Source organism: Meles meles, chromosome 1 (genome assembly GCF_922984935.1).
Source record: "Meles meles chromosome 1, mMelMel3.1 paternal haplotype, whole genome shotgun sequence".
Lineage (NCBI taxonomy): Eukaryota > Metazoa > Chordata > Mammalia > Carnivora > Mustelidae > Meles > Meles meles.
The window spans coordinates 92,447,397-92,591,575 of record NC_060066.1 but is presented as its reverse complement, the minus strand read 5'-3'; the positions used below and the strand labels follow the sequence as shown (position 1 = coordinate 92,591,575).

Below are 144,179 nucleotides of genomic sequence, written 5' to 3'. Positions count from 1 at the left end.
TGCACTTCTCACAGGAAGCAGCCTTGGGGAAGGCAGGAAGGCTCCCATCCACAGGAAGGATTCAGTCTCTCAGAGGCTTATCCCAAGCAGTATTTGGAGGGAAATACGTTCAAGAGAGTAAGGTGTGATTCTTCCCCACCCCCCTCCCCACTCTTAGAGTTTAGAGACCAATTCAAACAAGAAAAATGTGCGGAATTCCTGTATCTTGTCTGATGAGGTCCGCATTCCCTTTATTGCTTGGCGTGGCAGAAAACCTGCTTAGCTTTCCTCAAGTGATGGGATGAACCTTTGTCCACAATCTGTTTGTTCCTTTTAAAAAAATCATCTTAAGGGGCACCTGGGTGGCTCAGTCAGTTGAGCGTCTGCCTTCAGCTCAGGTGATGATCTCCAGGTCCTGGGATCAAGCCCCATGTATGTGTGGGGGTGGGGAGGGGTGTCCCTGCTCAGCAGGGAGTCTGCTTCTCTTTCTTTCTTTCTCTCCCTCTCTGCCCCTCCCCCCGCTCATTTTCTCTCTCTCTGAAATAAATAAAATCTTTTAAAATAAATAAAAATCATCATAATTTAGTTAATTGTGCATTTAAAGAATTAATGAAGTTTTAATTGCTGAAGAAGAGAGAATTTTCTCCCTAATCGTTTTGATTTGGTTATCATGAATTTGAGGAATTGATGGAGTATCAATGTTGACAAGGTAAGGAATGACCTTCTCTTCGTCCAAAGTAGAGATGAGTTAAATAAATATGAGTCAAAATTAATCTAGGGAATAAATATGAGATATTTTTAAACATTGCCTATAAATATTATGATGCAGAGATTTAAGTACAAATGTGTATGCACCTTCAAAATTATTTCCATCTATTTACTTGATAAATACTGACTCAAGAAATTGCTGTGCTGAATTCAATCAGTTATCTCTAGGTCATCTGGTGACAGTTTAATTATCCTTGTGTGGCTTTGGCTTTTAAGTGCAAACATTATAGTCCTTCTCCCATACCTGGTCTGCTACTCCAAGCATATGGTACAATGCATGATTTACTAGAAAGCTGCTCACAAGGAGGTTTGTAGAACGAAAATCTCTTCTGCTCCTGCTGCTAAAACATATTTTTTAGATTTAAAATATATTCATGGAACCAAGTCTTCTGAGTTTTCGTCTTCTATGACGGGATTTCGCAATGTGCCAGGGATTTTTTTTATGTTGCTCATTTTAGTCAACCTTTTTATGTCTCCTAAGTTCTCAATGGAATGACACCCTGCCCATCTGTTCTTCTGTCTAGCTCCTCTGTAAGTCCCCTGTGATGTTGCCAAGGCAACACTACCTGCTATGACATCAATCATAACAAATGGTTATCCCTTCACAAGACTTCAGATATCAAATGTAACACTTGGCTTTCTAAACCATGGCTTCTTATCCATAGGGTTAAGGTTTCTTTGTTAGGGGATACCAAGAGTCATCTTCCCAGAATTTCCTTAGCCAGGAACTTCCTTCCATAGTTAGGAAAACCATAGCTCTAAGCCTGTACTCTTCTATCTTTCGCCCTGTCTGACTCAGTCCCTCACAGAAGCATCTAGAATTGCTGCGAATAGGAAACCCCACTGACTTATATCAGTGGTTTTCAAACTTCACTGTGACTCAGAATGCCCCAGGCAGCATGAGAACAACACCACGGCTGGACTCCACCTTTCCTTGATTCTGATTCGATAACTATGGAGTAGAATCTAGGCTTCTTTTCCACAAGCCTCTGGGTAGATGTACAACAGAGTTGGAGAAACAATGACCTACATTTTCTTATTTAGGCACCCCAGGAACAGCCAGTTCGTGTTTTTAGATTCACGGGACTTGGGTTACCTACGTCAAGATTGCTGGGATATTTTAAAATTCAGATTCCCGGGCCCCGCTTCCTAAATCAGAATCAGAGCATGGGATCCAGATATCCGTATACCAAGCATGCCAGGGCAATCGTCACGACACTAGAGAGACCAGACAGACCTGGTCCCAATCCCAGCTCCGCCCCCTAAGTGACCATTTTTAAAGAACGTCTCCGTATCTGTTTCATCTGTGAAAATGAGGATGATGATATCTCCCTCATAACGGACAACCAGGGGTTTATTCTTCCCGTCAAAAAAGTCAGGCTGCAAAATTCCAACACAGTTCGAGAGACAGGAACAACACAGAGAGCCACAGAAGTGAAAATGTAATTTCGATCATTTGAAGAATCTATTGGCCCAAAAAGCGTTTCTGCATCTCATTCAAATCTAGATGCCGGAGAATGTGTTGCACCTGTATAATTCCAGAAGGGAGAGAGGTAAAGAACTTCTGCCTTGGAGAAAAGTGCTTGGACAAATTTTCTTCCTCTCTGGGTCACTCCACCGGCAGGGTGTTTCTCGGACTTGAGAGGAAGAACAGTCTCTACCAGACTCTTGTTGCCTGAGCTTAGTCAAGTTAGAATCTTTCTCCAGCTGTCACAGAGTTCCAGGTTTCCAAGACCCTTTCAAAATGGCATTGTAACGATGCATCCATAATCAAGAATGACACTTACTCCTTGGAGATTTGCACTGACCATCCCAAAGATCTGGGGTACAAAAGTCAAGGCTATGGCCCAGTTTCTCTGGAGCGAGGGTAAAAGCGAAGCGTCATATTCTGAGTCCCCTGTTTCCTATTTCAGCCTGGTAGAATGCTGCTGTTCATTTCTAAATGACCCTCTGAAAATAACAACTCGGAGGAAAAAAAGACTCTTCCAAAGCGGCAGGGGAGACCTTAACACCCACAACCCTTCACACAGATCCACTTCCTCGACTTGAGGTGTATGAGGAACAGAGAGCCTGGTGCTGAGAGTAACGCTAGGAAGACAACTAAATAATTGGAAAATAAAACCTTTGGGGAAGGGCTAAAGGAAATAAGATATTTAGCCTGGAGAAGAGAAGGCTGAGGAATGACCTAATTACAGGCTTCAAGTACATGAAGAATTAATCTACAGCAGATGGTGACCAGCTGTTTTCAATTCCCATTGAATACAGTACAACAGAAAATTGGCTTAGAGGGTAATATAAAGGATTTAGGATAGATAAAAGAAGGAATTTACTGGTTTTCAAGGGTCACGGAGGTTAAGAGGAGATAGGCTCTGTTTCTTAGGGAGATGACAACCACTCCTTCTCTGAGGTTTCCTAGTTTGGACTGGTTTGTTGCAGTGCGCTGAGGGGGAAGGAAAGCTTTCTTCTGTGGTGCTGAGGGCCAGCCCTGTGCAATGGCTGTTGGTCGCACCTGTACGCTCTATTCATACAGCTTCTCACGGCTGTCTTGGTGTTTTCCAGAAGTCATCGTGATCACACCCAGCGGCATTCCTCCACTACTGTGTGTTTGCCAGGCATGGTGGAAGGAAACCACACGGTTTCCCCTTTGTCCTCTTCCAAGCTTTCTTTGCCATTTGACGAGTCTCAATTTATTAAGGACCATCTGAGGGCCAGGCGCTGTCTCAGACATAGGGGGAATGTCCAGACGAACATGACAGGGTGGTTCTCAGCAACAGGGGAGACTGCGTGTGTGCGTGTGCGTCTGCATGTGAGTGGGGGCAGGGAGGAGCAAGGGTGATGTGTCATAATCAGTTGAGGAACTTAAAAAACACACACCTGCCCCTTCCTCCAGAGACGCTGGTATGTCTTTGATGGCATATCATTCTGACATATTCTGCCAAATCATAATGATCACCTGCAAGTTAAGAACCCCTGTTTCTTTTACCTCAAAATGTAATATGAAATATATTTTTATTTTAAAATTTTTAATTCCAGTATCGTTAATATACAGTGTCATATTAGTTGCAAGGGTACAACATAGTGATTCAGCAGTTTTATTTATTTTTTTTAAAGATTTTTATCCATTTATTTGACAGACAGAGATCACAAGTAGGCAGAGAGGCAGACAGAGAGAGTGAGAGGGGAGCAGACTCCCCGCCGAGCAGGGAGCCTGATGCAGGGCTCCATCCCAGGACCTGGGGATAATGACCTGAGCTGAAGGCAGGTGCTTAACCCACTGAGCTACCAAGGTGGGTAACAATTTTAAAGCAAAGGCTCCCCAGGTAGTAGAAGAGTGTCATTGCTGCAGGTCAGGTGACTGCAGCTCAGGTCAGGTGAGTGCTCAGTGCCCACTCATGATAAATGTAATCTGAATCCCCTTCACCTGTGTTACCATCCCCCCCGACCTCCTCTCTGGTAACCACCAGTTTCTTTTCTATGAGTCTGTTTTTTAATTTGTCTCTCTCTTTCTCTCTCTTTTTTTTTTTTAAGACTTTATTTATTTGACAGAGAGAGGCATAGAGAGAGGGAACACAAGCAGGGGGAGTGGGAGAGGGAGAAGCAGGCTTCCCACTAAGCAGAGAGTCCGATGCGGGGCTCGATCCCAGGACCCTGGGATCATGATCTGAGCCGAAGGCAGATGCCTAACCGACCGAACCACCCAGGCGCCCCTCTCTTTTTTTAAAAAAAAGATTTTATTTATTTATTTGACAGACAGAGAGGCAGGCAGAGAGAGAGAGAGAGGAAGGGAAGCAGGCTCCCTGCCAAGACAGCCCAATGTGGGGCTCGATCCCAGGACCCTGGGATCATGACCTGAGCCAAAGGCAGAGGCTTTAACCCACTGAGCCACCCAGGTGCCCCTGTCTCTCTTTTTATCTTTATTCATTTTGGTTCTTAAATTTCACATAGGAGTGAAATCACACAGTGTTTGCCTTTCTCTAACTTACTTCACTTAGCGTTATAGTCTCTGGATCCATCCCTGTTGTTGAAAATGGCAAGATTGCCTTCTTTTCTATGGCTGAGTAATATTCCATTGTGTATATAGGCCACATCTTCTTCATCCGTCCATTGATGGACATTTGGGCTGCTTCCCTAGTTTGGCTATTGTAATGAATGCTGCAATAAACAGGGGTGCATGTATCCTTTCGAATTAGTGTTTTCACAAGGAAATACATTTGAAACTGATCTGGGGTACACTTACATACACACACACTCACACAATGTATTCGTACACATGGACATCACTGAAAAAGGATTTCATGGAACAGTAATTTACTACTACAACTCTGTTCTATTCTATTCATTTTTTAAAAAATATTGGTCAACTCCAACAAATTGATTTTACAACTTTCTAACAGGTTATGATACAAAGTTCGAAAAGCTCTGCTCCAGGGCTGAGAGATAAGAATTCATATTTTTATGCTTCAATCAGAGGACAAAAAATAGCGTGTGGGTCTAGGCTAGGAGAAATAGGCCAACGGTCTCTCAATTTTCTAAGCCTTAAACAAAAAGAGTTCATATGTGTTTTAATCCAAATCACCAAAGTAGAAGAGTGTGGGGACAAAAGTCCCAATGTGTGGTAAAGCACCCAGGAAAAAGTTTGCTGGGATTGTCTTCTGTACTCCATGGATCCTTTTGGGGCACTTGGCTAACGAAGGTTATGAAGACTTGAGGTCCTACAGATACAGCTATTTGACGTCAAGAGGACACCGAAGTAGCAGAACCCTATGGCCGGAAGAAGGGAATATTTGGTTCTGGTCCCAGCTGGGTCTCTAATCATCAGTTCAGTCGGTCCCAGAAGGTCACTTAATGTCTCATGAGGCAAAGCAGCATATTCTGTGGTAACGATCTCAGGCACAGTCAACATGGCCGGCTGCTGCTCCTCACGGGGCATCTCCCTCAGCGTGGAGGGCGGGGGCCGCTGCGGGTCCAGTGGTCATCTGACCTGCAGCAATGACACTGTCCTACTACCTGGGGAACCTTCGCTCTAAAATTATGACCCACCTGGGTGGCTCAGTGGGCTAAGTATCTACCTTCAGCTCAGGTCATGATCCCAGGGTCCTGGGCTCGAGCCGGGTGTCCAGCTCCCTGCTCAATGGAGAGCCTGCTTCTCCTTCTCCCTTTGCCTCTCCCCTGCTCGTGCTCTCTCGTTCACTCTCTCTCTATCTCAAATAAATAAATAAATAAAATCTTAAAAAAATAAAATCAAATCATGACCTGAGTCTGAGCATAGAGCTTTTTGAGATGGTTATTGATTGTTTATCAATCAATGAGTTACAGATGAAGAATAGGAGCTTCAATTTCTTTACTTATTTTATTTATTTTTTTAAGATTTTTTTTAAAGATTTTATTTATTTATTTGACAGACAGAGATCACAAGCAGGCAGAGAGGCAGGCAAAGAGAGAGGAGGAAGCAGGCTCCCTGCGGAGCAGAGAGTCCGATATTGGGCTCCATCCCAGAATCCTGGGATCATGACCTGAGCAAAAGGCAGAGGCTTTAACCCACTGAGCCACCCAGGAGCCCCTTCAGTTTCTTTATTTATACAGCGGAGATTATCTTACCTATAGTAACAGGAGAAGATTCTGGCTCAGGGCTGGGCCAGGCTGTCACACAATGGTCAGCTGTGTGATGTCAAAAGTCCCAGCTTTGGCTCACTCTACCTGCCTGGGTGACACCAGGTGGGTCAGAGGTGGGTAGGAGAGAAAAGAATATGGCTGTGGAGGCTGGGCAGTACAATAGGGGAAAGATATAAATATAAAGACACACACACATACATACATACATATATGTTCATGTATTCAGATGGGCTCATACATTTGGACAAATCTCTTCAGAGAGCTCACAGGTTAGTAAAGGGAGACCAAGGTGGAATGAATAGCTGAAACTCAGCATCTTGCAGGCCATGATGGAAATATGAGCATCTGACTCTCTACTTACCTCCCTCCCATATGCCGTCTCACTTCCTCTAATGCTGATTCTCAATCCGGGGCCACAGTGCACCTTCCCTCCATGGGGACATAGAAATGTGTTGCATAATTTTGGTTGTCAGATGTCCTAGCCAATTAGGGCTGCTATAACAAAATACCACAGATTGGGTAGATAGAAATATCTACCCAATATTTTGGGGCCCAAAGTTTTTTCCCAAATGAAATAATCAACTTGGGGACTCAAGGCCAGATTCTTCTTAAATTAAGGGCTCAGGCTTTTCTGGGACACGGGTCCTGCAGAGGCAGGAGTGGAATGGTTTACGGCAAAGCGCAGGGCACAGAACAGTGACCCGCCATAGCCACCTGGTCAGGTAGAGCTCCTGCTGCTCTAGGCCTTGGGGTGTCTGGATAAGGCCATGGCGAGAGGCCCAGGGCTCCACTGGCAGCGTCCTGAGCATCACTGAAGAGCTGTGTGCTTAATGCCTCAGAGGGGACAAGAGTCAGTGCGGCTTCGACACGTGTGAGAAGGAGCTAACACAGCTGGGCCCAGAGCAAAACAGGAACTTACAGGGGGAAAAAGGCTTGGAGTGCAGGAGGGGAGACCGGTCCTTCGCAGTGCCAGAGCTTTGCCTAACCATCGAGTTTTGGGTGGACCGGCAAGGAAGTGATGTCGCCTTAAGCCAAGCTCAGGCCACAGACTGAATTCCTGGCTGGTCTCCAGGGCCGGTGGGGGTTCCTGCTGCTTTTAACAATCCAGGCTGCCGCCCGGTCCAGCCAGGAAGTCAGGAAATATATTGGAATATATTGGAAATATACCAATAGAAAATGGTAACAATGGAAATTCTTCTCTCGCAGTTCTGGAAATGGGAAGTCCAGGATTTGGGTGCCAGCATGGTCCATTCCTCTCTTGGCTGCAGAATTCTTTCTGCATCCCCAAATGGTGAAAGGAGCTGGGGAGCTCTATAGCATTACATTCTGGTGGAGGAGGTAGAAAACAGACTAATAAACAAATAGGTAAACAATGTAACAGCAGATGGTGGGAAGTGCCACAAGAAAAATAAAGTAGAGGGGTGACTATTTTAGATGGGATGGTCAGAGGAAATGTCTCTGCAAACACTTAAATAAAGACATATTAAGTAAGAAAGTGAACCATGTACAAATCCGTGCAGGCAAAAGGAATGGCAGGTGCAAAGTCGCTAAGTGTAGAGTGTGCTTGGCAACTTGCAGGAACAAGGAGGAGGCTGGAACAGGAGGCACAAGGAGAAGAGGGACAGGGAGTGAACATGGAATGTTAGCGAGTGGTTGATGATGTAGGACCTTGTAGGTCACAATAAAGACCTTGAATTTTATATTAAATATGATGGAAAGTCATTAGAAGACTTTGAGCTGAGAATGATATGACCTGACTTTTTTTTAAGCTTTTATTTATTTATTTGACAGACAGAGATCACAAGTAGGCAGAGAGGCAGGCAGAGAGAGAGAGGGGGAAGCAGTTTTCCCGCCGAGCAGAGAGCCGACCCGGGGCTCGATCCCAGGACCCCGGGATCATGACCTGAGCCGACGGCAGAGGCTTTAACCCACTGAGCCACCCAGGCGCCCCTGACCTGACATATTTTTAAAGGATAAGTTTATGGAAAAGAAACTGAGGCACAAGAGTGGAATGAGAAACCAGATTTGAAATGCCAAAGAACATCTAGTTAGCAGAGTGCACACCACGTGCCTGCCCCACACAGTTTCCAGGGTTGGAGAGAGCAAGAACATGGCTTCCAAAGTGGCAGGCCCAGTTTTGACTCTACCAAATCTCCAATGATGGCAGAATCCCCTGCAAACAGGAATGGGAGTTAGAGGCTGGAATGACAGGTGTCTGCAACACAGAGGACTCAAAGGACTTGGTGAGGAGATGGGGCAGGAGAGAGGAAGTGTAAGGGGACAGCCAGGGCTCTGGCATAGGGAGCTGGGTAGACGATGGCATTATATGTCTTCATCAAGGTAAGAAACACAGAAGGGAGAAGTGTTTTGAGGGGAAAGGCATGACGTTCCATTTCACTCATGTGACGTGTGTCCTAAAGGAAGTAGATGATCTCCATCCAGAGCTCAGGAGTACGGCCTAATTGAGAGATAACAGATGTGCTAGAATCACTGATATGTAGGTGGTTGTTACAGCTATAACAGTGAAGGAGACCTGTTCCAAAAGGGGAGAGAAGAGTTTGGAGCTCAGATGCTAGAAAACACCAAGGCTTAAGGGCAAAGAAAAAGGAGCAGGCAAAGGCAATGAAAAGAAATAGAAAAATAGGAGAAGACCCAGGAGAAAAAAAAAAGAACCATGGCCTGGTTGATAGTATCAAATGCTATAGGGAGGCCCAAGAAGTCACTACTGCTCCCTGCATTTCCTGTAACAGACAATTCGCGTGCTGTGTTCATGATACACGTCAAACATGGAACTTGAGCTGTCCTCTTCCCATTGAGGCATGGGCAGTTTGCACTGCCAGCGCACACGTGAATGTGTGCAGAGTACCACCCCCCAGGGAAGCTCACCCAAGCCATTGGTGACCAGTTTTATTGGGGCTCCCTCACATACTGCCCACGTGGTTGACCTTTAGTCCAGTGCTTCTTAGCGGTCAAGCTATTAACTTTAGTCCCCAGTCCTCTCTAGAGACAAAACTGATATGCCATGGCCCGACACCCCAACTAAATCATACTATTAGACCCTCTGATGGCCTAACCCTCCAGGAAAACAAAGACACTCCAATTAGGTATGACTATCTTAGGGTCTAGAGATCGTCTTCCAGTAGCTGAGGGTAAAGGCGCAACCTCTCTTTGGGTAAAGTCAATTCTTCATGATACACCAGGTACTGTATTGATAAAGCATGGAAGAAAAAGAAGGGCAGGAGCTTATGCAGAAGAAAGTTTTGAATAATTGTCATAGGGAATAAAAAGAGAGTCAAAGGCAAAGATTACCATTGTACTAATGGGCCGTTGCCAGTGGAGATCACTTGGATTGGGTAGAATTCAGACTAGGTATTTCTCAGAATACAGCCAACAGGGGCGCCTGGGTGGCTCAATGGGTTAAATCTCTGCCTTCAGCTCAGGTCTCATGTTCTCCGGGTCTTGGGATCAAGTCCCGCATCAGGATCTCTGCTCAGCGGGGAGCCTGCTTCCCCCACTCTCTCTGCCTCCCTCTCTGCCCACTTGTGATCTCTCTCTCTCTTTGTCAAATAAATAAATAAAATCTTTAAAAAAAAAAAAGAATACAGCCAACAGGTTGTGCATTGCATTTGCATAAACAACGACATAAGTGACATCCCCTGGAGGAGACACAGCAGTGCTGGTGCCTCTGGGTGACTCATATAACAGGGAACCCCCCACCCCATAAGCAGTTGGTGTACCTGTTTCATAAGAAACATGTACGTTTTGCCTGCTGTCACTGTCAGGTGAAGCCAATTTAGGTGACCCTCCTAAATTATACCAACAGAGATTGAGTCACATCAACAAACACGTCTTGAGAACCTACCACGAGCACCACATGTTCTAGACTCTGCTTACAACGATGAAAACTATAGGATACCTACCCTCAAACTGTTCACAGTCTGGCTAGGAAGATAACACCTGGGCAATTTGGGGTTTCTAAAAAAAGGTCTAACTACGAAAAGTGGAAAAATTCCCTATGAATGAGACATATCTATGATAAGGTTCACGAAGACCTTCCCAAGACTATCTTATCCACCACCATATAGCCCGCAGCTAGCAACAACTGGCACATACCAGGCGTGAGACCTGCCATTTGTGAAGTGGCTAAATGAATGTGTGAAATACTATTAAACAGTTAAATATACACACACAGCAAAAACGCAAGTGACAAAGAGGTAAAATTTCTTTACCCGGAGTGGTTACACAAGAGTCTGTTCTAATATGGGGCCAGATCACTTTCCTTCCCAGCCCGATATTTCACCCTCTGATTTACACCGGAGTTCCACATTAGTCTATTTCAGCTCTATTATCATTGCACAAGTTTGTTCAAGGCAACAGATGAAACTGAAACTTCACTGGAGTAAGCGCATCCGAATAAAGCCCCTCGATCTATAAATCTCCTTTGCAAACACTTTATGTAGCTGATGTGAGAGAGGCTCTAAGATACCCTACTCTTTAAGGAAGTGAAGTAAAGAATTTTTTCAGATTGCAGATAGCCCAAATCTGTTCTGAATATGCAGAAATCCTTTCCTCTACGAAACAAAAGATCACAGGGGAAGGGAGGGAAAAATAAAACAAGACGAAACCACAGAGGGAGACAAACCATAAGAGACTCTTAATCATAGGAAACAAACTGAGGGTTGCTGGAAGGGATGGGGATGGGGTTACTGGGCGATGGGCATTAAGGAGGACGTGCGATGTAGTAAGCACTGGGTATTATATAAGACTGATGAATCACAGACCTGTACCTCTGAAACTAATAGCACTTTAAAAGTTAATTAATTAAATTAAAATTCAAAAAACTAAGAAAAAAAGACCCTTTCTTTTATGGGTGCAGCATACTTCAACATTGATTTGCAATCACAGATTTGGTCCAAGTCTTAAATCTGCCACTAAAATAAGAAAGACTCTGGAGATATTGTTAGTATTAAAAAAAAAAAAAAAAACTATCAAATAGGGATGCCTGGATGGCTCAGGCGTTAAGTGGCTGCCTTTGGCTCAAGTCATGACCCCAGGGTCCTGGGATGGTGCCCTACATCCGGCTCCTTGCTCAGCCAGGAGCCTGTTTCTCCCTCTCCCTCTACTTGCTATTCCACCTGCTTGTGTTCTCTCTCTCTCTCTCTGTCAAATAAACAAATAAAAGTTATTTTTAAAAAGACTTTTGTTAAAATAAATAAATAAATAAAAAGCTTAGATGTTAAGATTTCATGTCCAAGCAAGCTTCTCTAAAAAGTAAATGGTCCAGGGGTGCCTGGGTGGCTCGGTCGTTAAGCGTCTGCCTTCGGCTCAGGTCAGGATCCCAGGGTCCTGAGATTGAGTCCCACATCGGGCTCCCTGCTCACCAGGAAGCATGCTTCTCCCTCTACCATTCCCCCTGCTTGTGTTCCTTCTCTCTCTGTCAAATAAATAAATAAAATCTTCAAAAATATATAAAAATAAAAACACATGATATAATAATATAGTATCTATCTTAGGCTTATATCCTGCCTCCAGTTAAAGCTAGAAGAAAAGTGGGGAAAGGCCACCAGGCCCACTAAAACAAAGAGGAGATTTTTTTTTTTTTAAGCCAAAAACCTGACATATTTGTTTCATTGAAACTACTGAAGAGCTGCGCATGCAACAAAGTATAAAATAATTCCATTCCAGAGTAGGGTAAGTATTCTAGGTGAGCAGCGATGAGCTGCTTTCACTCTTGGGGATGTTCGTCTGGTCCACACGCAGATGAACCTATGAGGGACAGTGGGGGCTGCTGCTGGGACAGGGAGACCCTAGTTAAACTTCGATGATCTCACGTGAAGATGTGTTGGATTAGAATCTGGAAAAACCTCAAACTAAGATAGTGTTTTTCACTTTTCATTAATGTGAAAAGACAGCCTCCAGCATGGGAGAAAATATTTGCAAATTATATATCCCATCAGAGACTAGTATCAGGTTTGTATACAGAACTCTTATAGCTCGACAATGAAAAGACAAACAATCTGACTAAAATATGAGCAAATGATCTAAATAGACATTTCTCCAGAGAAGATATACAGAGGCTAACAAACATACTAGAAGATGTTCAACATCATTAGTTATTAGGGAAATGTAAATCAAAACCACAATGAAATACTACTTAACTCCCATTAGGATGTCTATTAATCAAAATGACAGATAACTAGATAATTACAAGTGTTGCAAAGCATGTGGAGAAATTGCTGGTGAGAATTTAAGATGGTGCAGCTAATTTGGCAAGTCCTCAAAAAGTTAAACATAAAGTCAGCAATATGACCCGGCAGTTCCATTCCTAGATATATACCCAAGAGAACTGACAACATGTGTTTGCACAAAAACTTACACACGACTGTTCCTAGCAGTATTACTCATTGTGGCCCAAAAGCAGAAGCAATCCAACTGTACACCATCCAGTTAATCAGTAAATAAAATGTGCTACAGTCATACAATGAACGTATTATTCAGCCAGAAGAAAGGATGAAGTTCTGCTTTGGATTTCAACAAAATTTAAAACGTCTTACCAAGAGACGCCATGAAGAAAATGAAATGATAAGCCACTTAGGGGAAAAAATATTTTATATATACACACATGTATAGACTCATATCCAGAAGATTTGCATATCCATGGATATGCAAATCCATAAAAAGAAATCAACCAATAAGATCATGCACAAAAAAGTCTACGATAGACCTTGCCAAAAGAAGAAATCTGAATTACCAATAAACATAGAGAAAGGTACTCAACAACATTAGTCATAGGGAAATGCAAATTAAAATTGCCATCAGAAATTATTATACACTTACCAGAAAGGCTGAAATTAAAAAGACTGATAAGGCCAAGGGTTAGCTAGGATGCCGAGGAATTGGAACTATCACACATTGTTGATGAGACTATAAAATCATATGACCACTTCGGAAAATTGAAAGTTTCAAATAAAGTCAAAAAGTCAACATCCTAGGGCACCTGGGTGGCTCAGTGGGTTAAGCCGCTGCCTTCGGCTCAGGTCATGATCTCGGGGTCCTGGGATCAAGTTCCGCATCGGGCTCTCTGCTCAGCAGGGAGCCTGCTTCCCTCTCTCTCTCTCTGCCTGCCTCTCTATCTACTTGTGATCTCTCTCTGTCAAATAAATAAATAAAATATATATTTTTTAAAAGTCAACATCCTATCTCAGGGGCTTATTGGTAAAGCTGAGTGAGATGATGATGTAAACACTTGATTCTTCGTACAGTTTCTTTTTTTTAAATATTTTATTTATTTTTTTGACAGAGAGAGATCACAAGTAAGCAGAGAGGCAGGCAGAGAGAGAGAGAAGCAGGCTCCCCACTGAGCAGAGAGCCTGATGTGGGGCTGGATCCCATGACCTGGAGATCATGACGTGAGCCGAAGTCAGAGGCTTAACCCACTGAGCCACCCAGCCACCCCCCTAGTACATTTTCAATAGCATTTACAGTGGTAGTAACACTATCTTACACTTGTAAATATCTTCTCCAATTACAGCTGAAACTCAACGAACCACCCACTGTGTTAAACATTTAACTACTTCCTGACCGCCGGGGCTAGGTTTCACCTGCAGAGTGGGAAATCAGAGGTACTACCGCTACCTAAGCTTGGGCAGGTGATTATAGAAACTAGAACATCTAAATAAATAGAACCCATACAGTGCCTAAAGCCCGTGAGTCAATTCCATGTATAAAGAAGAATATACAGTTTTCTGTGAATTTTGATGCGGTTGTTTTGGTAGATAGCAAGCTTTAACTTCTAGAGTGTCTTTATTGCCAAGAATTGTACCTAATGGATATCTGCTCTCCGGAGGTGGAATGAGAGCGTGAAAGTCAGTGATATCAGTGATATTTGTTCCAAATGTTACTTGCTAAAAAAAAAAAAAAGTCATACTCATATTTTGATGCATACAGATGTTCCCCCATTTCAAAACTTCTGCATTAAAATGTTCATGTTTTCATTCTGATCTCCTACTCTTGTGGTGCTGATGAGCTCTAATGGATTCTTTTTTTTTTGACAAAGAAAGTGAGATCACAAGTGGGGGGGGGAGCAGGCTCCCTGCTGAGCAGAGATCCCTATGCAGGGCTCAATCCTAGGATTGATCCTGAGATCATGACCTGAGTGGAAGACAGATGTTTAACCCACTGAGACACCCAGGCGCCCTGAGCTCTAATGGATTCTATAAAGATAAGCAAGCTTGGTCCCTGCCACCAAGATGCTTAAGCAAGAATGCAGAGGCGGATACATTATTCTCCCTGAGAATGAAACTCAGAGGACCAATTACCACATATGATCCCAGAGAGCCCCGTCAGCGCAATACATCTCAAGTTCACCATGCACACATGCCAGTTTCCTGGGACCACTGCAAAGTCACTATCCTGCCTTGTCCCAGAAGTCTTGATGTCACCAAGAAGGCGAATAGTGCAATTTCTAAAAGATTCTTTCAAAAACCCCAGAGGTTTCAAAGAATCTATGAGCTCCCTGAAGCTGTATAGAAAAGAATTTTTTACATCTTTAGGTGCATTTTGCAGGGAAGGAAATCTAGAACTTTCATTAGACTGTCATATGGCTCTGGGACTTGAAACAGATTTTCTGTAAATTTGTTCTAATTATAATTTCGGTTTATCTATGACCTCCCATTACTGACTTAATTGAGAGTTGCCCGTAACATTAAAGGCAAAAATTGTTAAAGTCACAGAGATGAACAAGCTACGTTAAGCAGCTGACACGGTTCCATCGGCTGCAGACTATGGCTTCAGGATTCCTTGAAGTCTCTGAGTGCCTCGACAGAGTCTTGACAGATCAGTTGGAAATTGAGCTGGCAATGCCAAGTTTAATTGGCTTTACTCCTAATTAAGCATCTTAACAGTCATAATTAGGTTTTACCTTACTTAGTAAATGGCCTAAACTACGTGCTTTGAGCTATTCAACTCTGTGCCTCAATTTCCTCACTTACGGAATAGGAAGAGTAGTCAAATCCACCACCAAAGATAATTGAATGAATTAATATTCGTACAACACTTAAGACTCACAACTGGCACAAAGGACATGACGTAGAAGTCGTGAATAAATAAGTATTTTGGCTTTATTTTCGAGGCCTGTGGATTTACTCAAGTCTGCATTGTTAAATATGTGCTGTTGAAGTTCTAGACAAACCCTCAGCAGCTGACTTCATATTAAAGCTTAGATGTGGGGTGCCTGGGTGGCTCAGTTGGTTAAGCGACTGCCTTGGGCTCAGATCATGATCCCAGGATCCTTGCTCAGTGGGGAGTCTGCTTCTCCCTCTCCCCCTACCTGTTATTCTACCTGCTTGTGCTCTCTCTCTGTGTCAAGTAAATAAAAATTATTTTAAAAAAGACTTTTGTTTAAAAAAAAAAAGCTTAGATGTTAAAGATTTCGTGTCCAAGGAATCTTCTCTAAAAAGAAAGTGGTCCAGGGGCGCCTGAGTGGCTGGGTCGTTAAGCGTCTGCCTTCAGTTCAGGTCACGGTCCCAGGGTCCTGGGATCGAGTCCTGCATCCAGATTCCTGCTCTGAGGGAAGCGTGCTTCTCCCTCTCCCACTCCCCCTGCTTGTGTTCCCCCTCTCGCTGTCTCTCTCTCTGTCAAATAAATAAAATCTTAAAAAAAAAAAAAAAGTAAGCAGTCTATCCACTTCTTAGATAGTCTGAATTATGTCTCTGAGCCAGATTCAGCTTCCACTGAGATTTACACTTTGTCATGCTGTCTTGACACTTAATAGAAGTTCTTTTACTGAATTCTGCTTGTCCTATGTTCCTACCTCGCCTCGTCAGGGACCCTTTAAGGAACAGTTATTCAGATTCTCCCTTGTTGATTAGGGACACTAGTGGGTTGTTGCTTGCCCTTGGGGACAGTGTTGGCACCCACCACCACCACATCCCCCCCCACCCCACCCCAGCCCTTTACCAGCCTGGTGCGTCTTCCAGTGCTTTCCATCCCCAGCTGCTGTGCTTGGCCACACCCTTCTCCAGAAAACTGCTCGCAGCTGACAGGAGCCTTTTCACCTGGGACTTCGTGGGAGCTGGCCCTTGGGGACCACCACCGCCATGGAGAGGTCTGGAATCAAAGTGGCCCTTCAGAGTAGTCTCAAGGAGGGCTGAGAAAGCGTGCCCTCAGACCCCGCCATCCAGCAGTCACCGGATCCACACCGCCCTAGCAGGGAGCAAGCTATTAGGGAAGGCAGTTCTCCTCAGCTGGGGAGGTTCCTGAAGGGGCTGACAGCACAGGGCTGGCCGAGGACAGACAAAATCCCTTCTTCCTGAAAGGGGACTAGAGCAGCAAGCACAGGGACACACAAGCAGTCGGCTGGATGGGGGGGAGGGGGCGTGTGTGTGACAAAGCTTTGTCCTAGGCCCCACAAATTGAATCATCATTTCATAAACATTAGCATCTATCAGTAAGAATGACTACTTAAGGGGTGCCTGGGTGGCTCAGTGGGTTAAGCCTCTGTCTTCGGCTCAGGTCATGATCTCAGGGTCCTGGGATGGAGCCCCACATCGGGCTCTCTGCTCAGCGGGGAGCCTGCTTCCCCCTCTCTCTTTGCCTGCCTCTCTGCCTACTTGTAACCTCTCTGTCAAATAAATTAAAAAAAAAAAAAAAGAATGACTAGTTAAAATTACAAAGTTGACTGGAAGAAAGTTTTATCCTCTTGGCTCCAAGTGCTAGCTGGGCTCTGCGTGGGGATGATTTTTGTGGTTGTATTCTGTGGAAATTCTGAGTCAGTCAGGGATGGCAGCAGTCTGGAATGTGGCTAGCAATTTCAAGGAGATAGAGATGAGTCAAGAGTGTCTGCCACTTGGAGGTAAGAGCTGGACCTTAGGGTGTGCGCGTCCCGCCAAGTCCTTTTAGCTGCAGTGTCTCTACCTCAACCAATGCAGTGTTTCCACAGAAAATGAGCTCAATATTTTTCTGGAACTCACAGATCTTATCATTTCAAGAGAAGAATATCAGATAGCCTCACAGTATGGGGGTGAAGGTGGGAGGGATGATACCATAAGTCAGTGTTGGAACAGCCACACCAAGGTAAAAAATAAGAATGTCTTTCCTTCACCTTCCAGACTTGTCATTACCCATGAATCACAACAGTGAGTAGTGAACGATTATTAATCACAAGAAAAATTTTTAATAGAGGCAGCTGGTAGGAGACAGGACTCAGAAAAACTGAACTTGTATGAGTAGGGAATGAACAACATTATCACTGGAAATATAATATATTTGAAGCAGTGAATGGTCAGAACCATAAGTGGGGAAAGTATTTGGCTGACAAGCAGGCAAAGACATATAGTGGATAATTATGAAGACTTTCAGAGTTCATGCATGAATCTCTAACTGAGGACATGGTTGGGAATGGACTGCACATTAGAGGGAAAAAATGATTCACTACGTGACTTACAAATCTGTAAACCTGTGACTTTGCCAATATTCAGAATGCATTTTTGTTTAGGACAAAGTTTCTAATATCAGAAGTTTTTTGCTTGATTGGTTGGTTTGGTTTTTGTTCTTCTTTTTCTTTAACCAGAAAAAACCAAGGATCAGGCATCTGGGTGGCTCAGTCGGTTAAGCATCTGCCTTGGCCTCGGGTCATGGTCCTAGGGACCTGGGATCGAGTCTCATGCTGAGCAAGGAGCCTGCTTCTCCTCTCCCTCTGCTGCTTCCCCTTCGTGTGCTCTCTCCCTGTCAAATAAAATAATAAAAAGAAAGAGAAAAGAAAAATCCTAAGATCTTTATTTTCACGTTGTCCTAAGTTCTCTTCTAATTGTCCGAGACTATGCATACAACTTTGCTCAATCAATTCAAAGGTTTAAATTCAAGGAATGGAAAATCCTTAATATCAATTTTTGAGTATATGCTGTAAAATCAGGATAGCTCAGAAGTAGAGAAGACTCTGTAGTTCAGAGGAATTTGGAGTCAGACAGACCTACAGTCAATTCTCAACTCTGCCACTTACCAGTTGTGTGGCTTTAGATGTTTCCTTAATCTGAGGTTATTTACCCATCGGCAAAGTGGACATAACAAGAGTACCTAGCACATAGGGTTATCATGGATATTCAGTGAGGCAATGTGGGCCAAATGGCTAGCACAGAGTCTGGAAACCAGTATCTGTCCACCAAAGAGGGGGTGCCGCTACCATTCTGCTGTCATCATTGTTGTTACGTTGGTGTTATTCTGGTACTAAGTCTACAACTGGGGACCTCTGGAAGAAAGGGAGCATTCTGACCCATGCTTCAAGAAGAACATGTGTTTTAACCTTTCAGAGAAATCATACCATCAAGGAAAAGGAATTAAAACAAGATTAGTTAAGAATCCTCATTTTTCTGGGGTGCCTTCGTGGCAGTTGGCTAAGCATCCAACTCGTGGTCTCAGCATAGGTCCTGAGCTCAGGGCTGTGGGATCGAACCCTTAGAGGGGATCCTCGCTCAGCATGGAGTCTGCTTGAGATTCTCTCTCCCTCTGCCCCTCCCACTTGTGCTCATGTTCTCTCTCTCTCTCTCTCTCTCTCTCTCAAAATAAATGATCTCTTAAAAAAAAGAACCCTGGTTTTTCTTTTCTTGACTTTTTTACATTAGTAAAAGGCAACTTGAGTGCAGGGTTCTTCCTTAAAGCCCAGGATAGGTTCAAAAAGTGCAACTGCCACCCAGGGTTTCTGATTAAATGTCAGTAATGGGACAGCCTGGTTCTCATGTAGCATGTGTGGGAGGCAAAGGGAGTCCATTCTGTCTCATACCAGTTGCCGAATCGTGTGGTGTGGAGGCACACGGTGGCGTCACCACTGGCTGGACCCCCTGACTCCTGTTAACCCACGGTTTCTCCTTTCATGCTGTCTGGATTGATGAAGGAGATCTGTGTTACTTTTGCAGGCTGAGATGCTCTTCCCCACCATTCTTTTAGGACTTCAAACCTTTTGACATCAGCACAAGATGGATTATTGGTACTAAAATGAGTATGGGGGACACCTGGGTGACTCAGTTGGTTAAGCATCTGCCTTCAGCTCAGGTCATGATCACAGGGTCCTGGGATCGAGCCCCGCATCAGACTCCCTGCTCGGCAGGGATCCTGCTTCCTCCTCTGTCTGCTGTTCCCCCTGCTTGTATTCTCTCTCTCTCTCTGATAAATAAATGAATAAATAAATAACAATAGATAAATGACAATAAACAAATAAAATCTTAAAATAAATACATAAAACGTGTATTGGTAGCAAATAATTTTTAGAGGGGCTCATGACAGTCCCAGTACGATCTGCATGCCAGTCTGTCGTCAGTTGTTATTTTTACTATTTCTTTTCAGCAAATCCCGAAGCTGCCTGTACTCCAAGATGGTTAATGTGACTTGTCCAAGGTAAATTAATAAGTAAGTGGTGGAGCCAGTAAGCTCATGTTATTGAACTCTTCAATGTTCTTTTTTCCCTCCAGCTTTTTTTTTTAAAGATTTTATTTATTTATTTGACAGGCAGAGATCACAAGTAGGCAGAGAGGCAGGCAGAGAGAGAGAGGAGGAAGCAGGCTCCCCGCTGAGCAGAGAGCCCCATGCGGGACTCGATCCCAGGATGCTGGGATCATGACCTGAGCCAAAGGCAGAGGCTTTAACCCACTGAGCCACCCAGGTGTCCCTCCCTCCAGCTTTATTGAGGCATAAATGACAAATAAAATAGTAAGATATTTGAAGTGTACATCGTGATGTTTTGATATAGTATACATTGTGAAAAGATTCTGCCCATCTAATTAATATATCCATCACGATATATCTGAATACATATATATATGTACATATATATATATTTCTGTGTGTAAGAACATTTGAGTTCTACTTTTTTAGCAAATTCCAGTTGAACAATACAATGCTATCAATTGCAGCCATCATGTTGTACAACAGATCCTCAGACCCTATGCAGAGCAATGTTCTCTTTACCATAATTAATGCATCTGTTTATTTATTCAACAAGCACAAACACACCTCCATACTATACTCCAGGCTCTAGGCTGGGTGCCCAGAATATAAAAGTGACAAATTAGTTCCCAATATAGTAAGAAATTATTTGCCATTTATTTACACGTGCTGCACATGTAAATAAATGAAATAAAATATTTCAGGTGCTAGGATCAAAGTAAGACTTGGAAAAATTTTCTTTACCTGGGAATATATTAGTTAAACATACCATAGATACTAAAAAACAAAACAAAAACAAAAACAAAAACCCAGGGGCGCCTGGGTGGCTCAGTGGTTTAAGCCTCTGCCTTTGGCTCAGGTCATGATCTCAAGGTCCTGGGATCGAGCCCCGCATCGGGCTCTCTGCTCAGTGGGGAGGCTTCTCCCTCCCTCTCTGCCTGCCTCTCTGCCTACTTGTGACCTCTCTCTGTCAAATAAATAAATAAAATATTAACAACAACAACAAAAAACAAAAACCCAACCCGATGTACCTAAGTAGCTACAAACAGCTGAGTAACACTAAAGCCTATCTTCAAAGGGAGGTATTGCATTAAAGTAGAGTGGCAATACACAGGGAGGGCTTTTATATCATCCTGGGAATTCAGACTTTACTTTGTAGGGGTAGTAGGAGAAATTAAAGAGATTAATCATCATCAGCTTTGCATTTCAGAAAATGGATCTGGAAAGCAGTGGAGGTTGGATCGGTTGGGTGAGGGGAGAGACACCGGGTGGAACTGATTCCAGCCACCAGGGCTCCAGAGGATGTGGTGGTTGAGATCATGGAGCTGGCAGTCGGGTGGGAAGGTAGAGCAGATGTGTGAAAGATGGTAAGGTAGTGGAGAAATGGGAGGAAGGGGATCGGTAAGGTGCCCAGTTCTCTTCTTTGAAGGAATGGACAGATGTTGTTATCTTTCGCTGAAAGAAGAACTGAAGATATTCGAGGAGAAATGGTGAGATAGTTGCCTAAGGAACAAGCAAGGTGAAATGTTTCGCATTAACCCTCACAGGTGGGAAGGGAAGGACAGGGAAGGGAGTCAGGGAAAGAACCCTCATGGGCAACAACACAAAGAGCCAGGGAGAGCAAATAAGATCCAAGACAGAGAAGGATGAGACAGCTGGCCACAGAGATGCCAGGAGAACTGTAGGAATGGTGCCACAGAAGACTAAAAAAAAAAAAAAAAAAGATGCTGAAAAGGTCAACAATGTTAAATGACACAGAGAAATCAAGAGGATACAAGGAAATAAAAAGTGAAAAGAACTTGCTAGATTTAAGAAACAAGATCCTTGCTGACATAACATTTTTGGTGATACAGAGGAGGCAGAAACTTGATCACAGTTAAATGGGGGAAGGAATCATTAAAAACCAAAAGCAAAGATTCCAACCAGAATTGGTGATGGTAGAGGGGATGTTCATATAATTAGAAGTATATAAATAAGATCAATTTTTATGTCAAAAGCTTTCAGTATGATCACACCATTTCATCAAGCTATTCTACTTCTTTGAAATTATACAGAGGAGACAACCTATGAACTGGGAGAAGATATTTTCAAATGACATATCAGACAATGGGTTAGTATCCAAAATCTATAAAGAACTTATCAAACTCAACACCAAAAACCAATAAATCCAGTCAAGAAATGGGCAGAATGAACAGACATTTCTCCAAAGAATACATACAAATGTTCAACAGACATATGAAAAAATGCTCCACATCACTTGGCATCAGAGAATTATAAATTAAAACCACAATGAGATATCACCTCACACCAGTCAGAATGACTAAAATTAACAAATCAGGCAATAACAGAAGTTGGTGAGAATGCGGAGAAAGAGGAACCCTCTTACACTGTTGGTGGGAATGCAAGCTGGAGCAGCCACTCTGGAAAACAATATGGAAATTTCTCAGAAAGTTAAAAATAGAGCTACCCTATGACCCAGTAATTACACTACTAGGTATTTGTCCAAAGGATACAAATATAGTGATTCAAAGGGGTACATGCACCCCAATGTTTATAGCAGCACTGTCCACAACAGCCAAACTGTGGAAAGAGTCCAGATGTCTGCTGACAGACGAATGGATAAAGAAGACGTGGTGTATAGTATATATATATATATATATATATATATATATATATATATATATATATAATGGAATATTAATTGGCCATCAAAAAGAATGAAATCTTGCCATTTGCAACGACATGGATAGAATTAAGGGTATTAAGCTAAGCAAAATAAGTCAGAGAAAGACAAATATCATATGATTTCTCTCATATATGGAATTTAAGAAACAAAGCAGATGAACATAGGGGAAAGAAAAATAAAATAAGATGAAAACAGAGTGGGAGGCAAACCAGAAAAGACTTTTAACTCTAGGAAGCAAACTGAGGGTTAATGGAGAGGAGGTGGATGAGGGATGGGGTAAATGGGTGATGGGCATTAACGAGGGCACTTGATGTAATGAGCATTGGGGATTATATGCAACTGATGAATCACTAAATTCTACCCTGAGGGGTGTCTGTGTGGCTAAGTTGTTAAGCTCTGCCTTTGGCTCAGGTCATGATCCCAGGGCCCTGGGATGGAGCCCCACATCAGGCTGCCTGCTCAGGGAGAAGCCAGCTTCTACCTCTCCCTCTTTTGCTCCCCCTGCTTGTGTTCCCTCTCTGTCTCTCTCTGTCAAATACATAAAATATTTTAAAATAACAAATAAATAAATAAATAGATTCTATCCCTGAAACTAATAATACAGTATTTAAATTGAATTTAAATTTTAAAAAATTTTAATTATATGGAAGAAACGAAAATTTATCTGTGTTAAGATTCAGCTGTAAGGTATTCATCTGAATGTGGTTTTCAATGTTTTTTTTTAAAGAATTTGAATGTATAATAATAGGCTATTGAGTAACATATATCCTATCTGGGTCAGATTTACAGTGAAGATAATGATAGTGAAGCTTTAGGACCCTCAAATAATGAATATATGAATAATTTTGTAGTCTCTTTTTAAATAGGGCTCTCCAAATTGTATGCTTTAAGCTCTTCCAAACCCAGATCTCCTCTGGGTATATTTATATAGTTATAAAAATAAACTTGTGATCAATAAGACAAACAATTACCCACCCCCCCCAAAATGGGCAAATGATTTGAATGGGCATTCCATCACAGAGGAAATATAGGTTGTCAAGGAAATGCAAAATACAACCACAATAAGATACCACTTCTCACCTGCAGAATGGCTGAAAATTCTTTTTAATGCTGGTGAGGATGCAGAGGAAATAGATCCCTCCTACCTTCCTGGTGGGAATGCAAAATGGTAGCACTACCTTTTAAAAACGATTTGACAACTTCTTACAAAATTAAATACACATGACTAAGTAACTTCACTCCTCAGAATTTATCTAAAATGAATGAAGATGTGGGTAAAAAGACCTGTACGAGAATGTTTATAGATAGAAGTTTTATGAATGATCACCTAGAACTAGAAACACCTCAAATGTCCATCACCTGGTGAACAGATAAATAATCTGTCCTCTACCCACACAATGGAATACTACTCAACAATAAATAGGAACTAGTGATGCATTCAACAGCATAAATGAATCTCAAAGGCCTAATTTTAAGTGAAAGAAGCCACGTACAAAAAGACAATGTACTGTATGATTCCATTCCAGAAGACATTTTGGAAAAGATCAAACTATAGGAATAGAAATCAGATCTATAGTTGTCAGGGACTGGGTCTGGGAAAGGAAATTTGGGGATGGCAGAAATTTTCTATTTCTTGGTTTTGTGGGGCTTACATGACTGTATATAATTTTCAAAATCATCAAAATAAGCACTTAAAAAGGGTAAGTTCTACTGCATGTAAATAATACCTCAATAAATCTGACCTAAAAGATTGAAGTTGTAGGAAAATATTTAATGACATGGAGTGGTGGTCATGTAGTATTAATAAGCAAAGAAACCAGATAATAAAATAAGCTGTATAAATTTTTATAAATCAAACATTTTATGCATAGAGAGATAATACATAATACATTGAACAGAAGGACGTGTACCAACATTTCAACTATAGTTGCTTTTAAGGTATTGATTAATGGGTGAATTTTAATTTTATATTTTTAGTCACATGTATTTTCTAAATTTCCTTTAATAAGTACATATCTCGTGTAATTTTTTAAAAAGTGGATTGTTGTTGATGGTGATAGGTTGAAGGTTTTTAAGAAATATATTAAGAGGGGGCATTCAGACACCTTTAGGTCTTTCACCTTTAGGGAGAAAGTTATCAGAAAGGACCGCAGTTCAAGGATAGGATTTTTTGTTTTGTTTTGCTTTTTCTTTTAAGGTGAGTCTTTTCCTATCAGGGAAGAGTGAGAACAAGTCTAGACACCTGTGCCATCAAGCACTGACGTGATTCTCCCTGAGAGACACGGTCATGGGATAGTGTTGGGAGCAAAGTCCGATTATGCTCAAAAGTTTTGATGACTCACCTCTTTCTCTGAATAAAACCACCTTAATTTTTCATTCAGTCTTTTTCCCTGGTACCCATCTGCACATACCTTGTGCCCTAGCAAAGGGCTTACCCACCATTCCCAACCACAGCCTGAAGTTTCCTGATCCATGCTTCTGCTCTGTTCCTTCTGTCTGAAAATGCTTACCCCTTTCTTCCCTCCAGTGGAAAGCAATAGTTAATTGCTCGCTACAACAAGCCTATTCTTCATTGACACTCTCCCCTATGTATACTAACTATCTTGTCAATTGTCTGTGATTCCTGTCTCCCTCCTTGATCTTAACTCCTCAGGCTCTATATCCTCCACAGCATGGAACACAGTGCCTTATGCATCTTTTAAAAATATTTTATTTAGGGACACCTGGGTAGCTCAGTGGTTTAAGGCTCTGTCTTGGGCTCCGGTCATGGTCTCAGGATCCTGGGACTGAGGCCCGCATCAGGGGTCGGGGGGTGTCTCTGCTCAGCAGGGAGCCTGCTTCCTCCTCTCTCTCTGCCTGCCTCTCTGCCTACTTGCGAGCTCTGTCTGTCAGATAAATAAATAAAATCTTTAAAAACTATTTTTTATTTACTTATTTGAGAGAAAGAGAGAGATCACAAACAGAGGGGAGGGGTAGAGGGAGAAGCAGACTCCCCATTGACTGCTGAGCAGGGAGCCACATTGATGACCCATATCAGAGCAAAAGTCCTTATACCTTGAATCTAATAAGTGATATGATACAGAAAAGTTATTCTAACATAAAACTCAAGTATAAATATAACAAAGTTAACAAAAATTGTTATGCAAATAAAACAAAATTAGGATTTATTGAAACAATGTATGTAGTCAATTCCTTTTTCTTTTTTTAAACAAACAGATCTCTTAGATCTTTATTTTCAGGTATGTTTTTCAGGGACAATTACAAGCTTATTTTTATGATTGAGTCATGTCCACATGCTCTGCAAGAGAGGATCCAGCTGAACATTGTTTTTGTAGGAATGGGTGCTATGGATCATGAATTGGTCAATTAGGTGGTTCATTTCTTAACTATAAAAGTGAAATTATGACAAAATGCAGTTAATAGAAATATGCCGATCATATCTATACTTCTTACAGTTGAATGAGTGACCTGGAAGTCACAGAATTCATATTCTACAATGAGATATTTTAAAGACTCATGGAAACCATTCTTGTTCATACACCTAGTCAGCCTTCTCCTATCTTTTGGACATTTTGGGGTTCGACTACTGGGTTATTCTGGAAATGTAGAAGTTGCCATAAATGTGTTACAGTTGGCTAGAAGCAGGAGACTCTCAGGAAAGCAAAACAAAGAAGGCCCAACTAGCTTTAGGATAAAACCCATGGTTCTGCCCATGGGTGGGTAGGAGCCCTACTAAGGTCACAAAGCCTGTTAGGACCACAGGTGTTGTAAAGGTTTCTTTTCTTTTTTTTTTTTTTTTTTTTTGGACAGAGAGAGATCACAAGTAGGCAGAGAGGCAGGCAGAGAGAGAGGGGGAAGCAGGCTGCCTGCTGAGCAGAGAGCCCAATGTGAGACTCGATCCCAGGACCCTGAGATCATGACCTGGGCCAAAGGCACTGGCTTAACCCACTGAGCCACCCAGGTGCCCCGTAAAGGTTTCTTACAATATGAGTCAGAGTGTTTATAGATTTGGGGGATCACCAGTCTGAAGGTGGTGATTGAAGTCATAAGAGTAGATATGATCATCAATGGTAAATGAGTAGAGAAAGGAAGGGGAACAGGATGTTGAATTGATAGTAGGGGAAAGAAGATTACATTGGAAAAGATCAGAGAAAACTAGTCAGAGATTGAAGAAAAACCAGGGGGCATGTCATATATTTCTAAACCCATGAAGGATAGTTGGAAGAAAGGTAGGCAGGGAAACAGGGCCTGGCCCAAAGAGGAAACCACCCTTAAAAGAATTTTACACCACCATGGAAGGAGCCCCACCCACCCTTTCCCATGTGGTAGATAGATGACAAAAACCTGATTGAATGACAGGCATCTGGAGGTTTAATCATATAAAAACAACCCACCAACAAGCCCATAAAAACCCCTAGACATAGAAACTCTGGTGGCAACCTTTTTGGGTCTGCTCACTCCTTGGGACCTTTGTACTATCACTCAATAAACTTGGCTTTGCTGCCCATCACTCTTCATCTGGTCTACCTCTTTATTCTTTGAAGTGGTGTGACCAAGAACCAGAGGCACCCAAGGAAAAGAAATCCTGTAACATAACCAAGATGCAAGAAGTCTGACTTTCCTGAGATCACCACACTGTGAGAAAGCCCAAGCTAGCCAAAGAGAAAAATGCCCAGCCAGCCTTGGCTGCTCCAGCCAGCCCAGTCCAGGGCCCATCTGCCCAAGCCACAGCTGCTTTTTCACTGCACCTGCATGGGAGATCTTGGGTGAGAACCAAACAGCTGAGCTCAGTCAACTTGCAAAACTGAAGATTATGATTTTTAATTTGTTTTTAAAGATCTATTTATTGATTTGGGAGAGAGAAAGAGAGAGAACACATGAGGGAGAGGGAGAAGCAGACTCCTGGCTGAGCAAGGATCCCGATGTGGGGCTTGATTCTGGGACCCTGGGATCATGACCCTACCCAAAGGCAGATGCTTAACTGACTGAGACCCCCAGGTGCCTCAGTTTTGAAATTATTTTACATAACGGGGTATTCTGATGGTTAATTATACAGTATTTCATTTCAATTCCATCTGGGTGTACTGCAATTCGATTCCAATACGATCCATCCAGAGGTAGCACAGATCCCACAGGTTGAGGACAAAGTCCCCGACAAGGCAGCCCTCATTTCAGATGCCAGTTGCAAAGCTTAAGAGGTCCCCAAGCCATGATCACTTCTAACTAACTATATACAAATTCACAGGTTGTCATGACCCCCTCAGGTCCACTAGTCCACGAGAGTGACTCACAGCACTCTCAGAAAGTGCTCTATTCATTATTACAGTTTTATTGAAATGGATATACATAGGACAAGGTCTGGGAGGGCCCCAAATGCACAGCTTGTATGCCCTGGCCCCATGGGATGAAGGTCCATCACCCTCCTGGTACATCAATATGTCTGCCAACCAGTAAACCCCTCCAAACCTCTGTGTGCAGAGGTTTTGGGGGGGTTTCATTACATAGGTATGGTTGATTAAATCATTGGCCACGCCCCAAACTCAATCAATCTCCAGCCCCCCTCCCTAGAGGCAATCCTTTGGTTGCCTTTCTGGTGACAAGTTCCCCCATCCAGAAGCTCTCTAGGGCACCCACCAGGGCTCATTTCTTTAGCAGAACAAAGACACTCCTGTCACACAGGAAATTCCAAGGTTTGTGAAGTCCTACATCTGGTACCTGAGACAAGACCCACATTGGTTATTTTATGACACACAGCCAGAGATCACTAGAGCTGAAGTCAAGCAAATTAAGAACTGAAACATAGCCACTGGATTTTGCAATGTCCGTCCACATTAAACAGAATTACGGGCTAAAGGGTTGGAACTGATAGAGAGGCAAGACCTAACTTTTAGTCACCTGTGGCCCAAGCTGTCCTAGCACAATGTAGTGATGAGACCTGTATGTATAACCAAATTATACACTTGCCTGTATATATGAACCAAGAATATTTTAGAAGCTACAGAATGGGAAAACACAGGCACACAAGAAAAAATTGCCAGGAGAGTCAGAGTATTTACCTTTTATCTTGAAGACTCAGGAGGATTTCATCAGATAGAGAAGTCAAGGGAAGCATGATGCAGATAATCTGGGAAGTGCAAAAATACTGAGTAGTTATAGAAGATGGAATATTCTGGAATCAGTGAGCAGTTCAGTGTTGTTGAAGCATTGCCTGGAAATGAGGGAGTCAGAGATGGGAGGCTGAGAGTGGGAGAGGAGTGACCAATAGCAGAAGCTTGTAAAGCTTTAAGACCTGATTCTGACAGGTTTAGTAGACCATGATAAGGGATTTAGACTCTCACACAGGTAACACATAGCAGTCATAGACTTTTTTTATTGTGATAAAATGTACCCACCATAAAATTTCCCATTTTAACCTGGTGTCAGATTTCAAACACAGGAGTCACATACTCAAATCTGGTAAGCTATCAAATGTATCTCAAGATAAAAATATTATTAAAACAAATAATAATAGAGTATAATTTTTGAAAAAATGCACTGAAGGAAAACTTAAAATGAACAGCTCAGAGGTGTGTGTGGTAGACGTGGGAGGGTATACTGCTGCCCAGCTTTGGGTTGTAGAGACATCAGACGGCCTCCAGTTGGTAGCCATTTTGGGGCTGGCCTCAGCTGCCCAGAGCCACTGTGCCTGGGAACATGCCCTTCCTGGCTATATTATTCTTCAGAGAAACACAACCAATAGAAGAGATACATACCCCTCTTTTTTGTTCTGAGGGATGATGCCCACTCACGCTGAGGAGGGCAATCTGCTTCACTCCCTCTACCAATTCAAATACTAATCTCATTCGGAAACACTCCCACAGATACACCTAGAAATAATGTTTAGACAAACACCTGGGCACGCCATGTCCCAGTCAAGTTAACACAAAATTATCCATCACACCAGGGCCGGCTGCTTCCTGTGCCTGTGTGAGGCAGAATGCAAGGCCCTGTCTTCTGCCTAAAGGGGACCTGTCATGGAGGTTTGTTCCAGGGCTCCTGTGGGGGACCCTGGAAGCCCGCAATCCAGCACAACCTCTCTATTTGCCTAATACCGCTTACCCCCTTCCTTTCATGAGCATTGATCCCTAGTAAATATCTTGTACCCCAAACAAGGTCTCTGTGTCTTCCCCCAAATACATATCTTCTCCATGTTTGCCTGACCTGTGACAGTGGGGCTCTGGTGAAAACACAAGGAGTTTTCTTTAAATATGTTATTTATTTGATAGAGGAGCACACAAGCAGGGGGAGGGGCAGAGGGAGAGGGAGAAGAAGACTCCCGAATGAGCAGGGACCACAATGACGGGCTCGATTCTAGGACCTTGGGGCCATTACCTGAGCTGAAGGCTGACGCTTAACCAACTGAGCCACCCAGGCATCCCTGAAAACGTATGAATTTTGGCGACAGACCTACCTGGATTCCAAGACATCTCTCCTACATATTAGCTATGTGATTTTGGAAAGGTGATTCAACCTCAGTGTTCCCATCTGGAAAATGTATGCAACCTACCCACCTTGCAAGGCTGTCATACACCTTAGAAATCACCTATGTGATGTCTGTGGTATATGGAAGGAACTCAGTAAAGGGAGCTCATGTTGTTTAGCAGAAGACGTCTTTGGGTGTCTGTCAGGGACATGTAGGGATTTCCCTTGGAGCCATTCTTCCCTTCAGAAGGAAAACCCGGCAAGAGGTTCCTGAGATAATCCCCCAGCAGAATCCGATGCCCAGGAACAAGGCTGGTGCCTGCCAACAATGAGATGTTAGCAGAGACGATGCATCTGAATCCAAGGATCCCATATTAAGTTCTCCAGATAGCTTTTAAAATCCCTCCCACCGGACTAGAGGTGAGAGAGGAGCACCCCTGTCCCTTCAGCCATGATGGGAAGGAGCACAAGGACACCTGCCTCTCTCCAGAATGGTATGGAGGTGGGTGATCAACTAGCAATGGTCAGGTCACTTTTGGACCAGTCTCCTTGGCAAGTCCTGCATGGTGACATTATGGTTAAGTTCTCAGTTGTCTGAGCTTTTTCAAAGACTTTCAAGTGCAAAAATAGAAAATAAAATTAAATTAAGATATAAAAATTAAAGTGCTTTTAAGGATTTGTTTCGTGATGTTTAGCAAAATAAAATAAAAAAATAAAATAAATCCCTGTTTTCCTGGTCCTGGAGTTTGTTGAGAGAGAGAAAACAAGAACACATACAAATATATCATCATAAACAATGATGAGTGTTATGAAGGAGAGGTTCACTGGATGGGGTAGCCCCCGAGGAATCATGCCTCCTGGTATTTTTCCCGTGTGCGGTATCCCCTTTCATACTGACACAATTTGGCCTTGTGACTGACTTTGACTGTTGGGACATTACAGATTTTATTTGTTTATTTGTCAGAGATAGAGAGACAGAGAGACAGCGCACAAAGCAGAGGAAGCAGAGGCAGAGGGAGAAGCAGGCTCCCCGCTAAGCAGAGAGCCCAATGCAGGACCCGATCCCAGGACCCTGGGATCATGACCTGAGCTAAAGGCAGACGCTTAACCCATTGACTGTGCAGGCGTCCCAGACTACTGGGACATTACAAACACAGAGCTAGCAAAGGCTTGATTGATGCGCCTGCACAATGGGACTAGATCCCTTAGAATGCACTTTCTTAGCAGGCAGTTGCCATTCTGTGAAGAAGCTCGCTAACTAGTTGCTTTCTCCACCTGGGTCATCCCCCAAGGTCCTGGCTGACCACCCCAGCGGAACTCTCAGTCAGTGGCCAACATGATATGCCTATCTCCTGACCATTCAGCTGTCTCATCACCTCAGTCAAGACCACGTGAATCAGGGGTGCCTGGGTGGCTCAGTGGGTTAAAGCCTCTGCCTTCGGCTCAGGTCATGATCCCAGGGTCCTGGGATCGAGCCCCACGTCCAGCTCTCTACTCCGCAGGGAGCCTGCTTCCTCCTCTCTCTCTGCCTGCCTCTCTGCCTAGTTGTGATTTCTCTCTGTCAAATAAATAAAATATTAAAAAAAAAAAAAAAAGACCACGTGAATCAGAAGCCAAGAAGGTTTCAAGAACCTGAAACCAAGAATCATGGGAAAGAATACTGTTAGTAATTACACCATTGAATTTTGGGGTGGTCGGTAACCCAAGAGTCGACAACAAAAACAAAGGTTCTGAAAACAAAAACAAAAGGTCCTATCTAGTCTGCAAAATTGGGAGGCCTTCCAGAAAAATTGATTTACTTGGACTCTGAAAGAGAAGTGTTATCCACCAGACAGAGAGAACAGGATGTACAAAGTCCTGTGTTTGAAAGGCAAGAAGATGCGCTAGAATGAGGGGCATTACGCATCTTTACCTAATTATGGAACATATAGAAAGGCAAACATATGTGTGCATACATATTTTATTTATTATTTATTTATTTATTATATATATATATTATATATTTATTTATTATATATAGCAATAGTATATTTAAGAGGGAAATGAAAGCCCAAAGCTAAAACTGATATGTCTATTCTAGCTTATTAATACAGATTTGCTATTACGAACCATCTGTGACACGAGCACATCATACAGGGACCATCTGTAATGTTCCTGATCTAATGGTTTCGATGACAGCTCATGCTTTCATTAGCAGATATTAGTGCCTCAAAAAACATTTGTTGGAAACAGCAAAGTGCCCTTCAGATACTATCAAGTGAGTATACTATAAACTAATGCACGAAAGTCCAGGAAGAAAGGAAACACGCGTTGAGTCCCTTCTGTGGCCCAGGACATTAGAGACTCTTTGCATCCATTCTCACATTAATCCACTCAGTAATCTATGGGGTAGCTATTATTCTATTTTTTTTTCTTATTCAAGAAAAGAAGGCTTTTAAAGACTCATTAACTTGCCCAAGACCAAACAGCCACAAAGAGGTAGAGTCAGGATTTGAACCCCAGGCCCTCTGCTTCTGAGATCTGTGATACTTAGAGTAGTTGTTCTTGGTTGACCGCATTGCTTACCCCCTCCTTCCAGATTCTTGTTCAGATAGCCATATCCTTTTGGGGTGATTTCCAGCCCCACCAAGCTGTTCTGCAATGCCCAACAGACATCAACAGGATGTCCTAAAAATTTCACTTGATTCGGTCACTCTCTACTCAGAGATACCATCAGATCTTACAGTTTGAGGACTCAGACCTACAAAACCACCCCCACTTTAGACGCCAATTGCAAGATCCAGGGTGACCTTCCTCCAGGAACTCAACTGCCTCCAGGTTAATGCTAGAAGCAAAAGGCAACCTTAGCTTGACATTAGCCCAAATTCCAGGATCCTGTAAGTCTTCTTTAACGTATAAAAATCCCTTTGAGGGGCACCTGGGTGGCTCAGTGGGTTAAAGCCTCTGCCTTCAGCTCAGGTCATGATCCCAGGGTCCTGGGATCGAGCTCTGCATCAGGCTCTCTGCTCAGCAGGGAGCCTGCTTCCCTTCCTCTCTCTCTGCCTGCCTCTCTGCCTACTTGTGATCTCTGTCAAAGAAATAAATAAAATTAAAAAAAATTTTTTTAATCCCTTTGGAAACTTCCTTTATCTCTAACCTCCTCCACCCCCTGCAAGATATATGTTAGCAATCCTCCTCCAAACACATGATCCACTGATAAACATCTGAAGGGTCTCCTAAGGTTTTTTTTGTTTGTTTTGTTTTGTTTTGTTTTCCTAAGTTTTTACTAGACAGTAGTAAATGACTCCTCAAGGTCCTAGTAAACTTGCTTCCAAATTCCTTAGAGACTTATGCTATCCCTAACCCCCTCCCAACTTGAAAATAAATATTCAGTCACTCCTGACAACCCCAGTGTATCTCTTTCTGCCCATGGGTCCTGCTCATGGAAAAAAAAAAAAACACTTTTTTTGCACCAAAGACGTCCCAAGAATTCTTCCTTGACCATTAGCTCCTGGATCCCAACCTTTCACATCAGTTAGGATTATTAGGTGTGATAAAAGGGGCTCCTTATTTAAAAAAAAAAAAAGACCCTCCTACTGCTCAGGAACTTCCAAGGGTTTTAGGAGCTCTAGGTCAGGAAGCAGGGACAAGACCAAATATATGTTTTATTGTACTGCACCTACTTGTGAAGCCAATGAAATTCAAGGGTGGACCCCTTTGTCTACAGCAGTATTTCTTAGCCCTGGCCACAAATGGCATTTCAGGCTGACCAGTTCTTTACTCCGCAGGAGTCTGCCATACATCTTAGCATGTTTTTCATCTCAGCTTCCACCGGAAATCATTCTAACAACTCAAAATAACCAACACACACCTGCATGTCAGTGTTCTTACTTGAGAATGTCTGTGTCATGGCGAGTGCAGTGCCTTCTGCCGGTGACGGTTCAGGAACTTACTTACCCTGCAGTTGGTAAACCAAGCATGGGACAGAATCCACACCCCGTCCCCCCAGCAGGGAAATGTCCAGGAATGGGAATGCAATTTGGGCCAGTGGGATGCAGGGGAGGTTTGCTAGCGAGTCCTCAGAAAAGAGCCCACCAGGAGGAAACAGCTTGTTTGCCAGGGGAACCTTCCAGGTACAGCAGTGCATCCCAGCCTTCCTCAGCCACCGGGCCGCCAGCCGGCAGATGAAGCCAAATCCTGGAGGCGAGTGGAGCTGAAAAGCTCTTAGAAAGGCAGCGGGGCTACAACTGACCGCTCACTCATCCCCGGACTTTCTCAGTTGAGCGAACCAGTAAGTCACCTTGATTCCTGAAGCTAAGGAAGTTAAATAATAAATTCCAAATGCTGGGCTTTCTGTTGTTTACAGAGGTCAACATCCCGCCTGATATATCCTTTTGAGGCTTTGAGTTCCCACTCTTCTACCTAAAGTAGAGAACATGTCCCTGCAGGCTAGCAGAAGCAAAGGTCAGGACAAAGGTGTAGATTTCAGTTTGGAAACTTTCCTTTCTGGTCGCTATTCCAGCTTTCTTTCTGCTCTGGCTTCCCCATCGCTCCATCCTCCATAGAAGCAGTGTTCCAGTTTCCGTCCAGGGTGGATTCCCCTGCTTGCCCTCTGGGTCTCCATGCCTCCTGCTTCCTCACGTTTGTCTCCATCACATGACTTCCCTGACTTGACTGTCCAGCTTCTCCTTTTCTACAGCTCTTTACGCAAAGCACACACTCTGTGCCCAGACCTCTTTCCTAGTAACCCAGCCCTCCCTCAGACTAGCATTAGTCTTTTTACACCTTCAGACTAGCATTAGTCTTTTTACATGCTGCTTCGTATTTGCACTCCCGTCCCCCACTCATCCTTAAACTACTGTTATCTGATTTATGCCCCCAACTGCTCTAATGAAACCGCATTGTTTGCTGATGATCTCCTAAATGATAAACCCAATAAACATTTCCATCTTATAGTTTCTAACCTTTCCGCAAAGGGTATTAATCAGTTTCTCCTTCAAAAATTCTGTCTTCGTTCGGTGTCTGTCCTTCCACCCTCTGATATGTAGTTTCCTAATGTGGGGTCCGTGAGTCGTGTAGATATGGAGAAACTGCATCTTTATTTGTATTAACTCTAGTTGAAATGTACCTTTCTTCCATTATGATTGTTGTTAACAAACCATGGTGGTCTTGGTAGTCCTTGCAGCTTTTCACCAATAGAAATACAGATGTTTTCACTATACAATATAATTGGCACAAATGTCTTGTTATATTATTTATGCTCATCCCCGCTGCCACACTATGGGCATTATTAGACCATGAAAAGATGTTAGATCTTTTTAATTAATGTATTAATAAGGAAGCTCATAGATTCTCTAACACAAGTTTGGGGAATATTTGGGTAATAATTCCAACATAATTAATTTTTTATAATCCACTTTATTTTATACCTTTATTTTTTTAAGATTTATTTCTTTATTTTAGAGAGAAAGAGAAAGAGAGAGAGTGAGTTGGGGAGAGGTAGAGAGAGGGAGAGAGAGAGAAGCAGACTTCCCACTGAATGTGAAGCCCGACACAGAGTTCAGTCTCACAATCCTGAGAATCATGACCTGAGCTGAAATCAAGAGTCAGAAGCTCAACCTACTGAGCCACCGAGGGGCCCCTATTTTGTACCTTTAAAATCATTATTTTGAAATGGTATCCATGAGATTTACCAAACTGCTAAAAGGGGGTAATTACAAAAATGAAGAAGGAAGAGAAGGAGGAGGAACAAGAAGGAGGAGGAGGAGGAGGAAGAAGGAGAAGAAGAGGGAGAAGAAGAAGAGGAAGGAGGAAGAGCAGAAGGAGGAGAAGAAGGAGGAGGAGGAAGAGGGGAGAAGAAGAAGGAGGAGGAGGAGAAGAAGAAGAAAAAGAAGAAGATAAAGAAGGGAAAGGGAAGAAGAGGAAAGAAAACACTGTATGTTTCCTGCCTAATTTTAAAACATTTCTTTAACTGTTCAATTCAATTTTGAAGCTCATGTACAAAGCCACTGTCCCATTTTTTTTTTTTTTAGGCTCAAAACCATCTGTGACTGCCATCATAGTCAACGGATTTTAAGAAACGGAAGTGTAGATGGAATCGAAGACTTGGCTACATCACATGGTTGGTAAGTAATGAGGCCGAGGGCTTAATATATTGCAAAATAAAGTTATGGGAGTGACCTAAAAATCCAGATTGGATCCCAGGGCCATGGCCTGATTATAATTTGATTGACTTTGTTAAAGCATCTGAAGTGACTATATCAGAAGGAAGGTAGTCAGCCTCCAAGGCTCAAAAAGGAAGAGCTTAGAGATAAAAATTGGCCTTCTTTATTGAAATACTACTCAGAGGAGTTTTCACTCATCAGAGTGTTTGGTACTTGGTTAAGGCCATTGGGCCAGGGTCATAAATACCATCAAAGGCCAAACAGATATGTCATGCAGGTCCAAGGGAGACACAATCAGAAGATGAAATGAGAGAGCGAATGAACTGATAAGCCAGATGTTCTTCCGTGGAAAGCTGATCCCAAAAGTGAGATGGATATCTCATATACTCCTAGCTTTAAGTTATTAAATATTTCCATACACTTTATTCATTGTCCAGGATAAGCAAAAACTAATTACGTGGATTTTACATAGTTGTGTTTCTGGGACAGTGATTTCTCATTGCAATTTGACTTTTCTGCATTTAAAAACCAGACCCATAAACTAGGTTAATGGGAGTCCATTCATGAAAGATGGATTCACTCTTGATGTGCAGAGAAATCAGGCTTCTAATCCTGATTTACTATATATACCATCCTGTGAGTTCTCTTGGGAAACCCAATATATCCCTTCTTCATGAGCAGAAAGCGTCCATCACCTCCTTGTGGAGGACAAATCCTTTTCTCTTAGGTGTTACATGCTGATGACTTCTAAATTTGTGTGTGGAGGTCAGAACTCTCCTTAGACCCATAGATCCAGCCTCCGGCCCTGCCACTTACAAGCTGCCATGATATGAGAAATTATTTAATCTCTTTAAGCCTCCACCTCTTTCTCTTTAAAATAACAATTTTTTAAAAACTGTATCAGATTTGTTGTGAAGATTGGGTGACTTGGCATGGTTTGTCACACATTTTCAATGGTATTAAGCTGATAGGGAATTTTTAACAGTAACTGTCAGAGACTTGATACATAAATAAGTAGATGATACAAATACATAATCTGCAATAGAGGAACGCCAAATGTCTGTCGAGCACTTGAACAAACATTTGTCCCCAACGATAGTACCAGCTCTTTGGTATTTCTCTCTCTGGTTCAGACCATGCCTCACAAGCTCCAGGCTCAGATGTCCAGTTACTTGTCAGACAAGTCCACTTGGATGCCTGTTGGTATTTCAATTCTATGTGCCCAAAACAGAAGTCTGATTCTGTCCCCTCTTTCCCACACACCAGGTCTTCTACCTCAATTCATTATATTACCCTGTTCATCGGGCAAGATATCTAGGAACGATGCTTAATTTTTTTCCTGCCCTGTCCTTCTATATATACTGTGTCGGCAAGCTGGGGCTAGCTAGACTTGGCCTCTTCGGTGGTGCCTGGGCCTACCTGGCCGCCAGAGAAGAGTCACCTGGTTAAGTTCTTCAGGGAGCTAGGATGGGCATCTGTCTTTTCTCTTTTTTTCTCACAAAAATCCACTCCCTTCAGAAGTTCACCTCTCAAAGCTACACCACCTGAGCAGAAGAGAGGGGGGAAAGAGCAAGTTCTAGGGACACTAATCTGCCTGGAAACCCACCTACTAACTTGGGGTGACCAATTGGAAGCAGCCCCCCTTTCCCGGGCTTCCATGGGCTGGGTTGCAGCTTTCCTCCTAATCCAAACCCTCTCTTCTGCTCTCAGTTACTCTACTCTGGCCTTGGGAACAGGCTTCTTACACACCTTCTTCTCACAGTATCTGGTCCTCTGTTGCTTAGCAAACTTTCCTATGAGGTCAATAAGAACATTCTTTTTTATGATCTCTGCACTTCAGTATTTGGGGTTTTGTTTGTTGGTTGGGTTTTTTTTTTTTAAGATTTTATTTCTTTATCTGAGAGAGAGAGAGAGAGAGAGAAGGGTGGGGGGAGGGGCAGAGGGAGAAGCAGACACCCTGCTGAGCAGGGCTCCATCCCAGGACCCTGGGATCCTGGCCTGAGCTGCAGGCAGACATTTAACCAAGTGAGCCATCCAAGGGTCCCTGTGCTCCAGGATTTGTAATGTGCAAGGTGCTCTCAAGTAGAGGGATCAGGGCAGGGCCCCTCTCCTCTGAATCCAAGACAGGTACTGAGACTACTTATTACCTCTTTTCAAAATTTACTTCTTCTTTGTAATAAACAACTGGTGTGTTTTGTAAGACCCTTTCTTACAATTTAATTCTCCATGACAGGATACTTTTGATTAATTCTATCATTCATCTTTATTACTTTTATTGTACAATCTGTTAATTGTTTATGAACGCTTTGTTTTTAATAAATAAAAACCTCTAGGTTTCTAATAAATAAATTAGGAGTCTGTAATTCTGTATTAGTTGTATTCAAAACATTGTGGTTAAAATTGTATATCAGAGCTGTGTCAAATTTTTGAATAAATTTTCATTTTATTTATGCCGGAATTTTTCTTTCAGGTCTTTGAAGAGATATATTCTGAGTTGAAAATGTGGGATGTCTGGACTCTTGATCTCAGGGATGTGAATTTGAGCCCTGCCTTGGGCTCTACATTGGGTGTGGAGCCTACTTTAATTAATTTAATCAATTAAATAATTTTATTAAAAAAGCTTTATAAGATGTATAACTTCCACTATCCCACATATGTCCAGTACTGGGCATAGTAAGTGTGGTAGGCAGAAATAAGATGGCCCCCAAGGCCTCCACTCCATTCTATACACAAACCTTCTCCCAGTTCTTCATTTGAATATTCTTTTTTAAAGATTTTATTTATTTATTTGACAGACAGAGATCACAAGCCGGCAGAGAAGCAGGCAGAGAGAGAGGAAGGGAAGCAGGCTCCCTGCTGAGCAGAGAGCCCAATGCAGGACTCCATCCCAGGACCCTGGTATCATGACCTGAGCTGAAGGCACAGGCTTTAACCCACTGAGCCACCCAGGCACCCCTTTTCATTAATGTCCCAAGTTGGCTGACTTCAAGATAGGACAATTATCCTGGGTGGGCCATACCCAATCATTTGAGTCCTTAAAAGGAACTGGCCCTTCCTGACAAAAATAAATTCAGAACAGGAGGAACTAAAAATGAAAAGCAGGGATGCCTGGGTAGCTCAGTTGGCTAAGTGTCTGCTTTCAGCTCAGGTCATGATCTCAGAGTCCTGGGACTGAGCCCATATTGAGAAAGACCGCATAGGTCTCCCTACTCATCGGGGGAGTCTGCTTCTCCCTCTCCCTCTGCTCCTCCCCCCTGCTCGTGCCCTTCTCTCTATCAAATAAATAAAGAATCTTTAAAAAGAAACAAAAAAGAAAGAAAGAAAGAAAGAAAGAAAGAAAGAAAGAAAGAAAGAAAGAAAAGCAGATTCTCTATTGTTGGCTTGGACGATGGAGTCAGCCTTGTGGCAAGGGACGTAGGCAGCCTCTAGGTATTAAGAGCAGTGCCTGGATAAGAGCCAGCAAGGAAATAGGGATGTCAATCCTACAACAGTAAGAAACTTAATTCTGCCCTACCATGTAATCTTGGAAAGGATACCAGATGAGAACGCAACTAAGCTGACATCTTGATTTTAGCCTTATGAGACCTTGAGTAGAGAACGCATCCACACCATGCTCAGACTTCTGCCCTACACAACTAAAACACAATTAATAGGTATATTTTTTGCCATTAAGATTTATCTGTTTGTTTGCTTATTACTCAGTAATAGAAAACGAATCCAGTAGAGCTTGCTTATATTGAGGTCTGACCTCCACACCATTTGATGTGGTATGAATCAGCCCAGTAGGGATAGCAATGTTCCTGGAAACCGTTTGTACAATGGATATCTTACAATAATTTGGCTATACACACAAGTGATTGAATAAGTATATCCCATGAGGCCAAATGTGTCCCATTTCAACTCTCCCTTAATCGGAGCCAAAAAATAATAATAATTGTAGATACTCTAGTGCCTCACAACACAAAGGCAAGTGTGATAAATAGGAACTGAGTGGAGAGCTGACAACCTCATTTACAGAATAAGGTTTAAATGTCTTACTTCTGCTAACTTTACTCCTCCCCCCCACAAAAGAAATTTATCCTGGGGACATACTTGCCTTGGAAGGTTTTCACACAAGTAAGGGACCCTGAATTTCAGTTTTATCAGGTTCATGGTAAATCTCTTTCACTTTCTTAGTACCTGGCATAAGAATGGCAGGTCTCAAATAATTCTTCTTCATGTAGCCATATTAAATTAATCATTAAATAGTTGCCTACTTCAGTGACTTCAAAATTTTTAAGTGACTAAATGTTAATTGAGGGATGCCTGTCTATGGAGTCCACTTCATATTTCTTGTATCCTGGGTCACTCATAATGAGACATATTATATATATTGACTTCCTCATCTCTGCTTGTTTCCAAGAAAGAAAAGGTAAGTAATTCAGTTTGGGAGTTTCAATTAGTAATTAGTTATCAGCCATCAGCCTGTTCTATAGATAAGCAGAAGGGCTTATCTCTGGGTTCTGATGAGATAATCTTGTACTTGGTGTTGGGATTTAATGTCCTTTGGGGTGAAGTGAAAGGATAACTTTCCAGAATTGCAGTCGCTTGATTCATGGAGAGGACCCCTCTAGTTACAAAGAGTGTTCTGATTATAATCAATTTTTCAAAGGAAAAGGTAAAAGAAAGTATAGTATAACAATGCCAAATAATCTGCTCTTGCTAGAAGACACTTTTGTGTAATTTGTGTCAAATGCAGTTTCAAGAAAATGTAAATACCTATTTACTAGGAGTAAAAAAATGCTCTCCATTAAGTTTAGTAATGGAAACTTCAAAATATGATTTCAAAATTGATGGAAGCTTGCAGTTCTTCTAATGAAGATTACTAACCTATAGTATCAGAAAAGACTACTTTCAGGGAATAAGATGATGGTCAAATTTCTACTTGTCTGTATCTGAAACTTGCTAAACTAAAGGCTTTCCCCACCCCCGCTTTATCTAGATTTTTTTTAAACTTGAAACTTAAAATGCATAATCAGCTGCTATAATATTTGGATACAAGAGGTTTTGTAGGTAAAAAAGATTGAGCTCCCATAAAATTACTCAAAGAAGTTAATGAGAAGTTGAAAATAATTTATGCTGTTGAAACACGTGAATCATTAAGGATTTGGGATAGGAAGCAAAGAGCAACTTAAAAAAAATCCTATTTGGGAACTACTTTGTCATCATATTGTGTCCTCAAAAGAACTGCTCTGAAATGCAATTTTTTACTTTTTTTTAAGATTTTATTTATGTATTTGAGAGAGAGCGCATGAGGCAGGGAGGGTCAGAGGGAGAAGCAGACTCCCCACTCAGCGGGGAGTCCAATGTGGGACTCAATCTCTGAACTCTGGGATCATGACTTGACCGAAAGGCAGACACTTAATGACTGAGTGACCCAGGCACCCCCTCATCTCAATTTTAAAGAACATATCTATTCTTTGAATCACTTTTATTTTTAAAAATTAGAAAGTATGGAAAATATACTTATGTGTTCTCCAGATTACAAGTGAAATAACAATTCTGTGCTGGTCATTTCCCCCTCTTTCACTCTGTATGTTAAAAATTCTGACAGTGAGATTATTCAAAGTGGAGATAAAGAGTGCATTGGAAGGAGGGGGGATAAGGGAGGGGTGAAATGTGATTTCACAATGCCCTATACCACTTATTTTCTAAGATCCCTTCTCATTCAAAGATATCAGTGACAGAGGTTTTCTGTGTTTACATCTCCCACTGGGACACAGCCTGTTTATCATTTCCTCAAAAATGGAGAGAAAATGGATGTCTCTTTATCAAAATTTGAAGACCTTCAGGGATCGAGATTAAAAGAAATTGAGGCACTCATGGGACAGAAAGTGGTTTTGTCTTCAGCCATTTTGAGATATATGTCTCACGCATCGCCACTCTCATTCCAGCTCCAACTTGGCCAAAACAAGGAACGCCTACCAGTTAACACAAGGCCTATAACACATTAGAGATAAATGGATCGTAGGGTCAGAAGCAATTGCACGTTCCAGTTTCCGCTGACAAAAAAGACTAATGCTGCAGATAATAAAATACTGCTGATGTTCTACTGTGCTGTAGGAGTTAGTCTATTTACTTAGATATATTTGCAAAAAATCAATCACCTACAATTTGGCATCCACGCTTGCTCCTGGTAATGACATGCTTTTCAGAGTGCTCTCACATCCACCTCCCAGGAGTTTTATTATGTAAGCAACCAGAATTATTATCTCTATTGAACAGATGTGACAAAAAGTTTCAAGAGGATTTTCTTGAAATCAGCTAGTTAGCGGCAGGGAAGACTGTAATGCAGGTCTTCTGGAATTCAACACTAGGCCTTTCTCTAGACCACTTTCCCTGCTAAAAACACTAGGCAAGGGGCGCCTGGGTGGCTCAGTGAGTTAAAGCCTCTGCCTTCAGCTCAGGTCATGATCCCAGAGTTCTGGGATCGAGCCCCGCATTGGGCTCTCTGCTCTGCGGGGAGCCTGTTTCCTCCTCTCTCTCTCTGTGCCTGCCTCTCTGCCTACTTGTGATCTCTCTCTGTCAAATAAATAAAATATTAAAAAAAAAAACCACTAGGCAAATGTAAAGGACTTAGAAAAGTAGTTAATTAGAGCGCCTGGCTGGCTCAGTTGGTTAAGCGTCTGCCTTTGGCTTAGGTCATGATCCTGTGGTCTTGGGATAGAGCCCTGCTCAGCGGGGAGTCTGCTTCTCTCTCCTTCTGCCCCTCCCCCTGCTTGGGATCTCTCTTGCTCTCTCAAATAAATAAATAAATAAATAAAATCTTCAAAAAAAAAAGAAGTAGTTAATTAAGACCACTTCCTGGGTTTTAAGTCACTTTAAAGGTGTTTAAAATTAATTATTAATTCAAGGTATTTTATGTATTTACAATTTTTAATCTATTATTTTATAACATGAGCTTATTGTTCCAATATTCACTGTTTCATCTATGCAACTATGCAGGTCTCTTATTACAGATGATCAGTCCATTGGTAAAAAGAATAGCCTACATATAAAGGAAAGTTTCTTCAGACACCTATACGCACATTGACTAAGGTTATGAATTTGTGATCATTAAATTTATACTCTTTAAGTAAGCTTTGGAAGGATAAGCAGAATGAAGTGGAAGAGAGAAAACTGTCATTTCTGGCTTTGACAAGTGGTCAAAAATAGGCCACAAACAGAAAACAGGGAATATTAAGTGTGTTACCTAGCCAGAGTATAAACGGCCGATGAGGTAGATAAGGTGAGCAAAGAACAAATGGGAGGGCTGTTGGAACGCCTGAAAGGAATCGGTTAAAGCAATAACTATGAAAGATGATGCCCTTTAAGGCCCAACTTAAATGGCTCTCCCTCTATAAAAGTCTACTCTCATTTTCCAGAACAAAATTCTGTCCTTTAAAATGACACATAACCTCTCCCGTGGACTTCATCAGACCAAAGCTACCCATGACTGAGCATAAAGAGACCCTACTTTAAGTCGCCTGGGTGGCTCCGTGGGTTAAGCCTCTGCCTTCAGCTCGGGTCATGATCCCAGGGTTCTGGGATCAAGCCCCGAGCCTCGCATCAGGCTCTCCCCTCAGTGGGGAGCCTGCTCCCCCCCCCCCGCCCCGCCTACTTGTGATCTCTCTGTTAAATAAATAAAATCTTCAAAAAAAAAAAAGACATGGTCTCTCTTGGGCTCATTCTTAGTGGCAGGTTGGAGGTGGAGAACAGGGAAAGAATGAAAGAAAGGAGGAAATAATTTTGATGTTTATTTAATGTCTACTATGAGATTAACATTTTGCTGGACACTTTGTGCCATCTCCTGAGACAACTAAGGTTTAGAGCGTTTAGTAATTTATCCATTAATTTATCAACCGGTAAGTACTAAAGTCAAGATTTGAACCTAGTTCTTTCTTTCTCTAACACTGGTACTGAGCTGATTAAGTATTTGCTGGAAAATTAGTTCCATTGTGGCATTTACAAATGGCTGAAAGAAAACATTTCACAGTGGTTCTTAATGATTTCTGGGTCACAGCCCTGTGCAAGAATCTCTCCCATAAAATTACATACATGCAAACACACACAACATTTTCCATACTATTTCTGGGGGATCCCAGAGCCCCCAGAGCGCATTCAAGGACTAGCTAAGGAACCACGGAAACTAAAGAACCTTTGGATTACACTATTTCAAACCACCCCTCTCCCATCCCATCCACCTCATTGCTTCCCTCTTTCCATAGTCTGAGAGCAGTTAAAACCAGAGAAAATGTAAACACATGATGTCATGGGGAACTTCAATGTGGAGATCTTAGAGAATGTATTCTAACAATCCTTAAACTTCACAGTTTTGACCTTCAGACCAAATATGATGTAAGACTGAGAGATGAGGTTATCAGAATTCATCCCCAAGGGAATGAAATAGCTGAAAATCAAACTGAATGGAAAATCCCAGGAAGTATACTACCGCTTAGGGGAAAAGAGGTTTATTTCTGTCATTTTGCCTGAGGAATTTTTCTTGAAAAAATGTTCTTGGGGGCGCCGGGGGGCTCAGTGGGTTAAAGCCTCTGCCTTTGGCTCGGGTCATGATCTCAGGGTCCTGAGATCGAGCCCCGCATCGGGCACTCTGCTCAGCGGAGAGCCTGTTTCCCCCTCTCTCTCTGCCTGCCTCTCTGCCTACTTGTGATCTCTGTCAAATAAACAAATAAAATAATAAAAAAAAATGTTCTTGGATTTTGGGGGCTAAATCAAATGCTTCAAATTAAGTTTGTATGGTTTTTATTTATGCCCTGAATTGTTTCAAAGAGGGTCTGAGACAGCATATAGGCATGGAAAAAAATAGCAAATATTATGAATTAAATGTAGGAAGAAAGTAAAGGTAGAGACATAAAATAAACCCAGGAATGGAACTGATTTTAAAACATGAACTCTTGGGGCACCTGGGTGGCTCACTGGGTTAAGCATCTGCCTTTGGCTCAGGTCATGATCCTGGGGTTCTAGGATGGAGCCCCATGTCAGACTCCCTCTCAGCAGGGAGTCTGCTTCTCCCTTTGCTCCTCCCTGCTTGTGCTCTCTCTCTCTCTCAAATAAGTAAATAAAATCTATTAAAAATGAAATATGAACTCAAAGTAATTTATTTTTTTTAAAGATTTTTTATTTTATTTATTTGACAGTGAGAGAGAGAGATCATAAGTAGGCAGAGAGGCAGGCAGAGAGAGAGGAGGAAGCAGGCTCCCTGCGGAGCAGAGAGCCCGATGTGGGGCTCGATCCCAGGACCCTGAGATCATGACCTGAGCCGAAGGCAGCGGCTCAATCCACTGAGCCACCCAGGCGCCCCAACTCAAAGTAATTTAAAATAATTATTCAGTACTAAGAGTTATATATTAAGTATATATTTTTCATAATTTTTTTAAGATTTTATTTATTTATTTGACAGAGAGAGAGATCACAAGTAGGCAGAGAGGCAGGCAGAGAGAGAGGAGGAAGCAGGCTCCCCATGGAGCAGAGAGCCCGATGCCGGGCTCGATCCCAGGACCCTGAGATCATGACCTGAGCCAAAGGCAGCGGCTTAATCCATTGAGCCACCCAGGCGCCCCTATATTTTTCATAATTTATAAAATATCTTCACATACAATATATTAATTGATCCTAAATTCGCTTTGTCACAGAGGCAGTTATTATCTACACTTTCCAGACAAATAAATGAGGCTCAAATGACGCAACATGGAGTCTTTGCTCTTTTCATTAGACTACACTGGTAGGTAGCAAGCGATCATTACAACACCTCTGCATCTCAGGAATGGAGGGATGCCACACAATTCTGTGCAAGAACAACATACATTTGACTCCTGGGACCCTGGTATTGCTGTGAGAAGATTACTGATACTTTACAGGTAGCTTCAGATCTGGAGGTTGGAGACACATAGAATTACACTTCAGACTTTAAGGTAACACCTAACTCCCTTCAGGTTACAGAGGAGTACACTGAAGCTCTGAGAAGCCAAATGATCTAGCACAATCATCTGATCAGTTAATGGTAGTGCCACAACCAGGGGCCATCCCTCCTAAGGTTTTGTTTTGTTTTACTCTATAGTTCTACATCCATTTCTATGATTTTTTTTTTTTTACATGCCCAATTCTGATCTTCTTTCTCTTCAGTTTCCCCTGTATCCACCTGGCTAAATACGATATGCATACCGACAAGGCTACAAGACCCTGCAGGACCTGGCATTAGTGACTTCTCCAGCGACTCACCCCCTCTAACAGTCTGGGAACACTCCTGACTCAAAAGGGTGCTCAGCTTGTGTGTGTCGCCCTGAGAGAGCTCTCCTGCTCAGACTATGAGTAAAGGCCATACCTCTGAGAGTAGAAAACAACTGAGGGGACACTGTAGATGTCCATCACTCATGAAAGACCTGAGTGAAGGCACTTGGATGGGAGGGACAAAATGGCCTCTGGAACCTGGAGGCCATGGGCAGGGACCTCCCTTCGCCCAAAGTAAAGATGAGTGAATGCAATTCCAGGTAACTTCTCATGTCAAATCCCTGTGTGCTATCCCTGAAACCTTAGTAAAATCCCCCCGCCACACACACACATACAAAATACTCCAGAAACCACCAGTGAGTTCATACTTGGCAAGGCCATTCAAACTATGTACTAACCAACAGTAGCCAGTTTGGCATCAAGGTGTCAGTATAATTACATAATGAGAGATATCAAAAGGGAAAGAATATTGGGCCAGAGGATTCAGGTCACTAAATCCCAGTGACTCTTTCCCAGCAAAGACTGTCCTTCCATTGCCAACATGAGAGGATATGGGTTAGTAAATGAGCTTCCTCAAGCAACGTTAAATTCCATCAGCAGAGCCACGAACTTTGCGCACTCTGCTCCTTTGCCTGAACTTCATTTCCCATTCCCCAACTTTTGTCCTTTCGACAAACTCTTACTCATCATTCATATTACTGGTTCAAACAACATTTTCTCCATATAACCTATCCTAAAACTTTAAACTCTACTACCTCCTCTTCCAAAACTGTGCTCGTTTAGAACAAGTTCTGCCTTCAGTTGCAACGCCTAGCAATGCAGAAACATAGTAGGTACTTAAGAAATGTTAGTAGAATGAAAAAAAAAAGTTACTTCGTTCTTCCTTTAAACATATTTTTCCAATAGGTAATTCATGAACACTGCCAAAAAAAGTTCAAACTGCACATGAAAAGTTCTGGGAGAAGTAGATCTTTCCTCCATTCCCATCCACTCTCCCCTTGGTTCCAGTTGTGTTTCCTTTCAGGCTGACTACACACATAAGGGTATTTCGGTGCACCCCTGTCATTTTTTAAAAATAAAATTGTAAAATATACATATTACCTATATAACAATAAAATACGATTTCCAAATATATGAATATATTTAGCATAATATAAATAATTACAGTAGTATATTGAGCATAATAACATAATTGTTACATACCTTATATCTAAGTAATACATGTGATATAAATATGTATGTATGCACCGATTTCTGTGCCTTGTTTTTGCTTGTCAGGCTTTTTTTTTAAAGAGCCGTGTAATATTCCACCATTGGGCATACCATAATTTACTTCACTTTGTCTGACTTACGGTTTGCAATTTACAAGTAAATCCATTTTCCCTCTCAAAACTCGGTCCCCAAACACAGCAGTACCACCGCCCTTCAACCCACCGCCTACTGGCTCCCGCATTTTCAAACACCTTTTCATAAGCCCAGGGCGGGGCCCTGCACCGAACGCGACGTCCGCCTTCCCACACGTGCCCCGCACCCCCACCGCAAAGCGGAAAGACGCGGCGCCCATGCGCGTAGCGGCGACGGAACCGAACCTTCCACTTCCCTCCCCTCCCCCAGCGTCTCCCGGCCGCCGCCGTCGCCCGCTCAAACTTGCCGGAACGACCGGCGCCGGCCTCGCCCGGCTCAGGGTGGACGGGGCGCGGCCGGGGCGCGGCCGGCTCGGCGCTGGGCGGAGCTCCGGCGGGGAGGGGCGGGGCTCTGGCTGGGCGGGACTCCGGCCGGCGTGCGGAGCTCCTCCCCTTTCCTCCGGCGGCGCCGGCGGCCGCAGCACATCCGGGTCGGCGCGGAGGCGGGGCGGAGGCGCCGCGGCGGCTGTTATTGTTCGGCTGAGCTCGGTCGGGAGCTGTCTCCATCGGCTCTGCGGGTGTCAGTTTGTCCGGCTTCCTCTCGGCCCCTCACTCCCGGCGGCTGACGGCGACGGCTGCGGCGGGCGGGGCCTGGCGTTTCGAGGCCGAGCGGCGCCGGGGTGAGGGGCGCGGAGGAGGAGGAGGAGCAGTAGCAGGAGGAGGAGCCGTGTGCCCTGGCACCGAGCGGCCGCGGCCATGGCGTACGCCTATCTCTTCAAGTACATCATCATCGGCGACACAGGTGAGGGCCCGGGGTGCGGCCAGGCGGGCGTCGGCGGCTTTCCGGCCCGGGCTGAGCGGCAAACGGCGTCTGGCAGGGGCGCGGGCGCCAACGCCGCCCGGCGCCTCCCTCCGGGCCGCGCCGCTCCATTTCCGCAGTGCTGGAGCTGGTGACGTGGGCACTGCGAGCGGCCGCGGCCTGGCCAGGCCCTGTCCGCGGCCCCCGCCCCGGGCAGCCCTGCAGCTGGGGGCCGCGGCAGCCGTTTGAGACTTAAGATCTAGGAACTGTGTGACAGGAGGGACGGCCCAACCGAGGGCCGTCAGGGTCTGACTTAGATGATTGCACCCCCTCGCCGGGGCCCCTCACCTTGGGCCTTTTCGCAGCCCTCGAGAAAGAAAAAGGCAGGCAGAGGAGAGCAGAAGGTGATGGGAGAAGGGTCTTGCGTTTCCTCATCAGTCACTCCCACCTTTTCCATCCTACACGCATCTGTCAGAAGCTGGGCAAGGTGCTCCTGGTGTGGGACGGCCAGCTGAGAAGGAGAGAAGGGAACCTTTAAAAAAAAGATGGGTTTTGTTTTTTTTTTTAACATCCTCAAATCCCAAGTCAGAATAAGTCCTTCCCCGTCGCTCGGCGGCTGGGGAGTCCTTTTCGAGGTTATTAAAGCGTGAAAGGTCTGTCGATTTTGCCACGTGTAAACTGGGGTTATTTGGTAGTAATGCGAGGCCGTTCAGTGTCCTGGGTGTGTGTTTGCATATGTGTGCCTGTGCGTGTTGGAGGCACTGTGATTTCTTGGATGTATCAGAGTCAGGGTCGCAACTGCCCATTTTCAGGTGACCTCATGTACTTTTGAAGCAGAAAGAAATTGAGCTGTTTTTGCTTGAAGTAACATCTGAGTGTGTTTCACCGATAAGTAAACAAACTTGTGAAATATACTTAATACCTGTGATTTTGGCATTATTTTGAATCTAATAATAAAACTAAGGCTTGTTCAGGTGTTACAACTATTTATATACCAGAGTCTGATTTCAGTGAGGACTCTTGCACAACTTTGGGCCCTTTGCACAACTTTGGAAACGTAAGCAGCAGCTTGTGGTTGCACTAGTGATGTAACAAATTCAATAAGTAACACAAGAAGCATGTTGATTTGCAGCCTAAAAAACTTGCTGTCCCAAACCTGTCTTTTTAGCAAGGTTTTTTTGATGTGTGTCTGTACAGAGTCTGAATGATTTTTCTATGTAATGTCTTGGGTAGAGGAATGTTTTGCAAATGTTTAGTAGCAAATTTTTATACTTTTTACAAAAAGCTGCGGCATGTTTTGAAGGAGAAGGAATTGGGTCGAAAGCTTGTTGGAAAATTTTTATTTAGGCTGTAAACCTGAGCTGGAGAGGAAATTTATGTTAATTATGATATGAATGTGTTTGAGAAGTAAAAAGAGGAGTGAATATAGACATATAGAAGTGGTGAAGGTGCAAATTACCCTTTGCAGGTTGCATTCTTTCAGCTTACTAATTGAGCATCTACTGTGGGTAGAGTAGTGGAGCTACAAATAGTAGCAAGCTGGTGCTGGTGCTTTTGGAACTTGCCCTCATTCAAAAACAACCCCAGGCAGTTTAAAGGGAACACTCTCCCCACTCCAGCCAACCGAGTTTTACTGTCAGATTAGTCTTCCTGAAACCTGGCTGTTAGGAGACTTCCTTTGCTCACATTCTTTAGTTTGACCTTCCAGGAACTCCAGTATTTTAGCCTCTGTTTTCTTTCGTAGCCTTCTTTCCCACTACTCCCTGCCTTCTTGCAGTGAGGCCTGGTGACCGATTTCTGTGCTTTTTCCTGGTTCCTGCTGTTCCCTCTGCCTCAAGTGCCTTCTCAGTGGAAAGTCTACCAGTCCTTCAAAGTCTAACCCAGGTCTTCCATAATGCTCTCAGAGTCAGCATATATTAAGCTCTTTTGATGTGTTAGGCTTTTTCTGGTATCCTGACTGGCAGTGACTACTACTCCTTTATCTGGGTGCATCACACTTTGTATTTTTCTGCTATTAATGCCAGACTGTTTTATAGGTACTTGTGTAGGCATCTGTATTTGATTATGTGCCTCTGGAGGGCAGAAAAGCTGTTTAGCATAGCTTTGTATTTGAGGAAGAGCCTAGTAGAAGGCCTTGTACATTTAGTTAAATTAATGAAAGAATAGCCAAACAAGACACTATGTTCATGTTAATATACATTAATAACTTGACTGTAGGATGTTTTTAGCCTGCTTTTGCCACTCTTTTTTTTAAGATTTTATTTATTTGACAGAGAGAGAGACAGAAAGGGAACACAAGCAGGAGGAGTGGGAGAGGAAGAAGCAGGCTTCCCGCCGAGCAGGGAGCCCAATGTGGGCCTCTATCCCAGGACGCTGGGATCATGACCTGAGCTGACGACGCTGACGGCAGATGCTTAACGACTGAGCCACCCAGGCGCCCTAGATTCTGCCACTTTTTTAACTGACTTTGGCCAAAATCATTTACCATGTCTCCTTAATTCAAAATATATGCACAGTTGTAAGTTACACTTAATGTGGCCCTCCCCACAAAAAGATATTAAATCAGTAGTGTGATATCCATCCTGATATCTTCAAAATTCATAGTATGAAAATATGTATCTTAGAATGAAGGAAATTGCTACTTTTCCCGTTTCCCACTTTCCCTAGTTTATAATAAGTTTTCATTTTTAACTTTTACTTTTCTCTCAATAATGAGATAAAATGGAGACAAATGTGAAAGTACCATACACACCTTTTTTTTTTGGAGTTTCCACTTCACAGAAGAGATTTTTTAAAACTTTTTCCATGATCATGATGATACCGTTGAAATGCTTGTTTTCTTAACTCTGGAGCCAAATGCAGTTGAAATGTAGCTTTAATATTTTTCATTGGTAGTGTCTTGTTCCTGAAAAATCATTTAGTTAAATGTGTCATTTAAATCTAGATATAGATGGAAATTGGTTTTTAACTAGCCTGGCCTAATAGCATAACCAGATTATTATCAAATAGGGAAAGAGAAAAATGATAATAAACCAAAATAGTTGCTCCTAAAATTCTAGCAACTGCCTACCATTTTAACCTGATCACTAACCGTCCTTGCCCTTTTTGCCACTCAGGTAGGCAAACAGATGCTCAAACCCAGTTGTATTCTATCTGAAGTGACCTTCTTGCCTTGCCCCCCACCCAAAAAAGATGAAAAGAAAGGTTAGGTCAAAACTTTTTCAACTGACCAACTCTTGCTTATCCATTCTTTTAAGATTGTTAACAAACCCCACTACTCCCTATTGCATCATTCTCATCCCCTCCACTCTTCCTTCATTCTTTGTTCCTCCTTCTCCCTACTTGCACATGCTTTTTTTCTTATTTTTCTTAAAATCTTTTGAGGACAAGTGCTATGTAAGAAATAAATAATAATAAAATAATAAAAAATAATAGCTAAGTAGCTGGGCCCTTGGGAGATGTGCTGCAAGACTTTATTTGGAAGGTGATAGTTGAGCTGAAATTAGAAGGATGCACAGGGATTTGCCAGGTGGGCATGGGGGAAATGTCTGGTAGGTAGTTGGAAGTACATGTTTGCTGCTTGATCAATCTCACATATACTTCTTACTGGTGATTTTAGAAAATTAAAAATAGAGCCATAGTGTAAGCCATTTTATTGAAGACTGGGAAAGAGAGGGAAAGAGTGAGGAGTGAAGAGCTGACTGCAAGATCAGGTTGGCAGGAATATGAGGGGCTGGAGTGTGTGTGTTTGTGAAGATGGGGAGACTTGGAGTTGAAAGGTCAAAAACATGCTACATAGAGGTGAAATCCTAGAGGACTTGGGGAACGATGGCATTAGGTTTTGTAGAGCTTTAGAGCTGTGACAGAAGGAAGACCTATCCGGTGGGAGACTCAAACTTGAGTTTCTTTAGATTCTTATGAGTCACCTAGAGTGGTTTTTCTTTTTTTAAAATAAAGATTCAGTGGTCCAAACCCCAGAGATTTTGATCCACTAGGTCTAAAGTGGAGCTCCTTGTCACAAAACCCGAGGCCAGAAGCACCAACCATTTTATTTCATTATGTGAACAAGTTTGTTAGATTATCTTCAGAAAACAAACAGGGGAAAAACAAACTAAGAAATTTGAAGGTAGAAGAATGCCGCTTATTTTATGATGAAATATAGTATGCATATAAAAAGCATATGTGTGTGTATATTGTATATGTACAGTTTAATAGTTTTAAAGAACAGTAATGAATTATTATACACCCATGCTAAAGAAACACCGATCCTCATCACCTTCGTCTTCCTTTCCCAGGCTTCCACCAACTTGAATTCCGTATTAATCCTTCCATTGCTTTTCTTCATAGTTGTGGAACTTTTTCATCTCTATATTGTTTTATTTTGTCTGTTTTTATATGTGTTAGTTTTATTCAGTGAGAGAGCTGAAAACACGTCTGAAACATAACCTTTTAACATCATCTAGAATTTAGACAGTTTATTCTTTTTCTATTTTTAAAGATTGTATTTATTTATTTATATATTTATTAGAGAGAGAGAGAGAATGAATATCTCACGCTCAGTCCCAGGACCCTGAGATCATGACCTGAGCCAAAATCAAGAGTCAAGACGCTTAACCAGCTGTGTCACCCAGGTGCCCTTAGACAGTTATTCTGGTCTACTTAAATTGTTGCTTTCAAGATTTTTGAGTATCCCTTTCCTTTTTTCTTTCTCTCCTAACCAGTTTGTTTGCTGCTTGCTTCCCCTAACATTTATATTGCTACTGGAACTTCCGTTGAATCCTAGCGGTCATGGTCCTGTTGTTCTCGTCCTTTTTCCTTTCATCTCTCCTGGTGATCCTGCCTCCTCCTTAACTCAAATAATGCCCCTCTCTTCTTCCTCAGTGCTCTTGTCCCTTTTGTTCTCATTCTGTTCCTGCTCCACCATGAAATGAATTTTCTCTTCTCTCTGATCCTTCTCCCCCACTCTATCTGGACAGCTCACTGCCTAATTTTTCCAGCTCAGCTGTTTTTCCCTGTCATTCTGGCCCAGCTGTGCTTGCTCCATTTTGTTATTCTTTGCTTATCCTGAACTGCTAGGCTGTGTCCTTTGCTACAAAAGATGCTGCCGAATACTGACCTACCTTGTCCTCTTTTCTAACTTTGCTTTCTATGTGAAAATTTCCCATTTGGTTCATCAACCTCATTTCTTTGCAAGTTTTAGAAAACATTCTAGCTGCTTTTCTTCACTTGAAAATAAGAGACACCTGGCAAAAAGATACTAGATTCCCTTTGCTATCATTCAAGTGTAGTCACCTCCCTTTTAATTCCTACCAAACTTCTCAGTGCAAACAGCTTGGGTCTTATCCTGGAGATGCTGTTTAAGAAGACCTGCAGTGAGTCCTGGACATCTATATTTCTTAAAAGCACTATTATTTACTTATTTACTTATTTTTAAAGATTTTATTTATTAGAGCACAAGCAGGAGGAGAGGCAGAGGGAGAGGGAGAAGCAGGCTTCCCACTGAGCAGGGAACCCGATACCTGGCTCTGTCCTAGGACCCTGGGATCATGAACTAAGGCAGATGCTTAACAGACTGAGCCACCCAGCGCCCTTAAAAGCACTATTTTTTTAGTGGTAGTATTGTGGCATTCCTCTGCAGGTCTGTCATGGGCCTTTTGTGTATACTTTTCTAGAATTTATCTTTTTTTCCCCTCTGTTGTCAGATTTTCTGCTTTCTGAAATTTTAAGTTAATCCCTAAAGTATATCCAGGCTGAATTTATGTGGAACTCTTCATCACATGAATTTTTGGTACCGCCTGTGTAGTAGATTCTTAGGAACCATTCTTCACATTTTTTATAGTTTGTATACAATATCAAAAGGTTTTCATTTTTTATTGCTTCAAAAGATATGTGAGGTTACCATTTTATAGATAAACTGAGCGTCATTTGGGGCGTTACTTATGTTTTTTAAGTTTTTACTCTTCACAGCTATGATGTAGCTCTCTAAATTTCTCCTAGTTTGCTCTTCAGAATGTACCTATTTTTCAGGTGCAGCCAACAGTTAGTGTGTGTCTGGTCAAATCTGAGGGAGAAAGGAAGGAAATGAGTATTGATGGATGCGTGCCGCAGTGAAGCTCTTGGAGCAGGGAGAGCCTGGCGCAGAGTTTGTGTTCAGAACATGGGAATATGTGCTAGGTAGCTTCCACTGGGTGGGCTACATGCATTGGCCAGTTTGTTTCTTTTTGTTTCAAAAAGGATTTAAGGACATTTATATAAAATTTTGTGATCGTTTTATCAATTCAAATGGGGAAAGAAGGTACATTAGTTTTGTGTTGCTGCCATAATAAACTCTAAAGCAGCTAAGAGAAGCTGTACTCTAAAGCAGCTAAGAGAACACAAATTTAATATCTTACAGTGCAAAAGAAAGTTCTATATAAGTTGGTAGTACATAACAGCACATGTTGGAAGTCTGCCATGTTTCTTAGTGGGCTAATATCAAGGTTTCAGCGGGACCAGGTTCCCTTTTTGAGGGATTCAGGTTGCTTTTTCAGGTACTTGGTAGAATATACTTTCTTGCAACTGTGCGGCTAAGCTCTCCATTTTCTTGCTGTCATCTCAGGGCTGCTCTCAGCTTCTAGAGCCCACCAGATATCCAATTCCTTGTCCTCTGGTTTCCTTCCTCCATTTTCAAGGACAGCAGCAGCCAGCGAAGTCCTCTTCCTGGGTCATCCCATCTCCCTGACCGAAGTTGGGAAATGTTCTCTGCGTGTAAAGACTTGTGTGATTAAATTGGACTTATCTGGATAATCTAGGATAATCTCATCTCAAAGTCTGTAATTTTAATCACATCTGCAAAGTGCCTTTTGCCCTGTAGAGTAACGTAGTCACAGGTTCTAAGGAATAGGGTATAATTTCTTGAGTGGCATCATTCTGCCTACCACTGAGGGTAAAGGAGAACAGTAAGTTGAAGTAAGAAGCAGCATTAATACTTGACTTTTTGTGTGCACCTTTTTGAAGTGGGTACTGTATTAAGTTATGCAAAGAGAGAACCCTGCTCATTTACTTTAATTATAGTATGCATTATTTTTTTAAAAGCATGTATGCGTATACTTAATTATTCCTGATCAGGGGTCTTGAAAGGCATTTTTCCTCTGATTTCCTCTTTAAAAGACTACAGTGTGGTGTAGTGAAGAATGTAAATATGCAGCCTGTATATTTATATATTTATAGGGCCTTTTCTACTGGTACAGGTCATTGAATCTGAACAGTAATATCCATGATGAAGGCTCCATTTTACAGGTGAGGAAAGAGAAGCTGTCACAGCCCAGAGCTAGTAACTAACTAAACTAGAATTTGGAATTTGAACCCAGGTCTTTCTGACTCCAAAGTCCATGCTCTCCCGTATCATAGATATTTCTGGAATCCCACATATTCCATTCAGATCTCTTTTGTTGGCTTACCAACAACTGCTTGGTTTGTTGAGTTGTGGGAGTACATAGTTCCTCAGTCCCCTTTACTAAAACAGATACCACATCCACTTATACAAAATGGGGATAAAGGATTAAAATAACAGTGAAGTCTTCTATAAAACAAGAATAAAGTCCTTTCTCTGCTCCTTACCAGCTTTATGAGCTTGGGCAGCATCTTTCATCTGCCTTGGTATCCTCATCTATAAAATGGAATGCATAAATGAGATAAGTAATAGTGACTTGAATGAGAAATGGTTACTATTTCATCTTAACTTTATGTGCTGCTTCTTGAAATGTTACCATAATTTCCTGATGTCCATTGAAAGAGTAACACAAACTTGACCAGTGCTGTATAGGTTTGAGTAATGCTTTTCATAGCAAAAATAGTTTCTTTTGTCCCCTGTGAATCCTAACATGTTGATCTCCCCCCCCCACCATCCCTGCTTAGCTTGCTGGTTGGTGGCTAGCTGATACTTTGAGACATCTATCTTTGATCTAATTGTTTCTTTCCAACTATATTGTGTTTTCTTGCACTTACTCTATTTTTCCTGTATTTGTTTGCATGTAGCAGAAACTTTTTATGGAAGGCTCTTTATCTTATCAACATTGTTTTAACAGGATCCAAAATTGTTCAAGATGCATTCTATTCCAGGTGTATTTATATGTATTTAGCACCTTTGCTTAATTAAGTCTACATGGTCATTCAGGTCCACTCATGATTCAGAAGGACTGTCTGTAGGGTTTTGTTCTAGAAGGACCTGCTTGATAATAAAGAACAGAAACCTACTCCTACTAATCTACAAGCTCCGGAAAAGAAGTTTTGATAATGATTTAAAGAGTGCCCATAGGAAACTAAGAAAAATTGTAAACAAGTGTTAGGGAATTGGTTACTCTGAAATGTTTTCCTCTCATGGCTTCTCTTTCAACCCTTGAGATAATTAAGGATATGTGTTTTTTGGTTTTTTGTTTTTGTTTACAAAGATTTTATTTATTTTAGAGAGAGAGCGTGTGCATGCATGCATGCATTTGCATGCGGGGGAGAGGGGGAGAGAATGAAGGAGAAGCCGACTCCCTGCTGAGCAGGAAACCAGAACGTGTGGTGCTCTATTCCAGGGTCCTGGGATCATGACCTGAGCTGAAGGCAGATGCTTAACTGACAGAGCCACCCAGGTGCTTCATGTGTTTTTTTGTTTTGGGTTTTGTTTTTTGTTTTTGTTTTTGTTTTTTTTTAAGATTTTATTTTAAATAATCTTTATACCCAATGTGGGGCTCAAACTCACAACCCTGAGATCAGAAGTTATGTACTCTACCGACTGGACCTGCTAGGCACCCCTTGTGTTTTTTGTTTTAAACATTTTTTTTTTCCTTTTGAACAATGTTTTTATTATTGATTTCTGACTTTATTCACATAGGTAAGAGCATGTAGACTATGTTGATTATTTAGTTTTTTAAGCTAATTTTGTAGCCAGTTACTTGGTCAGCGAGTGTACATATTCTGTATGTGCTTGAAAAGTGTACTGTTGGTTCAGGGTTGGTTCAGGTTTCCATAAATGTTCGTGAGATGAGACTTAACTATCTGTATATTCTTGATAGCCTCTTGAGTTTTGGGGTAAGATGTTAGCATCTATTATGACATGGTTTTGTTTTGTTTTTAGTTTTGTCGGAGTGGTTTTTTCCCTCCAGTAAATTTGATGGCTGATTTGTAAGGTATTTATGGGGCTCAGGTCTTCACAGCTCACTGAAGAGTTACTCTTTGTCATTAAGTTACTCTCCACTTTTTACATACTGTGGAGTTGGGTTTTTTTACATATTTTTTTTGGTAGTGCAGTTTGGGTACTGAAGTGTTTGATATTAGTTTTGAATCTTATTTTTTGGTTTATATTTGCCTAGTATATATTTTTTCATCCTTTTCTTTATTCTTTGGAAAAGAAAGAAGGGTTTATTTTGTTGTGCTTTGTTTAGGAAACAAATATTACAGATACAGTTGAAGCCCTTTGTATACTCTTAACTATCCTTTTTGCTAGAGGTAACTACTCTCCTGAATTTGGTGTTTATTATTTCTATGAAAGTTTCCAAATGATTACTACACATGTTTATGTGTATTTGTAAACAGTGTACAATTGTTTATATATATTTTCAACTTTATATTAATGAAATTTTACTGTACATGCTCTCAAACTTTTTTGTTCAACATTATTTTGGGAGATTTATTGGTATTAATATATTTTGTTCTATTTTATTGGTATTAATTGCTAGGTTAGTTTAATTTTAACTACATTCTGTTGGTTTAATTTTTAATTATATCCTATTGTTTGACTATACCACAATTTTCCCACTCTTTTCTCCTAAGGAGATTTTAGGCTGGGTTGTCTTTCATGTTATAAAAGACAGTATGGGGCACCTGGGTGGCTCAGTCGGTTAAGCAGCCATCTTCGGCTCAGGTCATGATACCAGGGTTCTGGGATGGAGCCCTGCATCTGCTTCCTGCTCAGTGGGGAGCCTGCTTCTCCCTCTGCTATTCCACCCACTTGTGTTCTCTCTCTGCCAAATAAATAAAATTTAAAAAAAGAAAAAAGAAAAAACAGTATACTATGTGGATTTTTGTGTGTGTGCCTCCTTGAACATATATGCTGAGTTCTGGAGCCACACCTTGAAGTGGAATTGTGGGTGCGAGGTGTGCACATATGCTTTGTCCGTGAATCTGTGAATCTAAATCATTCTTTAATCAGTTAAATCTCACTCTTGTTCTTTTAGCCCTACTGTCATCTTTTTTTTTTTTAAGATTTTATTTATTTATTTATTTGACAGAGAGAGAGAGAGAGATATCACAAGTAGGCAGAGAGGCAGGCAGAGAGAGAGGAGGAAGCAGGCTCCCTGCTGAGCAGAGAGCCCGATGTGGGGCTCAATCCCAGGACCCTGGGATCATGACCTGAGCTGAAGGCAGAGGCTTTAACCCACTGCACCACCCAGGCGCCCCTCATCTTTTTTTTTTTTTAAAGCTTGTGTTTTTTTATAAAGCCCATTGCTGTATTATTAAAAGATTCAGTCTGAGAGGCTTTTACTAGGAGAATTTAATCATTGATGTATGTATGTATGTATTTTTAAGTCGAGCCCATCACAGGGCTTGAACTCAGGACCCTAAGATCGAGAGCTGAACTGAGATCAGGAGTTGGACACTTAACCTTCTGAGCCACCCAGGCACCCCAATCTTTGATGAATTTGAATTAATTTATACTATCAGGTCCCACCCTTGTTTAGTCACATGGGCAGGGTTCAAGACATAGATCCTAAGCATGCCCATTTGCCATGATCTTTTGGATAAGGCAGGCACTATGTCCTGTTATGTCCTAACTATGTCCTACATAGGAAGCAATATGGTGATCAGATTTCCCAAGCATGTATAATTTCACCTATTATATTCCTATATATATATATATAATGTCACCTATATATTCCTTTTAGGACAACGTAGAAAGAGTCTAATGGAAAGAGGATACCTGTCACTAATTCCTATTTGTGCAAATGAACAATTAACTAAAATTCCTGAGTTTCCTGTTTGTGAAATGAATAACTGCCAGGTGCACCCTGTAGGCATGTTCACCAATGCTGTGGGGTTTTGTTTTTTGTGTGTTTTTTTTTTCAAACTTTATAGCTGTCTTTGAAATTCAAATGTCAGTAATTTGTTTCCCTTCATTTTTTTTACAGTCGATATGTCAGTGTAAGTGGTCAGTGTAAGTGGTGTATTAACGCTTGTTCTGTGGCCCCCAGTGTTGTTAATGTCAATGAATGATTCCTTTAGCATTTGTCCCCCTTAGCAATAATTACTATGCATCTAGGAGGGAAATCCAGTTGACTCTTGAATAATGTGGAGACTAGGGGCACCAACCCCCACACAGTCAAATCCACATATGACTTTGACTCCTCAAAATGTACTAATTTGTACTGTTGGTCAGAAGTCTTACCAATAATATAAACTGCCAATTCACAAATATTTTTTATGTTGTATGTATGATATGCTGTATTCTTTTTTTTTTTTTTAAGATTTTATTTATTTATTTATTTGTCAGAGAGAGAGAGAGAGAGAGAGAGAGAGAGCGCGCGCGTGCGCAGCAGGCAGAGTGGCAGGCAGAGGCAGAGAGAGAAGCGGGCTCCCTGCCGAGCAAGGAGCCCAATATGGGACTTGATCCCGGGAACCTGGGATCATGACCTGGACTGAAAGCAGCGGCTTAACTGACTGAGTCACCAAGGTGTCCCTATATACTGTATTCCTATGATAAAGTAAGCTAAAGATAAAATGTTATTAAGAAAACCATAGGAAAGAGAAAATACATTTACAGTACTCTATTGAAAAAAATCCACATACAAGTGGACTTACGCAGTTCAAACCCATGTTGTCCAAAGGTAGACTGTAATATGTTATTCTAAGTCCTCTCTGGTTATTTTAGCCTAGACAGCACTCTTGAAAATTTTCCCAAGAGCCTAGTATTTGTAATTACAGTATCTTGATTAGTTCAGGGGCTCCTCTGCTTCTTTCCTTGGTGAAGTTCAAACGTCTTCAGCTTCAGTTTTCTCATCTAGAAAAAGACAGCAGGAATGCCTGACTTGTATCTACCCTACAGAATTTTTGTTATTTGAAGTAAAAAAATGTGTGCAGGTGCCTTGTAAGCTGCAAAGTGCTTTATTAATAGTAATATCTTAGAGATAATTTTTCTAATCGGTTGAGCATCCTAAAATTAAGTTAGTGGGGGAGGTCTTGTCTATAGAAAAAGTGATTCATTGTGCTGACTTCAAACTGTAATTACTTGAGTTGGAGGAACTACGATCACGTGTTAATATGCAAAATGGCGATTCTTTGATCCTGAAATTATCTTTGGACGCCATAAAGGAAAGTCATTTCCTATCTCAGGTATCCTCACAGGCCTCTTGAGATTGAGAATAAAATCAAGTAGGAGGTGCTCTTTTTCAGTAGTCTTCAGGAAAGGGATGTTAAGATTAATAGTTGTTTCCTCAATTTCTTACATACCCACTCTTGGTACCTTGAGATACCTTAGATGAGTTCTTTTGATTTTGAACTCCTTTGGAAAGAGGCAGTTTTTTTAGGTTTACAGAAGTCTTCAGTGTAATGAATCGATTGATCAAAGGTTATCTTTTTATCTCCTTGGACAAAATATTATTAGTTCAGTTTATTCTTAACCATTTCAAAGGTCAAAGTAAAAGTACACGTTTCCAAAATTACTTATGCTCAAAGCTTTACTTTATATTACTTTACTTTACTTTTTGGATATAAAAATTAATAAATAGGGAATGAGTTATTAATTATAAATTAAAGCAATAATTGTATACTTGGTGAATTGATTCACCTGTCTTTAAAGTAAAAGTATGTGTTACACTTTTTCAATAATATAACCTTTGGTATAAGGTGAAGAAATTCTACTGGTTTCACTGCTAAGTGGATTTTTAAGTGGTTGAATAACTGTATCCATGAAGGGCTGCCCTTGTAGGCAAGCTGGAAGGAGCATGCTGCTGCATTCAGCCCTGGTTTTTTTACATTTTATATTTGTAACAACTTGGATAAAATCCAGTTTAGTTGAAAGAGCTAATTGTGGATTATACCAGATAGAATCCAAAATGACTTGACAGGCAGAACGATCGACTAAATTTAGCAAAATAGAAATTAATGAAATTAAAGCCTTATATTTACTGTAAAAACAACCATACAGGGGCACCGGAGTGTCTCAGTCAGTTAAGCATGCACTCTTGATTTTTGGCCCAGGTCATGATCTCAGGGTCATGGGATTGAGGCCTGCATTGGGCTAAGCGTGAATTCTGTTTGGGATGCTCGCTCTCTCTCTCTCTCTCTCTCTCTCCCCCCTGAAATAAATAAATATATAAAATCTTTTTAAAAAAAATAAAAACAACCAAACAAATACAAGATGGAGGTCAGCTGGTAAATAGCACATGTCTAAACACTTAAACTTTTACATGACTTGGTTCAGTATGAGTCACAGGATTGCTAAAGCCAACAAAGGAATAAATGTGATGCTGGGTTAGTAAAAGTATAATGTACAGACAAGGCAGATGATAATTCTGCTCTACAACTCAATTATGGAAACTTGTTTTAGAGTCTGTGCTCAGAAGACCAGTCAAGATAGTATGAAAGCTATATCAACCATGATATTGTAGGAACAACTAACGGAAACGTTTTTTTAAGATTTTTATTTATTTGAGAGAGTGGGGGTTGGGGAGGAGAAGGTGCACAGGAGCAGGAGGGAGGGACAGAGGGAGAGGGAGAAGTGGACTGAGCAGGGAGCCCCATGTGAGACTGTGTCCCAGCACCCTGGATTCATGACCTGAGCCAAAGGCCGATACTTAACCTGAGCCACCCAGGCTCTGGAAACATTTTTGTTTGTAACTGCCCCCCCCCCACTCCAAGTAACAGAAACATTTTAATCTAAAAAAAGAGAAGATCTAAAGGAGCATATAATAATGACTTTTAATACTTGGGTATTTAAATAAAAAAGACTTAACCCTACCTTTGTGGCTTTTCATGGGCAGAACCAGGACCATGAGTAAAGAAGATAGATTTGGACTCCCTATGAAATGGAAAGAGGTGGGGAGCACCTGGCTGGCTCAGCTGGAAGAGCATGCAACTCTTGGTCTCGGAGTTGTGAGTTCAAGGCCCACTTTGGGTATAGAGATGACTTAAAAATAAAAACAAAAACTTTTTTTAAGAAGATGGAAAGAGCGGGGGCGCCTGGGTGGCTCAGTGGGTTGGGCCGCTGCCTTCGGCTCGGGTCGTGATCTTGGGGGGTCCTGGGATCGGGTCCCACGTCGGGCTCTCTGCTCAGCGGGGAACCTGCTTCCCTCTCTCTCTCTCTCTGCCTGCCTCTCTACTTGTGATCTCTCTCTGTCAAATAAATAAATAAAATCTTTAAAAAAAAAAAAAAGAAGATGGAAAGAGCTTGTTAAGTGGTGAGTTGTTTTGTTACTGGAGTTGTTCAGATAGAGGTTTGATTGGCACATATTAGGGCTTGGAGGATGGAATTTCTGTGAACATTGGAGGATTGGATTCATTTTCATTTTTTTTTTGTTTTGTTTTTTGGGTTTTTTAGAGAGGGTGTGGTTGTACACACTTGTGTTAGGGGATGAGGAGGAGAGGGAGAGAGAAAATCCCAAGTAGGCTCAATGCCCAGTGTGGGGCATGGTGCACGGCTCAATCCCACAACCCTAAGATCACTACCTGACCTGAAATCAAGAGTTGGACACTCAGCTGAGCCATCCAGGTGCCTCTCATTTGTTTTTATTTATTTTTTTAAATTTATTTATTTAACAGACAGAGATCACAAGCAGGCAGAGAAGCAGGCAGAGAGAGAGGAAGGGAAGAAGGCTCCCTGCTGAGCAGAGAGCCAGATTCGGGGCCTGATCCCAGGACCCTGGAATCATGACCTGAGCCGAAGGCAGAGGCTTTAACCCACTGAGCCACCCAGGCGCCACTGTTTTTATTTACTTTTGTTAAAGATTTATTTATTTGAGAAAGAGAGCGAGAGCATAAGCAGGAGGGGCAGAAGGAGGGGGAGAGAGAATCCCAAGCACACCCCATGCTGAGCACAGAGCCCCACTCAGGGCTCCATCCCATGACTCTGAGATCACGACCCAAGCCAAAACAAGAGTCAAGACAAGAGTCAGACAGTGAACCAAATGTGCCACCCAGGCCTCCCCAACCTCGGTTTTGTTTTTAAGGACATTTAAGATACTATGTGGGCAGTCCTTGTGCTAGAGTTAGAAAAATGAATAGGACTATCTTATCCTACTGGGAAGACGAATTTGCCACAGTAATTACAAGATAATGTAATGCACTGAGCACAAAATACTGAAGGGGCATGGAGAGGATTCATTCTAACTGCAGTGAATGGCTCATAACTTACTCAGATTTTCAGCAAACATTTATTGAGCATCAGTGTGTGCTGAGTGCTGTGCTTTGGCTTTCATATATGTTCTCACAGTACTCCTAGGTACCCACTGGCTCCATTTTACAAATTATACATCAGGTATGATACCATCAGACATGGTCTCATTTGTTTGAATAATTCCCTCACCTAACAATCCTCCTGAATTAGTTTTACTTTTGCCCCTACTGGTTATATTTGTTATGTGGAGAACAGAGAATTGAACTGAGCTCCTCACAGTCAAGTTGTACAGAGTGTGGCAGGATAGGGTTTTTGTCAGGATTCTGTGGGTACTTAAGACTAAAGATCTGGGGACTGTACTGTGAAGAGCACTGTGTGACACTGAGTTGATTTGCTTATCCTCTGGATACCTTCACAGAAGCCTTGTTCCCCATCTCTCAGTGGTATAAATTTCTACTCTTCACTCAGATTTCTGGCAGGAATTAGTGATCCCTTTCCACCTTTTAATCTTGTTTTCTTTTTTGGCCTTTTTTCCCCTCATTCTTTCCGGCTTCAGGTTTCCTTTCTTGGAGAATTTACCTTAGAAATGGAAAAACCATGTTGCATTTGAGCATGGATATGTGAATTTTTGGCCTTAGCTATGAGTAACCTTGTTAAGAAGTACTACTGATTAGTATTCTTGAGCGGCTTTTAGGAGTTTTAAAAAAAGGAAATCAAAATCTTCTCATAGCACATTATTTTACTCACAGGCTCTCATAATTTTCTTCGCAGACTGACATTTAGTATAACTATTTTTGGTCACACAAGAAGTTTTGCTAATTATTTAAAAGCCACTTCAGTATGGAGGTTGTTAGACAAGGCCCATTAAAATATTGCTTATGTAGTGTTTGATGCAAAAATAGATCCTTTGAAAAACTTCTTTGTATTTTTTAATGGTCTGAGTGATAAATGCTCATGATAAAAGATGAAAATATTCAATCACTTTAAGTATGGTGAACAGTGGTTTTCTGTATCCTTCCAGAAATTTTCTATCCATCTGTAAGCTTGTATGTATGGGTGTGTCCCAGTTTTACCAGTAGGATTATACATTTAGTACCATTCTACACTTTTATTATTTTTTTTTTCTCCTGAGGGTACATCTTAGGTGTCTTAACATATCACATGTATAAATCTATCATTCTTTCTAAACACCTGCATAGTTCAACCATAATTTATTCAGTTCCTGATTCTGTTATTCCTGGTCTGTGGTAGGTAGCAAACAGCAAAAACCTACTGTCGTTAATTTAAGCAGATTTCATTAGAAAGATTGAATGTTCATAGATTGATAGGAAAGCAATAAATCCAGCCTGAAAATGGCAAAACCAAGGAAGGCAAGGCACAAATTCCTGCTATCAGTATATCCTGCTGAAGAAGATACTGGGGACATATCAGTGGTCTCTCATCTCCACTGTAGCCACCGTGGATTCTCAATGGTGCCTGATATTGGAGCATTCCTTCACGATTCCAGATTCTGGACAAGATCATCTGATTGGCTGAGTCTGGGTTACATGTTTATACCCTAGCTGCCGGGGAGTTCAAAGAAAAGTGCTCTGATGCTAGGTTGCCAGAAATAACAAATGTTCATCTAGACCTGTTGATGAATATTGTTATACACATTATAACACAATTCTTGGGGGCTTATGCAAGAAGTAAAATCTGTGGCCGACTAGGATTTATATTTGTATTTTGATAGATGCTGCCAAATCACCTTTTATTAAAAAGAGTGGACTTAGAATATCTGATTTTGAGTGTGGTATGTATTTTGTGTACTTAATTCAACAGGCTAATCTCAACATTGTCTGTGTTGGCTGATGCCTAGTCTGTGTTTAGGAATTTAGCAGTTCCATTTAGTTACTATTATCTTGTGCTTTCTTGGGCTCTTGCCAGTTTCATGTAGCAGTTGCACGGAATAGTTCTTTTTGCTTATAGTCTTTAACTTTGATATCATTTATATCATGGCATACTACTTAGAGATCATGTACAGTAAATTTATTTTATAAGTATAGTGTACATTTACATCACAAAGCACTTTCTTCCTTCCATAACATCATGGAAAAGTATCCTCTTTACAAGCTGCTTCATTGAAATGTGATTTTGAGATGTTGCAGTTCTTATTTGGAATCTTTGCTTATGAAAGGATTAGGAAAATGGTCAGATTAAAGTGTAATATACCTGATCTATTAACTGAAACTTGTTGTGATAAAGTTAGTGTCAAGAAAATTGTTTATTTTTTTAAACCTTTTTCCCTTATTACATTTCTGTCCTGTCAGTCATTTAGTTACAGAGTATTCCCTTCTTTCTCTTAGTATTGCTACTAGTAATACCTGGAAAGTGAGATAACATTTTTAGTTAGGGAAGATATTGGTTGCAGTCTGTCAAAAAGAATAAATTGAGGAGGTTGGGTGGTAGAGTGGAAAAATACAATTTATGGGGTACCTGGGTGGCTCAGTCAGTTGGGCATCAAACTCTTGATTTTGGGTGATTGATTTTGACAGCCCTCAGGGTGTCATCTGAGGGTTGTGAAATTGAGCCTTATATTGGTCTCTGCGCACAGCTCTTCCCCTCTGCCCCTCCCCCACTCACATTTTCTCTCTCTCTCTCACTCTCAAATAAATACTATATTTTTATCATTCCTGCTTTACTAACCTCACAGGCTTAGTATCATGGTTGGGTAAGATTGTGTGTAAGGAAGGAGCATAGTTAGACCTGCAGACTGTCAAAAGCCACGCAGATATTTTAAATAAGACAAAAGTATATTAGCATAACTTGATTACAGGAGACCTTAGATGCAATAAGAAAGAAAGGAAGACTATCTGTATTGAAGTGAGTCCTTTGAGTATCTGGCAGGTGGCATGTAGCCCAGCTGTTCCAAGCCAGGTAATTGCCAAAGGTGCTAAGTGGAAACCAGGATAACTATGTTTTGGACTTTACTGTGGGGAAACCTATCTTCAGTATTTTCAATTATTTGTGTTATTACCAACTGTGTAGGGGCTTCACATTAGTTATAACTGAAAAAGCGAACTGAAGAGGTTTGGCCACTGAAACCAGCATTTTTTTTTTTTAAGATTATTTATTTATTTGACAGACAGAGATCACAAGTAGGCAGAGAGGCAGGCAGAGAGAGAGGAGGAAGCAGGCTCCCTGCCAGGCAGAGAGCCCGATGTGGGGCTCGATCCCAGGACCCTGGGATCATGACCTGAGCCGAAGGCAGAGGCTTTAACCCACTGAGCCACCCAGGCGCCACTAAAACCAGCATTTTTGTTGGCTATATGTAGGGCACTGGTTATTGAACTTCAGCACCCATCAGCAACACCTGGACAGGTTGGTAAAACACAGATTGCAGGGCTTCAGAACCCCAGTTTCTGATTCAACAAGCCTGGGGTGGGGCTGATCATTTGCATTCTAATAAGTTTCCAGGTAACGCGTAGGCTTCTGGTGTGAGAACCATATTTTGAAAATCTGTGCTTTAGGGAAAGCATATAATTTATCATATTAGCTGATCCTTAATTTATTGGGAAACATGAGTTACTGAGCCTTCCCTGGCAAACCAGGGTATAGGGTTTATCCCAGTTTCACCTAATGGAAGAATCTTTTTACAGAGAGGTTTCTGTAATAGAATTATCACCTGCTGGTTGACTCATGAGATCTAAGTTGTATTTATTTATTTGTATAGGTATGTACATTAAATTCCCAAAAGATGTTCAGTCAGATTTTCCCCTTGATCTCTGTCCTTTTAAATGTTAATTAAAAGAGAATATAAGTATTCTGGATTCTTCAGCTGACTTATTTTGCCATGAATGATAGCAAAAGTATTGTAGATGAGTTCTTTCATTGGATGTGTGGTTGGATTAGATACTAGAGAGTAATTTCCAAGTTTTTTTTTTTTCAGTCATGGTAAGAGGTATTTGATTGCAGCCCAGGGTTCAGATATATGTGTAAGTGCATATATCTCTTTAAAATAGAAGTTTCCAGATAGTACTTATGATTGTATAGTATATACAGTCTTATATTTGCTGTTTTCTAGGTCTTTTTTTATGCTGGTTGTGATCCACTAAATTGATTTCATGACCTAACTGGTTACAGTCTACTGGTTAAAAAACACAGCACAGAGGACCTCTATGGTTCCAGCAAATTGTGGCACTCTTAAAATTCTGAGAGGTAGTTGTACTTCAGCATTCTTCATTCTGATGCTTCTAACACTCCAGCCATTTACCAACATTAAAACAGGTAGGGGGGCAAGTCCCATGAGTTGGGAAGAAGAAAGGAAAGGTATGTTATTTTTAGCACATGGTGCTATCTTACTTGATGTTAGATTTAGTATTTTATCATTTATTCCCTATAGAAAATAGCAAGTGCTCCATTTTATTTTATAATTTTTTTTTAAAGATTTTATTTATTTATTTGATAGAGAGAGACCACAAGTAGGCAGAGAGGCTGGCAGAAAGAGAGAGAGAGAGAGAGGGAAGCAGGCTTCCTGCTGAGCAGAGAGCCCAATGCGGGACTCGATCCCAGGACCCTGAGATCATGACCTGAGCCGGAGGCAGCGGCCCAACCCACCGAGCCACCCAGGTGCCCCTTAAATTGTATCTGGCTTTGTAGTTTTTGAAAATATTGCACTAAAAAGCAAAAACAAACAAAAAAACACCTACGCCTTCTCTGAGAAAATCTAAACTTGGCTCATATTCAGAAGCTCTCCACTTTACCAACTTTAATTTGGTTTGTCTTAATGAAGGATATGTTAACCACACTGGTTGGATCAGTCAGAGTTGAGCTGGGAGACTGAAACCACACAGGAATTTGCATAGGGAAAGTCTAACGTAAAGAATCATTAACTATATATACCATGGGATTAGAGTAACAGGGAATTGGCTCAGAGGTAAGGAGAACTCTAAAGAGTACAATAACAGCAGATAGAAGACCCAGGCAGAGCATGGAAGGAAGGAGCCAATCTGGCATACAGACCTTCTTGGAGGGGCATGGCTGAGGCCCACTGAGGGGCTGTGATGGATTGGAAAGCTGCCGTCTGTGTGCTGTGGGAAGCCTTCCATGGGGAGGAGCTGTGTTGGGACCTTCATGGGAAGCAGCCTGAAGGAGTGCTGGGGGAAGTTGGCTGCCGAGAGGTGCAGAGTGCTGCCTTCTGCTGATGGCACTTGCTGTCATGCCAGCTGGCAAGGGAGAAATGTTCTAGTATCTCCAGCAGGGCAGTGAAGGTTTGGAGCTAGGAGGCACTTGATTGATAACTCATGTACACACTAAAAACCTGAACTTTTCAGAGGAAAATTACACTTAAGTTAGGGGCCGATGATAGAGATGGAATTCTGATTCAGCACAGTCAGGTTTTCATTCTCTAAACATCTGAAAAATTCACTGTTGAGTAAAAAATTTTGACTTATTATTTTTTGAGAAATTGTTTTTTTTAAATGTAGATTAGAGTTTGTTGCATCATAGAAATGACTAGTCTCACTTTGTGACCTTTTCAGTGAGCATGCGGTATATTAATTTAGTATTCACTGAGCATCTGTCTTCTAAACTGGGCCACAGTGCAAGGTGGTTTTCAAAATACAAAAAGGTGAATGTTACTGCCCCTGAAGGAGGAAGGTAGATGTGTAAACTGATAATAAAAGTATAATGTGATAAGTGGTTAATAAAGTACACATAGAGTACTGTGGCCTTAGCATGGGATAAAGTGTCAGCCTGCCTTTCAGCACTGGGGAAGGAAAAAGAAGCACAGACATGTGATCTGCGTGATATCTCCTGTATTCCTCAAAATAGCCTTATGAATAAAGTGGGTGGTATGATTACCATTATACAAAGAAGCAGACAAGGTCTGGAGACCTGAAACAGCTGTTCCTTCCAGTGTCACACACAGGATCCTAATCTAGTCCAGAAGATTTGTTATCTCTTAAATTAGTGGTGTACTTTGAAATGCAGAATGCTTCACAGTATAGGTTTCTAAATGTAAAGCATGGGACTACTACTGGGAAGGATTTAAAAAGTGAAGTAAATATGCCCCTGCCTTTAAGGAGTGTATAGTCTAGCAGTGCTGAGTGAATGTGATAAAGGCTCTGATGGAGGTACTGGAGAAAGCTTGGAATTTCATGAGAAGTCGCAGAATGCAGAATGCCTGTCCTCCTCCATGGAAACCTTAGGTAGGGTAAGATGACATTTGAAAGAAAAATATTTGAGCATTGAAAGAAAAGAGAGAGAAAAAAAAAGATGGCGTTTGAGCTGGTCCTTGAAAAATGTAGAGTTTAGACAAGTAGAAATGGTAAATAAACAAAATGTAAAAATAGGAGGGAAAAAGTTGTCATTTATCATGTATCTTTCAAGTGCCACACCTTGTATTTCCTCAGTATAAACCATCCAGTTAATAGTATAGTCTCCTATCAGACAATTACCAGATATAAGACTGGAAAGATAAATTCATTAAACATATTGGACTTAGGTGGTGATACAGTGTGGTTGAATTTGAACTTTAATCTGTAGGCAGTAGAAAAGGTAGACTTTTTTAAAAGAAAAGAGTACCAGACTGGAGTTAGATTACATTAGAAACTAAATATACATGTGTATATATTGAGATTATAATACAGTGGCATAGACATTCTGGACATTACATGCAATTCTTTCTTTCTGTCTTTTCTCATCCATCCCTGGTGCAGCCATATGTAGGACAGATTCGGAAGCTGGAGCATATATAGTTAGGTGGTTATTACAGCAGTCCAGGTAGGAGGTAATAAAGGTCTTATGTAGGGCAGTGGTAGTGAAAATGAAGAGGTGGTTACTGGTGAGAATTGGAATTAACAGGGATTAGGGAAGGACATTGCAGGGAGTGAAGAAATTAAAGATGAAGGTAATTTTTCCATTTCAGAAGAGTACTTCAGATACAAGCTATTTTTCATTTATTTTTAAATATAAAGTAATAAGTACACTTAATAATGTTAAAGCACTGTGAAAAGAGCAGAAGATTGGCTGTGGGCAACAGGACATGGTGGTGAAAGATGACGACGTAGAAAAAAGAAACAGGTCAGTGGTTAAAATTTTGGTAAGGTCCACTCCGCAAAGCAGTGGGCTATGCGTAGTGGTGTCCTTTGGAAGAGTGTAGTTTGGAAAGAGAAGGAAACAGTTACTTTGCAGTGGAGAAACCTATCAAACTACCTCAGGCAAGTGACCAAGGCTAATGTCAACAGTAATCAGTCATGTGGATGGTATGTACTCTTGTAATGATAGTGGGTACCTTTGTAGAGGTGAGATAATGTATCTCTGTGGTCTTCCTCGCAAACATCAGTAACTCCAGTCAGTCATGGGGGAAAAGTGTGACAGATCCCAATTTGAGGGGACACTCTGCAATGCCTTCGCCATACTCCTCAAAGCTGTTATGGTCTTCAAAAACAGGGAGAATCTGAGAAACTGTCATAGCCCAGAGGAGCCTAAGGAGACAACATCACCAGATGTTGTATGAGTCTTCTATGGGATACTGGGACAGAAAAAGGACAGTAGGTGAAAAACAAGGGAAAAAACTCAAAACTTGGGGAGAGGTAAAAGCAAAGAGTTTTCATAGAGTGCAGGGTAAAGATTGGCTATGAAGATAAGGCTTCTTCACTCACTATTATGTTTCCATCATAGGTCCTCAGCAAATAGTGGCTGCATAAATAGTAGGGTTGGAGCTCTTCCTAAGCCTGGTTTTTAAAATGAATTGTGCTCCTCAGTGAAGCCTGACTTCATCTTCTGGTCTTGAGCTCAGCCACACCCAGGGCAAGTGAGGTCATCAGTGTTCTTCCTCCCCAGCATTTACGGCAGAGGATATTGTTTTTTCCCCTGAAACCTGGCAGTTATATTGTTTATTTTATACACACAGCGAGAAAGTCTTCATATTTTAAAATCAGAAGAATACCTAGCTCACTTTGTAAAGGTAGGTATGTATTACGGAAGCTTCCTAGGGGTTATGGCACTTGAGTTAAATTGCAAAGATAAGTAGCTGTTAGCTTAGTGGAACAAAGTGACCAAGTATTGGGGAAAGAACATTTAAAGTATGCTAGATAAATGTGTGCAAACAGCCAGATGTGTGAGGAATACTGGCATTATCTGCTTTAGTCTCTTTCATTTTTGGTCTCATCCCAGAAGTGTTTAAAGTATTTAGGGTACTTTAATATTGTAAAACCAAAGATCCAGAAATGGGAGTAAGATGATTTGCTTCAAGGGAAGGATCGCTGTATCCCAACAACTTCCTATTTCCTTTCACTCTATCAATTCTTTTCTTTCTTTAAAGCTTGCTTTATTTATTTATTTATTTGCGAGAGAGAACGCGCACGCGAGTGTGAGCACAGGTGAGCATGTGTGTGCATGCTAGTGGAGGGAGAGGCAGAGGGGAAGGAGAGATGCAGACTCCCTGCTGAGCACAGAGCCCCATGCAGGGCTTGATCCCACCACCCGAGGATAATGATGTGAGCTGAAATCAAGAGTCTGACACTCAACCAACTGAGCCATCCAGGTGTCCCTCACTTTATTGATTCTTTAGCAGCTCTTTTAGCCTTGTCAGCATAATTGTTTCCATACCTTCCATTTTTATGGGAAAAGATATCTTGCGTTTTGAAAGCTACATCTTATGGAAAAAAAAAAAAAGAAAGCTACATCTTCTTGGAAACTTTCTTTAATTTCTTTGTATTCATTACTAATTTATGTATACTAGTGTCTGGACTATAGGAAGTGCTCCATAAATATTTAAAAAAAAATTTTTTTTTAAGATTTCACCTATTCATTTGACAGAGATCACAAGTAGGCACAGAGGCAGGCAGAGAGAGAGTGGGAAGCGGGCTCCCCGCCGAGCAGAGAGTCCGATGTGGGGCTCTATCCCAGGTCCCTGAGATCATCACCTGAACCGAAGGCAGGCGCTTAACCCACTGAGCCACCCAGATGCCCCTCCATAAATATTTTTTTGAGTGACTGTCTCTTAACCTTTCCTCCTAGCCTTCACTGACAGATTTCTCAAATACATGTTCTATATCCCCTGTTTTCTCTTCCCTTACTGCTCTTAATATTTCTGGTGTTTGAGGCACTTCACAGATTATAGTAGGAATTATTACAGATGATGTCAATAAGCCTGGAAGACTAACAACAGAAAAGTCCCAAGAGGAGGAATGAAAGATGACTCTTGATACGTGTATGGGTTTCCTAAGGCTGCTGTAACAGATTACCACAAATTTGTTTTAGGGCTTAAAACAATGGAAATCTCTTCTCTTGTAGCTCTGGAGGCCAGAAGTCCAGAATCTGGGTATCTGCAGGGCTGCTGTCCCTCTGAAGCCTCCAAGGAAAATCTTTGCGTGCCTCTTGTAGCTTTTGGTGGCGGCCCAACTCAGTCTCTGCCTCTGTCTTTGCATAGCCTGTCACCTGTATCTGTCTTTGTCTCCCCCTGCCTTTCTCTTATGAGTACATTTGTCATGGGATTTAGGCCCCAGACAAAATCCAGACTGAAATTATCTCAGAACATATATCTTAATTATATCTGCAAAGATCCTTTTCCTAAATAAGGTCCCTGATTCTAGGGGTTAGTACTTGGACATACCTCTTCAGGGGCCACTCTTCTGCCTACCACAATAAGGAGCCAGATCAGTATCTAATTGAATTAGTTGAGAGGATTGCTGTCTTAGGGAGGACAATGTATGGAGAGCCAATAGGATAAGAACAACTCTGAAATCATTTTATTTGAAAGAATATCATAGATTTGTGAATGTTTTCTTCAGTTAATTTTAGAAGATAATGTGTTTAAAATTTTGAACTCAAGATTGGATGGGTTTGGTGGGAGATTTGCTCCTTAGCTGTATTTATCTTGAAGAATCCTCAACATTTTTATTAAAACTTTTGAATTTGTAAGACTTGAAAATTTTACATTTGAGCCTTATGATAGTCCTTTGAAGCAGGAATACTGTATTTTCTTTTTCCCATTTTGCACATGGAGAAATGGAGCATGGTTTCTATATCTAATTTGTCCACGTTCACAGGTATGAAATGATACAGATGGACTTGAACACTGGTGTTTCAGCTGTAAAGCTTGTGTTCTAATATACCGTGCTGAGTTTATTAATTTCCTGTTTAAAAAGAGTAGACTTGGGGCGCCTGGGTGGCTCAGTGGATTAAGCCGCTGCCTTCGGCTCAGGTCATGATCTCAGGGTCCTGGGATCGAGCCCCGCATCGGGCTCTCTGCTCCACAGGGAGCCTGTTTCCTCCTCTCTCTCTGCCTGCCTCTCTGCCTACTTGTGATCTCTCTCTCTCTGTCAAATAAATAAATTAAAAAAAAAAAAAAAAAAAAAAAAGATTTATAAAAAGAGTAGACTTTATTGTTTTTTCTTTACGTGTCTTTCTATTTGGAATATTAGTGCAAAGAAGAGTAAGATTTTCTATGTTGACTAAATAAGCTACTGATATTTCAGCCAGCTCACCACATCTCTGAATGATCTGTGTTGGAGGTCTGTCATTTTTTTGGTATGACTTTAAAACATACAGTTCATTAAAAAAAAAAAAAAAAAGGCAGATCGGTAAAACAAGCTAGTTCTTTGAAAAGATCAGCAAAATTGATAAACCTTTGCCAGACTCCTCAAAAGAAAGGCCTCAAATAAAATCATAAAAATAAAATATATAGTTCTTCAGCGGGTTACTTTTAGTCATGAGATAGGCCATTCATTCATGGAACTTTTGTTACATTTTGTTTTTGAGAGCCAAGTGTGATAGATGAAAATATGCAGCCATGATTTCAGAATGGTAGTTGGACAAAACTTATCTTCAGTGGTTAGGAATTGGCTCTGGTACTTTTCATACCTTTGCTTTTTTTAATTTTAAATCCATATGTGTTATGATTTTTAAAAATAGAGCCATTACCAGTTTTTAAAAATGACGTTGAAATTGGTGGAAGTCAATTTAGGCATAAGCAAATGAAACTCCGTAGAATACTTGGCACTAGGCCATGGTTTCTTATGGAGAAAGACACACCGACTAAAAATTACTGGAGGTCTTATTAATTTGATTTTTGGGTCCAAGCAAAGAGTTCCTGAATTAGAAGCTCTAGGGTGGGCTATAGGAATTCAATTTAATGAATATTACTTGTAATTGTTTGGCACTCACATGGTACTTAGGTACTCAGTTCTTACCACTTTACAGTCCTACTGAGTGGATGGCAATGTGGACCCAAAGTAGAAGAAAAAGTTAAGGTGACATCTTTGTAGGAACTCTAACAGTGGTGTTATTAAGTATATTAATTTGTATTGAAGAATTAATAGCCAAAGCAATCTTGAGAAAGAAAAAAGCTGGAGGTTTCACCATGCTTCCCGATTTCAAAAATTATATTACAAAGCCATAGTAATCAAAACAGTATAGTATTGGCATAAAAACAGAGACAAGGATCAATAGAACAGAATAGAGAGCCCAGATAAACCATGCATACATGGTAAATTCACTTACAGCAAAGGAGCCAAACATATTCAGTGGGGAAAGGGCAGTCTCTTTAATAAATGTTGTTAGGAAAACTAGACAGTCACATACAAAAGCATGAAACTGGACCACTAACTTACATCATACATAAAAATTAATTCAGAGTGGATTAAAGACCTCATTGTAAGACCTGAAACCATAAAACTTACAGAAGGAAACATGGGCAATAAGTTCCTGGACATTGGTTTTGGTGATGATTTTTTAATCTGACACCAAAAGCAAAGCAGTGAAAGCAAAAATAAATGATGGACTGCATCAAACTCAAAAGCTTCTACACAGCAGGGGCGCCTGGGTGGCTCAGTGGCTTAAAGCCTCTGCCTTCAGCTCAGGTCATGATCCCAGGATCCTGGGATCGGCCCCCGCATCAGGCTCTCTGCTCGGCAGCAAGCCTGCTTCCCTTCCTCTCTCTCTGCCTGCCTCTCTGCCTACTTGTGATCTCTGTCAAATAAATAATAAATAAAACCTTTAAAAAACAAAACAAAAAAAAAACCCACAAAAGCTTCTACATAGCAGAAAACCCACGGAGGTCAGTGGTTCATCCAAGCCCACCCAGGTAGTGCTTTTAACCACTACATAATGCTGACAATTCAGTCAGAACCTCTGGGGTTGAGACGTGATACAGATTTGGTGATTTTTTTGGTAAAGATCAAAAACTTCTGGTGGGTAGAAAGTGGGAGCTACTTTACACAGAATGGTCAGGGAAGGAAGGCATCTGTGGTGGTGAGAAACCAGCCATGGGAGTCTGTCTTCATGGAAAAAGGGAAGAGAGGATGCTTGAAGGGCTTGCAGGTTCCAGACATAGAATGAAAATCAGTAATAGAAGGATTGGGAGAGGCCACTTTTATGGTTGTTTTTTTTTTTCTGTTTAATTCTGCTATTACATAAAACAAATATGTTTTTTTAAAACAAACCTGTCTTTTTTGCTGGTACCTCTCTTTCTGTGGCTCTAAGTACTATCTTATGCTGACAGTTCTATCTCCAACCCCAGTATCTTTCCTGAAGTCTAAACTCATGTATTCTGTTGCCTACCCAGCCTTACCACTGGGATGTCTAATAAACATCTCAAAATAACTAAACTGGAACTGATAGTCCTTCCTACTCCACTTATACTTTTCCCCCACCTTCATCAATTCTTCCATTTGATCTGGCAAAAATATCGTAGCTATTCTTAATGCAGTTCTCCTTCTCTCAAAACCCATATCCACACTATCAACAAATGCTCTTGGCTGTGCTTCAGAATGTATATAGAATTCAGTCACTTCAAACCTCCTCCATTGCTCCTGCCCTTGTCCAAGATACCATTTCTTGCCTCGTTGACAGAGCATCCTTAACCAGTCCCTGCTTCTCTCATCTGCTTATACTTAACATGTCATTTCCAATGTTGCAGCACAATGATTGTTTTAGAATTTAGGTGAAATTATATGACTCTTCTGATCAAAACCCTGCAGTGAATTGCCCATTTTATCACAAGTATATTTTAAAATTCCCATGGAGTCTGTGTGATCGGACTCTATGATGCCTGCCACCTCACCTCTTAGGGGCAGGGCCCTTCCTTGGTTTCTGAGCTGTAGCCATATTTGGCTTCACGATAGTTTCTCCAGCACATCCCATTTACAGCTTTTCCTCTAGCCATTTCCTTAGCCCAAAGTGCTCTTCTCTCAGTAAGCCCCTTGTCTGTTTCCTCACCTCCTCAAGTCTTGACTTAAATCTCACCTTCCAAGTGAGAGACCACCTCATTTAAGCACCACTCTCTTTCCTTCCCTTCAGTATTCCAGGGCCCATATATTAGCTCAGCTTTTTCTCTGGGCCATAACACATAACATCTTGCACTGCCACGTCCTCTTCATGCATCCATCCATCCACATTCCCCACCTCCCCAGTATATACACATACATACCAACATGCTCACAGACATTTAAAAAAAAAAAAAAGTTTTTTCATAGTCTCTTCTCACTCCAGAAGGACAGGGGCCTTTATCTTATTGTTTACTGATATTCCAGTTGTTTAGCCTTAGAACACAGTACATGCTCAAATATTTCTAGAAAGTTTGAATTTTGGCATGCATTAGAAGTACATGTGTTTAAACTAAAAATGAATAAAATGTGCTTCCTGCCTTTAGGGAGCTTGAATTATATATAGACATAGTAATAAGTGATAGTAGTATTAATAGTAGTAACAAACATTTGTTAAATTCTTTACTGAATTTTATTATGTGCCAGATACTGTTTTGAGCACTTAATGTGTGAACTCATTTAATAATCCCAATAACATCTGAGGTAGGTATTATTAGCCTACTTTTTACAGATTAGGAAGATGAGGCCCTGAGAAGATAACTAATTTGAGGTTCTGTTGATAGTGATTGGCAAGGCTGGGGTTGGAACCCAAGAAGTATGATGTGGCTTTGGAGTCAAATCATAACCGCTGTGTTATGCTGTTCTTAAGCATTAAATGAGCTGACATGTAAATCATTTAGAACAATATCTGGCATGAGAGAAGCTTTATATAAGTTTATCTGTTGGGGATCATAAATTTTAAATATTTCAAGATCCTTGACTGTATAATACAGTTAGAAAAACATGAAAATATTCATTGGCCACTTTAACTATTCTTCATTCAATTATCTTTTCTAAGTGTCTCCCCTCAGGTGACTATCATTCTCTATGAAAATGAAGGATGAATCCATTCCGAGTCCCACAAAATATATAGTGTTTCATCAACTATGTAAAAATGTTGGAGCATTGCTTGAATTCCATATAATGCCATTGATGAATGGGGATCTGATATTTAGACTAATAAGTAGCTGAAGAAGAGAAAAGATATGGAGCATGCTTTTAAAGAACTATCTGAATGTTAAGGACTAAGAGAGGTTCTTAGGAAAATTGGTGAAAGAAACCTTGGAGATTTTTGCAAAATTTATACTATAAAAAGGACAAGTATTAAATTAAAGATGTCTGCAAAGGGTGCAAATTACTCGGAACTTCTAACTTGAAAGATACTTTGATTATCTGAAGAAAGAATATGGAGTCTTTAAAATGAAGAACCAAACAGCACGCCTTTTCTATACTCAACTAGCACTTGGTCAGAATAAATGGTATTAATATCACTAAAGCAATACATACTCTGTTGTGAGGTAAGGAAGTTTTTTAGGCTCTTGTATCACTTACATGATTGCCAGTCTGTTAGATGATTCTTGAGGTTTCTCAGTATTAAAAATCTGTGATTTCTAATTAATCATAATTTTTCTATATCATATGGGGAAATTTTTTTTTAAGATTTATTTATTTGACAGACAGAGATCACAAGTAGGCAGAGAGGCAGGCAGAGAAGAGGAAGCAGGCTCCCTGCTGAGCAGAGCCTGATGCAGGGCTTGATCTCAGGACTCTGGGATCATGACCTGAGCCGAAGGCAGAGGCTTTAGCCCACTGAGCCACCCAGGTGCCCCCATATGGGGAAATTTTTGATGTTAAAAATGAAGAAAAGACACAGAGAAATCTTAAATGCATGTTACTGAGTGAAAGAACCCAATCTGAAAAGGCTACATACATAAAGTATACATACATACTAAATGACGTTCTGGAAAAGGCAAAACTATGGAGACAGTAAAAAGATTAGCATTTGCCAGGGACTGAGGGTGAGAGAGGGAATTAAATAAATAATATTTAATATTTAAATATTATAATTAATATTTATAATTTAATATTTAAATATTATAATAATATTTAAATAAGCAGAGTATTGGGGATTTTTAGGTCAGTGGAACTATTCTATATGATACCATAGTAGTAAATACATTATACATTTGTCAAAACCCATAGAATAGACAACACCAAGAGTGAGCCCTTATGTAAACTATGGACTTTGAGAGTGATAATTATGTGTCAGTGTAGGTTCATGAACTTATAGCGAGTCTTATGGCTCTGGTGTAGATAGTGATGGTGGAAGAGGTTGTGTTCCCGTGGGGCAGGGCGTATATGGGAACTTGTATTTTCTGCTCATGCTCAGTTTTGCTGTGAACCTAAAACTGCTCTTGAAAATAGCAAGGGGGGATGTACTGCCTGGGTGGCTCAGTCAGTTAAGTGTTTGCCTCTTGATTTCAGCTCAGGTCATGATCTCAGGGTTGTGGAGCCTGCTGAAGATTGTCTCTCCCTCTCCTTCTGCCCTCCCCTCTCCCCCTGCCCCAACTCTGGAAACAACAACAACAACAACAAACCCTTGGGGCTGGCTGGCAGTAGAGCCTGTGGCTCTTGATCTTGGGGTCCTGCGTTCAAACCCCACGTTGAGGGGTAGACTGTACTTAAAAAAATTTTTTTAATCTTATAAAAATACCTAAAGGTTCATATCTCAAATGTTCGCTAATTTTACTTTCACACTTAAAAAATAATAATTTTCCTTTCTATCCTACATCTGAAAGGCTATTCAGAGGAGCTAGAAATCTGATAAAATGAGTTTAGCTTTACACCTTTTGTAATGTAAAAAAATAAATCATGGATAAAAGAAAAGAAAACCAAGGTCAAATGTTTCAAAATTCCAGTTTATTTTTAGTTAAAACATTTAGAAAACTTTGAACAAATAAAGTATTTCCCAAAGCATAACCATATACACACATATTTCTTTGATTTGTTTACTGGGCATTTTGACCGTCTTTGTAACATTTGACACTAGGGCCAGTCATTCAGCGAAATCATTAATTGCCTTATCTCTGCCATAAGACAGCAAGATATTCATCATCTTCTCTCATGGAGGTTATAATCTAGAAGACCTTGAACAGCTTAGTTTAAGTGTCACTTCAGAAAGACCTTCTCCAGCCCTTCAGTCTAAATTAATCTTGTCACTCGTCCTCATAGTACTCTCTTCTTTTAAATGGCAGTTATTATAATTATTTCAAATTACAGTTCATATAGATTGTCACTGGTAATGTTTAATTTTTCTACTATACTCGACTGTAAGGAAGGAAGCATTCCACATGATTGTATCCTCAAGTCCAAGTACGGAGCACCATTAGCGTTCAGTAAAGCCTTTTGAGTGCAAGAGTAGACGAAGTGCAGGATGCTCTTGAGTAAGCAGACTTGGTCTAGTGTGAAGATAAGGGCCTGAGAATGAGTAGGAAGATGATATGGAGTTCAATAACCAGTTCTCAGATGGTGAGTAGGGTGAGTACAGAAAATCTGTCTTTAATTAGGACTGTGGAAGTTATTCATGACCTTAGTGAAGTGAAATTTGGTGGTAGAGTGAAGGGATGCAGTTCAGATTAGAGTTGATTCTGGGGATGCCTGGGTGGCTCAGTGGGTTAAGCGTCTGCCTTTGGCTGCGGTTTTGATTCCTGGGTCCTGGGATCAGGCTCCCTGCTCAGTGGAAAGTGTGCTTCTCCCTCTGCCCCTCTCTTTTCCCCTCCGTCTGCTCAAGCACTCTCTCTCAAATAAATAAATAAACCTTAAGAAAAAAAAAAAAAAAAAAGATTCGAGTTGATCCTGAAATGAATTAGCCAGAAGATAGAGCAAAGTAGATCACAAACATTTAACTGCCAGTTTGTTTGTAGGAAAAGTAAGATGAACTACAAAAAGATAACTTTGTTTTTAATATTTTCACTACTACACAGAAAACAAAGTGCATGAATTTAACCTTAATTGCTAGAGTACTATGGTAGTAGGGGCTACTGAGGGGACCTGCTTGGTTGTCTCCTAAGAGTACTTGCTAGTTTTGTCTTTCAGATTAAAATGTCAAATGAATAACAAAGGATGAAAAGGTGTTTTGGATTGGTTAACACCTTCCACTTAAATCATCCATCCCATAATTTCCCATGAAATCAGAGCTCTGAGAATTTGTGGTAGATTGTTTATAGAGCACCAAAAACCTTAGCTGCCTCTTTTCTGTGTGCTTTTGTAAAGTGTTTCTTAATTTTGGGGAGTTCTGTCTCATAATTTTTTTTTTTTTTTTGAACTTTCAGGTGTTGGTAAATCATGCTTATTGCTACAGTTTACAGACAAGAGGTTTCAGCCAGTGCATGACCTGACTATCGGTAAGTTTTATGCAAGAGATGAGAAACATTCAGAAGTTTTGGGCAGTAGAAATAGAATGTGCTAAAGGGGGTCCATTCTATTAATGACAAATCAAAAAGAATCTGTGAAACTAGATTTGTTGCTGTACAGTTTCATCCCATCACTTTTTGAAAATGTATACGCATGGTAAAAATATTATCCAACTTTGTAAAAGTGGGCAGAAATCAACAGGAAGATATAAATATTTAAGATTGTGATTGTATTTAATAATGAAACAAATGATTGCAAGACGGTATAGAATATGGGTATGATTCAGTATAGAATATGGGTATGATCAGAGACTGGACCAGCTTGCCAGAGTACAGAATCAAAGCTGTGCCACTAACTAGCTGGATAAGCCACATTACCCCTCCATGCATCAGTTTCTTTTATCTGTAAAATGAGAATAATAGTGGTACCAATCTCACAAAGTTACTGTGAGCAATCAATGAGTTAATAAATGTGAAGCACTAGAGCAGTGCATGGCAACATGGTGAATACTGTAGGTTTACCCATAATTATTAATTGAGAAAAACTGCCAGCAGTCATTTTTAGTGTCCTAAGTTACAAAGAATAAATGAGACGGTTACCAGTTAGACTGAAATCTACTTTAATTTTGTAACTGATAGTTGGGTGTATCTTCTCAGCTGGTGACCGCTTATTTTCTACAGATGTCTATAAATTACCCTTAAAAGCAAGTTGATTCCTGTGTATTTTTAGAATACCAAATCAAACAGAGTTTGTTAATCAAATTATTTAGATGACTTAATAGTTTTCAACCAAGCCACATGTACTTTGTGGATATATGGAAATCTTTTTCCAAGTGACTGCTATCCGTGAGAATATTTAGATTCTATTTTAATTTTGCTAATTGTAAGAATATACAATAACGAAGGGTAAAACGGGTACTATTGTTTCATGCTGGCCCTTATTTAATTTCATAGTTTACCTTCAGTGAGCCCAGTTTTGTGTAGGATCTGCTTTTTGCCCAGACGGTCTAAACCTGGGTAGCTCTCTCTTAAGCCTGACTCAGTCCTGACACAACTAGCCACACAGTTGCTTTTAGTATAGGGGACTAACCAAAAGTATGTCCCCTTCTGTGAAGCTTTCATATACATTTCTGAGGGTTGTGGTACACCTGATGGAAAGGATGGCCCTAAGCCTGCTGTCAGAAATCGGCAAGGCCTGTGCCTGTGGAGAAAGAGAAGGAGATGGACCAAAGGGAGTTGTTTGCAACTGTAACTCCCGCAGGTGTACCAGCTGGCTTCCCTCTGGGTTTACTGGTGAGTGGTTGTGGAAGGTCCGAGGCTAAAAGCAAACGGAAGCCAAGCATCTTCTTTTCTCTGTCTGCCTGGGTTAACTGTGTATCCTCCAAGATTCTTGCCCCAGCCTCTGGTGGTGACAGGCCCACTGGTGGTCTGGCTCACAAGGTCTGCCAACCCCAGTTTCTCTGTTCCCCCAGCCTCGGGATGGTAGCACTTTCCCGCAGGTGCTAATCTCTCGGCTTCTTGACCATACCTTCTTTGAGCTCTTTCTTTCCTGTAACTAACTCCCTACATTAATTTCCCCTGATTTTAAAACTTCAATATGGTGTGTGTTTTTCTGGTTGGACCCTGGCTGCTACACCTTATGACACCATCACAGCAATTTATTTTTCAGGTTATTAGCATGTATTTATTTTAAAGGAACATTGGAAAGTTTGCCGAAATGGGTGTAAGACATTCTCTTGATTCTGCCGCATACTTTCCTTTGCCTGAGGAGTAGAAGAGGGTGAAAAAGCTAAGGTCAGGTCATGACTAAGAAGTATTAAACAATCAAACAGAGGAAGTAAAAGACAAGGGTGAGTTGATGAAATACTCCTTGCCCTTTTGACTACTGTCTCAATGAGAATTGTTAATGTAGGAATCGAAGAAGCAATGAAGCAGTTTACAGAGAGCTTCCTGGATCCAGTTACACCGAAGCTCAGGACTAGAGCCTTGCTACTCAGGTGTGTTCCAGCACTGTTACACTGACCAGCAGCATCAGTGTTCTCTGTGAGCTTGTTCAAGAGTCTCTGGAGTCAGATTCTGCATTTGAACAGGATCTCCAAGTGATTCATCTGAAAAGTTGGAGAAGCATTGGAGCAGTGGCTTTTAGATACTGATTACCCAGTTAGGAATTTGTTTTGTATTGTTGACTTATGCGTACATGTGAGCTCACCCTCCCGCACACATCCTGGCCTCTCAGTTGCTTTACTTCCTCTCTCCTCCTGTGATCGTACCTCCCCCTCAGCTACTCACTCGAATACTCACACCCAGGACCTGGTCATTACCAGTGTCTGGAAGCACTCCAGAATCTCAGTTTCATGCATCTGGCCTTTTGACTGTTCTCCTATTCTTCTAACTTACACCCTCTAGTTGCTCTCCCTAATGATTTATTTGCTCCATCGGTTTTATAATCCATTGATCCTACTATCTTTCTATTCTGACCCCTCTGGTAGTCCTGCTTCCCTCCTTATCCAGCTTTAACTCTAGCCATTGTAATTATGTCATAATCACTCCCACATGTACCCTCAATCCCCCACCCCCACCTTTGCTTCATCACACGCTTATGGCTAACCCATAGGTTAAATCCGACTACTTATTCTATCCTGCTTGGAGAAAAACACAGAGCCATGCTAACTAATCTCATAGTAATTTCTTAGACACTAACTTCTAACTGCTTGACAATTATACCTTATTTCCAGTCCATTCATTTTCCACTGTCCTGTACAACTATGTTATACCGTCTTGCTCTTTAAGCATGCACCACCTTCCCTATCTTCACTCTCAGATAATAACCTTCGTCTATTTCAGAAAATAGAGGCAAGCAGAAGAGCCATTTTTACAGGTCTTCATCACCACATAGACTCACCAACCCTCACCACCACCTACCATGAACTCATAAACTCCGCGTTTTCCTTGCTACCTGGATGAACCAGGTGTCGCTAGCCAAGGCCTGCTCAAGAACACGGCTGCAGCAGTTCTTTGTTCTCCCAGGTGTCATTCATTTGTCCCTTTTTGATTGTCATTTTTCGTGACTGTTATCTTTTTCAGCTTTTAGTCCTTTTGTTTCCTTTTAGCAAAAGTCCTCAGAAAGAATTGTTTGTATTTTCTGTCTCTAGTTTTTCTCCTCCCCTCATTCTTTTTTGAATTTACTCCAGCTAAGCTCTCTCCTCCCCATGTGCACATATCCAGCTGCTTCCTCAACATCTCCTTTCTCTTAGATGCCTAATAGGCATCTCAAACTTAATGTGATCCAAATTGCTCCTGACTTTTTTCCTCCTAGATCTTCACAAGTATACCTGTATGCACACACACACCCCCTCATACCCATCCTCTTGCCTAGATTTGTTTTTCTCCTTAACTTTTTATACAAGTGATTATAAATGAATATTGTCTGCCACTACTATAAAAGTAAAGTTCATGATAGCAGATCTATTTTGTTCATTGCTGTATCTCCAGGGCCTGGTACATATAAAGACTATAAATGTTTTCTAAATTTAGAATATACTATCTGTCTAGGGAGAAAGCTTCAGAAAGTAACATTTAACATTACAGTGCTTGATACATGCATTTGTCTAATGCTGTTTAATTACATTGTGTAGAAATAATGCTTCTTACAGCCCACTTAATTCCCACTGTATTTATTTGGCTACCTAGTAATGGACAACTTGACAAACACTGATCTAGGGGCCAGATCATTTATATGTTGATTCCACCTTCCTGTCTATCTCCCCCAAGTCTTTAAACTAGTCATCCTGTAAGAAATGACTGCGAGGAGTCATTGGGGGAAGAGGTGGTAGAATCAAAGCATTATTTCTTGTACCTGACTTCCCACAAATCAGTTGAAAACACACCTCTTTTATTTGGGATTCAGTTTTCAGAGATAATTCGAGTTACCTACAATAACATTGCCAAGAACTAGGAAGGTAGCTTAGAGGACCTGTGAACATCTAATTTAGATCTCACAAAGTCTGTGTTATCTGAATAATAAAATGTAAGTGTATTTTCTTGACAGGGTGTGGTTATTATGAAAACATTGTTAAAATCTGGAGAAAGTTAAATTCTCCTTATGACTTGTCTTTGGCTTTCATCATCCACTGTTGTGTATGTCACCTTCTAGAGTTTTAAAATGTATCCATAAACACACGGAACTGTTCTGATTTGTACTCCCTCTGCGGGAGTACTGAACAAAGTACCTGGTTCCGCTCATCCTTGCCCTTTACTGCTGCTTCTAAGTTTTTACTCTGTGAAATAGAGAAAAGTGTTTTTTTCACTTTCCAGTTCCTGAATTTTTCGTGAGGCTGAGCATTTTTCTGTTTTAGTACTGCTTCTATGTCTTTTCTCTTTGAATTAACCTGTTTTTATCTTTGCCTCTTCTAATACTTGTTTTTTGTTTTATCGGTCAGATCCTTTGATGTTTTTCTTACGACTTTCAGGCCTCACTAAGGAAGACTCCCCAATACAAAACTTACAATAATATTCTTTTAATTATTCTTCAAATATTATAAATTTGCACCCTATCTGGTATATGGCCATGTATATGATTTTCTTTAATCTGCGTATAGCATGTGTCCCCACACCATTAATTAAATAAGCCATCTTTCTTTCCTGTTTGAACAGGAACCTTTATCATATGCTAAATTTCCATATGTAAGCAAGCCTGTTCAGGGCCTCTCAAATCTAATTCCATTTATGTTTTGGGGGGTTTTTTGTTTGGGTTTTTTTTCCTCCTCTATTTCATGAGAAAATATCACATGGGTATTTATAGTAATTGTAGTCTACTTAATATGTGATTGGCATTTTTTCCTATTCTGAGTTTTCTTGATCATTCTTGTGAATTCATTCTTCCAAATGAAGTGTAGTCTCAGTTTGCCAAATGCAAAATTTTTAGTGAAGCTTTTAAAGTTTGAGACGAATTTTATTAAATTTATTGGTTAACTTGGAGACAATTTTTTTTAGTATATTAAAATCACCTATTTATATACATATGTGTTTGCATTTTTTCCAGCCTTTTAAGTGCCCTTCAATAAAGTTTAACAAATTTCTTCATACAGGCCTTGTGCTTTCTTTAAGTTTATTTTGGCATTTTATAGATTTTGTTACTATTGTGGATAAAGTTTTTTTTTTTCACCATTATTTTTGTTTACTTAGTTTGCATGCTCTGGATTGACTGGTCTTATCTGTAGGTCAATTTTTTCTTTGGCTAAAATTTGTACCTTTTAGTTTTGTTTTTATAATTTGTGACCTAAATCTCTAGAATAATTTACAAGTTGAGGACATTATAATCATTTTCTCTGTAATTTGAATTCCTCTAGTGGTTTACCTTTGAGTATGGCATATGTTGTTCACTTTTCATAGAAAATTAGGGAAATCGCTCTTTAATATCTAGTTTTCCCCTTGTTTCTAGAATTAGGGGAATAGAGCCTTCTTCCCACAGTCTCTGTTTTGAACATCCATAACATCTATATGTCCCAGAACACGTCCCTGTGTTCTTCTGGTCTACCTCTGCTCTCTGCTTTGGCACCCGTGATCACCTGGCCCTAATAGGTGGCCTTTTCACAACAGGCTGTCATCATTAGTTTATATGTGAATGGTGGTTTAGAAATTTTGGTATATAGTATAGAATAATAATAATAGTAGCTCACACATACTGAATACTTACAGTATGCCAAACACTGTTGTATTTTGTATATAATCCTTTTAATCTTGAAAAAAATCTTAGGAGATGGGTATCATTAATACCATTTTACAGGTAAGAAAACTATGACAAGCAATTTAACAGTTGGCCCAAGGTTCCACATTTAATAGGTATTGATCACTGAATGCTCAATAAATTGTTACTCTGCAAAGTTTCAAGTTCTTACTATGTAAGGATGATAATGATCTAGAGAGAGTTAAAAAGTATATGTATTTACATTCAGAGTATTTTGTTCTGGAAGGCTTCAAGTGAATAACCTATCTGAAAAAATCAGAATCTCTCCCTAACAATGTCAGGTAAATGAGGCCTTCTTGCATTTGGCTCCACAGACAATTTCTCTGGCAGCCAAATTGGCTGTTAATTGAAAATGTATCTGGGAAGAGAGCCTCAAGGGCATAGGGGATGATGGTTTATCCCTTGGAAAAAAGATAGGGAAAATGGGATTTTCAAGCATATGTACATACTTAAGGAAAAAGGTTAAAAAATTTTAATAATGCAGAAGAGAAATAGGCTTTCAGTTTTTTGTGTTACCTAGCCTTACAGGACTTTCAGGTTTCAGTATTTTCTTTTGCTGCATAGACTAGAAAGGTAAAACCCACATTGAGCCCAGTTACAGTAGGTAAATGAGAAAGAATTATGGTTCTGAAGCTGAAATCAGATTCTGTTTCCGTTTCATTTCAAACAACCTTTATTACTTTGAATAAAGAGATAAATGTACCGAAATGCATTTGTGGCTGGTAAGTTAAGGGGATCTATATTGGAATACCTGGGGTTTTATACAGAACCTGCAGAAGAGGGAAGCCTTGGACTTGGGCAGGAATGAAGCATCTGAGGGGCCAGGAAAGGGGCCATAGCTGCTGTCTTGCAGCAGCAGAGCTGTTGGGAGCCTTTCATCTGCTGGGACAAAATGCATGCCGGTCACTTGTCATATCTGCGTCCCTCTGCTCAAGATATCAGTTCCCGAAAAGGAGCATCTGCTTGCCCTTGCTTGCCTTGCCTGTCCAACCTTGGTATCCATCCAAGGGTGTATTTCTAGTTTTTTGGGTTTTGTTGTTGTTGTTGATCGTCAAATTTGACATTGTATATTGGGTTGAAGAAATCTTTAATCCCAGTGAACAGTGCAGCATTTTTAGATTATGGTTAAAAGCTCACCTCTGACAATGACAGGAAAAACAGGATTTCTTTCTCTAGTTTATGGCTAGAAACAATAGAGTCATGAAATGACTCCCAGTTAGTTAAATTTCTAGCTGTGTAGAATTTTGTGCATTAATACATTCCTTTTAAATATTAACACCTCAAAGAACATTTGCGTGGTATTTAGCCACTGGTTTCTCCCCTCAGCTCCTTTCATTTTCATGTCATTAATGGTAAGCTGGTGGATGGTTGTTTTGGGTGTCTCCCACCCTGTGGCACAGAATACATGTGAATATATGTATATATATATTTATATGCATTTGTAATGAATCTATAGATAGGTAGATAAAAAATGATTTTATATGGCATAATTTTGGAATTTTGCTTTTTTCATTCTAGTACATCATGACTCCTGGGGCCTCTCTACCTCTTCTTTATTTATGAGTCTGAGAAACAGACCGTTAGTTTTTTGGTATTGACTATGTCCCTCGGATGGAATCAGTATTAAAATGCAGACTGAAACCTTCAAGTTACGTATCCTGAAAGAACAAATTACCTGTCTATCCCATCCTTTTGATCGTGGTTGGGGGAATTACAGGAAATGCTGAAATGGAACTCTGACACTGGGCAGTGTGCCCTTCTCTGGGCAACTAGAAGCTGTTTTTCTGCCAGGATGACATCTGGTTTCTGAGGACCATGTGTGTCTTCCCTTCACCCTGACTCTGATCTAAATACTGATAGAGCATACTCCAAGCAGTAATGACTTGGTGTAATATAAGTGATAGACTTCTTTCAGCATCTCCTTCGCAGCTGTGTGCTGTTCCGAAATTATCCCCTTTTTGCCTCCTCCTCCTCCTGTTTTGATGATTGCCTGAGTGCTTTCAAAAAGGATGACAAATGAAGGAAAAAAGCCAAAATAGTTAACTTACAAGTGTAAAGTCTGTACTCTCTTTGACCTGCAATTCTATTTCCTATAATTTGCCTAAAATCATAATCATTGGCTGAAAAATGTATGCAGAAAATTCATTTCAGTTTTAACTACTTAGTGAAAATTTGGGAATGACCTGAACTTGTAGCAGTAGAATACCAACTCAGTAAAGTTGGCTTATTATGCAGCTATCAAAAACACTGGCATAGTTTTATAGATTTATTGATTTGTAATACGGAATAATATTTATGTTATTGACTGAAAAGCAAATTAGAGAACAGCATTTCTATGCTCCCTTTTATATAAATTGTACACTTCTGTGTATATACACAGAATATGCTACCTATGGAGCAATGTCAGGAAGTATGTTTAAACAGTGGTTCTCTCTAGTGGGTAGATTTAAAGTTTTCTTTTCTAGTTGATAACCCACACTAGGAACCAAAACTGTGATGCTGAAATGCATCTATCCCTTTTGTAATTTTTATACCACATTAATAGTTCTTAAGAAATTTTAGTATTTGTTAACTAATAATGATGGTTCTTGAATCTCATTTCTAGTTTTTATATTATTGATCCTCTGAAACAGGAAGACCACAGTTTGTTTTCTAACTATCCTAGACTTGAATTTCTTAGTATTTTAATTGTGTCTTTAGCTTACGCCTTTTAGCATGTCTGCCTTAGATTTTATGTTTTCTCAGGGTAGGAGCGGTATTTGATAAAGTTCATCTGTGTATCACCTCGCTTAGTATGTCCTGGAAATAAACATCCTTTTTAAAAAATCCTTAAATGTGAAATATAGTCCCTCCTTTGTGTAACAAATCATTTTTTGTCTGTTCAGGTGTAGAGTTTGGTGCTCGAATGATAACTATTGACGGGAAACAGATAAAACTTCAGATATGGGATACGGTAAGTATAGTAAATACCTTGTATGCCCTAAATAAAGTTGTTTTTTGAAAGTACAGTATATGTTTTGTTTTGTTTTACTGTCCTTTTTATGCCTGTTGTGGTTTGTTGGTACCAACACCCCTGTAACCGTGAGACGAAATGTGGTAAAAGATTAGGTTTTCTTATGCAGTGTTTTCAACAGGTGTACTGCAGATATTGGGTGTTAGTGAACATATCTGAACAAATGCTTGGGCTATGGGGTCTAAATGGAAATGCTCTGGAAACTGTGCTTTTAAGAAAATAAAACACCATAGCATGGAGCGCCTGGGTGGCTCAGTGGGTTAAGCCTCTGCTTTCTGCTCAGGTCATGATCCCAGGGTCCTGGGATGGAACCCTGCATTGGGCTCTCTGCTCAGCGGGGAGCCTGCTTCCTCCTCTCTCTCTGCTTGCTGTTCTGCCTACTTGTGATCTCTCTGTCAAATAAATAAAAATAAATCTTAAAAAAATAATAAAGCACCATAGCAAAGGACATGTATGAGATAAAATATGAAGGTAAACACCATAGAGTCACTTGATCTGACAGTTTGTTAATTTTAAAAGTTTGATATAAAAGTTTGAGGGACTCCTGGGTGGCTCAGTTGGTTAAGTGTCTGCCTTCGGCTCAGGTCATGATCCTGGGGTCCTCGGATTGAGCCCCACGTCAGGCTCTCTGCTTGGCCGGGATCCTGCTTCTCCCTCTCTCTCTGCCACACCCTCTTGCTCTCTTTCTTTGTCAAATAATTTTTTTTTTTTTTAAGAAAAAATAAAAATTTGATTTAGTCCCAACCACTTGAAGCCACCTTGCTTCTCTTACTCAATATTCAGTGAGTGCCTGGGGCGCCTGGGTGGCTCAGTGGATTGAAGCCTCTGCCTTCGGCTCAGGTCATGGTCCCAGGGTCCTGGGATAGAGCCCCGCATCGGGCTCTCTGCTCAGTGGGGATCCTGCTTCCCCCTCTCTCTCCCTCTGCCTGCCTCTCTGCCTGCTTGTGATCTCTGTCTGTCAAATAAATAAATAAAATCAATAAAAAAAAATATTCAGTGAGTGCCTATTCCATGTCATGCCGTATAGCTTTTAGTAACAGTTTGTCATCTGACCACAGAACAGGATTTGAGTGACTATTTTCTTTATACTCCCAACTTAAATGTGTAAAAGAGAAGTTACCTTACTATATACAATGGATGCTGTAAAGTAGTAGTTCTCAAACTTTTTGGTCTCAGAATCCCTTTCTTTATCCTTTTAAAAATTAATGAGGACCCAAAAGAGCCTTTGTTTATGTGCCTTATAGCTTTCAGTATTTACCAGTATTTGTTAGAACAAAACTGAGAAACTTTTTTTAGAGAGGGGGAGGGGGGAAGGGGAAGAGGGAAAGTGAATCTCAAGTAGGCTCCTTTGCCCAGTGCAGATGTTTAAAGATGAGTGTAATAGGGGAGCCTGGGTGGCTTATTAGTGAAGCATCTGCCTTTGGCTCAGATCATGCATGACCCCAGGGTCCTGGGATCCAGTCCCTCATCGGGCTTCCCTGCTCAGCAGAGAGTCTGCCTCCCCCTTCCCCCTTCTCGTGCGCACACATGTTCACCCGCGCTCTCTCTGTCTCTCTCAAATAAAATCTTTTTAAAAATAAGCATAATAAACTCATTATATGTTGGGATAAGCAAAGCAGTTTTTACGGGAATTGACTATGTCTTTCCAAAACAAAAAATTGACTGTGTTTCCAAAACAAAACTTTATTTTTCTAGTGAGAAGAATGTTGTTTTGTTACATTTTGAAAAAATCTCTTCATTGTCTGCTTGATAGAAAGCAGCTTGGATTCTCATATCTGTTTCTGCATTGAGTCCTTTTTTTTTTTTTTAAGATTTTATTTATTTATTTGACAGAGAGAGACGCAGCGAGAGAGGGAACACAAGCTGGGGAAGTGGGAGAGGGAGAAGCAGGCTCCCTGCTGAGCAAGCAGGCCTATGTGGGTTGATCCCAGGACTCTGGGATCATGACCTAAGTCGAAAGCAGATGCTTAACAACTGAGCCACCCAGGTGTCCTGCTTCTGCATGGAGTCTTATGTGTGTTCTTTAGTTGGAGCTATGTGGAACTACCACATAACTAGGTAGTTGGGAAACAGAGGACCTCATCTACCCTTAAGGAGACGGGGACCCCCTGGGGGTCACACTTTGAGAACCACTGCCATAAGGCAATAAGACTTAATTTTTCACAGATCCCCAGTTGAGAAAGATCAAACAAGGTCACCTGTTATGACAAAGAACATGTTCTCTAAACTAGTAAATGAAATATAAAATATGGGGAATTTTATCATTATATACCCATGTTTTGTTTTGTTTTTTTCCTCTTGTCACTCAGTCTTGGTTTCTTACCTGTCACCTATAATAGTTACTGAGGAAAGCAGCCTTGGAGAATACAGTCTCACAGACTGAATTCTCAGGAAAACCAAGCAAGTTGCTTCCGGCTGTCATGAGACCTAGGTTTCCTGACACATATCCCATAATTGTCCCCAAAATGGAAAACCCTGAACCTCTATTTTGCGCTGTTCCAGAGTTATACAGTGTTCTTAGGTTCTTTTGGTTTCTTAGCTCTGTTTTTGAGGTGGAGACTTATGCTTTTACTGTTTCTTAGGCCCCTCCCATGCCCACCCCAAGCCTGTAGTGTCTCATTACCTTTTTTGATTTATATTCTCTCAGGCAATATCATTTCAGAACTGCATGGAAATGAGAAAAATGAAATATGCAAAGTCCCTTCCTTCCTAGAGATTTAAAAATTAAAGCTCTCCAGCCAAAAAAAAAGTATTTTCTACTTTTGTTTTAAGAGAGTTTATTACTTTTTCAGAACTGATTGTTGTGCATAAGCTAGATTGCTTTCTAAGCCAGGGAACTCATGCAGCACGGTGTGCTGTGAACCAGCCTACTTGCTGTTCTCTAATAAACACATTTTTCATACCTTATAACTGTGCATGAATACTTGCTTTGCTTGAAGTACTTTGCCCCATTTTTGCATTGAAGACCAACTCAGATGTCACCTGTTGTGGAGCCTTTCTGACACCCGTGGGATAGCTGATTGCCCCCATGTATTTTATGCATATTTCTGTTAAGAGCTCTGATCCTGTTGTTCCAGTAGTTGTTTACCCTTCTCCGAATAATCATGAGGGAAAGTACCATATGTATCCTACTCAGCTTTGTGCTTTAGTTTCATAGATGATTGACTGATACAATGTTTGGTGAATTTTATTGAATGAATGAGTAAAGCGTCTCATTCTAAGCGGCTTGTAGGATCATTGGATTTGTTCAGGAGATAGCATTACTAAAGTCCATAGTTCCAAAGGGAAGGTTGATACTGTAATGAAAATTATATGAAATTAGAGGCACAAACCACTTCATTGTAGTTTATTCTAGTGTATTCAGTCATTCTTCTGTCCTTACGGTATTTTCTTAAATAATCCCCTGCCCTCCAATTTTTGAAACTTGAATGAGTGATTCATTTCCCAGTCGTTTAGTTTGTGGGTTAACTAGTCCTGCCTTTTTTCCCCCTTAGCTTATGAGTTGATTATTTTGTACTGCAGTGATCTTTCAGAAGAGATCTGTTGTAATTACTTATTTTGGACTCGTGTGAAAGGGAAATAGAAACAAACAAACAAAACCCTTGTTCATACTTCCTCTGTAGAGGCAGAGGAACAGCTTCTCTATCTAAGAGAGAAACTGGTACCTTTGAAGACATCATGACTCCCAAAAAAGAATTCCGGGGCTTCCACATGCAGGGTGCTAGGAACACAATAGCCTCTTTCAGATGAAAGAATGGAAAAGGGAACTCTGTTAACTTACTACTTTTGAAAGTTGCTTCTTGAGTCTCTGCCTTAGAGGTTTGCCTCTTATGGTCATTGGTTTTCTTCTTACTTTCACCTAACTTCCAAAAGTCTTTAATAGACGTTATCACACAAATAAAGGTTCATTCCACACTTAGTTTTATATCCGAATGGAACATTGTTTCCCCGTATCATCAAATGTCTATACTTTTGGATAAGAAATTACATTTTTAGTAGCACGGATCATATCTGTTCCTGGCCCAGGACATTGACAAAACCATCCTAGTATCCTTTAGGCAAAAATTTGCCAAATATTAGTATTTGTTTTATCAGCCTTAAAGAAATGATTTTTCCTCCAGTGACTAAGTCCCAGTATCTTAGGATATTTGTCATCCATTGCATATCCAAAAAATAAAAATAAGGAATTTTCCTTGCAAAATTTCCATATCCACCATCTAGCATCTTTGCTTTGAAAATAGTTGCCAGAGATCTCCCTCCCCCAGAGGCTTTGTTGCAAGCAGAGGTAACTATCCTTTGGCCCTCTGTAACTTTCTTTCTTTTGTCAGAAGTCAGATGAGTGATATTCTTAGTCTCTGTGTGAGTCAAAGAAGAAAACAAATTGCATCCAGTTCTTACTCCTTGGCTGATGGAAGGAGGGTGTAAGAAGTCCATTCTCACTCTTAGACTCTCATCCAGCCTTTACCCACCATTTTTTAAATTCTTACTACTCTTTTTGGTTTGTTTGTTTGTTTGTTTTTGTCAAGTTTTCAGTTACCTTCCCAGTATATCCAAATAAATTTTACTCTCTCCCCCTATATTTATAGTATGGATGTTTTTAAGTCCCATGTTTCTGCCCACCTTCCCTTAAAATATTTTAGATTTACCAGTATTTTCCCCCTCAAATATGACATTGGAACTGCATTAAAAAAAAACACTCATGTGCTTCCTACATGCTGAAATTACCTTTTCAGCCAATCACAGGCATTTTTGGTCCTTTATAAAATGTGTCCATTTATACCCAACTTCTTACCCCAAAGAACGGGTGTTTTTGTATATCAGTGGGGTGGTAAGGATGGATGACCAGAATTCAGTGGGACCAGGGAAAGGGCCTAGAACCAACCACCAGGCCACAGTTCTACCTCTGCCACTCCTCTCTGCTCCCATCCCCACAAGCCGAGGAGTGGAGCTCCTCCACTTGTGACAGCTGTTCATCATCCCTCTCTTAAACAACTACAGGGACAGGAAACTCTCAAACATTCCATTCTTCCCACCTGTGTACAAGATGGGAAGTAAATATAAGCCATCTCTTACATGGCAGTGTTAAAAGAATCTGAAATCCTCTTTTTCATGGTAAATACGCTTAATTTTTTTTAAAAAATTTACATCGCTGTTCTTTCTGGATATTTACAATCCTGTTTCTCTTCTCAGAAGGATCTACTTTTGTTTCTGTAGGAGACTCCCTTAGAAAGCCTAGACTTAAGTAGTCCAGGTTTACTTTTTCTCTGTGCTTGCTGTGGTGGACACAGGCAGCCTAAAAATCAATCTGATTTGTACTAATGTTCTTGTCCTCCAAACCAAAGTCTTGTTCATATGTGTAGATTTCAATATCTTTTTTCTGAATCTTTATATTGTAAGGGCCAGGAAGAACAATCTCAGGGATTTTTTTTTTAAGTTGAATCCTGAGTAAAGTACCTGAGATTTCATTCTTAGGCGCTGGACAACTTATTTGGCTACGTAGAAATCCTTTTCTCCTTTTGGTTCTTGGCTGGGTTCTTTATAGCTGGATTTGTTAGATTAATCATTAACAGTGAAAGTAGAGGTATTACCATAATACTGATTCTCACAAATCTTAATTTTCTAACTTTATTGGCCCTTTGGGATCAGTCATGATAACATAATGTGAGTACCTACTGTGTATACTTCAGTGGCTGTTTAACAGTTTGGTACAGTTAAAGAAGCCATAGTTCAGAACTGAACTGGGCAGGATTTGTTTCCAGACTGTTAATACCATTAACAGAGAGACTAGGCCAATGTGTGGGGTATCTTTCTTACCAGGCAGGTCTCAAGAATTCAGAAACTATTCTGAATATTGATCTTTGCTTATTATAAAGTAATCATAGATTTTAAGATGTATGGTTATGTTCATAGACCTCACTTGGAATGTTTGGAATTTTTTTTAGCTCGAGTTTTTAATTTGTAATGGTAGGCAAAACCAGACTGAATGGATTCAGTATAAAGTGATCCATTATATACAGCATTTCCATATTATAACATGTTCTTGGTAAAACAATACAGGAGGAATGAGAATGGTGTGTAGGCATGTGCTATTCTCCTTTTTAAAAATCTGTTCTCCCAGAATGCCTGGGTAGCTCAGTCATTTAAGCATCTGCCTTCAGCTCAGGTCATGATTCCAGGGTCCTGGAATCGAGTCCCACATCTGTCTCCTTGCTCAGCAGGGAGCCCACTTCTTCCTCTGTTTGCTGCTCCCCCTGTTTGTGTGCTCACTCGTTAATAATGTCTCTCTCTGACAAAATACTTAAAATTAATTAATAAAAATCTGTTTTTCCTTTCACTGTTTTTTAAATCTGAGCTATAAACACTGTAGTTTTAAATCTTATAGTGGTCTTCCTCTTGACAGTTTATTCATTTAACTCCTCCCATAGAATGCCCCTGCAAGATTGTTTTAAAGGACTTTTGCCTTTTCTCAATATTTAGAGCAGTAAACCTGATTACACACTAAAGAAAAAATTAAATTTTTTGTATTATTACCAATACTCCAATACTCCCTCTCTGTCAAATAAATAAATAAAATCTTTAAAAGGAAAAAAAAAAGATTTTATTTATCTGAGAGAGTAAGAAAAAGAGAGGAGTAGGGGGAGGGGCAGAAGCAGGACCCCCCCCCCCCCCCCACTGAACAGGGAACTCGATGTGGGACTCGATCCCATGACCCTGAGATCATGACCTGAGCCGAAGGCAGACGCTTAACCGACTGAACCACCCAGATGCTAGGATGTGCTAGCATACTTTTTTCTCAAAAGTGGAAAAGTGAGTAAAAATGCAGAAGTATTTTTGGTAAGAACCATCTCAATTTTAAACTCAGAGGCAATAGGTATATCCTTCACCAGCCTTCTTAAAAACCAGAACATTAGTGCCACTAGTAAAAGAGAAATTAACTAATTTTGCATAATCTCTGAAGTCTGTTTTCACAAGTGGATATAAAGATGACTTCTACATCCTGTTGCTGTTTAACAAGCATTATATATCACATACAGAGGAAATTGATTAAGTGTGCAGAAAAAATTATATAAATTAAATTCAGAGCCATTTTCTGTTTTTCATAATAAAATGATTGCTCAAAGAATTCCATCTGATGAGTGTTGAAAGCTCACTGCAGTTTATGATATAACTGATAAAATCTGCATCCTTGGCCTTCCAACAACCTTTACACCAGCAGATGGTGGGCGTAAAGATGTCATTCATCATTTATTTACAATGGACTTTATTTATTCTAGTGTCAACAGCTGCCCCAGGGAGTGGGTTATTGAATTCAAATGTGAGGCTCTGGGTTATTTGCTTCCTTTCAAATTTGTCTTCAGAGCTTAGTTGCTAGGAGTCCATTCTGTGTTCTAATAATGATTCATGTATTGTGAAGCCATTCAGTAAATTGGGTTGTCAGGGATTGCCAAAAAAGGTTTAGAGATCTTGTTGTTTTGGGTTGGGGGGGGCGCGCATGTGTGTCTGGTTGACTTTGAGCAATAGTGGTATTTTTGTGACTTTTTCCTAAGACTGGTGAAGTTAAGTTTTCTTTTCTTTTACATGCTCATTCCCTACCTGCCCATATTCTGTATATGAATAAAAAGAAAATATAGATGACGGTTTATTAAAGAAAGCTTCCAACCTTTTCTTTCCTGACAGGCAGGGCAAGAGTCCTTTCGTTCCATCACAAGGTCATACTACAGAGGTGCCGCAGGGGCTTTGCTAGTGTATGATATTACAAGGTGAGAACTTGGATATGTATCTGTTCATTTGGTCAATGCAGAGACTTTCTCTAAATAAACATGATTGCCAGTTATAAAAGTATGGTTTTGCCTTTATTCCCTGGCTGTTTGACTTTAAAACTTGTGTCTTTAATTAAATTTAAATTTACTACAGAGATCTACAACGAAATTATTTTCTTATATAAATAAGCACCCCCAAGTTAATCAATTTGATAATATTGTTTATACATTGGAATTTTCCAAAGGGAAGTTATATTTAATTTCCAGATACTGTACTTGAGATCTGTTTCTCATTACATAAGTGGATATGGCTAAAAATAGTTACCTTTTGGAATGTATACAGTTCATTGTACACTACTAGGGGAAACACTTTGAAAATAGTAATCAAATTTTCTTCTATATTTAGGAGAGATACATTCAACCACTTGACAACCTGGTTAGAGGATGCCCGCCAGCATTCCAATTCCAACATGGTCATTATGCTTATTGGAAATAAAAGGTAAAAAGACTAATTTAAATCTTTTTTGCATTAATGATGAAAACTGTGGATAGCTGTTTATGCAATAACTGATTTTCTTACATGTTTGTCCAAATGCATGTTATTGGTTTCTTAAATTACAAAATTTTGAAACTCCCAAGATGTTTCTTTTGGTTTTTAAAATACAGTTAATAAGCTTTGTTGGAAATCATTACCGTCATCATCATCATCATTATTATAAGAAGTAGTTTGTGTTGGAAGGTAAACTTGAAAGAATAATTTGAAGGAAGTTCATCTGATTAGTAGTTGAAAGAAAACCCACTGATTTATTTGGGGGATGGGTCACTGTTAAATATTATCCAAATTATTTTAAATACTTCACAGTAGAAATATGTGTGCAGAACTCAAAGGAATATTTTTTCTCTTTTTTATGACTTAATGTGCATTACAAGTTTGTGCAGTACATCTCTTGGGTTTATTTCCACGTAAAGTTCTGAAACACTTTTAATATTGTTCAGTAGATATCACATTAGTACTTTTAAGCTTATTTTTAAGGCTTTGTATTGGTGTCATCCTAATGTTGTTGGTTTTTTTTTTATTTTCATTTTATAACTCTAGGGAGCATTATTTGCAATGAATGTCCTTGTGCTCTACATTCAAAATAATAGTACATGGGAAAACAGTTTTTTGGCCATAGTTTCTCTAAAGTTTAAAGTAAGAAAGTTTTCACTAATCTTATTTGAAAATTACAGTGGCAATAAATGTTCATACTTTTAAATGTTCATACTTATATCTTATCAGTGTCTTCCTTTTGTCTGAAAGATGGTGAGTAGGTTCTTGCTGATGACTTAAAATTGGTTGTTGCCCATGAGAAACTTCTAATCCCGGTATGAAAAAGAAAACCATAGTATATACAAAGGTGTTTCTTACTACAGAATGAAATGATAATTACATGATGTGATGGAGGTGCTAGCCAAGGCCTGTGGTAGTAATCATATTGTGTTATATAAATGTTTCAAATCAACCCATTGTACACCTTAAACTTAAGTGTCATGTGTCAGTTATATCGCAGTAAAAAATAATCCCTGGGGCACTGGGTGGTTCATTCAGTTAAGCTTCTACCTTTGGTTCAGGTCATGATCCCAGGATCCTAGGATCGAGTGCTGCATTGGGCTCCCTGCTCGGTGAAGAACCCACATCTCCCTCCCCTTCTCCTCCTCCCCCTAGCTCATGGTTGCTCACTTGCACTCTCTCTCTCTCTCCCCCTCAAATAAATAAAATATTTAAAAATAAATAAATAATTCCTAAATAATTTTTAAGAAAGTATTTTTTTCATAGCTAGTTGATCCCCCAACTCTAAGCTGTAGTTACCATGGTCTTCCTAAACTTCCTATGTGAGATGACTATTTTCTTAACTGTAGAGTCCTTTAGTGAAAAAAACAAAACCCTAAATTAATGGAGGGATATACTATATTCACTGATTGGAAACTAAATATTTTTAAGACGGCAGATCTTCCCAAATTGACCTAAAGATTAATTGCGATCCCAGTCAAAATTCTTTAGGCTTTAAGAAGGTAGAAATTAACAAGCTGTTTTAAAATATGTATTAAAATGCAAAGGTCATAGGATAGCCAAAGTTGGCAGATTTACTGGTTTCACTATACTGATTTCAAGATTTATTATAAGATATTGTAATCAGTTTTGTCTGGTTTGGGCATAGATAGATGTAAATCAGTGGAACAGAGTAAGATGCCGGGAAGTATATTCATACACACATGCACACACACACGTCACGTTAATTTTTTGACAAAGGTGCCAGGGCAGTTCAGTTGGGAAAGGATAATATTTCATCAAATGGTGCTAGGACAGTTGAGTAGCCATGTATCAAAAAATGAATCTTGATCCTTACCTCACACCATATACAAAAGTTAACTTGAAGTGGATCATAGACCTAATGTAAAAGATAAAAATGTTTAAAAATTCTAGAAGAAAACAATTTTAGTGACTGTGGTTTTGTCAAACATGTTTTCTTTTTTTTCCTTCCTTTCAGATTTCCTTTAAATTCAAGTTAACGTACAGTGTAGTATTAGTTTCATTGGTAGAATTTAGTGATTCATCACTTGCATATAATATGCAGTGCTCATTACAAGTGTTCTGCTTAATGCCCATCACCCATTTGCCCCATCCCCCTACCCACCTTCTGTCCCAACTACCCTCAGTTCCTTGTATTTAAGAGTCCCTTATGGCTTGCCTCCCTCTCTGTTTTTATCTTTTTTTTTACTTTCCTTCCTGTATGTTCATCTGTTTCGTTTTCTTAAATTCCACATGAGTGAAATCAGATGGTATTTGTCTTTGACTTATTTCACTTAGCATAATGCCCTCTAATTCCATCCATCCATGTTGTTGCAAATGGCAAGATTTCATTCTTTTTGATGGCTGAGAAATATTTTAATACATATTTTTATATATTTATAGAATTTTAATATAATTTTTATTTTCCTATGGTTTATATAGTTTTATATTATAAATTATAATATATAATTATATATATATATCTTCTTTATTCATTCATCCATCGATGGACATCTGGGCTCTTTCCATATTTTGGCTTATTGTGGACATTGCTGCTATAAACATTTGGGTGCCTGTGCCCCTTTGAGTCACTATTTGTATCCTTTGGATAAATATGTAGTAGTATAATTGCTGGGTCATAGGGTAGTTCTGTTTTTAACTTTTTGAGGAACCTCCGTACTGTTTTCCAGAGTGACTGCACCACTTTGCATTCCCACCAACAGTGTGAGAGGGTTCCACCTTCTCTGCATCCTCGCCAATGTCCATTATTTCCTGAGTTGTTAATTTTAGCCATTCTGACTGGTGTGAGGTAGTATTTCATTGTGGGATTTTGTTTTTCTTTCTTTCTTTTTTTTTTTTTTTTTTAGATTTTCTTTATTTATTTGAGATACAGAGGACACGGGGAAGGGCAGAGGGAGCAGGAGAAGCAGACCCCCTGCTGAACAGGGAGATGGACTCGGGGCTTGATCCCAGGACCCTAAGACCATGATCTGAGCCAAAGGCAGACACTTAACTGACTGAGCCACCTAGGCACCCCCTCATTGTGGTTTTAATTTGTATTTCCCTGATGATAAGTGATGTTGAGCATTTTTTCATTTCTGTTAGCCATTTTTGTATGTCTTCCTTTCAGAAATGTCTGTTCATGTCTTTCCCCATTTTGTAACTGGATTATGTATTTTCTGAGTATTAAGTGGTTAAGTTCTTCATAGATTGTAGATTCTAGCCCTTTATATCTGATATGCCATTATAAATATCTACTCTGATTCCATTGGTTGCCTTTTAGTTTTGTTGATTTGTCAAACATTTTTTAAATGGGACAGAAAAAAGGCATAAAAGGGAAAAAAACAACTATATGCTTGACTCTTAAAGAACACACAGTCCAGGGGCGCCTGGGTGGCTCAGTGGGTTAAGCCGCTGCCTTCAGCTCAGGTCATGATCTCAGGGTCCTGGGATCGAGTCCCGCATCGGGCTCTCTGCTCGGCAGGGAGCCTGCTTCCCTCTCCTTCTCTCTGCCTGCCTCTCTGCCTACTTGTGATCTCTCTCTGTCAAATAGATAAATAAAATCTTCAAAAAAAAAAAACAGTAAAACTTTAAAAAAAAAACAACCACACAGTACAAAATCTGCATTTGATTACCAAAAACTTAACTGCTAATAGGCTACTGTTGACTAGAAGCCTAACTGAGAGCAAATAGTTGATTAACACATATTTTGTATTTATATGTCTTATATATTATATTCTTACCATAAAGTAAGCTACGGAAAAGAAAATGTTATTAAGAACATCATAAGGGAGAAAATACATTTGCAGTACTATACGGTAATGGGGGCAAAGCAAAGTGAGAGAGTGAGTCTTAAGCAGGCTCCACACCCAGTATGGAGCCTTATGCAGGGCTCAGTCTCACAACCTGGAGATCATGACTTGTGCCGAAATCAAAGAGTCAGACACTTAACCAACTGAGCCATACAGGCACTCTCCTGTACAATACTATATTTATTGAAAAAAATTCACGTGTAAATGGACCCTTGCAGTTAAAATCCATGTTGTTTAAGGTTCAAATTCAACAAAATTTAAAACTTTGCTTTAAAAAAAAAAGTTTCACAAATGAAAGGGAAGCTACAGACTAGGAGAAAATATTACAACATAAAATCTATATCCAACAAAATGTTTGTTTCTAGAGTATATGAAGAATTATTACAATTCAATAATAAAAAGATAACTCAGTTTTTTTTAATGTGCAAAAGAATTGAACCAGCACTTTACTAAAGAAGATCTGTGTTTTTGGCAAGTAAACACATAAAAAATACTTAACACCACTAATCATGAAGGAAATGCAGATTAAAACCTCAATGATGGGGCTTCTGGGTGGCTCATTTGGTTACGCATCTGCCTTTGGTTCAGGTCATGATCCTGGATGGAGCACCTCATCGGGCTCCCAGCTCAGTAGGGTGTCTGCTTCTCCGTCGTCTTCTGCCCTCCCCCGCTCATGTTTTCTCTCTCTCTCCCCCCCCCCAAATAAATAAAAATCTTCAAAAAAATAAAATCTCTATGATGTACATATCATTATGTACTCCTTAAAATAGCTAAAATTAAAAAGATTAACATACTGAGTATTGGCAAGGATGTAGAACTGAAACCCTTATACTGCTTTTGGGAATGTAAAGTGATAACAACCACATTGCAAGATGTAAACATACATCTAACATACTGCCTGTGCATTCCATTCCTAGATATTTATCCAACATAAACGTGTTTTCATGGGGCCATACAAAGAATTATACACACATACTCTACCAGCTTTATTTGTAATAGCCCCAAAGTGGGAAACAACCCATATTTCAAATAATAAGCAAATGGGTAAATTGTGATATAGTCATGCAGTGGAATACCACTCAGCAATAAAGAATGAGCTATTGGTATGTGCAACAAAGTGGATGAATCTCAAAATAATTATGTGGAGTGAAAAAAAAAGACAAAAATGAAGACATATCATGTGATTCCATTTATAAAATGGAATGTGATTAATAAAATAATATGTGAATAAATAATAAAATTATTTAAAGAATAAAATGTGATTCCATTTATAAAATCCTGGAAAATTCAGAAAGCAGATCGTTAGTTGACGGGGTAAAGTAGAAGGAAAGGATGGATTACAGTGTGGGGTGTGAGGAAACCTATGGGAGGCGAATGGCTTCACAGGTAAACATGTCAAACTCATCATTTTATATTAAAAGAAACTCATCCGTTTCTTTTATGTCAATTATACTATAGTAAAGCTGGAAAAATAGTAAGATAGCAAGTAGCATTTTACTGTATAGATTTAATTTTAGAAAGTTATTTTAATAGAAATCAAGGTTTGCTGTTTAAGAAAATATTTACTTACGTGATATTTCAATTGGAAAAGGCCAGTTATTGATTACTTCTTTATAATTGGAAATATCTATCATCTTGGCCTTTGCTCAAGGCTTTTCATGGTTATTCTTTCCTCACTTAAATTATTTCAACTTTTCAAGATTAAAGCTATTGTAGGGAAACTTTAGTCTTTGTGATATAGAAGTATTCATACTACCATTCAGTAGTGATGTGTGAAATAATAAGAGGAGAATATTTGGGGAATAAAGAGAATTTTCATACTTTTAATCTTACCAGTGTTTTCTTTGGGTCTCCGACATGGTGGATGGCAACTTACTGATGGCTTAAAATTTTGTTCCTGCCCATGAGGAACTTATAGTCTAAATGTAAAAGGAAAAATCATATTATATAGAAGAGGTATTTCTAATGATTATAGGTTGGTGGCCCTTATAATTAAGAGTATAGTAGCTATGGAAAGACATTTTAAGGAAAAACTAGGAGAAGGGAACAAAGAACGTATGACATGCAGAGAGTGAATGGGAATGAGCAGAGATAAATGAGGTGATTATTATTAGATGAGGTGATTGGGGTAGACATGGAAACGGGGAATAGACGATTTTTGAATTAGATGCATTAAGCAGTAGGGAGCCAGTGAAGGGATTTGAGGAGGGCAGTGACCTAGTCAGAGTGACAGATGACACAGATTTTTCTTAACTATGGCATTTTAAATTGGTTATACAAGAAATAGGAAGCAGGGTCCACAAAGATGAAAAATTCTTAATAGTCAAGGATTATACTACAAACCCTACAAAAAGGGTGTGAATTAAGAGAATGATTTAGGAAAGAAGGATAATTAACTAATGAAAACAGTTTAAATGTTTTATGATTTTTATGCCTGGAAAACTGAGGAAACAACCAAGGTAAGGAGGGGTGTGAAGAAAAAAAGATCATGCATCCTAAATTGCCACTTACTTTTTTTTTTTGAACAATCCCTCAAAGGTACATGTCTTTAACCCTCTTTGCTTAGATAACATTTGCAAATGCAAATGTAATCAGAAATAATAGTGTGGAAAACAGAGTAATTTTATCCCCAAATAAGGTATTGTTTAAATAAGATATGGCATATGCTTAAAATAGGATAAAGGGTACTTAAGGGAAGAGGTGTTTTCTTGAAAATTTTGCACAATTGAAAGCTAATTTTCCCTTAAGAATGACTGTCAAATAAGGGGGGTGAATTCCAGGAGCCTGTTACCACATCACTGTTGCTAGGGTTCGCCCCCCCGCCCATTTTTTATTCCTACTAGAATATAAGCTCCTGGGGCGCCTGGGTGGCTCAGCGGGTTAAAGCCTCTGCCTTCAGCTCAGGTCATGATCCCGGGGTGCTGGGATCGAGCCCCGCATCGGGCTCTCTGCTTAGCTGGGAGCCTGCTTCCTCCTCTCTCTCTGCCTGCCTCTCTGCCTACTTGTAATCTCTATCTGTCAAATAAATAAATCTTTAAAAAAAAAAAAAAAAAAAGAATATAAGCTCCTTGCGGCCTGTGGGGGTTTGGGATTTTTGTCTGTTTTGCCGAGTAGTCTGTCCCCGGATGTAGGAAAGGGCTTGGCACGTAGGAGGCCCTCAGATTATAGTTGGGTGTATTACCCTGCCTGAGCTATAATATTTGTAAACTTAGTTTGCCCTCCTTTTTGTTCTCATCTTAAACCACTGATATTTCATAGCATGGGCATCTAAACAGTATGTCACATTCTTGTGGTTCCCTTTGTAATATTTTATATCAAACTTCCTAACATTTCACATTGTTAGGAGTGTTTTTTGAGCACTTGCATCACTAAATGCTTAGATGACTTTTTATAAATTGTAAATTATTTTTAAAATGGAACAACTGAAAGTTACAAAATCACTCAGCAGTTTCAATTACTTAAACAATGGTTACTGAGGGGTGCCTGGGTGGCTCAGTGGGTTAAAGCCTCTGCCTTGGGCTCAGGTCATGATCCCAGGGTCCTAGGATAGAGCCCGCATCGCATCTCATCAGGCTCTCTGCTCAGCAGGGAACCTGCTTCCCTTCTTCTCTCTTTACCTGCCTCTCTGCCTACTTGTGATCTCTGTCTGTCAAATAAAATCTTTTAAAAAACAACAACAACGGTTACTGATAATGAGCTAAGTGACAACTTTGTAAACATAATTGACAGCTTATCTGGTCAGCCAGCTTTTTAAAGACATCCAATTCCTGGTGAATTTTGTAACGTTGAAAAGTGATATAACTTAATATTAGATGGATGAGACTTTAACATCTTTGTTTTGCTTTATCCCTAATTTGTGTGATATAAATTTGCATAGAATACCACCATTCTTTACACTCAGTAAAAATAATACTGTAAAAGACTCCAAATGGGAAAATGATAAAAAATGCAAAATACAGTAGTGGGTATGAGCATCTTCCAGTGGGAAGAAAGAGACAAAGGAACAGTATGGAATTGTATTCAAGATGTTAATTACCTGTGGAAATTGAAATTATGGGTCTTTTTTTTTCCTTGTATTTTTCCATATTTGACAACAACTTCTTCAATTTTTATCAGAAAAAGTAATCCCTATATGACATACTCATCTGGGTGGTGATTCCACCTCCTCCATCAGCTCTTCCTAGACTGTGAACTTGGTTGTTTTAACCTGCCCTCGTTGTTCCTCCATTTCTTCATCTGTCAAGTACATTAAATGAGATAATCCATGTAAAACACTTCACAGTGCTAGGTTTATACTGTTACTCATCATCCAAGGAAATGGTTAAATGAACTGTGATGGGATGTCAATTAATCACTAAAAATTGTGATTGTGAAAAAGATATAATGATATAGATCCTAATATTAAGTGAAGAAAATTAGGACATGGAGTCACAGATACAGCATGATTATGCATACATGTGAAAAAGGTCACTTTTGGGTAGAAAAACAGGACTAAGAAGAATGATTAAGTAAGTCCATTTTAGGATGACTACACTATTTATAGAGTAACCTCCCTCCTCTCCCTGGCACTCCTGATTCTGCTTACTCTGCTTTTCCACATTTACCACTTTCTAGCATACTGTATTCTTTACTCAGTATTATTGCCTGTCCTCTACTGGAATGTACACTTTTTTGTGTGACTTCTTCATTAATATATCCCAAGGGCTTACCAAAATTCCTGGCTTATAAAAGGCATTCAGTAGATATTTGTTGAATGAAAGAACGATTTCCTTTTCTTAGATTTTTCTGTATTTCTAATTTAATAATGATGATAATGGGTATTTATGAAACTAATAACTGAACTAAAGAAAAGTAACATTAATGGGCAGTACCTTTCACAGTCATCAGAGTGGCATATGTTAACAAGTGTGATCTTACCACATGTTGGTGAGGAGGTGATACAATGGGAACTTTCAAACATTGCCACTAAGAGTATAAATTATGCAGCTGTTTTGGAAGGCATCTTTGTACTAAGTATATATTCAAGTGCAGTGGCTTTTGAGCTTTCTCATTTGACTTAAATACATTTTCTATCATTATTAGTGCACAAATTATATGTATACCTACATAAAAAACAAAATTCCGTGAAACAATGGGTGATAAAGTCTGATATTTTCTCTTCTTTTCCATACTAATTCACTGAGTCATGGCACATGTACACCAGATACTGTACTTGAAAAATACAGTACTTTCTAACATTTTACTACCTTGGAAAAGTTTTGGCACATGTACACCAAAAAATGTATAACTTTTTATTGTAACATTGTTTATAATAATGAAAAATTATAAATAACTTTTTCAAATGGAAATTAAAAATAAGTTGTGTTGCATTCATTCAGTAGACTACATTATACGGCAATAAGACATTAAGAAACTAGATCTACATAGAGTATGTCAGTAACCCCAAAAAACATCATGTTGACCAAAACTAACAAGTTGGAGAATGATAGCTACATCTGAATTTTTCGTAATGTGCAAAAAGCCTTTCTTGTATGGCTAGAAACATGAGTATACATATAAAAAACATGCATGAGAGTGGAAACACTAAATACAGAGAAGTGGTTACCTCTGAGGTGAAAGGAAAGAATGAGATAGGAGCAGACAGGTACAGAAGAGGTGGGTCAACTATGACTTGATTTTGTTTCTCAACAGTGAAGAAATCTGATATAAATGTGTCTGAATAATCAGGACTAGATGGAAGTACATGAGTATTCTATTCTCCATCCTTTTCTGTGTGCTTTAAATATTTTATAGTAATAAAAACTATAAGTTTTTAAATTTTTACAATAAAACACACCTTTTTTCTTAAGATTTTATTTATTTATTTGACATATCACAAGTAGAGAGGCAGGTAGAGAGAGAGGAGGAAGCAGGCTCCCTGCTGAGCAGAGAGCCCAATGCGGGGCTTGATCCCAGAACCCTGGGATCATGACCTGAGCCGAAGGCAGAGGCTTTAACCCAACTGAGCCACCCAGGCGCCCACACTTTAAAGAGACCACTGCTTCCCCCCACCTTCCTAATACAGTTCCTGTACAATAAAAATGAATACTGTTCTTTCCCCCCAAAACATCTAGCTTAGACTTTTGTTTCTCTCCCTTTTTCTATTAACAGTTTTACTAGGAGTTAAACCAAGTAAGATTAATAATCTAATTAATGTGTCTTTAGTGCTTTGGATTTTATTAAGCAATTTCCTAGAGCTTCTGCAAATTAAGTGATTTGTTTTTAAATCACATTCATAGAAACTCAGGCTGGCTGAAAGTTTAGACTAGTGTTCTCTCTTGAATTGTTATTTTGAGTAAGAGGTTTCCCTTCTTTGGGAACCCACTATACTCTAGAGCTGGGTGTTGATAGATGTTCCATTTAGGTTTCTCTTACAGTGTTCTAGGACTCTAACTCCGGATCTTCTCCTGTTGGATCATTTATTCCTTGAAATTAAGCACATTCTAGCCATTTGACCTTCATAATACCCGGAATAAGTCAGTTGTTTTATTATGTGTTAAAAATTAATCAAAAGAATAGTCAGCACTCTTTTGTTACACTTTTCACAGATACCTCTATTTATACTGTGCTGGTTAATAACATGGCCTTTTATTTCCTATATTTAGTGATTTAGAATCTAGAAGAGAAGTAAAAAAAGAAGAAGGTGAAGCTTTTGCACGAGAACATGGACTTATCTTCATGGAAACATCTGCTAAGACTGCTTCCAATGTAGAAGAGGTAAATAAGAGACCCTTTTAAATGTTCATCACCTTTTCACTTAATTGAAATGTATTGTGTACTTTAATGGTATATCTCCCATAAGCTTTTTAGCCTTTGAATATCATAGAGTAGGAAAATTTCTTCTGTTTGAAATGCCTTGCCTTGTAACATTCATTCATTAACTCTCCCTAAGGGTAAGAATCACCTCCCTAAGGTGAAAGTATTACTACACTCTATCTTATAAAAGTCAGGAAGGAGGCCTAAAAAGTAAGTAGTTTGCCTAGAGTAATGCTGTTCTTTCCACCTCTGGGTAAGACTCTCAGCTGCAGTTATGAAAAGGGATTTGAGAAAATAAATGATTTAAAATGTCATTTTTTCTAAGGATAGCACAGAATAAGATGCTAGGCAGCAGCTTAACACTATGCCTTTAACATAATAAACAGTGAGTAAGTGTTTATTAAGAATGTACTTGGGGCTCTTCTAATTAACTTCTGAGCCCAGAAATTGACTATAGTAATTCAACAGCATTGGTATTTTCACTGAAAAATTCTTTCTAAAGTATGACATTATACCTATCTATACTTGATGAGGTGCTCTGTGACTGTTCTTTAATGCATTTCCTACAGCTACCAATTAATGCTTCACTTCTTGTTGCCAGTAATTACAATTTAATTACATACAAGAGTAATCTTGCACTTTGCACAGTGAACCCAGAGAGAAATTTGTTCTGCCCCTTTGTTCAGCTTAAAATAGACAGGTAAATCTGCCTGTTTCAGAGAGGCACTCCTTTATTAGAGGTGTTGTATTTGGAAACAATAATAGCCAATGTATTGTGAGGGTTTCAGTACCTCTGAAACATATCCTATGGATTATTATTGATTTTCTTACTGATTTTAAGAAACTCTAAGGCCAAAATTGAATATATTTTGGTTAAGAAAACCTTATACTATGGGGCTCCTGGCTAGCTCAGTCAGAAGAGCATACAACTCTTGATCTCGGGTTGTGAGTTCGAGCCCAAGGGTATAGAGATTACTTAAATAAATAAAATTTTAAAAGAAAAGAAAATACTATGAAGTCAGATGATAAAAGCATCAAATACTAGAAAGTAATCCTAGATTTCTAGTTCTGTTTCTGATGCCTTTGTGTTCATTTTCTTTATTCTTAACTAGTAACAGTAGGTATATATTTGTAAGCAGCAAATTACTGTTGTCATTTGGCTGAACACTTAAATAAATTCCATTAATGTTTTAGCAGCACTTATTACAGAAATTCTGTGTTAGTAATAAAAATAATTGTTTAAATTTGATCTGGGCAGGATTTCCTACACTCGTGAGAGAACTTTACTTAGTTATGTAAATTAACTTGCTTCTCAGAAACCAAGGATATTAAGAAATAATCTTTTCTAATTCCATTTTTAAAAGATTTATAGACAAGCACTACATAATATCATCATCCATCAGATTTTACCTGAAAGCTAAAAATATTTCATGATTAGGTATTTTGAGGAGGTAGAGTACCATTCTGTGATCCACAAAGAGCAAAATCAAATCTGAATCTCTACAGGACTTAGGAACTAATTAAACATGAACGCAACAACCAAAGGGCTTCAGCATCTAGAAGAATGCGCTCCCATCTGCCAAGTACATCTAAAACTTTGAATATCATATGTAAAACAATTACAAGAAGACTGAAAGTTAGATTGAAGAAGGCTGACCAGCTTAGAGGCCTTGGGATCTGAGGAAAGTGACATGTCAGTGATTTCCCTTGATTTTCTTCAAACTGGGTTCTAGAGAAACTGACAATCCAGAAAGGCCAGCAGGTGAAGGGGAAAAAAGAAACCTACTTTCTAGCCAAAGGACCGGGAAAGCAAACCATTCTATTATACCCAAACACGGCAGAAAAAATTATGGTTCTGCTTCTACCATCAGCTTACTTTAATGAGGTTTCCCATACTCATTTTTCTGTGGGATTGGTGTCAGGGGAAGCCAGCAAAAGTGCAGGTTTAAATTAGATCCAGAATCTCATAACACAGTGCCCAAATGTCCAGATATCATTAGAAAATCACTCTTCATATCCAGAACCAGGAAGATCTCAAACTGAATGGGGAAAAAAAAAATCAATAGATACTAACAGCAAGATGACAGAGGTGTTAGAACTGATAAAAAAATTTTTAAGCAACCATCATAAAAATGCCTCAGCAAACAATTCGCATGCTTAAAACAAGTGAAAAATAGTCTCAGCAAAGGTAGTCTAAGTAAGAAGAACCAGATAGAAATTTTAGAATGAAAAATATAATTAACATAAAAAAGGCTCAGAGGATGGGGTCAACAGCAGAATGAAGGGACAGAGTAAAGAAATAATGAACTGGATGATAGAAAAATAGAAGTTAGTCTATACTAGAGAGAGAAAACAGACTGGAAAAAAAAAAATGAGCAGTGCCTCAGGGACCTGTGAAACCGTAACACAAATTCTAACATTGTGTTATCAGATTCCTAGAAGGAAAGCAGAAGGAAGATGGCTCTGAAAGTACTCAAATAATGACCAAAAATTTGCCAAATGTGACCGAAGACATAAACCTAGATTTAAGAGGCTAAGCTAACTCCAGACAGGATAAATCCAGACAGATCCACACCATGCCAAATTTCTGTCAAAGGTCAAATCTCTGAAAGCTAAAGACAAAGAAAAATTACAACAGCAGAAAGAAGCAACTTACCAATTCAAACGACAGCAGATTTCTCATCAGAAACAGTGGAGGTCAAAGAAATACACAGTTTCAGGAACTGAAATACAATAGTTTCAGGAACTGAAAGAATAAATTTCAGGATGCTAGAACTAGCAAAAATACTTTCAAGAATGAAGAAAAATAAAGACATTATCAGGGTATATAATATTATATATATATATATATATAATATATATATATATATATATACACACACAAATGCAATATCTGGAATAACTACCAAAGAATATACAAAGAGATAGACTAATAAACAATAGGTAAATAAGTATGGGATTTTTAAAAAGGTTCAAATTAACCCTTAGAAAGGTAGGGAAAAGAAAACCAAAATCAGCCACAGAAAACAAAATGACAGACTTAAGCCCTCACATTGCAAAAATGACATGAAATGTATATGATCTAAATATATGAATAAAAAAATGACAGGATTAAGAACATGACCCAACTATATGGGTATCTGTAAGAAATTCACTTCAAATATTATGATACAGGCAAGTTGAAAATAAAATTATTGGAAAAGACATATCGTATAAACATTAATCAGAAGAAAGCAAGAGTGACTTTATTTATATAAAATAAAACAGACTTACAAGCAAAGAAAATTGCCAGAGACAGAGTGGAACATTATGTAAGAGTCTGCTGGGAAGACCTGGCAATCCTAAATGCATATATATCAAAAAATAGAGATGCGGGACGCCTGGGTGGCTCAGTTGGTTAAGCGGCTGCCTTCAGCTCAGGTCATGATCCAGGTGTCATGGGATCGAGTCCCACATCGGGTTCCTTGCTGGGCAGGGAGCCTGCTTCTCCCTCTCCCTCTGCCTGCCACTCTGTCTGCCTGTGTTCTCTCTCTCTCTCTGACAAATAAATAAATAAAATCTTTAAAAAAAAAAAAAATAGAGATGCAAGATATGTGAAGCAAAAACCAGTAGAAAACTGGAAATAAACTAAACAGTGGAATTAAACTAGAAATCAGTAAATCAATAATAGCCTCCAATTATGATTATGGATTTGTCTATTTCTCCTTTGAGTTCTATTAATCTGGTTATCAGTAAGCGATAACTGGAAAAAATCTCCAAAGACTTGGAAACTAAACAACACACTTCTAAATAATCTGTGTCTGGTGGACGTCTTTTTTTTTTTTTTTTTTTTTTTTTTAAGATTTTATTTATTTATTTGACAGAGATCACAAGTAGGCAGAGCAGGCAGAGAGAGAGAGAGGGGAGGAAGCAGGCTCCCCGCGGAGCAGAGAGCCTGATGCGGGGCTCGATCCCATGACCCTGGGATCACGACCTGAGCCGAAGGCAGAGGTTTAACCCACTGAGCCACCCAGGTGCCCCCCCCCCTTTTTTTTTTTTAAGATTTTTATTTATTTATTTGAAAGAGATCACAAGTAGGCAGAGAGGCAGGCAGAATGAAAGGGAGGAAGCAGGCTCTCTGCTCAGCAGGGCTCGATCCCAGGACCCTGAGATCATGACCTGAGCTGAAGGAAGGAAGCTGACGGAAGAGGCTTTAACCCACTGAGCCACCCAGGCGCCGCTGGTGGACGTCTTAAAGGAAACTTAAAAATACATTGAACTGAATGAAAATGAAACTATAACATATTAGAAATTATAGGTTCTAGTTAGTGCAATAAAGCAGGAAAGGGAAATAAAGGCAGACAGCTCAGAAAGGAAGTTATTATTTGTGGCAGGCGTGACTGACATGATTGTCTCTAGGAAAACCCAAGGAATTTACACACACACACACACACACACACACACACACACACATACACATACACAAACTAGTTAATGAGTGAGTTCAAGAAAATTACAGGATACAAGACAAATGTATAAAAAATCTCTTATATTTATGGTGCTCAGTTGGTAGAGCATGTGACTCTTGAACTCAGGGTTGTGAGTTCGAGCCCCATGTTGGGCATAGAGCTTACTTTTTAAAAGAAAACTATGGTATTTCTGTATATAGCAATTAACACCAAAATTTAAAATACAGTACCATCTATAATCACACAAAAAGAAAAATACCTAGGTTTAAATCTAAAAATAACATGTACAGTAAAGGACATATATGCTAAAAACTGCAAAATGCTGATGAAAGAAAGAAAAATACAAATAAATGGGGAAACATACTATGTTCATTGTTTGGAGTACTCAACCTAGTAAAGATATCACTTCACAGATTGATCCAGAGGTTTAATCCAATACCTATCAACGTTCCTGTAAGATTTTTTGATAGATATTTGACAATATTTTTATAAAATATAGATAGAGGGGCAAAGGGCCTAGAATAACTAAAGCCATTTTGAAAAAGAATAAAGTAGGGGAATCATTCTTTGATTTCAAGCCTTCACGTAGACGGTGTGATACTAGTAAAGGAATAGATACATACAGCAGTGGGACAGAATAGAGAAACAATAAATAGACCCATACAGATATGCCCTAATGATTTAACAGGTGCAGAAATAGCTCACAGAGGAAGATTTCAGTAAATGCTCTAGCAATTGGATGTTCCTAGACAAGTAAATGAACCTGAGTCTCGCACCTTACACAAAAACTAACCCAAAACAGATCCTGGAGTTAAAAGTAAAACATTTAGCTATTTATATTTTAGGGGGGGAAAGGGAGAAAATCTTCAGGCTATCGTGATAGACATGCTTGTCAATAAAAGCATTTATGCTTATGGATCATGATCCATAAAAGGAAAAATTGATGTTTGCCTTTTAAAACTTGTGCTCTGTGAATGATCCTCGTAAAAAGATGAAAATGAAAGACTGCAGACTGGGAGAAAATACTTGTAACCCAAATACCAACAAAGGACTGTACCTAGAATAAAAAACTCTCAAAACTTAGTAGTTTAAAGAAGAAATCAATCCATTTAGGAAACAGGAAAAAGACATGACCAGAGATTTCATCAAAAAGGATATATAAGCAGGGGCGCCTGGGTGGCTCAGTGGGTTAAAGCCTCTGCCTTCAGCTCAGGTCATGATCCCAGGGTCCTGGGATCGAGCCCCGCATCGGGCTCTCTGCTTGGCAGGGAGCCTGCTTCCTCCTCTCTCTCTCTCTCTGCCTGCCTCTCTCCCTACTTGTGATCTCTATCTGTCAAATAAATAAATAAAAATCTTTAAAAAAAAAAAAAAGGATATATAAGCAAATAAGCACTTGAAAAGGTACTCAACATCAACCAGCTGTTAGGGAAATGCAACTTAAGACTTCCATGAATTATCACTATACATCCATCAGAATGGCCAAAATTTAAAGTGACAACACCAAATGCTGACAAGGATATGGAGAAACTAGATCACTCACACATTGCTGGTGGGAATGTAAAATGAAAGAGCCACTCTAAAAATTTGATAGTTTCTTTAAAAACTGTACATTTCAGGGATGCCTGACTGGCTCAGACAGTAGAGCATGCAACTCTTGACCTCAGGCCCATGAGTTCAAGCCCCACATTGGGGGTAGAGTTTACATAATAAAAAATAAATAAAATGTGGAAGGAGGAAAGGAAGGAAGTGAGGGAGGGAAAAGAAAAGAAACTAGACATTCAACTACCATGCTATCTAGCAGTTCCTCCTCTGAGCATTTATCCCCAAAAAATGAAGATTTCCAGAAACCAGTACACAGATGTTCATTGCATCTTTATTCACAATTTGGCCAAACACTGAAAACAACCTGGATGTCCTTCAACAGATGAATAATTAGACAAAGTAATAATAGTATATCCACACTACAGAATACTACTCAACAGTAAAAAGGGATGAACTAGGGGACCCTGGGTGGCTCAGATGGTTAAGCATTTGCCTTTGGCTCAGGTCATGATCCCAGGGTACTGGGATCAAGTCCTGCATTGGACACTCTGCTCAGCTGGGGGCCTGCTTCTGCCTCTCCCACTCCCCCTGCTTGTGCTTGCTCTGTCAGATAAATAAAATCTGAAGGAAAAAAAAAAAAAAAAAAGGATGAACTATTGATATATGCACAACCTAGACGAGTCTCCAGAAAACTATGCTTCGTGAATTAAGTCAATCCCAAAAGATTGCATACTGTATTGTTCTATTTATATTACTTCCTTTAAATGACAAAATTAGAGAAATGGAGAACAGATTAGTCACGGCCAGGTTTAAGAGGGGGTGTCAGGGTGAAAGGAAAGTGGATATGTTTACAAAAAAGACCAACACAAAGGATCCTTATAATAATGGAAATGTTCTGTATCACTTATCAACATTTTGATTATATCAGTGTCCTAACAGTGTCCTATACGTTTCCAAGATTCTACCATTAGAGGAAACCAGGTAAAGGTTACACAAGATCTCTTTGTATTGTCTCTTCAAGATGCATGTGAATCTGTGATTACTTCAGAAAGTTTTACGAAAACACATAGTAATAAATAACCACATACAAACAACATTAATTAAAGTTAACCTGTTCTTAAAGATCACAATGACAGTTTTTTAAAAAAAAAAAAAAAAGATAAGGGGGCGCCTGGGTGGCTCAGTGGGGTAAAGCCTCTGCCTTTGGCTCAGGTCATGATCCCAGGGTCATGGGATCGAGCCCCGCATCAGGCTCTCTGCTCCGCGGGGAGCCTGCTTCCTCCTCTCTCACTCTCTGCCTGCCTCTCTGCCTGTTTGTGATCTCTGTCTGTCAAATAAATAAAATCTTTAAAAAAAAATAAAAATAAAAATAAATAGAAGCCTCACGATTGTATTACAAGAAAATACAAATGTGAGAATATGGAGGAGCGTAGTTACAAAAGCTTAAGTGATATTTTTTTAAATTTATAAAGAACACAATTTCTTTTTCAAATTATTAAGTTAATAATTTCTTTTAAGGGGGCACCTGGGTGGTTCAGATGGTTAAGCAACTGCCATGAGCTCAGGTCATGATCCCAGGGTCCTGAGATCGAGCCCTGCATTGGGCTCCCTGCCTGGTGCGAAGCGTGCTTTCCCTCTCCCACTCCCCCTGCTGTGTTCCTGCTCTCGCTCTGTCTCTCACTCTATCAAATAAAAAAATAAAATCTTTATTTTTTTTTAAAGACTTTATTTATTTATTTGTCAGAGAGAGTGAGCACAGGCAGACAGAGTGGCAGGCAGAGGCAGAGGGAGAAGCAGGCTCCCTGCTGATCAAGGAGCCCGATGTGGGACTTGATCCCAGGGCGCTGGGATCATGACTTGAGCCGAAGGCAGCCACTTAACCAACTGAGCCGCCCAGGCGTCCCTAAATAAAATCTTTAAAAAAAAAATTCTTTCAAGTATGGCTCTTTGGGAACTCTCTCACATTTTTGCACAGAGCAATTTTTTTTTTTTTTACAACAACCAAGTTCTTCTATGCTGTATATTATGTTTTAGTTTATGCCTAACAATAAAGTTACTGTTCAGATTTTTATTATGCATACATAGACTTTCTTAGTAAGATTGTTCAGAAGTAAGAAGAAATTATACTAGTATTCATGAAAGAGACCCCTGAGCTGTATAGAATAAGGAAGACCTGGTCGGAAGATAATAAAGAGTTTTACATGGGGCGAAGTAACTGAGGGAAGAACTCCAAAATTGGGCTAAATATTAAGATGTCTTGCACTTTAATAAATAACCGAGTATTTTTAAAACCCAATTAAGTACATCATTAAGTAATGAGTATTTCAGTGACAGTATACATTTATCCATTAGGTTATTTTTCTTCATCACCTGTATTAAAGCATTTTGCTCAGCTCACAGTGAGGTTGATGGCACTATTTTAAATCAGCTTAAACAGTTGTCACCACTTAAAAAAGTAAACCCATATACCCATCATCTGGCTTCAGAAGTTATCACCATTTTGACTTTTGATGTTTTTTTTTATTATGTCCTGTTTTTTTTAAGGAAATTCCAGAAATATTTTACCGATAAGTATTTCAGTGACAATAATTTTAAAAACACATAACCATGATACCATTGTAATACGTAGCAAACTTAGCAGTAATTCCTTTATAATATCTGATAATCAAGTATGAATGGCATTCTTTTTATTTCGTTCAATTGATGTTGAAAAACAAGTACTTGTTTCTTTCTTTGAGGTCAGAAAAGACTAACAGGTGTTGTTTCTGCTTTGAGGAGCGGGAAGGAGGAGAGCTAAGCATTCATCAGGCAGCTGCCTTGGGATAGGTACTCGGCACCAGTGCCTGTGGCAGAAGAGCCGATACCTCAGTGGGAAAGTATACAGCTCATAAAATTGCAATATACAATCTCCAGGATTTCAGAAAGAATTAGCCTGCTAGAATTAAATCCAAAGAGGAATCATGGTGAAACACGAGAGATAAATATGTTAGTTTTACAGGGTCTAGAGGTTCTTAGTGACTTAGACTTGGCATTGGAGCACACTTGGCAGTTCAGGACAGTGGGTAGAACCTTAGGCTCTGAGCTTAGACAGGAAATTATTGTCAGCTTACTGCTTAACCTTGGAGGACCCATTTCTGGAAGAGTGGATCGTTTTAGAGTTAAAAGAGTAAGATAGCTATCCTAATGACACATCCTACTCACCCAGTGAGAGTGGTCGTTGATTTTTGGGCAGCTCACAGAAGGTCATTATCTCCCCTCTTACTTTTTTTAAATTTATTAGAGGGGCGCCTGGGTGGCTCAGTGGGTTAAGCCTCTGCCTTCGGCTCAGGTCATGATCTCAGGGTCCTGGGATCGAGCCCCGCATCGGGCTCTCTGCTCAGCAGGGAGCCTGTTGCCCCTCTCTCTACCTGTCTCTCTGCCTACTTGTGATCTCTATCTGTCAAATAAATAAATAAAATCTTTTAAAAAATTTTTTTAAATTTATTAGAGAGAGTACACATGCGTATTTGCACACACGCATGCGCTAGTAGGAGGGGCACAAGGCGGGGAGAGGGAATCTCAGGCGAACTCCACGTGGAGCACAGAGCCCAGCATAGGGGTTGATCCCATGACTCTGAGATCATGACCTGAGCTGAAATCAAAACTTGGACACTCAACAGACTGAACCACTCCCATTATCCCCTTTTTGTAATCTATTAAGAGTTACTCAATTCCTAGCCAGTCTTGGACTGTAATACATAGAGAGGAACTTGGGAAACCCCTGCATTGAGAGACAACTCTCTTAAAGGCCATTTTTTTTAAATATAAAATAAAAGAGAATTACAGTAGTTTCTCCTTATCTATGGGGGGATATGTTCCAGGACCCACGGTGGATGTCTGAAACTGCAGGTGGCACCAAACCTTATATGGAACTATATATAAAACACTATATATATAACACATTTAACATATATGTGTTTCTACACATATATACCAGTGAAAGTTTAATTCATAAATTAGGCACAGTAAGAGGTTAATAACAACTTAATTGATAGAGCAGTTATAACAATATACCACAATAAAAGTTTTGTGAATGTGGTTTCCAAAAACATCGTCCTGTACCTTACTCACCTTGGTGATGATGCGAGCTGATACATTGTCTCTGTTATAAGATGAAGCAAGGGGCATGACATAGGCATTGCGATACAGCATTAGGCTGCTGTTGACCTGATTGTACATCAAAAGGAGGATCATCTGTTTCTGCACCATGGTTGACCGAGGATAATAGAAACCATGGAAAGCAGAACCACGGATGAGGGGGACTTCTGTATGTTAAAAGATAGAAAGATTTATAGAGAGCCAGTGTCCTAATCATGGACCATTTGACTAAAAGTTCTTTTAGAAATTTAAACTTAGGGGCATCTGGGTGGCCCAGTTGGTTAAGCGTTCGCATTCAGCTCAGGTCATGATCCCAGGGTGCTGACATCGAGCCCCACATCAGGCTCTCTTTTCAGCGGGGAGCCTCTTCTCCCTCTCCCACTCCCCCTGCTTATGTTTCCTGTCTCACTGTGTGTGTCTTTCTCTCTGTCAAATAAATAAAATCTTTTAGAAAAATTAAGAAGAAAAGTTTGTTTTAAAAATTTAAAACTACATTGTTGTTTATTAAGGTTAAACCTGGTAGTATGATGATTCCTTTCTGTTTATAACCAGACCTGTTGCCTTTTGTTGTTATGCTGTAATCTATTTTTATATTTTAGTCAGTATCTAATTACTATAATGCAAGTAGAGACCATGACATTTTTAACTCTTGTACTTCCCTGGAAGAGATTGGTTAACTTGCAGCATAAGATGACAGCATTTTTCCGACCTTAGTTGAGTTGTTGCTGAAAGTAAGTTTACTGTTAATCTGTGGATCTGTTGAATTACTATTCTGTTTAATGATTTCATCCATGAGAGATCTTTTGAGGAGAAGAACAGCCAAACTGGTGTTAGAGAAAAATGCATAGGATAGCCCACAACAAAGAATTACGTGGTATAAATATCAGTAGTATTGAGGTTGAAAAACACAGAGCCAGAGTAATAGGATACAGTTAAAATCAGTGAAGTGAAGCACCAACAGCTCTGTGTCATACACGTGTCCTCTTTATTCATTTAGAAGTATGTGGGATGGTGTATGATGATCTTAAAAATGCTTTATTTAGGGACGCCTGGGTGCCTCCGTCGGTTAAACATCTGCCTTCAGCTCAGGTCATGATCCCAGGACCCTGGAATCAAGCCCCAAAGTGGGCTCCTGGCTTGGGGATTCTGCTTGTTCTTCTGCCTATCCCTCTCCCCAACACATGCTTTTTCTCACTCACTTGTGTTCTCTCTCTCTCTCTTTCTCTCTCAAATAAAATTGTTTTTTTACAAATGCTTTATTTCAGAGCCGCCTGCATGGCTCAGTTGATTTGAGCATCTGACTCTTGATTTCAACTCAGGTCATGATCTCAGGGTGGTGAGATCAAGCCATCAGGCTTCAAGCTCAGTGCAGACTCTGCTTGAGATTCTCTCTCTCCCTTTCCCTCAGCTCCCCATCCCCCCGTGAACATGCTCACTTGCTCTAAAGTAAATAAAATCTTTTTTTTTAAGTGTTTTAGTTCAGTGACAATCAGGGAGAAAGTGAGGACAGAGTGCTCTTAGGAAGTGACACCACTCCAGATTCGGTTTGGTGGGCTGTCTCTGACCTGTGAGTTCTGCAGTGAGTATCCCCAGCTTTTTCAGCATCTTCCTGATGATTTGATACCTGGATCCAGGTTCATTGTATCCCTAATCCCTCCTGACCTCCTTCCACGTCAGCCACTACTAAACCATCATTCAGCACTGCTCTACTTCAATACCTTGAACTTTTTATTTTCCTTAACTCTGCCCTCTCCTATACCAGTTGCTTTGCTCTTGCCCAAATTTATGCTCTGTTCTTCAACTGGGATCTTAAATCTAAAATGACACCGAGACTGTACTTTCCAATATTTTGGGAGGGGTGCCTGGCTGACTCAGTCAGTGAAGCATCTGACTTGATTTTGGCTCTGGTCATGATCTCAGGGTTGTGAGATTGAATGCCACATCAGGCTCCATTCCGGGCATGAGCCTGCTTGGGGTTCTCTCTCCTTTTCCCTCTGCCCCTCCCCTGCTCAAAAAAGATTATTTTTTAGAGAGCATAAAAGTAAAATACCTTACTTAGTCTGCCTAAACTAGAAATGACTTACAAAGGTAAGAATTCCTCAGACTAAGATCTACTATTTATAAAGTCATATAAGATTAATACCACACACATATAAACATTAGCTATACACAAACATAGAAAGCTTTTTCATGTAAAACCTCCTCTGTTAGCAAACTGCTATAGTATACAAATATTATGTTTAAGTATATTGGTTTCTAAACTATAAGTTAAAATTTCTGAGTTACAGATTATAATAAGGGAATTCATTCTTCCCGTGAAGTGGATTTTAGTCACTCTTACACAACTTGGAATAGTTCTAGATGTGCTATTATCCTTTATCCTTTTTGTTATTCACTGAGGAAATACACCCATATCTGTGATAGTAGAAATACACCCCAGAGTTCATCTCCTAAATGTCAATGAAATCAGAAAGCCAAATTCAGCCAAAATAGTCTTGTCTATATGGTGTTTCCACAGTAATAGGAAACCAGAGCCTAACTGGATTTTCAGTTTCTAGTACTGATTTTTTTAAAATATGATATTTGGATGCTATACTCATACATTTAAGTTACTAGCATATGGAGGGGGAAACCCATTTAGTTGCCTGTCATTTATTCAGGTAATATTTATGGTGAGTATACAGAGCATTTATAGTGAAATGAGGAAAATGATATTTTTAAGGAAATTTTAGGAAATGGATTTTTAGGAAATCCATTTTAGGATTTTTTTTAGGAAAATGAGTTTAGTCTCTTTTATTTCTGACAAAAAAAAATCCCCTTGACTTCCATTTTGCTAAAGATTTTGCTGATAAGAAAATAAGAATCAACTATGTGACCAGCAGTAAATATTTTTGAATATAAGTTTTGGCTTCTGTTTTCAACCAAGACCTGAAGGTCATTGAGGACACCCAAGATGCCATGTGTACCTGGTAACTGTCTGGCTCCTCAGGGAAACACCACCTCAGCTGCTACTGGCTGGCAATTCATTCGAGAACCACAGCTTTGTTGAGTGTCCTACTCTGCAGTGTCCCAGGAAAATCTGGCCTCTGTCGTCTACCCTGTGACAAACTGAAGAGTTGGTATGAAGATTACAGGAAGCTCCTTTTGTCACTGGAATCCAGTGATGTTGGTTCCACACGTGTGGTGTCAGCATTTAGAAGAGTGTCTCATAAGTGGAAAGTGTATTTCAGAAGAATTTTCAGGTGATTAAAACATGCCAAGTACCTGAAACAATGCAGTTGTATATTTGTATGGCATGTTGTCAGAGTTCTTTCACATACGTATCTCCTTTCCGCTGCGCCACACAGTAGAAAATAGCAGTAGTAAAGACTATTCAATCCTTCTTTAAGGAGCATTAATTAAAATGATCACCTCTAGAGGTGCCTGGGTGGCTCAGTTGGTTAAGTATCTGCCTTCAGCTGGGGTCTTGATCCCCAGAGTCCTGGGATCAAGTGTTTCGTTAGGCTCCCTGCTCAGCAGAGAGTCTGCTTCTCCTTCTCCCTCTGTCACTCCCCCTGCTTATGCGCTCTCGCTCTCTCTCTCTCTCTCTCAGATAAAATCTTTTTAAAAAATTAAATAATAGAGGGGTTGCCTGGGTGGCTCAGTGGGTTGAGCCTCTGCCTTCAGCTCGGGTCATGATCCCAGGGTCCTGGGATCAAGCCCTGCATCAGGCTCTCTGCTCGGCAGGGAGCCTGCTTCCCCCTCTCTCTCTGCCTGCCTCTCTGCCTACTAGTGATCTCTCTTTCTGTCAAATAAATAAATCTTTAAAATGAAATAATAGAATAAAATTATCACCTCTGCATAAGGTTCCATGATGAAACGTGTTTTGGGAGGAGAAACCAGAATTCCCAGTAGTTTATTAGTTTCTGAGGAACCCCTGTTAAGAAGCTTGTTCACTTCTTATTTAACCCAGAAATTTCCCAGTGTGATTTAACCATTCTCCCCCCAAAAATGGAATTGTGGTAGGGGATATGTAATACCTGAAAAATGAATGGACCTGGCTGGCTCTTTCAATGGAGAATATGACTCTCGATCTCAGGGTCATGAGTTCCAGCCCCACATTGGATGGAGAGCTTACTTTAAAAATAAATAATATAAACAATTTTCCCCCCATATCAGTTGTATTTAGAGCTGTGCTTCTCAAACATTAATGTGTGCTCAGATCACCTGGGAATCCTGTTAAAAATGCAGATTCTGATTTCGTAGGTCAGGGGTGTGGCCTGAAAGCCTACATTTGGAACCTGCTATCTAGTGTTGTAGATGCTGCTGCTCCTAGGGCCGGGCTCTGAGGAGGGCAGAGACTGTGGAGGGCAGAGACTTCAGCTCAGCTAGCTAACGGAAGAAACTGGAGGGCTACTCTATTTTTCTGTTCCTCAGAAACATTCCTTCAAACCATTTCATCCTTTCCTTCTCTAGTGGTTCTTGGCTCTCAGCATATAATTAAATAATCAGGTTTCAATCATTTTAAAAACAAAAACCTATCATTCCCAGTTCTGGATATGTTCTCTTCTATATTCTTGTAAACTCCATCTCCATTTCCTCATTCTTCACACCTCAATTCACAGGTCGACTTCCTCTGCCATGGCCAAGGTTACCCTGGACCTCCAAATTGCCTGTTGTAACAAATACTTCTCTGTTCTTGCCTGAACCAGTTCCTTTGGGTATTTGAATCTTCAGTAGCCTATGTCTTGAAGTGTTTCTTTTTCCCTGACCCTACATATAGTCATTTATTCAGTGAATATATATTGCTTTCCACTTGTGTCTTGTTATTTCTACCTGTGAAATATCTTCCCAAGTTGCTCCCTTCTCTCATTGCTATTGGATTCCCTGTCTTAATTTTTCAGTCCTCTACATTGTTGCCTCTGAGATGTTCAGAAAAATGAAAATTGAATGTCACTCCCCTGTTTTACTAAACCGATGTGTAGTGGGCTCCCCACAGCTTCAGAATCAAACTCATTAGCTTGGAAGACAAGTCCCTTTATTGGCCAGCTCCATACAGTGTGCTTTCAGTATTCTGCTAAGAGCCCACCAGCTGGGTGGTACTCTCAGCCTGCTTCCACAGAAAGTGTTCTTTACCCTTGAGATGCCCTTCCTTCCTAACTGATCCTTCAAGGATATAACAAAGTCTCATACCTCCTCTTGGAATGCCGTGACACACAACACACCTTCCCTGCCCCCTCCACCACCAGCCACCAGGCACATGCACACATAGTCAGCACTTATGTGCTCTTTTCTCTGTGTTCATTCCTGTATCTTCCTGAGCATGAATTTATCTTAGCACTCTATCATGATGGTTGTTTTTCATGTTGGTTCAACATAAGGGTAGCATTCCTTGAAAACACAGACTATCTTTTCATCTCTGCATTCCCAGCACCTAGCACAGTTTCTCCCCTGTATAGGGGAGTTTGGACGGTGAAGTATTTATTTAATTACTTCAATCTTGTCCTTTTTCCTTCAGTCTTTAATCTTTTATGCATTGGTCCCACTTGTTAATCTGTAGATGGAATTCTGTCTTAAACCTTCTTTGCTCTAAGCATTCTAAAACCCATGATATTTTTGAAATCCCAGAACAAATTGCCTTCTCCTTTGATAGGAACTTCTTTCAGTAGCTACCTTGGGTCTTTTAGTTTGAAAAGATTTTTTTTTTTTTTTAGATCCGGGAATAAATGTCACAGAGATTACAGCAGGCTGGGAAAAATACCCCTTCCCAAAAGCCTCATGCTAACTTCATGAAGATTTCAAAATGCCTCAGAAGTGATGTATTATTGTATTATAATTATATATATAACTGTGTGTGTATATATAGTTTTATTTATATTTAATTTATATATAAATATGTTTAATATACTTACATATTTAATATATATTTATATATAAATTATATAAATATATATATAAAGGAGGTGTGTGTGTGTCTGTGTCCCTCCCTTTTCTTCCTGAGAAAATTCCATTTTCTCAGAGTTGTACATTACTAAAACTCAAAAGTATTATATTCTCTCTAGGGACTAAAGATGATTGTGGTGTGAATTGCAATTAAACTTACCATTTGTTGAACAGTTGTCTCCTTATCAGATATTCTCACTCTCTTAGACATTTGATGGGTTATATTTCTCTGTGTGCATCAGTTTTACCTATGGGAAACCAGAAAAATATACAAACATCAAACAATGTTGAGGCAAAAGTCTAGTAATTTAAAATATCTTTTAAAAAATCTTAAACTTTTAGGGTGCCTGGCTGGCTCAGTCAGTGGAGCACTTGCCTCTTGAACTTGGGGTTGTAAATTTGAGCTCCACGCTGGGTGTAGAGATTGCTTAAAATCTTGAGGGGCACCTGGCTGGCTCAATTGGAAGAGCATGTGACTGAGTCTTCATCTTGGGAGTCATGTGTTTGAGCCCCATGTTGGCTGTAGAGATGACTTGAATAAATAAACTTAAAAAAATATTTAAATAAAATATCTTAAACTATTGAAAAATCAAGGCTGACAGTTCCTGGCTTAGCTGCTAAAGTACTGAAAGATAGAACCATGGGCACCTGGTTGACTCAGTTAATCGTCTGCCTTCAGCTCAGCTCATGATTCTGGGGTCCTGGGATCACGTCCTGCATCGGACTCCCTGCTTGGTGGGAAGTCTGTTTCTCCTTCCACCCATCTCCTTTGTGTGCTCATGCACGTGCACCTCTCTCTCATATTCTCTCTCGTGCTCTGTCTGTCTCAAAATCTAAGCATAAATAAATAAATAAATGATAGATACAGCCAAGATAATAGCTGAAAGCATAGTCAACTAGCTAGCCCTACAACAGATTGCAATAGCTTGCCAAGCCATCTGACAGGATAGGTGAATTTCTATGTCTAGGGAAAACACATGACTTGCGTAACCAAAAACACCCAATTTCAAGGCCACTTGCTAATGTTTGTGTCCTGTCCCAGTACCTCCAAATTTAATTTGTATTGAGAGGACATCTTACTTGCCTTGGGCTGTCTTGTAAGTGGTGGAACAGATATTTCTGTAAAGCTGAAATGTGATATAAACTGAAGCTTTCTTGCCCCTTAACTCTGTTCTCAGTGTCAAGGGTACCACACGACTTTTTCACTGGAAATTTGACCTGTCTTTATCAGGTTTCCAGCATCCTTGGAAGAGTGTTTAATAAATACTAAGCTCCTAATAGGAAGATTTTGCTGACCATCATAAGTTTCTCCACCCCTTACTTGGCCATCACCCAGCAGAACTTGGATCATCCAAGCCAAACTAACTTTGAAATTTGCATCCGCTTTCTCTACTGAACTAAGGGAGCTAAACATTCCTGGAGAAAGTCCTGCTGATATGTGCATATCACACACTGACATACTCATGCACTTATAGTGTGTAGTCATATAAGCACACAGTTATCTAGATCACCAGCTGCCAAGACTTTCCACTTGTATCTGACATAAGCATTAGAATTCCGTGTGTCTAAAATAAATCTTCATTCTCTCCTTGAATTTTCCTTTTTATTTTTCTTAAAGATTTATTGGTTTGTTTTAGAGAGCAAGTACTAGCAGAGGGAGGGGGAGAGGAAGAGAGAATCATACTCCCACTGACTGTGGAGCCCAACACAGGGCTTGATCTCACAACCCTGAGATCATGGCCTGAGCCAAAAGCAAGGAGTTGGACGCTTAACTGACGGAACCACCCAGGTGCCCCTCCTATTTTATTTATCTCAGTTCATAGCATACCCTTCCATGTCAGGCATTTTAGCCAAAAGTGGAGTCACCCTTAAATACCTCACCATTCTTTCCCTGTTATTTACCAAGTCCTGTTAATTTCTCCAAAGTAGATACTAAGTTTGAACTTCCATTCTTGTTGCCACAGTTAATTTGTCGGGCCTTCATTTCTTATCTGGATTATTGTTTTAGACTCTCTACTGGTCTCCCTGTTGCCAACCTTGCCTGCATCCTTATAAATTCATCATAAAATAAAATGAACACATAAAATAAAGTTCCTTTGAGTTGTGTTAAAGGTAAGTGATCCTGGGGCGCCTGGGTGGCTCAGTGGGTTAAGCCTCTGCCTTTCACTCAGGTCATGATCCCAGTGTCCTGGGATCGAGCCCCGCGTCCGGCTCTCTGCTCAGCAGAGAGCCTGCTTCCCCCCCCCCCCCCCCCCCCCCGCTCTGCCTCTCTGCCTACTTGTGATCCCTCTCTCTCTGTCAAATAAATAAAATCTTAAAAAAAAAAAAAAAAAGATACGTGGTCCTGATAAAGGGAAGGTAAATGTGGCAGAATGTCAGTCCTGCTGCTCTTGCTTCTGCTGCAGCTGAGCGTGGTCTTGGACAGATCATTTCTCCTTCTGCAGCTCAGTCCTGTCTATAAAATGAGAGTTACTATAGACCAGATTTAGCAGTGGACCTCTTTCTTCTAATGAAACACAGGAAGCCATATGAAAGAAAAGCAGAGTGGGATGCCATGAAGATGAGGGGGAAAAGGAGTTTCATTCTCCTTTCACTGGGCTCTCCCTACTTCTCCCTCATCCCCTACAAGATGTCCATGAAATACAATTTGAAAGCTATTTATTGTATTGGATGTTGTATGTATCTTTAGTTTCTTTGGAAACTAAAATCAGATAGACTCAGAACATTTTAAAGCCACAGAATTTGAAGGAGTTTGTGTTTAAACTGCCTAATCTTGAGTTCTAGTCTGATGTTCCTTTCACAAGACTTCCCTGTCTTTGCATAACATTTAAGCCTTATCTTACTGTATTTTATTTTCAGGGCTCACTGTACATGTTGTATGTTTATTTTTTAATATTTATTTTTTTAATCAAGATGCTTTAATTCACTGAAGAATAGAGATAACCATTTTTTTACTTTTTTTTTTTTTAAGATTTTATTTATTTGAGAGGGAGAGTGAGAGACAGCACAAGCGGAATGAGGAGCAGAGGGAGAAACAAACTCCCTGCTGAGCAGAGAGCCCAGTGTGGGGCTCTATCCCGGGACTCAGGGATCATGACCTGAGCTGAAGGCAGACACTTAACCAGCTGAGCCACCCAGGTGCCCCTTGATCTTGATCACCATTTCTCTCCTTTACTCTGCTGTGTTTCAGGGTACATTCGCATTTCACATGTGTACCTTCTTCTCTGTTGCTCCCCACACATCATCGCATTCACACATTTATGATGCTGAAGGCTAACAAGCCATGAGTGCTTACTACTTGCCAAGAACCATTCTCAGTGCTCTACACGTTCATCCTCCCAACGATTCTGTGAAGTAGGCATTAATATCATCAGTATCCTCATGCTACAGAGACGACGGTAAGCAGTGTGTCCAAAGCAACACATCTAGTAAGAGGTGGTGCCAGAGTTAGAACCTAGACGGTCTGGTTCTAGAGCTCTACCCTTGGCCATTCTGCTAATCATATAGGGAGAATGTCATCCCACAGATCTTGGAAGCAGATGAAAGCAAATTAAAGTTAATTTCCTTGTTTTTACACATATTTTTAATTTCTTTCAGAAATAATGAAAACCTGTGCAAATTACTTAGCATAGTGACCCACCCATTAGTGAGTACTTAGTAAATATTGTTATTATTAGCATCATCACATGAACACCTGTAATGTTCATAGCATTGATTAGGAATTGAGAAGAAAATTAAACATTTTACTTACCTCACATTTCCCAGTTCTAAGAAAAAAAGTGAAGAATCAGCTGATTGCACAGCATACTTTGCTGTCAACTAAGATGTTTGTTTATTTAGAGACTTACTTTTGTGCAATCTCTGCACCCAGCATGGGGCTTGAACTCACAACTTTCTGATCAGGAGTCACATGCTCTACCAACTGAGCCAGCTGGGCACCCCTGTTCAGGATGTTTCAGTGAAACTAAGATACTTTGATTTGTTTTGAATTCTTATTTATCAGATGGTATAGTTTTTCTCTTGCCACCAGGTGGCAGCATGTGACATAAAGAAATAACAAATCTTTTACTTTATTGTAGACAATCTTCAGTATTTTGCTTTAAAAACTGTTAAACCATAAAAAAAGTGAAACATTGTTCTGTGTTCCCCTCTGCCTCTGTTCTCTCTCATTGGCTGTGAAGGAAGACCCTTATGCTTAAATATGATGTCCGTGGCCTACATCTAGACCTGTCTCAGTCCTGCCCTGCACACATTCTCCCTCTGTCAATGCAGAAAGTGTCTTTTTCCTGCATCTTCAACAGAGATTTAAGCCCTTGTTCTTAGATTCTCCCAACTGAATTGTTTCAGTTCAGCAACGATAGGAACTCTATCGCCCTCTTCCTGTATCTTCCATAGGACCTAGGGAAGTACTGAGTCTAAGGTAACAATTTAACAGATGCCCCTGGGTGAATGAGACAGGGCAGGATATGCGTCAGCTAGTGTGTTGAATATTTCTTAGAATTCTGATGCATTTTGTGGTTATGTTTATTTTAATTTTTGCTAGGGAAGTCGCTGAAAATGGACTTAAATTTAGGTATTATTTGTGCCAGGAGCTGAAAGATTAGTGTCTGAGGTGGAAGGCAATTAATGGCTAATGAAGGTAAAGAACTGACCGTGGCAGTTAATCAAAGTAGGGCAAAGGGGAGAGCTAATGGTAAAATGAAGAGAGAGTCAGGCCTCTCTGATCCTGGAGTGCAGTCCTGCATGGGAAAGGAAGAGGCTCACAAATTAAGTTGGCTACACGGAAATCTATTTCTACTTCATAATTGTGGATCTGCCTAGATACTGTTTGTTCCACAGTGCGAATAATGAAATCTTCCGACATCGGTTTCTCAGCAAATGTTTTTTCCTATTCTTTAACCTGTTAATATTCAAATTTGATTGTATTTGTGGAATATAGAAGTGTACAGTGTTCTTGCTTACAGTTCTGACTTATGTGGCAAAAAACAGTGATCTTTAGGTTGTCATGCTTTCACAGTATTTCACTAACTAATGCTAAAAATTTTCTGTAGGTGTGCCATCAACTTGCTTCCTTTTTCTGATAATAAATAAGTGTTCCAGATAGATTAATGTACTGGGTTGCAGCCTCTCTCCTTAATGACATGGACCATTGTCATTAGAACTTGTACTCTGCCATGAGGAGCTGTGAGATGTCTCCAAGTTTGCTGTCCCCACACCTGCCACCGTATGCAGGCTCCCCCATTGCCTCTGCCTCTAATAGTGCTTGGGTTCATCCCCGCCTACCACTCACAGACACACCCTCATGCATGCCTCCCTTTTCTTTCTTTTTTTTTCCCCCTAAGATTTTATTTATTTGTCAGAGAGAAAGCACCAGTTGGGGGATGGCAGGCAGAGGGAGAAGTAGGCTCACCTGCTGTGCAGAGAACCCAATGCAGGACTCAGTCTCAGGACTCTGGGATCATGACCTGAGCCGAAGGCAGATGCTTTAATCATAAGAGCCACCCAGGTGTGCTTCCCCTTTTCTTTATCCTGCCCCTCCTCAGAAATTGTTTCTATAGCCTGAGAAATAGAAGAAGTGAAACTGGTTAAAATTACATTTAGAACTGGAAGGAATTTCAAGTTAAGACTGTCCTATGAAAACAGGAGAGCTTTAGTGTAAAGGCTTTGCAGTATCTAGTTAAATTGTTGCTCATTTCTTCATTGTTGTCTGTGTTCTAGAGGTGTTTCACATTGTTACATTGCAACCTTGAAAAACATATGTGGGGATTGCTTTTTAGTGACTAGAGTGAAATGAGCAATTAAAATTCTAGCCAGTTATTGTAAGAGGTATCTCTTATCCTTCTGAGTTCTTGAAATGCTTGCAGCTCTGAGGGGCAGATACTGTTTGTAACACCCAAGGCTCTTCTCTTAGAAGTTTCATTTCATCTCTAATAAGTCTTAACAGTATTTGGTTAATGTTCATTGTATTTGGGGATTCAACAGTTTCAGTCGATAGCCACGGGCTTTTAAAACTTGTGAACTAATGTCTACATTTGTCACATCTGCCTTTAAACTAAGAACTCAATAAGATTGATAATAAATCATTAAATAATACATATTAAATACAATTAATTTTGCCATCATGTAAACAAAACAACCCATTTCTATATTATTATCTTTTTAATATGCCCAGTGGAGTGGAAGATATTTTATTTCTGTATTTTCAGTATATAATCATGAGTTGGAAGGCAAGTAAATGTAGTATTGTCCAAAGACTATTTCATGGGGCGCCTGGGTGGCTCAGTGGGTTGGGCCTCTGCCTTCGGCTCGGGTCATGATCTCGGAGTCCTGGGATCGAGCCCCATGTCGGGCTCCTTGCTCAGCGGGGAGCCTGCTTCTCCCTCTGCTTCTGCCTGCCTCTCTGCCTGCCTGCATGTGTGCTCTCTCTCTCTCTCTGACAAATAAGTAAATTTTTTAAAAAAAATTTTCATTGAGATGAGAATTATGAAAGGAAATATAACTATTTGTATATATTTCAATTTGTAATGAAATTAATTGCATGTCATTCTGATATAAAATACCTCCTTTTTTTTTTTTTTTTTTTTTTTGGTAAGGTTTTTAAATTTATTTATATGACACAGAGAGAGAGACAGCCAGAGAGGAAACACAAGCAGGGGGGAGTGGGAGAGGGAGAAGCAGACTTCCTGTGGAGCAGGGAGCCTGATATGGGCCTCGATCCCAGGACCCTGGGATCATGACCTGAGCTGAAGACAGATGCTTAACAACTGAGCCACCCAGGCACCCCAGATATAAAATACATCTTAAGTCCACTGAGTACAACTGTTATTAAAGGTACTTAAATATTAAGTACTATCCAGTACTACAAAATTAGTAGTGACTTAAAAATCTTAATATCACATAGCTTTCTTGAGCCAGTTTTTAAAATGATTCATCAACAGATTGGCAAAAATGTCCATTTTTGTACATAAATTGGCACATTTAGTGTCTTTTATAATACAAACGCTTGTTTAGGGGCGCCAGGATGGCTCAGTCATTAAACATCTGCCTTCAGCTCAGGTCATGATCCTGGAGTCCCTGGACTGAGCTCTCCATCAGCTCCCTGCTCAGTGGGGAGCCTGCTTTTCCCTCTCTGCCTGCCTGCCTGCCTGCTGCTCCCCCTGCTTATGCTCTCTGTCTTTCGCACTGTCAAATAAATAATTTTTTTTAATGCTTGTTTATATGAAGTTGTAATTCCTTTATGGGATCTTGTAGTTCTATCTGATGTTCTAGGGAGATGTATACATGCAGGGGCCCCTTTAAGGATTTCGAGCCCTCTGAATTTATGAATCTGTTGACTTCAATATTTAGTTAGCCCGGTTTCTGAGACCATCAACCGTAATTGACATATTATTGGAAATAAAGTTAAGTTTTCCCTTATTTATAGGGGTAACTTCAATTTTAAGGAATGTGAATCAATTCAGAGTTGGCTGGAAGCCAATTTCTCCTTCACTGTAACTCCAGCGCACACGAAAAGCGCACTCGCTTCCTAAGTGCCTTGTGAATCTGCAGTGATTAATTCTTCTCATTATTTTGCTGCAAATTCTCATGACCCTCTCTGATGATTCGATCAGCCACTTAGAGTTTATGCATATTCATATCTCCGCGCCCCTGCCGTAGTCACTCGCATCTCCGCTGCCGACTGGTGTGTTCTTGGTGCAGTAATTGAGCTGCGGTAGATTGATTACTCTGGGGAGCTGTAAGGCCTTTAAAGGTGAAAACATATCAGTCCTGTTAATTAGGAAACAAAAGCTCTGGTGGCAAGTTCAGCCGTGAAATGTTTCCAGTGTGGAAAAGATGAAAAGTAGGATTGGTTCCTTTCCATGAACCTGTTTACTTTTTAAATTTGGACTTAAATCTGTGGCCGTGCTAGCGGAGAATCGCCTTGTTTTATGAATTTTCAGAGAACGCTTGCTGAAGGGGACCCGACTTAGAAAATGAATGCTGTTACCTATGCTCTCTCAGATAGGGTAGTTTAGAACGTGAGTTTATGAACACCTTCGGTAGCACTAGCACTATTTGTATAAAATATCTCAATATTTATTTGTATTTTATTTGTATTTGTGTTTTTAGTAATCTTTACTGTGACTGAGGGGCTAGACCTCACAAACGCGAGATCAAGAGTCACATGCTCTCCTGACTGAGCCAGGTGCCCCCTAATAGCTTACTGTTTTACATAGAGAATCCTTGTGGGTTCATTTGGTGTTTAGAGGCTTAATTTGGTCAGTGTTTTAACAGTGTTTTTTTTTTTTTTTTTTTTTTTTTTGGTCAATTTAGTAGTATGCTACATGGGAAAAGGGTGAAACTTCATTCAACACAGCATAAAAGTTGAGCTGATTTTTATCTCTTTATCATAAGCATCCTTTGATTCTTTCCCTCTTAAATTGTATATTAAGTAATACATCGCCCTGGTGAAAAGGATCGTGCATGGAACAGTGGTCTCTAAGAGTAACCTCGTTTCAGCATGGAAGTTCATCGAACTGACATCTTTTTTCTTATGTGTGATATCCCTGCCTGCCCCCTCCAGTGATGAATTTTTCTTTTGGGATATAGTTCATATGCCGTAAAATTTACCCTTATTTTAAAGAATACACGTCAGTAGGTTTTAGTATATTCACAGAGTTGTGCAACCATCACCAATATCTGACTCCGGAACATTTTTATCACCCCAAAAGAAACCCCATACCACATTATCAGTCACTCCCCATTTCCCTAATCCTTGGCAACCAATAATCTCTTTCTTTCTATAGATTGACCTCTTCTGGACATTTCAATAAATGGAATCATGCTGTGTGTGGTTTTTTACATCTGGTTTCTTTTAGCATAATGTTTTCAAGATTCATCCACATTGTAGTATGAATGAGTACTTCATTTTTTTTTTTTAATGGCTGAGTAATGTTGCAATGTAAGGTTATACCACCTTTTGCTTTTTACTCATCAGTAGTTTAACAATTGTGTTGTTTCCACTTTTTGGCTATTGCTGCTGATAATGAACATTTGTATACATCCTTGCCTTATTCTTGATCTTTAAGGAAGCTTTCAGTCTTCACCACTTGGTATGATGATAGCTATGACTTTTTCATAGATGCTGTTGAGGAAGTCCCCTCCTAATCCTATCTTGTTGAGTGTTTTTATTATGAAAGGTTGTTGGATTTTGTTAAATGCTTCTTCTGCCTCTATTGATCATATGGTTTTTGTCCTTTATTAATTAACATGCTGTATTACATTGGTTGATTTTCTCACATGGAACATAAGGAAATTCTACAGAGTTTTTACATAATGTTCTTCTACTGTTGTGATTTTAAATAATTTGAATCAATTTCTCTACTTTATATTTCAGGCATTTATTAATACAGCAAAAGAAATTTATGAGAAAATCCAAGAAGGAGTCTTTGACATTAATAACGAGGTATATATACATATATATATGTATAAATAAATATTATTGACTAATATTAATTTAGAGTTGAATTTTAATTACAACATGGATTTAGGAGTTTAGATTTTTTGAAATTCTTTAAAATGGGTCCATTAACACAATATTAGTTTATAATCCTCTAAAGATTTGTTCTGTGTTCTATAGTAGGTAAATGTTTGTATTCTAGTAGGGCATCACTTTGTGAAAATGGATTAAAATAAGTGACCATTTATTGCACACACTGCGAAAAAAAGATAAACCCTCCAAAGAGAGAAGAAAATTCACTTTCATCCATGCGTCCATATGGTGTCCTCTGCTTTGGGGAATAATTTTCTAGTGTGTAAATGCACGTACTATGTTAGTAATGCAAGAGGCTCTCTCTTGTCTAGCATGAAAGAGGGAAATACCCAATTTGGAAATGACTCCCAGTATAGCGTAGCATATTTTCCGGAGACTAATATATGTAATTGGCAATTGGCATTGGTTTTGGTTTTGTCTTCTTTGTAAAATTATTTAACGAATATGATTAGGATGAAATGTAAAGCTTTGAAGCATCTAATTCAGTGTTTACCAAAGGTTATCCTCTGACCTAACTCCCCACTATGCACTTACTTATTTCAGAACGTTTATGTGGATATATGGTAGATTATTTACTTTGACATAAATATTTTTGCCATTCCTTATTAAGACTTGGTGCTCCCCCTGGGTGGCTCAGTGGGTTAAGCCACTGCCTTCAGCTCAGGTCATGATCCCAGGGTCCTGGGATCGAGCCCCACATCAGGCTTTCTGCTCAGCAGGGAGCCTGCTTTCCTTCCTCTCTCTGCCTGCCTCTCTGCCTATTTGTGATCTCTGTTTGTCAAATAAATAAATAAAATCCTTAAAAAAAAAAAAAAAAGAAGAAGACTTGGTGCTCCCAAGAGAAAAACCCTTATCCCTCCCACAGTTGCAATTAGGAAAGCACGGTGTTAGGAATCCTTTATTGCGTGTGTGGCTCCTGGCCTGTATATACATGAGGCTCTTCCCTATAGGTCTCAATATTCCTTGCTAAAACAGATAACAGTCTACCTGAAGTTTCCAAAAAGTACTTGATTTTCTCGTTTCTTTTAATTTGGAGGTACTATATTTCCTAAATCCTATCTTCTAGGCTTCTGTGCAGCAGATTTGGAGTTACTTTAAAGACAGCAGTCAGAGACTAATGCCAGATAACTGGAACAGTAATTGGGCCTCCGTTTAAAAGGGAACACTCACTGTTTCTGTCTGGTTTCATATAGTAGCTGACTGCTTTGCTGTGCGCGGGGCCTCTTTGAGTGTAATGTGCTGTCAGGAGCCAACAGGCCGTGCGATTTATTTGGCCCGATGCCAAGTCTGACTCCTTGATTCCTCAAGAAGTTGCTACCAGCCCAGAGGGGGCAAAACCAATGAGCCATAGGGCATGCTTTTTATTAAAGAGGAGTCAAAAGAGCGAGAAGAAACCACATCAGCTGCTGTCAATACTGAGCGAGTGCCAGAAACCCCCAGGCTACTACCGGGGCAGAGCAACTGCCAAGCACTATAAAGCTGAGATTTACTGTGACGGAAAGTTTCCTTCAGAGCTTAATTTCTGAAGCTACTGTATTACTTTTCTCCAAGTGTTGTGTTTGTAGGTAAAAATCCACTTGAGGGAGTGAGGGCTGAGACAGAAGTGTGAGTTTGATGAATGAAAGAACTACTCTGTGTGTGGGTTCTTGGCAAGCTGCCATGTCTTTGGGGATCATAGAAATTATTGATGACACAGAACACTCATATGCCCTTAGCCCGCGCAGCTGATTCAACATGGGGCAGAAACGCTGTCTAGAGAAAAGCTTGGACGTCATCTTAGAGCAGTGCAGGGCTGTGCGTATTTTTACCCTTTAAAGATGACTTGTAGTAATCGTTTTAAAACAGCGTCTCCATTCTGGGAACACCCCGCCAAGCGGCACTTCGGGTTCTGTCTACTCACAAGTACCTGGGAGGATAAAGGATTCTTTTCAGAAAGATTTCCACAGTATTATTTTCAAAAGGAAGGAACATCCCCCTCAGAGATACTGTTGTAATGGCGGCAAAAATCCGCTTAGTGTCTTTTTTTTCCCCAGTCATTTGTGGAGAAATTATGTCATTAAGAATTCAATAGAGTTCTTTAAATTTAGTTAAACTCTACTATCTGGTTGGGGCCTGTTGACATTTTTTATCCCTTTACCCTTTCTTTTTCAGGCAAATGGCATTAAAATTGGCCCTCAGCACGCTGCTACTAACGCCACACACGCAGGCAATCAGGGAGGACAGCAGGCCGGGGGAGGCTGCTGTTGAGTCCGTTTTTACTGTCTCGCTGCCCAAATGCGGCTCCTCACTTCCTCTTTCACTCTCTCCTCCTGCTCAGCTGAGACATGAAGCTATTTGAAATGGCTTTATGTCACGGAGACTTTAATCCTTCAAATTCTTGTATAACTTTGAATAAATGGTTAATGTTCACTTAAAAAAGACAGATTTTGGAGATTGTATTCATATCTATTTGCATTTGATTTCTAGGTCAATTGATGTGATTATTTTTGTTAAATGTTGTCTTGTGCCCTTACCTACGAACTGAACTGTATTAAACACTACAAAGTCATCTTGAGTATTTTAAATCAGTTTGTGTGGTTAGGTTTCACACCTGTGGTGACCTAATGTTTAATATTCTAGAACTGTCCTCAAAAAGTTTGTCAATTTTCAAGGCTGTAAGGAAAACCAGAAGGACTCTTTTAATTCTGTATTTATCATTTACTTTCTGTATATACAGTTTAACCTGCTTGGGTGTACTTTGCCAAGCTTGAATTCTTTAATGCATTTGCATAAATTCTATACTGTTTAGAGCTTAAAGCTACAGAAGCATTGTTAGGAATTGCTTGGACACTGAATTTTAAACTTTTTGACATTGTTAACAAGCATGTTCATCTTTTCTTGTCACTAGTCCAAGAAAATATGCTTAATGTACATTACTAAAGGCTATGTATGTGTTAACCTGTTTTAATGCCAAAAGTTTGCTATATGTCCACAGTTTCTTTAAGACCTCTTCAGAAAAGGATTTGTTTGCCTTAATGAATACTGTTGGGTACAAACACAGTATAATGAGTGAAATGGGCAGAAGCAAGAACTCCCTACACCTAAGCGACTCCAAGAAGAATGAATGTCCACATTTAGATGGCACATTATGAGGACTTTAATCTTTCCTTAAACACAATAATGTTTTCTTTTGCTTTTATTCACATGATTTCTAAGTATATTTTTCATGCAGGACAGTTTTTCAACCTTGATGTACAGTGACTGTGTAAAATTTTTCTTTCAGTGGCAACCTATAATCTTTAAAATATGGTAAGCATCTTGTCTGTTTTGAAGGGGATATGACAATAAATCTACCAGATGGAAAATCCTGTCCAAAGTAGAAAAGCTTTAGTAATTTACTCAGTGTGGTGGTTTTATCCTTTTTTTTTTCTCCCTTGGTCTATAATGAAATTGTTACAGCAGTGCAAAATAAAATCCTATGTATAAAAGTGTTCCTTTTTTTATTATGACCACATCATTTTAAAAAAAAAATTTTTTAGTACATCCACATATATTTATTTGAGCATATTTTTTAAAGGGTCAGCATGTTTTAACACCTTTTTTAAAAATTTTGCTGAAATGTGATCAGACTTAATAATGTTGAAATCCTTTTTGTGACGGATGATGTAAGCAAGTATTTCCTACCTTTCAGCCAGCATAAAAGTGCATTCAAACTAGAAGAAGGGTGTATAAAGAAGTTCTAAGTATGAAACTACTTTCATTTCACTCACTGACTTCAACCTTCTGTGGGTCTTCCTTGAAGATTCAGCAATACTCTCGTCAGAGCCCTGCCATTACTCTTGTGGGAAAACACCTAATGTCATCTTAGGTTTGTTTTCATGAACTCCCTGTGGCCAGAGGGAAAGGTGAGAGGAAACCAAGTTTCTTGAGGATTGTTACTATAAACTTGTCTCTCCTTAAAGTGGTCATATAAAATTCACTGTCATTAATGATGAGTAAAAAATGTTGAGACAACCAAGACTTGTTCTGCTCTGTACTGGGAAGAGGGTGCTTTTTTGGAAATTGTTATTTTGAAGCCGCTGTTAACTTTACCCAAAGTACAGTGTGTTTCTTTTCCATGCCATCTCCCTTAATTCTTCTATAAATCAAGTATAGGAGGAGAAACAAATGGTAAACACAAACAATAGCCCATGAGCACATGTATTTTAATACCCTAAGAAAAGATGGAGCCCTCCTACAGCCCTTACCCAGGACCCTTAATCTGCTTCCGACTTGGGCAGCAGGGTGAGTAGTAGACTTCTCTATAATTCATTACCACTTCCTCCACAAAGCTCATCTACTATTAAAGAATGTGTGTGATGAACCCTTTACATCGGTTGACAAAACAGTGTTGGCTTCTACTCTTTGCCCATTTTATTCCTATATTCCTATCATAAATACTATAATACTGGCACCTGCAATTGAATCTTTAGTACTATAATTGAGTCTTTAATTCAACTTTGATCAATTTCTGCAGCATCTGTGGACACACTTAAGAGCCAAAAAAATCAGTCACTAAAAAACTAAATACAACTTTTAATGTCTTTCTTAACATGTAACATTCCAAAGTTGTAATCTTCATAAAGACAGTGTTACTCTTTGTCTTCTGAACTTAAGACAACTGAATCGGGAGCAAATTTTCAAAAGAGTAACATATAATTTGGTATGTAATTCAAACAACATGGGAGCTGAACCGAAACTTCATACACAGTTTGTTTTTAATTTTAAAATAGCCTGTTAACAGGAAAATAGCCCCTATTTGTTCTTACAGTCAAGAGGCTAGAAATGTAAATGATACCAAAATGTGTTTAATCACTCAAGCAGTGATTTATGTCTGGCTTTGGCACACATTAAATATTCTCTCATAGGTAGTTGAACCCTTTCAAAGCTCAGTACTAAGATTGACAGGATATGGTTTGACTATATAAGCTAAAAAAAATAAAAAAATCTTGTTTCATAATAAACAAGAATTGACTACAAAGAGACTGAAATACCGACCTGTATAACTTAGAAAAAAAGTTGTGTGTGTTTTGGTGTTCAAATGAAAATGGAACCTAGCCCCATGGTAGAGCATTTGATAATTACAGTGGTATTTAGTAGATAATAGTACTTACTTGGTTGAAGTCATGATGGGAAACTTTAAAGGGCTAGTATGTTTATTTCAGTATTCAAAAGCCTTCTAATATCATGAGACCAACTCTTAAAATTGAAGGATGAAGGACCAAAGTCCTGATGGGGGGGGGGGGGGGGGTACAAAACAACAACAACAACAAAAAAAAAAAAAACCAGTTCACCCTTAAGATTCTTAAGTATCCCTAAAATATAAAAATTTAAACATACAGAAATAAAATATTTCTCACCTGTGAGATTGGAAGAAGTTTAAAGTGTGACAACACGTTCTGTTGGTCAAACACTCTCAAGATGTTGCCAGTGGAAGTGCAAATGTAATATGTTGCCGGAGAGGAACTTGGTCATACCTAAGATTTTTTTTTTCTCTCTCTCTCTCTTCTTAAGACTTTTATTTATTCATTTGCCAAAGAGAGAGTGCTGTTGATCCAGTGATCTCACTTCTAGGAAAATACCCTGATAACCTTGCAACAATGTAAAAGCACATAGGCATGAAGTTGCTCACTGCAACATTGGTTGTAATTGCAAAATAATTGGAGATGACCTAAATGTGCATAGAATGATTGAATAAACCATGGGACATCCACCCAAAGGAGCCCTACACAGCTGTACAAAGCATGAAGAAGAGCTCTGTGAACTGATGTCATTTCCAGGATATATGAAGGGAGAAAAGCGAAGTGCAAGGGTGTCTACAGGTTACCATGAAGGGAGAAAAGCGAAGTGCAAGGGTGTCTACAGGTTACCATAGTGGAATCAAGAAAGTAATACAAGAAAGTATGCATGTATCTGCTCATTTGTGCAAAAGAAACAAGCAAGAATAAACTAAAAAGACTGGTTACCTACAGAGGGTGAGTAGGATTGGTATAGAAAGTAAGGAGGATTGGGAATGGGGTTTTTGGATGAAGTGACCTCTCTTTCAGTATACATTTTTCTTTAGTCTGACTCAGAACCATAGTAGTGTTTTCAGTACTCCAAAAATAATTAAAACCAACCACGATGTTCAGGGAGCTTGGAATGAATGACCCTGCCTATATTACAAATGAGTGACATTACCACACTGAAGGGGACAGGAAAGAAAACTAGCATAAAAGCAGCAACTTTGGGAAACAGGATATGACTGTATAAGGCTAAAGATAATAGCAAACAATTATTTTGTAGGTAGTAGAGATGTATGGATTAGCAATTCTAAAAACACCTTTAGCATATTTATTTTTTTTTAATTTTATTTATTTATTTGACAGACAGAGATCACAAGTAGGCAGAGAGGCAGGAGGAGAGAGAGGGAGAGGCAGGCTCCCCGCTGAGCAGAGAGCCCGATGAGGGGCTCAATCCCAGGACCCTGGGATCATGACCGGAGCCGAAGGCAGAGGCTTTAACCCACTGAGCCACCCAGGCGCCCCCCTTTAGCATATTTAGATTGAGCAAATAAATATATTGTGGATAATGAAAGGAGGTTTTCATTATTGAATAAAGTCACAAATAAAAGTTGGGAAAGACTATAATGGACCCTGTGGTGTTGGATTGAAATTGGAGGTGTTAGGAACTCAACGGTTTTCCTGTATATGGATGCACAGAGAAGTACAGGTAAATGAGTGAGAAAATACATCTTTCCTATTTTTGTCTACTCTGAGAAGGGCCCGAAAGTAAAGACACCCCAGCAGCTGTGAGTGCACCTAGTACGCAGATACTGGTTTCTAAATACCTTCTATAAAGGGAACTAGGGCACCCTGGAGCAATGGTTGATTCCATGGCTGGGGCAGGAAAGTTATAAAATAAATCTGGAGTATCTTGATGCCAGAAGAGTAAGGGAGTGCTCATAAAATGCTGGGAATGGAAAGGGGGGCATTACTAGGGACTCAGGCGCCAACTTAATGCTTCTGATGGCCAAATCAGCAATGCTTTGAAAAAAGTAACGTTAGTAATAAGATCGTAAACTATGGGACCAAACATCCATGGTACAAATGAATAATTGCATAAATAAATGAGGGAAAGAGGCAGCTTTTCCTTACAGTAGAATACTAATTAGTAGAGCTAGAAAGCATGATGCAAACAAAATCCTCAAAAACACAGTAACCGTTAAAGATAGGCATCATTGATGAATGTTGAATGCAATGGGCAAAAGATGACAAGAAATAAGATATGTACATAGGCTCAGTGTATCCCCACAAGATATTGTTATGGAAGGAAAAATACTAACTTGATGGTTAGCCAACTTGACACCACCTTCATCAAATGATCAAGATGTGAGGACATCATGTGCTATTGATGGGGTGTGCTGAGAAGGGCAGGGTTCTTTGGGATTCTTGCCCAAAAAATGTATAACCTTAACAAAATCATTAAGAAACTTCAGAAAAACCCACATTGAGGAACATCCTTAAAATAAGTGACTAGTGGGGTGCCTGGGTGGCTCAGTGAGTTGAGCTTCTGACTCTCAATTTAGGCTCCGGGTCATGGGATTGAGCCCCATGTTGGGCTCTGCTCAGGGCAGAGTCTGCTTGTCCCTCTCCCTCTCTGTTCCTCTCCCCACACCTGCTCTTTCTCCAGTAAGATCTTAAAAAAAAAAAAAACAAAAAAAAACTAGTACTCTTCAAAAATATCAAGGTCATGGAAGATAAAGAATGAAAAACTGTCACAGATTCAAAGGGACATGACAAGTAAATTCAGTGTGAGATGCTGGATGGACGCTGGAGGAGGGTTCTGACGAAGGAAGGGTGTGCAGGGGGCTTCTCTGGTTGGTTTTTTTTTTTTTAATTTTTGAAAATATTTTATTTACTCATTTGCCAGAGAGAGAGAGAGAGCATAAGCAAGGGGAGTGACAGAGGGAGAAGCAGTTTCCCTGCTGAGCAAGGAGCCTGATGTGGGATTCCATCCCAGGACCCTGGAATCCCAACCCGGCCAAAGGCAGACACTCAACCAACCGAGCCACTCAAACACCCCAAGATTCTGTTTCCTGACCCGAGTTGGGGGTTACATAGATATTTGCCTTACGGTTTTTAACTATGCTTATGTGTTTTACACACGTTCTGATAAATAAGATTTTGTTTCATTAAACGAAAATGCTGCCATATGAGCTGTCCTCAAAACAGAAATGTGTGAAGTTTATCTTATCCCTTAGTAATGGGTTGAATTGCACCCTCCCACCCCTAAAAGAATATACTGAAGTCCTAACTCCAGTACGTTAGAATTTGTCTTTATTTGGAAATAGGATTATTACCTATGTTAATTAAAATGAAGTCAGTGTGACTGGGGTCCTAAGAAGAAGATAGCCATGTGAGGACACAGAGACCCAGGGAGAAGGCCACGTGACAGTGAGGGCAGAGGCTGGAGTTCTGCAGCCTCAAACCAAGGAATGCCGGAGATGACCAGCAAGCCAGCAGAAGCTAGGATGAGGCAAGGAAGGGCTCCCCTCCAGCACTGGAGGGAGTGCAGTGCTGACATCCTGATCTGGAGCTTAGTCTAGCCTCCTGAACTGTAAAAGAGTGCGTTTCCATTTTCAGCCATGCCCTCTGTGGCTCTTTGTTACAGCCCCCCCTAGGAAATTGACACATCCCTTACATCCTGTGAATGGGGACATATTTGGATGGGTTGTCTGCATGCCTTCAGTAAAAGGTCACATTGCATCTGGCGACTGATGGTAAGAGCTGCTTCACCACCCAGCCCGTGGAGAGTTCACCCCCAGAGAAGCATTCGTCTCTAGCGGTATTACATCTCCCTGCCTCACATTAACTTAATCTACACATCAAGATGCTATTCAGAACATGAAAAATTTGTACACATTAGACTTTCTTGATAGGACATTGGAGATAGAATTTTTATCATTCCTTACGCCCAGAATTCAGCTCCAAATCCCAGCAGGTGTCAGAGGTATACAACTGTGATCTTCGGATGGGGACTGAGGACAGAAGGCGGGCACCTAGCTAGAGGCTGAGCTGGCCACCAGAGAGCAGGCCCACTGCAGTCTTATACATGACAATTTTGCATTAAAATAGCCACATTCCAGTCTCCAGGAGCTGTAGCTGCACGGAATTCACATTTACAGGAACCTGGTAAGTGGCCACAAATTCAACCCTCCACTACGTCCTTTAACATATGCCTGTGCGTTACTTGGGAGCTGCTGGTGTGCAAGTTAGCCAGACCCCACATCCTCTTTCCAATTAGTATAATAAAAGTACTTATCGAGGACTGTCATCATAGATCGCTCAGTCAGGGGCTGTGGTCCCACAGTCACCTATTCCTAGGACCTGTCCAAAACTCACAACATTTTTTTTATTAGTTATGTTGTCCAAAACCTTTTTTTTTTTAATGTTATGTTGTCCAAAACCTTTTTTAAATGTTATGTTGTCCAAAACTCATGACCTTTTTTTTCAATGTTATGTTGTCACCATACA

General features: G+C 39.9%; 1 protein-coding gene and 1 non-coding gene across 2 annotated transcripts; one reads left to right on the top strand and one right to left on the bottom strand.

Moving 5' to 3' along the window:
* Positions 1 to 48,163: 48,163 nt before the first annotated feature.
* Positions 48,164 to 138,113, top strand: RAB2A (RAB2A, member RAS oncogene family). The gene is made up of 8 exons (XM_046014817.1): positions 48,164 to 48,495; positions 81,309 to 81,380; positions 90,021 to 90,088; positions 97,826 to 97,908; positions 98,315 to 98,407; positions 108,915 to 109,026; positions 134,491 to 134,559; positions 136,798 to 138,113. Exons 1-8 carry the CDS (start codon positions 48,450 to 48,452, stop codon positions 136,891 to 136,893), a joined length of 639 nt encoding a protein of 212 aa, XP_045870773.1. The 5' UTR covers positions 48,164 to 48,449; the 3' UTR covers positions 136,894 to 138,113.
* Positions 128,979 to 129,051, bottom strand: TRNAR-CCU. Its single transcript has one exon. It is a non-coding gene; the product is annotated as a tRNA-Arg (tRNA).
* Positions 138,114 to 144,179: the final 6,066 nt, after the last annotated feature.

What these genes read in the sequence shown, in the direction of transcription:
- RAB2A (XM_046014817.1), top strand. Translation starts at nt 48,450, where the DNA reads ATGGCGTACGCCTATCTCTTCAAGTACATCATCATCGGCGACACAG. An exon ending in CATCATCATCGGCGACACAG is followed by an intron (nt 48,496 to 81,308) that starts GTGAGGGCCCGG and finishes TTGAACTTTCAG; the next exon opens with GTGTTGGTAAATCATGCTTA. An exon ending in AACTTCAGATATGGGATACG is followed by an intron (nt 90,089 to 97,825) that starts GTAAGTATAGTA and finishes CTTTCCTGACAG; the next exon opens with GCAGGGCAAGAGTCCTTTCG.